The sequence below is a fragment of the Artemia franciscana genome, chromosome 14 (assembly GCF_032884065.1).
Source record: "Artemia franciscana chromosome 14, ASM3288406v1, whole genome shotgun sequence".
In the NCBI taxonomy this organism is placed as follows: Eukaryota; Metazoa; Arthropoda; class Branchiopoda; order Anostraca; family Artemiidae; genus Artemia; species Artemia franciscana.
Window position 1 is genome coordinate 1696728 of NC_088876.1, and position 144179 is coordinate 1840906.

A 144179-nucleotide genomic window follows, 5' to 3' on the forward strand; every position below is an offset into this window, starting at 1 on the left:
ATATATATATATATATATATATAAAAACATATATATATATATATATATATATATCTATTTATATAAAAATAAGTTGTCTGTCTGTGGATGTGTGGATGGATCAGGTGACGTCACGGAAAAAACTAAAAAAAGGCAAAAACTACAAAAAAACTAAAAACTAATAAAAAAAAATAAAAAGGCTAAAAAACTAAAAAAAACTAAAAAAAGGTAAAAAACTAAAAAAAACTAAAAACTAAAAAAAAACTAAAAAAAAGGAAAAAACTGAAAAATAGAAGAGAAAAAGAAAACTAATAAAATTTTAGGCTAAAAAAGGTAAAAAACTAAAAACTAAAAAAAAACTGAAAAAACTAAAAAAAGGCAAAAACTACAAAAAAACTAAAAAATAATAAAAAAAATAAAAAGGCTAAAAAACTAAAAAAACTAAAAAAAACTAAAAAAATGTAAAAAACTAAAAAAAACTAAAAACTAAAAAAAAAACTAAAAAAAAAGGAAAAAACTGAAAAATAGAAGAGAAAAAGAAAACTAATAAAATCAAGAATAAAAATAAAAAAAAAATAAAAAAGATAAAAACTAAAAAAAAAGTAAAAAGAAAAAACGAAAAAAAACTAAAAAAGCTATAAAAAAAAAGGTAAAAACCAATAAAAAACTAAAAAAAACTAAAAAAGGTAAGAACTAAAAAAGAAAAAAATAAATGACGACACTCAAAGAGAAAGCGACCGGGACAAAAGGAATGTTCGATTAGCAATCAACAAAGCACCGGGACACGGAGTATAAATGACGACCAGGACATAAGTAAAAAAAAAACTAAAAAAACTAAAAAGAAGGTAAAAACTACAAAAAAACTAAAAAGAAAAAAAAACCTAAAAACTAATAAAAAACTAAAAAATCTAAAAATCTAAATAAACTAAAAAAGAAAAAAGGAAAAAAATAAAGGAGAAAAACAAAACTAAAAAACGAATGTATATACAGACCGGGACACCGGGATACAAATGACGACCGGGACACAGGGAATATAAATGACCATACATAAGCCATAATGATCAGGACATAAGTAAAAAACATAAATGACGACCGGGACACAGGGACACAACTACAACGGGGACGCCGGGGGGCACAGGGGGATATAAATGACGACCGGGACAGGGAATGGTCGATTAGCAATCACCATCAACAAAGCTCAAGGGCAATCACTAGAATCATGAGGTATAGATCTGAATACGGATTGTTTTCCCATGGACCATTATATGTTGCATGTTCAAGAGTCGGTAAACCTGACAATCTATTTATATGCACAGACAATGGGACAGCAAAGAATGTTGTATATTCGCAAGTTTTACGTAGTTAAAAACATATATATAATATATCTATCTATATTAACAGGTGGGACATAGGGACACAACTACAATGGCGCGTAACTAATATGGCGCGTAACGACTTACGCGCGCGGGGGGGCTTGGGGGGGCGCGAAGCGCCCCCACCAACCAGGTATGACGACACTCAAAGAGAAAGCGACCGGGACAAAAGGAATGTTCGATTAGCAATCAACAAAGCACCGGGACACAGGGAGTATAAATGACGACCAGGACATAAGTAAAAAAAAAAACTAAAAAAACTAAAAAGAAGGTAAAGACTACAAAAAAACTAAAAAGAAAAAAAAAACTAAAAACTAATAAAAAAACTAAAAAATCTAAAAATCTAAATAAACTAAAAAAGAAAAAAAATAAAAAAGGAAAAAAATAAAGGAGAAAAACAAAACTAAAAAACGAATGTATATACAGACCGGGACACCGGGATACAAATGACGACCGGGACACAGGGAACATAAATGACCATACATAAGCCATAATGACCAGGACATAAGTAAAAAATATAAATGACGACCGGGACACAGGGACACAACTACAACGGGGACGCCGGGGGGCACAGGGGGATATAAATGACGACCGGGACACCGGGACAGGGAATGTTCGATTAGCAATCACCATCAACAAAGCTCATGGGTAATCATTAGAATCATGAGGTATAGATCTGAATACGGATTGTTTTCCCATGGACCATTATATGTTGCATGTTCAAGAGTCGGTAAACCTGACAATCTATTTATATGCACAGACAATGGGACAGCAAAGAATGTTGTATATTCGCAAGTTTTACGTAGTTAAAAACATATATATAATATATCTATCTATATTCACAGGTGGGACATAGGGACACAACTACAATGGCGCGTAACTAATATGGCGCGTAACGACTTACGCGCGCGGGGGGGCTTGGGGGGGGCGCGAAGCGCCCCCACCAACTAGGTGTTGGGGTGGCGCGAAGCGCCACCCCAACAGCTAGTATATATATATATATATATATATATATATATATATATATATATATATATATATATATATATATATATATATATATATATATATATATATAAAAACATATATATATATATATATATATATATATATATATATATATATATATATATATATATATATATATATAAAATGAGAGAGAGAGAGAAAGGGTTTCATTAAACGTCATCCGATTTATACTTGAAACATTTAATGAATTAGACCCAGTAATTGAGAAGAGGAAACCACATTTACATTAAGATATTTTATTCGTTTTTGGGATATCGGGCAAATGCCAGCTTTAGCTCATTCATTATAGAAAATTGGGTTCAGTTTTATTAGAATAACGCCTCAAAACATTCCGTAACGTAGTTTTTGTAGAAAATTTTTCATCTAATTTCAAAAATTACAATCTTTCATAAAGACAAACAGGTTATCATGCACAAAATAGTTACATATATACACAGCAATAAATTAATAGACGCAGCAATTGACGAAGCAATAAAAGATACAATTTAAAGTAATACAATAAAAGACACAATGGCAGCAATAGTAAAAGCAACAGAAGCAATAAAATATATAATAGAAGCAATATAATAAAAGATACAATAGAAGCAATAATAGAAACAACATTTATAAAATTGATCCGTTAAGGAACCAAGGAAATATATTTGAACAAAATACCAATCTCAGCCACAATAAATTACTGTTATACAATAGAAGCAATATTTAAAAACGTGATTTGTTAGAGAAGCAATAAAAGATTTTCGAACAGACTACCAAACTACACGATTTAATGCACCATTATCTTATGCACCATTTATCCATTTTAATGCACCATTTAACTTGGAGAACTACTTTTTTGCATGGCACACACTAGGCCACGCTTGCGAGACTACACAGTATAAAAGATTATTGAGAGTTGCTAGATCTTCGGCTGCCACTATCTTAGTTTCTCTATAATTTTGTCGATAAGCTTTCAAAAAAAGTATCTACAAAATTAGACCTTAAGAGCAATAAAAATAGTGCAAACATATATTGTCATAAATTACTATTATCAGCTGTTCCATAGATCTGCATGAATTCCACGGAGAGTTAAAAATTCGGTGTGAATCTACGTTACAGATTATATCATACAGGCTCGAACACGGTTTTTTTGGAGGAAGTTGTATCATACAGGCTCGAAAACGTTTTTTTTTTTGACGAACCGTATCGACAGTTTGAATAAGAAATGCCCGCAAATAAAAAAAAAATGTATTATTTTGGGAAGGCCTGGTACTTGAAGTACCCCAGTGCACGCACCTGAGACTATGTCTAGTTTTCTAGAAAAATACCAAAGTATAAGAAAATTTCCGTTATGAATGAAGCATTTATTTATATGATGTGAAAGTGCTTTCCATATGCGGTACCATCTCTGTCTTGAAGGAATTAAGAGAAAAACCGAAAAAAAAACAGGAAAACCGGAAAAATAGTAAAGAACAAAAAATTGTTTATATACAGTCACTAAGTAGAATACAACCGCTACCATCTACGTTTGATTTTTCATTCGTCATATACTCAGTATCCATTTTTGGTTCTGATAAAGTTATAAGAATAAAAGTTTATTAAACTTTATATATTTCATTTTTAATTCTCATTCTATAATTTTCTTTAAAAAAGGTTATTAAGTGCACAAAGTGGAGCAAAGGACAGCAAAATAAGATACTAAAACCTTCGATAGGAAACAATTATAGATTTGTTACTTGCATTTTAAATAAATTGTACTAAGTATATATACAACATAAATAATATCTGTATGGTGAACAAACAATTGAACTGACAGAAGTGCAACTCATTCAAGTTGAATAGAACTGCCATGCGTGGCATTTTGTCTCGCCTGTAAAATCATTTCACTGACCAACCACATGCACCACATGTTTGTTAATCTAATTTATCTTCTATTGAAGCTATTGGATAAAACAGACAATTTTTGTCAAACAATTTTTCAAACAGAAGTATCAGTTACGACAGTACGTCCGTAAGATTTACTTAGTAAGAGTTTCGTCACTATGACTGTGCATGTGTCTTTATCACCATTATTCATTTGAACTTTTGAAAAAATGAAAGGACATTTTGTCCATAAAATATGAATGTGGTCAGCATGGGAATTAATTACCAAGTTGATTCAAGTTAGAAGTGATCAAGTTAGAATGAAGAACAGATCAAGTAGAACTGATCAAGTTGAATCAAGTTAGAACTGCTGAGTGACTTGATGGTTCTCACTTCATTGATTACTGGCAAAAATTTGCAAAATAATTGATACGAAGTGCCCTGTTTTTAATTTCTCCCCAAAAGTGTCAAAGTTAATCAAATAATTTAGACCACATTTGTCCGTATGACACGAATACGATCAGCATGAGTGGCAAAGTGCCACACTGATTGGAGCATCGTTCGTCCAGATGCATTGGAACTAGCTTGAGATGTGGTTAGCCCATCTTTGCAGAACAGGGCTCTGTACGCAGCTCGATATTGGCGATTGCTGGCAGCATATATGACAGGATTCACTACACACGAAGCCCACGCAAGAATAGAAGCAAAAACGTGTAACACTGGAACAGTTATCTAAAAACAAATTAAGAATCAACAAGTAAAAACGAAACTCAAAGAAATTTGGGAAAGGGAACAATTCTGTTTATATTCTGAGAAAGCCACTCTCAAATTTTCAAAAGTTGAGTTGCAACCACTAGTAGTCTTTCATTTTCAAACGGGCACTACTAATTTAAATTGATGTATCATCAACCCCGCATGATTTTTATTAGTGGCTTTTTACTTGATACTGAAGGGTAAAAAAAAACATCGAACAGCCTATTAGAAACAATAAAACTTTTTTTGTAACCTTGAACCTACCTCTGGAAATGTCTACAGAAAAGCCTGGGTTTCATTAGCGGCATTCAGGTAACTAGTAGTTATTGAGTTCACCACTTCGATGACTTTGTTTATATAAGTTTGTTTATATAAAGCTGTGTTTTCATTTTGGTGGACTAAAAGCTACTTGGGTTTGAGAATAATTGCTTGCGAAGAATACTTGCGATTTGTTGGGCTGATAGAGTACCTAGCACCAGGACCAGGTTTCTCACCAAGCAGCCTCCAGTAACCAACAAAGTTCGACATAGAAGGAGGCACTAGTAGGTTCATGTGACTCGAATGAAGCAGAAATGACTTCGCCTTGGCGTTTCGATCTGGCCTTCTCCGGGCCTCTAGAAGAGTGGTAGAAAACAGATCACCATTGGTTGTTCTCTTGAAGTTGAGGCAACAGTAATACGATCATCCCTCCATGAGCTGTAGTCTCTGGCTCAGGATTATCCGATGTGGAGGTCAGGCATTTCTAACCTATCCGCCACCAGGTGTCGAAGGATCTAAATCTATATGAGTCTTCCCCCTGTTTCCCCCGGTGTCCCCGTTGTAGTTGTGTCCCTGTGTCCCGGTCGTCATTTATATTCCCTGTGTCCCGGGTCCCGGTCATCATTTGTATCCCGGTGTCCCGGTCTGTATATACATTCGTTTTTTAGTTTTGTTTTTCTCCTTTATTTTTTTCCTTTTTTTTTCTTTTTTAGCTTATTTAGATTTTTAGATTTTTTAGTTTTTTTTATTAGTTTTTAGTTTTTATTTCTTTTTAGTTTTTTTGTCCCGGTCGTCATTTATATCCCCCTGTTTCCCCCGGTGTCCCCGTTGTAGTTGTGTCCCTGTGTCCCGGTCGTTATTTATATTCCCTGTGTCCCGGTCGTCATTTGTATCCCGGTGTACCGGTCTGTATATACATTCGTTTTTTAGTTTTGTTTTTCTCCTTTATTTTTTTCCTTTTTTTTTCTTTTTTAGTTTATTTAGATTTTTAGATTTTTTAGTTTTTTTATTAGTTTTTAGTTTTTTTTTCTTTTTAGTTTTTTTGTAGTTTTTACCTTCTTTTTAGTTTTGTTAATTTTTTTTTTTTACTTGTGTCCTGGTCGTCATTTATACTCCCTGTGTCCCGGTGCTTTGTTGATTGCTAATCGAACATTCCTTTTGTCCTGGTCGCTTTCTCTTTGAGTGTCGTCATTTATTTTTTTCTTTTTTAGTTCTTTTAGTTTTTACCTTTTTTAGTTTTTTTTTAGTTTTTAGTTTTTTTAGTTTTTTACCTTTTTTTAGTTTTTTTAGTTTTTTAGCTTTTTTATTTTTTTTATTAGTTTTTAGTTTTTTTGTAGTTTTTGCCTTTTTTTTTAGTTTTTTGTCCTGGTCGCTTTCTCTTTGAGTGTCGTCATTTATTAGTTTTTTCCTTTTTTTTTTTAGTTTTTTATTGGTTTTTACCTTTATTTTAGCTTATTTTTCAGTTTTTTCCTTTTTTTTAGTTTTTTTTTATTTTTTATTTTTTTTAGTTTTTTACCTTTTTTTAGTTTTTTTAGTTTTTTTAGTTTTTTAGCTTTTTTACTTTTTTTATTAGTTTTTAGTTTTTTTTTGTAGTTTTTGCCTTTTTTTAGTTTTTTCAGTTTTTTTTTTAGTTTTTTATTGGTTTTTACCTTTATAGTTTTTTTAGTTTTTTAGCTTTTTTATTTTTTTTATTAGTTTTTAGTTTTTTTTGTAGTTTTTGCCTTTTTTTAGTTTTTTCAGTTTTGACGTCACCTAATCCAGTTTTTTCAGGTGACGTCACCTGACACATCCATCCACACATCCATCCACACATCCACAGACAGACAACTTATTTTTATATATATAGATATATATATATATATATATATATATATATATATATATGTATATACATATATATATATATATAAACTAGCAGAACGATTAGGTGAAGGCATTCCCAAATGCTTGAGAAGTTTGTTTACAATAGATAAGCACAAATCTTCAATCATAACTAAAGTGCAGTTATAAATTTCTGTTGTAAAGTCCAAGGTCATATCTGACCTTTCTAGCCGTATTCGGTGGAGTATATTCTCGGCCATTTGCGATTTGTATTTCTCCCATAACTCTGTAGGAGATGAAGGAGAGCAACTTTTGCCGGAAGACAAAGGCCGTAATGTCATGTCTGATTAGGTGAAGGCATTCCCAAATGCTTGAGAAGTTTGTTTACAATAGATAAGCACAATTCTTCAATCATAACTAAAGTGCAGTTATAAATCTCTGTTGTAAAGTCCAAGGTCATATCTGACCTTTCTAGCCGTATTCGGTGGAGATTATTCTCGGCCATTTGCGATTTGTATTTCTCCCATAACTCTGTAGCAGATGAAGGAGAGCAACTTTTGCCGGAAGACAAAGGCCGTAATGTCATGTCTGATTAGGTGAAGGCATTCCCAAATGCTTGAGAAGTTTGTTTGCAATAGATAAACACAAATCTTCAATCATAACTAAAGTACAGTTATAAATTTCTGTTGTACAGTCCAAGGTCATATCTGACCTTTCTAGCCGTATTCGGTGAAGTATATTCTCGGCCATTTGCGATTTGTATTTCTCCTATAACTCTGTAGGAGATGATGGAGAGCAACTTTTGCCGGAAGACAAGGGCTATAATGTCATGTGTGATTAGGTGAAGGCATTCCCAAATGCTTGAGAAGTTTATTTGCAATAGATAAGCACAAATCTTCAATCATAACTAAAGTGCAGTTATAAATTTCTGTTGTAAAGTCCAAGGTCATATCTGACCTTTCTAGCCGTATTCGGTGGAGTATATTCTCGGCCATTTGTGATTTGTATTTCTCCCATAACTCTGTAGGAGATGAAGGAGAGCAGCTTTTGCCGGAAGACACGGGCCGTAATGTCATGTCTATGAACCGGCGATTATCCAGCTGATTGTATCGCCTATAAAGAATATTATCTCGAGGTAAGAACTGATCACCGACCATAACGATTGCCACTTCGTTGATAGCTGCGTATCAGTAGGCATCAATTCGATTGCTGTTTTGAACAGAAGCACTAAATTATTATTTATGTGGAAAAGATGTTGCAACTGGGAAACGATAGTCCTTTCAACGTCGTTTTTTTATCATCGGTATCACTTTCAAGTTGTTTGGTTTGTTTTACCTTGACTTGTCTTTCGTCACTATGAAATACATATCGCCGAACCTTTGTTTTTTTAACTAAAATCTGGTAGGTATCTCAAACCAAGTCATCATCGCTATCATTTTCAGTTTTGATACGTTTTGACTCTCGCTGTCCAGGTTGTTTCAGGTTTCTCTTGTGATTCCTCGGCAAGCTTTCTTTTGGTGATTTCTGTTTGAGACGCAAGCCTGTTTTCACGCTGTTGTTGTGATTCCTCCGCATGCTTTCTTTTCATACTTTCTCTATTACCCGCAAACCTGTTTTCACGCTGTTGTTGTGATTCCTCGGCACGCTTTCTTTTCTTACTTTCTCTATTAGCCGCAAGCCTTTTGGCATTAGCTCTTTGAGCAGCTTCGTCGGCTGTTTCTCCTTAATGACGTCATATACAGTCGACAAACATGACGTCAGTCGACAAACAAACATGACGTCAGTACACAAACAACTTCTTTTTATATATATAGATAATATATATATATATATATATATATATATATATATATATATATATATATATATATATATATATATATATATATATATATATAATATATATATATACATGATGATGATGATGATGATTTATTTTTTACCCACAACAACACTATAAAAGTATTAAAATGTGGAGTACAAACAATTAAATACACACAAAAAAAAGCAAAACATACAAAAAAAGAAAAGTAATGACAATATAAATTTTTTACGTTAATACAAAAAATTAAATAAACACACAAAATAACGAACTATGGAAAAAAAAGAGAAGAAAATAAACATTAGATACACACAAAAATGAAATTCAAAAAACACAAAGAGAAAAACAAATACACACACAAAGTCAACGAAAAAAAAAACGGATAAGACGGTGGTGAGGGGATAGGCGCGCAGAAGCTGTACTGGTTGTATATTTAAAAAAAAATAAAAGCAATACGAAGATAGGAAGAATCAGCTCTTATGTAGTTACTCTATTGTTTTTCTTACAATAGAGTAGATGCATTCATTTAGCCTTAGAAGAGGACTAAAATATTCTTCGGCTGACAAAATGCCCCCTATAGTAGCCATGATGTCTGATTTTTGTAGGACTGTCAACTGTAGGTGGAAGACACCCTTGATAATATAAAATCAAGTTGAGCACAATCTTAACATATATGTTCAAATTTTTCAGCCTGTATCTATTACGTCTAAGCTTTTCTGTATCTAACCTCATTCAGGCTGAATTATACTTACCATTTCCATGGATGTGATTTATCCTTCCGCTATTCAGCACTAACTCAACTTGACAAGGGATCATGGGACATGGGACAAGGGACATTTTCCTTATCCAAGGAAGAAATACGACAACATTGGTATGAAATCTTTAAGACATCCTTGGTGTGCCACAAGGTTTTTCAAGAAGTTTGGCAGTGTATGAGTGCATTTCCAAATCCAAGTACTCTCATGGGTTATTAAATTACGAGGTTTTTTCAAACAAGGTGAATATGAATTAAGGTAAATAAGTCAAGATATACGGTGCTTCCTTCCTTATTGACCCTAAACACATAAAATGTAGAAGGATTTTTGACAGTTTTCCTATTTCCACACGATAAAAAAGTTGACTTAGGTATAGAATTTAAATAGCCATAGAATTAATAGATTATAAATATTGATATTTATGCCTATAGAATATATAAATATAGAACTTATTTCTTATATTGTAAGAAAATAAGAAAAAAAACACTGTATAATGCTTAAAGCCTACGATTCATTTCGATCCAGTAATTTGATGAAAAGGGATATTAATGGGAATTAATATTTAATTCATGAAATAAATACTGATTATTGGTATCAACAGTGATTCATGATTCATGTACTTTCAAGGTTAATATCAAGATTATATTTTCATTTTTGTCGTCAAGAATTTAGTTACTGTTTTATGATACAAATTGACCTTGAAAATTAACGAGATTAGTGGCTTTCATTGAACAAGATGCTGAACCATCCTGGGCGTTTATATCCTGAGGTAACAGCTGTCATTTCTTTGACAACCGAGCACAATCCACAGATAATCCTTTATTTTCACACCTCCAGCAGGATTAGTTAAAGACTGTTTTAGGCAGATAGCACTACCTACATATGAACTTTTTTGTGTTGTTTAACTTGCCAAACTTCTTTTTGGTTTCTGTTTCACAAAGCTCTGAAGGTTTGCTTCTTTGAAAGGAAAGCTGGAAAGGAAGTAAGTTTGTTTGTATTGTGATGCCATATTTCTGACAGTGCAAACCCGATAATAACCTTTACTTTCAAACCCGCAGGTAATGTTATAATACTACTTGAGATAGATGTCTCTGCATCTACTTTTAGCAATTAGATTTTGCCAAAACTATTGAAGGAAAAATCACCTGTACAAGAGCATTTAATTTCTAGTTCTAATAAATTAATTAGCTGATCATGTCATCTGTACATTCTAAGTCTAGGGAAATTTTACTCTACCATTAGATTTTATGTTTCTCCATAGCTTTTGCCGTGTTCCTTAGGACAAAGTCCATCACGACAATGAAATTTCCTTTGTCACCTACTGCGCCATCTTAATATAATCTACTAAATCTTCTATTTTTATCTAATCTATTCGTTGAATCTGACACAAGGATGTACCCAGAGGGCGGGAGCTTCAGGGCTGAACTCCAAAATGCAAGATTTCCATAAGTTTCTGGGCCCTTTTTATTCAAATAAGAACAATTTTTTATTATTCTTCCCTAAAAAAAAACTCCTACATTCACGGCTGCTCTAATAGGTAACCAATCTGATTAAGAGCAAGTTCAAGTTCTTTATTTCTTTATCGACTGGTTAATCTTTAACTATACATATTCAAACTATTCACATAACATCCCCGGCAGGGAGACTGGCTTGAAAGCCGGGTGACAATATAACGGTAAAAACAAACAAACCCAGAAGAAACGAATGTCATCACACTTCTCACTCTATCTCACACCAAAAAATAAATGCCAAAAAACATTTATTAAAACTATTCTCAATATTAATCCGATAGCTGAAGGACCGGGAGCTACTCACAAATTAATATTTACTAATTAGCAGAGCTTTGATTTTAGTTTTTAATGTTAACAGCGATAGACTCTGATCAAAAAAAGATTCACATGTGTTCCAATAATTTGTAATAACATTTTTAGGCGAAAATTTAGACCATTCGGAGACAATGAAAGGCACAGGAAGCTTACTTAAAGGACAACGAGTATTGTATGGTCGGACTGAGGGAGGGCCTGGGAAAAATGATTTAAAACCATCTGGTTGCGGATCTTTTAGATAACGGACACGGAAAAGTATACATTGAGCCCAGGGTATATTTTTGAAACCATGGTTGATCGATATGGGATTAATATTGCTCCAGATTGCAGGACAAGGAGCAGCGGGTAGATAAAGCAGCTTTTAGTAGTGGTCATTCCTGCATTCCTGAAAGATCGGTTTCCTTTGCCAGTTAGGATGGGATGACTCATAGATTACACAGTAAGTAAGTAAATAATTACAATTGTTTTTCTATCTACTGAAATTAAACTTAAGTAAGCATGGCAATTTTAACAATTATTATTTTTACTTTTTTTTACTTTTCAGTTATCGTTGTTAACACTTATATTTTAGCCTGACACATTCCATCATAATTTAATATGTTTGTATCTGAAATTATTAGTGAACTTTAAATTATCTTCATTCTTCCTTTTGTATCTACAATTCTTTTTTAAAATTTATTTTAAAGTCAATCATATATTTATTAAAGATTCCTTACTTCATCATCAGCAATATTGACTACCATCAGGGGTAAGAAGCATAAAAGAAATGTACAGAATATGGTCAGCATCATTCGGGTAAGTCTCAAATCTTCTTTCCTTTGGGAATTTCCTTTTGGCTCGTTTGAAGGCTGCACAGACATGCCATTTGATTGGCTGATGCTTTTTTGGCTCAGTTTACTTGGTGATGTACTAGAAGTGAAATATTATTTATAATGAATTGTGAAATTTAGAAGAGGCTCATTTGATTTTAAATGTATAGTTCTAGTCTCCTTTTAAAAGTCAACCACGATGGAGAGCAACTAGACCCCCTGCCTTTCCCAAAACACATTGAAATTGTTATATAGCCATTTTATTACTTATAGTCCTAAAATAATGTAACAATATTTCTAGGGTAGATACAGTCCCCCAGAGCCCAAGGTCAAAGGTTGTAGGTTATGCCCAGGGCATATAAGATTTTTAAGGAACCGATAGCTGTATAAACTTTGATCGGATGGAGCTTATTGATTGGAAATCGGAAGTTTTGGTGCCGTTTTTAAGAGTCAAAAGTGAATGAAGGGACATCAGCTCCCCCCTAGCCTATCATTCCCCAAAACATACCCGATCAAAGTTTTAAGAGATCTGTTTTGTTCAGCATTGCTAAAAGGTCAAGTATGCAGGATGTCAACCTCCTCACAGTCCTAAGGACATGGGCTGTAAGTTAGGCAATACGTTCATTGTTTAAACATAGCATATATTATTGAGAAAGGTGTGTATGTTTGAACTTTACTTTTCAAGAAGATGCGGAGTATTCAGGCAAGCCTTTCAGTGAATGTTGAGGGGAGTGTTGAACTGAATCAAAACGCATTGTGTATACGGATTGTCAAAAGGGTACACCACAGGAATAACTGGGTATATTAATTTGGAAAATTCAAGAAATGATATGTGAGATGATCAAAAAGGTAATATTTGCATGCTATCGATGCTACTAAATCTTTCCGTGAAAAAATATTTCACGTGAAAAATGTTCCCTAGAAGCTTCACCTCAATACCCTTAGCTTGCGCAGTAGCAATAGTTATATCAGCATTAGTAGCAGTATGCGGATATCGCCTTTGGTTTTTTCACCATCCCGTTCAATACAAGCTGAAAGTTTCAGCTTACCATGTACCATCGACCATTCCTGAAGCATTTTTGAGGCGTCCGCATGACAACCTTTGTGGGCATATTGTGTTTCGATTTAATTCCATGCAGTTTCTATGTATCTCAAATTTTTTCCGTTAATATCCTTAGTTTTAATAGCGGTAGTAGTAGTAGTAGCTGTAGAAATAATTGTAGTAGCCTAAGCTTTAGTGGTAGTAGTGTTAATAGAAGTAGTAATAATAGTAACAGCAGCAATAGTATGAGTATAAGCAGTAGCATTAGGATGTAAACATTTTCTGTTGATTAGTTCAACATCCCTCACAACAAGCCCTGTTAGTTTCAACTTCACACACCAGACTGTTCCTAAGATATTGCTGTTACAGATTTTTGACAGCCTGGATGCAGACGGCGTATTCTGATTCAATTCATCTACCCCCCTCAAAATTTCTTGAAAATTTTACCTTCGTGCCCTTAGACATAGTTGTAATAGTAGTCACAGTAGTATTGATACTACTAGCAATAGAGTTTAATAGTGGTAGTACTATTAGCAGAATTTAGTTTAAATTTAATACAATTAGCCGTTGCTTTGACATTACTGATACGTCCTTTTGATACCTTTCTGTTCATATAGTTCTTGCAATTGTCATCTCAATGGGCATTAGCCCTACAAATAGTTGTAACAGAAGTAGTAGTAGCAGCAGTAAACAATTTAGTAGTAAAAGTGGTACTATCAGTAGTGTGCACATATTACCTTTTGGTGAGTTTATTTTCCCCTTTATGTAGTCTCTGAATGTTTCTACTTAATACCCAAATCAATTCTTGAAATAAACCATTTTGACAATGTTCACGCTCATATCGTCTTTTGATTTAGTTCAAATTTCCCCTTAATGCTCAAAATAGGGTAGTGTGGTAGTAGTAGTGGTGGTAGTTGTAGTAGTATCGATAGCATGCAAATATTGCCTTTTGATCATCTCACATATCATTTCTTGAATTTTCAAAATTAATATACCCAGTTATTCCTGTGGTGTACCCTTTTTACAATCCGTTTACACAATGTGTTTTGATTCAGTTCAACACTCCCCTCAGCATTCACTGAAAGGCTTGCCTGAATACTCCTCGTCTTCTTGAAAAGTGAAGTTCAAACATACATACCTTTTTCAATAACATATACTATATTTAAACACTGAACTAATTGCCTAACTTACAGCCCTTGTCCTTAGGACTGTGAGGAGGTTGACATCCTCCATACTTGACCTTTTAGCAATGCTGAACAAAACAGATCTCTTAAAATTTTGATCGGGTATATTTTGGGAAATGATAGGCTAGGGGGGGAGGGCTGACGTCCCTTCATTCACTTTTGACTCTTAAAAACGACACCAAAACTTTCGATTTCCAATCAAATAAGCTCCATCCGATCAAAGTTTATACAGCTATCCGTTCCTTAAAAATCTTATATGCCCTGGGCATAACCTAAAACCTTTGACCTTGGGTTCTGGGGGATTGTATCCACCCTAAAAATATTGTTACATTAATTTAGGACTATAAAAAGCAAAATGGCTATATAACAATTTCAATGTGTTTTGGGAAAGGCAGATGTCAGGGAGGGGGTCTAGTTGCTCTCCATCGTGGTTGACTTTTAAAACGAGACTAGAACTATACATTTAAAATCAAATGAGCCTCTTCTAAATTTCACACGACCACCTTTTCCATAGAAAACCTTATATTCCCCTGGGGCATAACTTACAACTCTTCCCCCTAGACTCTGGGGAGGGGGCTCTGTCAATCCCAAACGCCTTACTCTATGATATTTGGACTGTTCTTTAACAAAAGTCTATTTCGAAATGTGTACCGGATTCGACAGTGGAAAATAAAACGTAGGGGAGGGGGCAGCTGCCCCCGATCATTTTGACTCTTGAAGGGGAACTAAAATATCTGATTTCCTCAAGTGAGCCCCTCCGGAGTTTATACGACCACCCTTTCCATAAGACCCTTATACGTCCTCTGGGCATAATTTATGACCCTTGAGGGCTCTGAGGGGGTGTCATCCTCAAAAATATAATTTTCAGACCTTTGAACTGCGCTTAACAAAATGGCTTTCTCAAAATTTTTATTAGATGTGTTTTGGGGATTGATGGGCATCGGGGGGGGGATAGAGGCTTGTTGCCCTCCAATCAATTTTAGCTATTAAAAAAGGCCTTTTCCATTTCCAATCGAATGAGCCTTTTTTGAAGTTTCTACGACAACAACTGACCATCTCAAAATTTCTATCTGATGCATTTTGGGTAAATACAAGGTGTGGGAGTGGAGGTATCCACCCTTTGCTCACTTTGAATATTAAAAAAGGTACTAAAACTTCTCATTAGCAATCCAGTGAGCCCCTCCGAAGTTTAAATGACCACCTTTTCTATAAAAACCTTATATGCCCCCAGGATATAAGCTACAACCCTTACCCCAAGGGTGGCGGGGGGTTGTCATCCTCAAAGAAATTCTGGACATTTTAACTGTGCTGAACAGCCGAAGAATACGGCATTGGAGTTTACGGTCCCTACCGGCGGTGCTGATCCCCGTTTCTTGGCCCTACAGACAGGAAGTGCAGTGGGGGGCTGGGGGCCTGTAATCTTATGATTTCGCACATCTTCCTGCTTACTTTCACTAGATTTTTCCAGGTAACCATTTACAGCTGGGTCGACCCTGGCAGAGCTTACAGAGTCATGCCACTGACCCCTGTCCCAAACCAAATAATCGGGTACACTAGGACTCGAGCCCTCTCCCTCTCGGACAAAGAATCCTAATTACAGTGCACCAATCAACATCATTGCCATCGTAAAATTCTGAATTGGATATGTTTAGGAAAATGGTGGGGGTTTGAGGGGGGTTTATTTCCCTTCAATCACTTTTGAATACTAAAAGGGGCACAAACCCCTTCAATTTCCAATCGATTTAGCCTTTTTTGGGGTTTTTACGACAACAAATGGCCATGTCAAAATTTATGTAAGTTGCATTTCGGTAAAATAGGAGATGTGAGAGGGGTATCCACCATCCAATTACTCTGAATCTAAGAAGGACACTAGAACTTCTGATTAGCAGTCCAATGAGCCCCCTTCGCAGTCTACACGATCATCCTTTCTATATAAACCTTATATGTCCTCAGGGCATAATTTTTATTAGCTTTATTATTAACACAAGCATTTTAGAAGAGTTCAAGCCTTATTCTCCTTCCTAATTAGTAGCAATTCTGAACATGTAACAGGTCACTGCTTCGATGCTCAACCCGAAAATCAACCCAAAAAATAAGAACTTGTTCTGCTTCAGCATTATTTGTACCAGTAGCCTTATTCACTTTATCACAATTGCGACGACATAGTTAGAAATATTTCAGAAAATTATTGAATGGGAGTCGAATATTCCTATTTTCTCTCTGAGTGATGAGCTTCATGTTAAGACACTACTCGTTTAAGCTGCACGTAGACATTAGGTTGTAGACATAAAGGTAGACATAAAGGTTGTCGGTTCTGATTGTCAGTTCTTGCTGGCCTCTCAACCTACATCAGGCCCATTCTCGAGTATTGTTCCATTTGTGGTCCCCAAACTCAGAACACAGCTGACATGGCAGATGAACTAGAAGATATTCATAAGCGCGCAACTAAGATAGTTCTCGGACCCAGTTTCAGCATCTACGAAAGTGCCCTTGAGCTCTTGAATTTGCCCACTTTATTCAGTCGAAGAGATGAACTAATAAAGATTTTTGAGAGATGACTATTAAAAAACGAGAAGCACCGTTCCCTACTCCCACCATCGGCATCAATCAGCAGACATACTAGGCATTACAACAAACTAGTACCAGTCAAATGCCGTACGAGCAGATTCGCAAACTCCTATGTACCATATTTCCTAAGTGCATTTTACAAGTAAATTGAAAATTCAGATTTCAGAGTTCCGGCCAGGGATGCAAAAAAAATACAATATAAGCAAATACCAAAAAAAAAGAGAACAATAGCCAAAAAACATATAAGATAGAAAAGAGAACATACCTGAGGCCTTGGAGCCGAAACGCAGAGAAGACAGCCATAAACCATGAAACATATACTCAGGGGACATCAACTCCTCGGAGGAAAGGGAAAATAAAAATAAATGCTATTCTGTTTTATTCCTAACTAAATGGTCTTTACGAAGCCTTTTAAAAGTCCCAAACGAGTGGCATCTCTGTACTGAAGAAGGTAGTGAATTCCAGACCTGTTGACAAGCAATGAGGGGATTAAAATCTGATCGAATAGAGGAGGAATGCAAATATTATATGAAGAACGAAGGCTATATGGAGCTGAATCAGGAATAAACACTGGAGTTTTTTGAAGTGATTTTGAATGATTGGCATGAAGCTGATGAGAGACAAAAGAAGCACAAGAAATAGCATAATTAGTAATAGACTGAAATAGTAATAAAAAAAAAATAATAGAAGAAATAATAATAAATAATATAAATAGACTGTAGACTTAAGATCAGTGTTGGTGAGGAACGGATGTAGACGGAAAATCAGACATCCATACAATGGACAAATAAGAAATATATGACCAGACAAGCCAGAAAAAAAGAAACTTCAGAATGGATCTAGGAAATGTCTGTCTAAGTTTTCGAATGATACCCAGACTCCGAGAGACCTTAACCCTAATCATGGCTAAATGTATTCTAAATGTAAGGTTCTCATAAAGGAGGATACCAAGAAACCGAACCACCCGATTCTCTGGTCTAAACAAGGAGCCTTGTGCCACCTGAAGGTGTGTAAGTTGAGGCAAAACTATACCAGTTCGAAAAAAAATAAGAAAATGTGACTTTACCAGCATTCAAGGCAAAGCAATTCACGTTAAACCATGAAATAACTTTCTCGAATATTGCCACAATGTTAGACTTGATATCACAATCCGTCTTCCAAAGGGTCTCAAAAGTGGTGTCATCAGCATAAGCAACGAGAAAATCTTCATTAGAAGTAGTATTGGAACGCGGAAGAACATCAGGGTGACACACCTTGCAGCACATCAGAGGCCTGGTGTTTTTGACAGTCGAAATAAGATCATTAACACAAATCAGAAATAAAATTGGGCCAAGAACAGAACCCTGAGGAACGCCATAATATACTTCAGAAGGGTCCGCACAGCGGATCAGTTGAAATAAGCCAACCAGAAAGATATGATTCAAACCAAGAAAAAGTGTTTGATCTTATACCAATATGCCATAGTTTCCAAAGTAGAGTCCGATGAATCAGAATGTTGAAAATTAATCATAAAAATTATGGCAACACAGAAGAGAAAAGGTGAAGTTACTCTTTATAATTGTACGGTACAAATTTAGCTTTAGTTTTATTTGTTGACGTAAATGATGAAAATAGAAAGCCAATCATTTTGTTTCTTGTTTCTGTTAGGACAAATATGCCCTCATTTAAAAAAAATGGCTAAATTTAAATTCTAAATTAGAGATTTCTTAAGGCAGTAAAGTGAGTGAAAATTTAAACTATAGTTGATTGTTTCGACTTTGGCAAAAATTTAAGCTAATGAAAAGAACAAAACATTTTTGAGCCAAATGATTTATTACAATTAGTTCCTCTGTTTCTCTGTAGTAACACCTTACCTGTGACTTAAAATATTCAATCTGGACCGACGTACTTTGATGTATATACAAGTGTAGGAAAAAATGATGACAATGCAGGGCATAAGAAAACCAAAGGCAAACAGGAATTTCTTTGGTGATTTTCCATCTTTCTTCAAAATTGTGCAAGAAAATGTTGGTGCATCTAGGCCAAATGTACCCCAAGAATCAAACATGGTTGGAAGGAGGATCCCAAAGCTGAAAAAAAAGAGAAATGAGATTTTAATCCGTTTACATTGTTTCTTAAACAAATTGAGATTCTAAACAGACTTAGTTTTGCTACTATAGTCCTGAAACCATCAAAACCATAAAGACTGGTGGTCAAAGCAGTATCTATGGGGAATAGGGGGCCTGATCCCCCCGACTGAATGTGTACCGAAAATGTATATACAAATTTGTGATGCATTTTTACAGTTTTATTTTTCAAAATTCCCCTTGCTGATAAAAATACCCCCCTCCCCCCAAAAAAAATCCTGGATACAGCTCTTCTGGTGATACCTTATATATCATATACTTAAATATAAATATATCTATAAATATTTATGCACATACAGAACTGGAAAAATAAGAAAAACAAAAGAAAAAAGTCACCTTACGGTAACAAAGGCAAAAAGGGATTAGGACCAAAACTAAATGAAAAGACAGTTTAAAAATCGGAATGGGCACAGATTCTACTGACGGCTACCGACTTAGATTTAACCTTTCTCTCCCTCAGCTGTTCTATAGACCCTGTGCCCACTTTTTTTTCTTTCTTTTTTGTGACACACTTGCGAAGGGCATTTTCGCTCGAGTTGATACTTGTTTCTGCATGAATAAAGGAAGTAGTTTCATAAAACAATTAGGGTTACTTTTTTTCATTTTATTTCTTTTCTTATTCTTTTGTATATTTTCCATGTTTTATTATCTACTTTTTTTATCCTGTCGATCACTTATTAGTACTTGATGAAAATGAACTTCTTTGAACCACAGTTGCACCAACTTGCACCAAGAACTTGCACCACAACACCTGCACAAAGATTTACCTTATTACACCGCACTTGTGTAATGTAATGTGCGTCTAATGTAAAGGATTCTATATTCCATAATTTTGTTGTGCATGAAAAGACTATGTGCTCTTATTCACATAAGCTTACAAATTTCTATTACAAAGAAAAAGAAAAAAAACCCGTCTGGGGGCTAATTTGTTTACAAAGCAAATAGCAAGAAAATTCAAAAAGCTAATTGTTGGCTTTCATCTAGAGGGGAAACCGTTAAGAGTTTTTATTGTCACTTATGTGCTTGACTATATAGAATATTTGCAAATAAATTATGAACAATGGATTCATAAATAATTCCGGATATTTGAAAATTAAGAAGATTTCAAGGCAGTAACATATTTCCGTCGGTCTTGCTACGTTGAATCATGGAAATGAATTAGAAAAACTGATTAGGTACATTTGGCAACACTGTACGACATTAAAAAATTCAAACATTACCAATCTATTGATTCTCAAAGACTACTGCACCTTCAAAAGAAAGCTACCCCTCCTTAAGCTTTTGGTCTTTACTTATGATTTTATATTACTTTTGCTGATTTCTTAGCAAAGTTTCCTTTTTAAAATTTGGCGACTGCTTCTGCCAAAATTAATACATCTGTTGTAGAGGTTTTTTTCATTAAAGGTTAAATTTTCCCCGAATTTAAGGTATTAACCAAGTCAAACAATCCAGTTTCGCCGTCCCTTTGTACTTAGATGCAAGTTTTATATTGCAACCCCGCAATTACGTCAAAATTTTTAAGTCGAGTAGAAATTCGAAGGCTACTGGAAAAATAACTTGCACTGGCACTTTAAATGATTGTGGTTTAAATAAAAAGCTTCAGAGGGTTTTAGAAAGCCTCACTTTCCAATCACCTAATTTGGACAGTAGATTCATTCTTAGCAGCTTATTAAACGCGGCTCTAAGTTTTATCGCAAAGACCAACCCGCCCTAGACTAGAATAAAACTTTTAATGCTAGGCTTGTAGCTAACAGGCTGCTGCGCTGCACTAATGTAGCGCAGCGCCGTCTGCGCTACATAGACTCAGGTTGCATTACGTCAATAAAAAAAAGTAACTAATCCATCCTTTTAAAAAATAACTTTCAAAATTAGGCCTCTATATAGGGGCTGATTGAAAATATGCTGTATGCTAATCTAATCTTTATTTCAGTTCCTACTTTTTCTGAAATTTTTTCCAATGCAGTGAGTAACTTTTTGCTGTTTGTATAAGGCTTGAAATACAAGATTGGAAAATTTTTGAATTGATTAAGTGAATACTTAAACCTGAGTTAAAAAATACGGGAGAATCAGGAATTCAATTTTTAATGAAAAATACATCCATATGTAGTTTTATAGCTTTTCATAGCAAGTACCAAATTAAAAAAAAAAGGACGAAATTTTGTAAAGTTGAACTAATATATTAGGCTTATTTGTTTCCATTGTTTCTATGTAGCAACACTGACGAAATGTGATATTAGCCAAAACCTTCCTGATTTTTAAACTGCTTAAAGAAAAACTGCAGAACATCATGGCTTTTGGGTATAGATAGAAAGGATGAGATAGTTTCATGGCTTTCAGATAAGATGTATGTCGGGGTAAAAATATGTTTATCTGAATAATTTCTTTCACCACGCTGCCTTTCCATTTACAGAATTTAATAAGTGAAAATATAGAGAGAGAAATGGTATAATATTTAAGCAAAGAAGTGGAACAAAATACAGGAAAAATCAACAGACTTTAAATAATTAAGATTTGAATATTTCGACTCCGCGCCCGGGAGTCGCCTCTTTGGGCGGAAGCACCCATGTAGCTGGGTGGCAAGCACCCCCGTTGAAGACCCCGGTTCAAAAGGAGGGACACCCTTCCAGTTCCTCTCCATGATCGGTACTAATATCCAAGAAGCAGTCACGCTTGCGCAGGACTGTTCGGAATGGAGACGAAGAGTCACATTTTTTGCTATGCTTTACCACCAGCAGGAGCTTTAAGTCAAGTCAATTCAAGCGCTTGGGAACCTTTATCAACGGGAGAGAATGAATGCAGCTACATTAAATATAAAATATTGAAAATAGAAAAACAACTAAATAAAACTAAAAGTTCAATAATTTCTAAATAGCACTACTATCATCGCTAACAGCCTGAATAAGCAACACAGAAATGACAAACAGATTGTATCTGGTATAATTTCAATTTTGTAACGAGATCTAGCAAAAAAATGAAATAAGATTTTTATTTCAAAAATTGAATACAACCTAGGGTATGACAAATGATTGAAATTGCAAGGTCAAGAATTATTGAACAATAGAGGAAATCTAAGGCTATGTATGGCAAAAGGTCAAGAACGTATGTTTTTCTTTTTCTTTGTATGTTGTGTTTATTTTAGCTTTATTCATTTTTTACCATTTATAAATCTCTCAGGCTTTGAGTCGAAATATTCAAAATTATATTATTTAAGGTTTGTTGTTTTTCTGTTTTGTTCCACTTCTTTGTTTAGATACTTTACCCGTTATTCTCTCAATATTTTTATTTATTAAATTCTGTAATATGTTCATCTCTCATCCCTGGTACTTTAATAGTTTAAGTAAATGCTTCGATATCTGTTTTATTTTTGTACTTGTCTAAAACAAATGATTAGTCGCACTAGCGTTGCCAAATACTTCATTTCAGCTGGTGTATCCATAAAAGCAAATATTTTTCGAGCAGCAATATGCCAAAGGGAAAAAAATGACTTTCAAAAATGTGCTACCTTGGACAATTTATTGCCACCTTGAACAGTCAAAGATTCTTAGGAATCACTGGAAAATTCATTCCACAGCCCCATAAATGCCCCGCGCCTCACCCAAAATCTCACAATCTATCTTAAATGACCCCAACTTAAAACGCCATTCTACTGAAAGATAGAGAAGTTGTAAACAGTTAGCATATTAAATCAGTGAATCTCTTCACCCTTCCCACTTACTCCCTTTTTACCTCATAATTTTAATGTTCGTTTTGCAAATTTTGGGCTTTCTATTTTTTGGTCGTTAAACTGAATTGTTTTTTTTTTTTGTTTTAATTATTATATTCTCTTTTTAATTCTACGAGATGTAATTATTTGAGATTTTTGCTGATTGACATTGACCTTTTATTTTTACGAATTTAAATTGTTTTGACATTTTATTAGTTTGCATGAACCCTTTTATAGCCTAATTTATTTTCATTTTGTTCCCCCGACTTCCCATTTTACTTCCTTCCTGCTTGCGGCCCATTTGGGCTTTTGATAGCATTGTTTCAGTAATAGATCTTATCTTAGTACAACTTAGGACTATCTACTCTGCTAAGGGTATTGTCTCTGGTGTATATGATCTCTATTTCTACAATTTGTTTTGACCAAAAACATAAACTAATTGATTGTATTCTTAATTAAGTTCTTTCAGGTCTGTTTCGTTTTGTACCGCATCTGTTTTTTAGTCACTTACCGGCGCCAGTTCGTAAAGTCGAAAGACGCCTTTCAAAAAACCAGAGAGTCATTTCGTGAAAGCTCCTGACAGGTTTATGTCACTTGAAGTTTGACAGATCTTTCACAAAAGAATAATTATTAGATAAGAAAGTACAATAGCCATGAGAGTATGCCATGCTTTTTCTTAGGGGAGGGGGTAACCGAGCAGCCAAGGTCGGAAAATTTAACGTCATTTGTCGCATCACTCGCTACTAAGACTTTCCGGTGTGGGGGGAGGGAGTAGTGAGCGTTAGCAGAGAAAATTGGAATAAAATCCCTAATAAATAGTTTCAAACTTGGCGAGTAAACATGTGCGCTGCGCCAAGATGCTTCCCTTTTGTTATAGATTTTGGTAACATAGAACACTAAATTCGTGTGCTTAACGCGAACCCTATAAAAAAAAAGTCTATAGGGGTTCAATAGAAAACTACAGAAAAATTGACATGATTGGCAATAAATATTGACAATAAAAATATTGCTAATAAAATTGAATCAAATTTTAGCATAATATTGACAATAACAATATTGACAATAAAAAATATTGCTAATAAAATTGAATCAAATTTTAGCATAATATTGAAAATAACAATATTGACAATATTGACAAAAAAAATATCTATAGGGTTCAATAGAAAACTATAGAGATATTGAGATGATTGTATCAAATTGTAGCATAAAATTGACAACATTGATAATAACAATATTGACAAAAAAATATATATATAGAGGTTCAATAGAAAACTGTAGAAATGTTGACATGATTAAAGACTCCCTTGGATTAGTCAGTTGGTTCAAAAAAAGGATAAACATCCTCCAAAGGCATTGCTGGCGCACAGGGCGTCGAATCGACGTTTCAGTAGCTGAGTGTTTTTACAGGGACAAGTAGCAAGCTTGTCGCCCAACCTTGCTGTGGCGGGGGTTGAACCCTGGGCCAAGGCAGTCAGTTGGATCAACACTTTGTAAAAATAATTTACACATTGCTATTACATCATAATCCGTATTTTGCCTGGGTAACACTTTTAATGCATTGTGTTCAAGTGTGTTTATATTGCATTTAAATAAAAACAATTTATTAAACTGAAAGTAAGGAGCGACATTAAAACTTGAAACGAACAGAAATTACTCCATATATGAAAGGGGTTGTTCCCTCCTCAACGCCCCGCTCTTTACGCTAAAGTTTGACTCTTTCTCTCAACTCTACATTTAGAAACAGCAAAGAAAACGTTACCACGAACTGTTTGATATTGGCCTCAAATTTAGGTTTAAGAAGTCCAGAAATTTCTTTTGGGGGATCTGTGGTGGAAATTGGAGGGAAAGAATCTGAGACACTTTGTCTTGTTTAAGACGCTCAAAACGCTATTATAAATATACTTATAAATATACTTATATATAAGTATATAATATACTTATATATAATACTTATATATATATTATATATAAGTATATAATATACTTATAATATACTTATAAATAGCATTTCAAAACTTTTTCAATAACCAACATTATTGTGTTTGATTTTAATATATGAATTTAACTACAATGTATTTATTAAGCCTTTATTTTAAAGTGGGCTATATCCATAGTTTGGGACCTCTTCTCAGGGAATTGTTGGGAAGAATATGGATAAAATGTAATTTAAACCTTATATTTGTAATTGATAACTTTGAAAACACTGAAATGAGAAATTTAAGACAAGATACGATTTCTTCATCATGAAGTACATATACAATATTACATTTTACTATTTCCCCCAGAAGCTCTTTGGCCTTTAACACAAATCAAACATCATATACGAAACAGGAAATTACCGTATCTTGATTTGAGGCAAAAAATCAGCCTCTAAAGCAATCGATGTTGTGTGGTAGTATGGTAGCGGTATTAAAAATATATGACACTACTCGATATGGCATTAAAAAGAGCTTTCAATTTACAGCCGAATGAGCTTTCTCTCGATGTTTTGCGGCCACCCAGTCTAAATGACAGGGTTGGAAAAGGGAAAAGTAATAATGCAGGGGGGTTGCTCTTTGCTAAGCAAAACGCTATCGTGTTTATTATTAAAATACTTTTTTAAAACTTTCAGTGTTTAATGGTTGAAGGTTTTTAAGAATAAAGGGTTTCAGGTGGTTTAAGGAGTAAAACAACTTTAAGTTTGAGGGCAGAAATAGAGTAGTATCTACAAAACATTTTGAAAGCGCTTTCCATTCATTCTATGCTTTCTATTTTCCCTTGTAGAATAAACAATCGTTTGTAATGAGTCTCTTTTGAAATTCTAAGATTGTACCTCTGAAGGAGAGAGGAGTGAATCCTTTTAAAAATGGAATTAGGAAGATTTTTTGAACAATAAACAACAAAGAGAGATAAAACTCAAAAAAAAAAAAAAAAAAAAAAAAAAAAAAAAAAAAAAAAAAAAAAAAAAAAAAACTCGAACAAGACTACGCCCAGTAGAGAGGAAAGACTAAAACAACGCGATATTTCGCCTGTATCCAAACTAGGCGTCCTCAGCACAAGATAAAAAGAAGAAAAACACTAAACTAAAACCAAATAAAACCACCCCCAATAATAATAAATACAATTGTCGCTACCGATCCACGTAGGGAAAAGAAGCTATTAGAGTTTAGAGACAAACAAAACTATCAATTTTAATATTCTACGTTTTATTTGCTCTTCTAAAATATGTCATGTTTAAGATGTTTAGAATATTATATATGTTCTAAGGATTTAATCAATTAAAGTTTTACAGCTTTTTAGCCTAAAAGATTTGTAATTGTTTAATGGTAAAGGTTAAGAATACGGCATTAAACCTTACAGTCCCTACTGGCGGTGCTGATCTCCGTTTCCTGGCCCTTCAGCCAGGAGAAGTAATGGGGGGCTGGGAGCCAACTATCCTGTTCTTTTGCACACCCTTTCTGCTTACCCTCCCCATATTTCTCCAGGTAACCATTTAGAGCTGGGTTGCCTCTGGCTGACATTACAGAGTCACGTCACTGACCCGCGTCCCAAACCAAATAATTGGGTACACTAGGATTCGAACCCTCGCCTTTTAACTGAAAGTAAAGAGCGACTTTAAAACTTTAAACAAACAGAAATTATTCTGTATATAAAAGTTGCTGTTCCCTCTTCAATGCCCCGCTCTTTACGCTAAAGTTTTTATTGTTTTAAAAAGTAGTGTTGTGAGAAAAAGTTAAACTGTAGCGTAAAGAGTGGGGCACTGAGGAGGGGACAGCCCCTTTCATATACTTTCGATTTCGGAAGTATATATAATTCCCATTTTCGGACAAAGGATCATAAATCCAGCAAACCAATCCACTCGGCTAGGAAGGCCTAAAGGGAATAAGGATTTTAAGTCCATGGGCAAAAATAGACCAGTTTTCAAAGAACATTCGAAGTAAAAGCAAAGCTTTTGTTCTTTGTAGAGTAAATAGTGTTTCATCATAAATCGCTTTTGAAATTCCTAAGTCTTTCCCCATCAACTCCTTAAAAGGGGAATGGAGGACGTAAAGTGCAAGTCGGAAGAGATTTTGAACACTAAACTTTTTGGGTTCAATAGTCTTCGTCTTTATTTACTCTTTCAAGACATGTATTGAAAGGATGTTTAGAATGTGTTAAATGTTTAGGATGTTTAAGGCATTTTAGATGTTTAGTATGTTACATCTGTTTAGGATGAGTTGGAAAAACTTGGTCAGAAGCTTCTGAATAGTCCCCGAAAATGAACTCGTCTGTAAAATTATTGTGATTAATATGCTAAGAAAAAAAGAAAAGAGAACATAAACATAGAGAAAGATAGAAAAAGAAAAAGAAAAATTATAAAACACAGAAAGAGAAAGAATGCAGTATTTTTTTTTTATTTATTGGATGCAAAAACGTACCTGAAAAGCCAAATTCCGGCTATCATTACCAAGTTGTGTTTTGCTTTGTAGATTTTATCATACCAAGAAGGAGAGGATATGAGAACAAACCTAAAAAAGAAAAATTAGTACACATAAAGAACTAATAATAGATCAAATTAAAATAGATACTTTAAAATCTAGCTCTACTAGTCTCTAGACCCATCTTTTTTTTTTTTTTTTTTTTTTTTTTTTTTTTTTTTTTTTTTTTCTTTTTTTTTCAGAGTTACAAACCAAGAATGAGAAAATGAAGTCCAAGATGACTAAATAACTGATATAAATAATGCATTACGCCTCATCTTTAAGCATAATAAATATATGTATTCTATTTGGAATAAGGTACAGGGTTTCTGATTGAAGAAACTTTAGTAGGGGGGGATTTATTTGCAATGTTTCGTAACGAAGATACAAAAGAGTTATAATTTAAAATCTAGGAGGGGATTTTGTTTTTTCAATGAAAATACCGATAAGATATTTTTTCTCAGTGAGAGGCGGAGGCAATATCCCTTCACTCTTTCCCCTCACCTGGAGCCACTGGGAAGGTCTGGGGGCAGAGTGTCCATGTAAAAATCTTAAAAAGTTAGGAAATCAGTGGTGAAAATGGTGGTTTTTACTGACTTGGTCTCCTTGCGAATAATTCTGGGCTCTCACGCCATCTTTCCTAAAAGAGAGACCTACCTTCCAATTTAAAACGACAAACGCATTCCATACTCCAAATTATAGTCCAAATTAATTCAAGTGGGTAGAGGAATTAGACAAGGAGGAATTATTTCTCCTTATATATTCAATTCTTGTTTAGCTACTGCCCTTAATTCTCTTTCCTGCTCGTTTGTTTCATTATCTCGAAATCTGTCTTACATTGCATATGCTGATGACATTATCCTTCTAAGCCGGTCCAAGTCTAGTCTTGTTTCTAATTTTAATATTTTAATTAATTGTTTAAAAGGTTTGGGCCTTTCTATCAGTTTTGAAAAATGTCAATTTTTTGTTGTAAATTGTTTAGAGGATAATGTCAGGGCGACTCTCGATTGCGGCAATGGTGTTATTTTTCAGTCGTCGCCAATAGTCACTTATTTGGAATTACCTTATGCTGCTTCGAAAAGAGATTTCAAACCAGTCCTGGTTCAGCATGTTCAGATGAAACTACGCAAGGCATTTGGTCTTTTAATTCGTTTTCGGGGTCTTTACCGTCGGGACGTCCTTGGTCGTATGTATAGCGCTGTTGCTCTGCCTCACGTATTGTTCCCGTCCCTCCTCTTCCGAAATTTCAGACCTTCTGATCTTTCGCCCATTAAAGTTTCTTATTTTAAATTTTGTAATTTTTATTTGGTTTCCCCCTTTCTTTTAGTAACACTGAGATTGTTTTAAAGCTTAATGTGAAGGATCCCGTAGTCTGTATAAAGAAAAAATCTAAAACATTTGAAGATAGGGCGAAAATTAACCTTTTAGGCCACAATTTATTTCCGTTTTTTAGTAACAGTTCTGGCTCTTCATGATTTATAGGCTAATCTATTTACCAAGTGTTTTTGTATCTTTTTTTTAAGTGTTGGATGAATATTTGATAGGTTTTGATTGTAAGTGTTATCATTTGTTTTTTCTTTTTATTATATTGTAGCGTACTCCTCATTTTTTGAGGGAAATAAAGAAAATAAATAAATAAATAAATACTATGAAAATTAATAGGAACATTATGCCCTTATGAGAAGTGCAAAAAAACTCCGGAAATTCGGAGGAAATATAATATAAAATATTGATATATTGATGGAAATAAAATAAACTTCATGAATAATTTTTACTCTTGTTCCCATTCCCCCTCCCACAAAGAAAAATTTGAATGAGTACTTAACAATGGATTGAAAAGTCACACAGGAAAAAATATTGAATCATCAAATAGTTCCAGCCTTTGAATATCAGCTCATGGTTATATCAGCTCTATCAGCTTTTGGTCAGCTTTGGTCAATTCAGCTTTTGGTCAAATAGTTCCAGCTTTTCAGGGTAAAAAATTTGAATGTCAAAAAGTACAAACATAGCTACTGCATTTTTAAATTTGTTTTGCGTGACTGACAAACAAGGACTCGGGATAGTTTTTGGGGCTGCTCCCCTTTTTTCCGTGAAGCTACTCCTCTTTTTTACCGCGAAACTGCTCCCTTTTTTCCGCGAAGCTGCTTCCATTCTTTCCGCGAAGCTGCTCCCCCTTTTTCCGTGATACGGCTTCCCTTTTTTCGCAAAGCTTCTCCCCTTTTTTTTCCGCGAAGCTGCTCACCTTGTTTCCCCACAATTTTTACTAGTCTCTTGAGCTTTCCGTTTTGTTCTGCTTAGATAGCTCGAGACGATGCATCATGAAAAATGATGAACCGTATTGTTTATAGCAATTTAGCTTATAGGAGACTTTTTAGTCCATTACTCTCTGAAGGTCGTCGTGACACATTTGTTTCTTCTTGCAACAACCGAGGCGGGATTCTTGGCTTCTTTTTTAGGGCACATTTAAGTTGTTGCATTTCTCGTTTTTTTAGCCGGGCAAAGGTGAAAATCGGAAGGTTTTCGGTGAATTCGGGTGAATGTTACTACCATGGTCGAAAACCCTAAACCTGAGTTTTATAATGCTCCCTCTTGATCTCTTGATTTTTCCTCGCTTTTCTTCTTTGTATGCAATTAACTCCTGTTTTCCCAGCGTGACGGTTTTACGAAGTAATGATCATATATATACTCTGCTCACGTGAAGGCACTTTGGCCCCCAACAGACTATGGGGATCATTTTATACCAAAGGACATAGTCATTTTACCTTTCAACAATATTGAACAAAATGGCTATCTCAAAATTTTGATCAGATAATCTTTGGGAAAAAGGGGCGTGCCGTCCAATCTTTTTGGTCGCCTAAAAAGGGCACTAGAACTTATAATTTATCATCCCTGGAAAAAATAATACAAAATATATACGTGTCTGTGATCTTTCTTCTGGCAAAAAATGCAAAATTCCGCATTTTTGTATATACGAGCATGAAACTTCAACAGTATGGCTCTCTGTTACGCTGAATAAGATGGTGTGATTTTCATTAAGATTCTTTCACTTTTTAGGGGTGTTTTCCCTAGTTCAAAAATCAGGCAAATTTTTTCTGGTTCGCAACTTCTGATGTGTAACACTAAACTTGATAAATCTTAAATGTTTGAATTCAAAGCTGATTCTTTTGGTATATCTATTGATATAAAAATTCCATTTTTTAAAGTTTTGGTTACTATTGAGCCGAGTCACTCCTTACTTACAGTTCGTTACCACGAACTGTTTGATTAATTTTTGTTCGCTATTAAGTTTTAAAAATATGTATAATAAACCTTAAATGAGCCTTACTTGATGGATTAATCACGACAAATTGACAAAAAGCACACAGATATGATCAAGAGCTTTAAAACTAGCTTAGAAAACCAAGTTTTTCTGAGGGAAGTAAAGAGAGAAGTTGAAGCTTAAAACGGATAAAAATTATTACTTCACAGCCTATCCAATATATATTAATAAAACTAGTTCAAATAAACCAATTGATGATGTTTCCCTATGCCTTTAGGACTATAGAAAAATAGCGCTTTACTGAAAACACAAAAGTCAAGTGTAAAAAATAGGAATATTGCCATGGGAGTCAAAAATTAGTTTGTTGTCTGACAACAATAAACGAATCTATAAGGCTTTTCCCAGTTTTACGCCAGTTGTGACATCAGTAATTTTCAGTATACAATTAAATTAATCTTAAAAACAAAAGTGTAAAATTAAATACTTTTTTTAATAGCCACGAAGTAATTGAGCAACATACAGAAATATTGAATTGAAAAATAGAATATAAAATAACAGCATACAGAAATATGGAATTGAGAAATATTAATTTGTAATCTTAAATTGTAAGAAGTATCCTTTCATATTATTTGAAATAAAGATCAAATAAGACATAATATAAACTATTTTCAATAATAAAAAGTATTTTTATTTTTATAAAAATATAGATCAAATAAGACATAATATAAACTATGAATTTCAAGCTATTGTACAAATTCTAAAGCTAGTCTATAGTCCTAAAATTATCTGGACGGCTTTACTTTGAACTTGTCTACAAACTAATCATGACATGTCCTTTTCAGAACCAAAACGAGACCAGTCATTGAACTGAGCCAATGCGCAGAAGTGATACCAAATTAAACGTAAAAAAAGCAACAAACCTAAGATGGATCGTTGGTTTATCTTAAAAGGGAATGATTCTAAAAGGGATTGATAATATTTTTATTCTGTAAAAAGTGTCCTTAATTGGTTTGTGTCCACTATACCATAACTCCTATACTATTTTGTGTTTTCAGTAAAGCGCTAATTTTCTTTTATCCTAAAAGAATATGGAAACATAATTAATTGGTTCATTTGCACTAGTTCTATTGATATATATTAGATAGGCTGTGAAGCAATAATATTTTGTCTGTTTTAAGTTTCAACTTCACTCTTTACTTCCCTCGGGAAAACTTTGTTTTTTAGATTAATCTTTGTTCGTTTTTGGTCAAACTTTAATGTAGAAACAACGCTCCAATGATCCTCTTTTTATACGGAATAATGTATGTTCGCTTAAAGGTTTAATGTCACTCCTTAGTTTTACTTGAAAACTTGTTTTAATATAATTTCTAATTATCACCGATCTAGGAGAGATAAGACACCTCTAGAAAATACTGCAAACAACCTTGAGAGCTACGAAGAACTTTCAGTATATAACATAAAGTTCATTATCCATACTTCACAAAACAGTCTGTGGTTTTCAGAAACATTTGTTTTTCAGTGAGCAAAAAGCACACTTTTAAAACCATATCAATATATTAGTGTTCCTGATAAGACCTTCACAGTTTGTGCTACCTTTGTTTTTAAATAGATGAAATATTGCCATAATTTTACAGGAAAGTAATCACCCTTTCTATCACCATTTAATCACTCTTTTAAAACCATATAAATATATTAGTGTTCCCACTAAGACCTTCGGAGTTTGTACTACCTTTTTTTTAAACAGATGAAAAAGTGTCATAATTTTACAGTAAAGTAATCACTCTTTTTATCATCATTTAATCACTCTTTTAAAACCCTATAAATATGTTTGTGTTCGCAATATGACCTTCACAATTTGTACGACCTTTGTTTTTAAATAGATGAAATAGTGACATAATTTTTAAAGGAAAGTAATCACTCTTTTTATCACCATTTGATCATTTGTTAAAACCATATGAATATATTAATTTTCCCTATAAGACCTTCACAATTTGTGCTACCTTTGTTTTTAAATAGATGAAATAGTGCCATAATTTTACAGGAAAGTAATCACTCTTTTTATCACTATTTAATCACTCTTTTAAAACCATATAAATATTTTGTGCTACCTTGTTTTAAATAGATGAAATAGTGTTTTATATTTTATCATAGTTATTCGATACAGAACCTTGGTTTATTGAACTTACGTCGACAATGGATAAAATTTCAATCTAAGCATTATTTTTCCCAGCTTGTCATGTGTGTTTCGAATTTTATTCCCCTTTTTTGGAATGTGAAAGATGTGTTAACTTATGACCTCTGTGAAACCAGAGCTTGCTGTTTGATTGCCGCTCAGCAGAAACGTCTCAACGACCCTTGAAGGGACGTTATTTTTCAGACACGTAATAGTAGCGTCCACGAAAAGAAGCAAATAAGCTTCATTTACAGTTGTATCCATGGAGGCATAGGGCTCTACACAAATGACAACTTTACAAATAAGCAAATCAATGACAAGGGACGTTTTTTGAAAATGGTCAAAACCACGTTGTCCTGACCCCTCTGTCGGCGACTCCGTTCTGCAAAATTCATGGCTTAGACACAATAAAAGGTTGGCAATTATAATGAATATAAAATTCATGGCTCAGAAACAGTAAAAGGTTGGCAATTACAACAGGGGAGCAGGGGGTAAACCAAGGAAACTGGTGTTAAACCAGCTGTTAATTTTGCACAATGCTTGTGTAATTCGATTATCCTTTAGTGCTGCCACTCACAACCTGAAAATGTACAAAAAAACTCTTGGGACTGAAACTGATCTTATGAGAGTCAACGCAACAGCGTTGACTTAGTAATGAGTGACGCCTCCTAATTACATATTTTACCACCATGTTGTGACCAAGATGGGCCCAGGATTGCAGAAAGCCTTCATTCATACTAAAGATCTTATGGATTTCCTGGTGTCTGCTTAAGCGCTTCGGTGTGGATTTGAGAAAAAAGTTTGATCACCGTCCCGGGATCCGTATCTGGGATCATTGCTTTTCCTTTGGCCAAAATAAATTCAATGATTTATTGAGCATGAAAACTGGAACTTGGAATGTTAAGACGTTAAAAAAATAATTATGGTATTGACATTTTGACTGACAAATTCACGCAATTCGAACTGGAGTTATTTCAGAAACTCACATCCCAGGGGTGGGAAGCATAAAATTAGGTGATTTAAACTTTGTTTACTCAGGCAGGAAGGATGGGGTACATAGACAGGGAGCAATTGTAGCAAGTCTGAAGATTGTTGCTCCAATTTAACTTAACCCTCGTGCAACTGAACCCTATTTAAATGAGCCCTCGTGCAACTAGAACCCTTTGCAACTCAAACATGTGTAACTCATCCCCATGTGATTGTACCCTAGTGCAAATGAAAACCGCTTAACTAGACCCCGTGCAACCGAGACCAGGTGCAACTCAACCAAAAAATGGAGAGTTGTACGCGCGAACGGAGCGCTTTGGTATTAGGATTTTTACTAACACGTGAATTCTCAGAAAAAAAAAATGTAAATTGCATAGGTATTGGAAGTAAAAATGGGAATTCACATGCGAAAATCTTTTTGAAATTTAACGATGAGATACATGTCATTAAAAATAAATTTCCTGGAATACGATCCTAATTAGTATTAAATAAAAAACAAGTTGTTTTTAACTGCAAGTAAGGAGCGACATTAAAACTTAAACGAGCAGAAATTATTTCGCATATGAAAGGGGTTGTCCCCTCCTCAACGCCTCGCTCTTTACGCTATAGTTTTACTCTTTCTCACTATTCTACTTTTTAAAACAATAAAATACTTTAGCGTAAAGAGCGAGACGTTGAGGAGGGGGCAACTCCTTTCACATACAGAATAATTTCTGTTCATTTTAAGATACCTCGCTCTTTACATTAAAGCTTGAATTTTGTCCCAAATCCTTAAGAATAACCCCTGAATCACAAAGGCCGTAGAATAAATAGTTGAAACTACTGAAAATGCTTTAGCGTAAAGAGCAAGGTATTGTGGAGGAGACGAACCCCCTTACATACGTAATAATTTATGTTCGTTTTAAGTTTTAATGCTGCTCATTACTTTCAGTTGAAAAAAATTATTGATTTTCTCATTATTTGTTTTTAATAATGCTAGAAAATCCTGCGCCCCCTTCATGGAAATTTTCTTCTCTTATGATAAATTCCTCCATGGAAAGATCCTCCCACGTAACCCCCTCCCCCTCCCATCCCCACCCAACGAGAAAAAGTCCCCCTGAAAACGTCCGTACACTTTGTAATAACCATCACTATATAAAAACAACAGTCAAAGTTTGTAACTTGCAGCCCCTCTCCCGGGGACTGTGGGGGATTAAGTCGTCCCCAGGCCAAGGGGTGAGGGCCAAGGTGCCCTCTAATTTTTTGGTCACTTAAAAAGGGCGCTAGAACTTTTAATTTCTGTTAGAATGAGCCCTCTTGCGACATTCTAGGACTACTGGGTCGATACTATCACCCCTGTGGAAAAAAAAACAAATACAAAAAGATAAACAAACAAATAAACACGCATCCGTGATCTGTCTTCTGGCAAAAAATACAAAATTCTTCATATTGTAGATAGGAGCTTGAAACTTCTACAGTATGGTTCTCTGATACGCTGAATCTGATGGTGTAATTTTCGTTAAGATTCTGTGACTTTTAGTGGATGTTTTCCCCTATTTTCTAAAATAAGACAAATTTTCTCAGGCTCATAACTTTTGATGGGTAAGACTAAACTTGTTATATATTTAAAATCAGCATTAAAATGCGATTCTTTTTATGTAACTATTGGTATCAAAATTCCGTTTTTAAGAGTTTCGGTTACTATTAATCCTGGTCGCTCCTTACTACAGTTCGTTTACCACGAGTTTCTGAAAGTTTTTGAATACCTTACAATATATACTTGTGCCTAATCCAAGCATCTGTAATACTATTTTTCTGAATGTGTACGGTTTTCTAGAGTCCTGAGTCATTTTTTAACCAGAAAGTTTGCTCAGTATCCTGCCTGTCAGGATATCATTTGAGAGGACTAGAACCTGAAGGCCTCACCGAAAGGTCAATATTTTTTCTCTAGAGAATTCTAAAAAAAAATTGTTTTTGTGAAGTTGTCCTGAATTTCTAAGTCCTTTAAATCTACCCAGGCACCGTCTACTCCTTAAGATAATTGAATGGCAATTGCTGAAGTTGTAAAAATCTGTTTTGGGAATCAAGTCAAGAGAGATTAGATTACAAAGCAAAATATACAGCCAGATCAGAAAAAGCCAAATGGAGAAATATGTGTGGTCTGTATCTCACGCTATTCTCTAAACATCCTCAACTACTTAAACTTGATCAAGTGGATCTGTATCTACGCTTAGGAGCTTAAAGAATACAAACATTTGCGCATTCTAAAAAAAGAAAACCGAATTGAAAGCAGATGCTATTAAGAAATTTCTGTCTCATGAGAAAATGCTGTGTAAAGCCCGCTAATGTATAAATTTTCAATTCAGGTAATAAATAAAAAACCAAGTTTTTTTAACTGATAGAAAGTCCCCTCTTCAGCACCCTGTTCTTTATGTTAAAGATTGTCTCTTTGTTACCACTTTACTTTTTTAAAGTAGTAAAAAAACTTTAGCGTAAAGTGCGGGGCGTTGATGAGGGGACAGCCCCTTTTATATATGGAATAATTTCTGTTCGTTTAAAGTTTTAATGTCGCTCCTCAATTTGTTTTTTATTTAATTTCTGAACGTTTTTCGACAGATGCAGGTTCGAATTTGGCTCACCATACATGAACAATTAAAACGAAATTTGCATATTAATTTTGGCAAAATTTCCCACCGTGTAAAATTTTCTCTAGAAATTTCAACTCCGGAAACTACCCTCCAACCTCCCCATGTTCACCGTATAAAACCAAAATTATTTTTTATGTTTATAAGGGGGCTGTCCCCTCATACAATGCCAGGAAATATGGCTCCCCCTCAATGGAAGATTCCTTCCCCTTATGGAAAATCCCGTCATGCAAATCTCTTCCCACATAAAATCCCCCCACAAGGAAAAATCCCCCAGACAATTCCATTCTAGCTGAAAATTACCCTGGAAAATTTCTTGCGGATGATACCGGCTGAAAATTTATTATTAGTCCAGTTTTATTTTAAAAATATTTTAATTTCTGATTGTTTTAAGACTCATGTCAAAAATTCCCCTCCGTGGAAAATCCTTCTCAAAAATACCCCCGCCCCTAGTAGAAAGGTGTTCCCGTAGAAAGGTGTGCCCCCGGCCAATTCTCCTTAATATCTCCACATGTAAAACTGAGTCAGCAAAGAGAAAGTAAGACAAATAAAAACAATTTTGTATAGGAATCTTGGAGAATTCCCCCAGTGGAAGATTTCCCTAGGAAAGTTCACCCTGGGAACATCTCTTTCCTTGGAAAACTATCCCCGTAGAAAATCCCACCAGCAGAAAATTCCCCTCCCTTCCCCGGAAAATGTCTGTATATTTCCCAATAAGAAGTACTATACGTAAACATTGGTCAAATATCCTAACTTTTCCTGGATTTTGTTCGGATGACTTTTAGCAGAAAAGATGGGTGGGAGGGGAGCCAGTCGCCCTTTAATATTTTTGGTCACTTCAAAAGGGCACTATAACTTTTAATTTCCGTTCAAACGAACCCATTCTCGAAATTCTAGGACTATTGTTTCGATGCAATCACCCCTGGGGAAAAAGGGTGATTTCGCACCTGTGATCTTTCTTCTGGCAAAAAAAAACTACAAAATTCCGCATTTTTGCAGATGAAAGCTTGAAAACTTTTACATTAGGGTTCTCGGATACGCTAAATTTAATGGTTTGATTTTCATTAAGATTCCTTGTATTTTAGGGATTAATTGCAATTAATCGGAAGATTTTGAGAAAAAAGGAGCGAGGGAGGAGGCCTAGATTCCCTCTAATTTTTTGATTACTTAAAAAGGCAACTAGAACTTTTAATTTTTTACGAACATTTTCATTGGTAAAAAATATACGTAACTTACGAATTAACTTACGTAACGAACATCTATATTCGTATGTTTTATTGCGTATATGAGGGGGTTAAGCCCTCTTCGATACCTCGCTCTTTACACTAAAGCTTAAATTTTGTCCCAATTCCTTAAGAATAACCTTTGAATCACAAAGGACGTAGAATAAATAGTTGAAATTACTTAAAATACTTTAGCGTAAAGAGTAAGGTATTACGAGGAGGTAAACCCCTCATATGTGTTATAATTTTTGTTCGTTTTAAGTTTTAATGCTGCTCCTTACTTTCAGTAGAAAAAACTTTTCATATATATTTTTTCATTGTTTTTTCAAATCATGCTAGAAAATCTTACACCCCCTTCATTGAAAATCTCTTCCCCCATGAGAAGTTCCTCCATGAAAATATCCTCCCACGTAACCTCCCCCTCCTCAACTCTTCCCCCTAAACCAAAAAATCCCCCCTGAAAACGTCTGTACACTTCCCAGGAACCATTACAATATGTAAACACAGGTCAAAGTTTGTAACTTGCAGCCCCTCCAACGGGGACTGCGGGGGAGTAAGTTGTCTCTAAAGACATAGTTGTTAGGTTTTTCGACTATGGTGAATAAAATGGCTATCTCAGAATTTTGATCCGGTGACTTTTGGGGAAAATGAGCATGGGAGGGGGCCTAGGTGCCCTCCAATTTTTTGGTCACTTTAAAAGGGCACTAGAACCTCTAATTTCCGTTAGAATGAGCCCTCTCATGGCATTCTAGGACCACTCAGTCGATACGATCACCCCTGGGAAAAAAAAAAAACAAACAAAAAACAAATAAACACGCATCCGTGATCTGTCTTCTAGCAAAAAATGCGAAATTCCACATTTTTGTAGATAGGAGCTTGAAACTTCTAAAAAAAGGTTCTCTGATACGTTGAATCTGATGGTGTGATTTTCGTTAAGATTGTATGACTCTTAGGGGGTATTTCCTCCTATTATCTAAAATGAGGCAAATTTTCTCAGGCTCGTAACTTTTGATGGGTAAAATTGACATTGATGAAACTCATATGTTTAAAATCAGCATTAAAATGCGATTCTTTTGAGGTAACTATTGGTATCAAAATTTAATTTTTTAGGGTTTCGGTTACTATTGAGCCGGGTCGCTCCTTATTTACAGTTCGTTACCACGAACTGTTTGAAAGACACTTCATTGGGATAAACATATTCTTATCTCTAGACAAAGAAATTCTCAAAGCAAGGGAAGTCCTGGTGTCAGACACCTACGCTGATAACTTGCAAAAAAAGGCCAAAATGTACTAAAAGTGTTCTTTGACAACCCTGAATACGAGGAATTTGTCTTTCTATAGCGGTAACTGAAGTGACTGCCGTCTTATATTAAAAGTCACTTCATTGGGATAAACAGTTTCTTATCTCGAATAAAAGAAATTCTCAAAGCAAAGGGGGAAAGTTCTGGTGTCAGACACCTACGCTGATAACTTGCAAAAAAAGGCCAAAATGCACTAAAAGTGTTCTTTGACAACCCTGAATACGAGGAATTTGTCTTTCTATAGCGGTAACTGAAGTGACTGGGAACCGTCTTATATTAAAAAGTCACTTCATTGGGATAAACAGTTTCTTATCTCGAATAAAAGAAATTCTCAAAGCAAAGGGGGAAGTTCTGGTGACAGACACCTATACTGATAACGTACCACAATGTTTTTCTTTTTTTTTAGAAAGCTTGGGCAAGCTTCTTGAGGAAGCACAAACAGAAAGTTTTTATGGCTGCAGGATGTTTATGTTAAGAGAGAGTCTTCACAAGAATATCTGTCAGTGACACGAATGTTGAAAGCAGTCACCGCGTGCCAGAGGTTTTTCCTCCTTTTTTATGAGTGTGGTTTGAAATTTCCGGGGTCTAATGAACATGTGCTTCATTAAAGTGTGGTTTAAATACTTTATAGGTCTTTCTTTTGAAGTACTCAGTACATTCTTTCTTTTTTACTTAAATAGTTCAGTAGCCTACTTACTAAGTACTTTCTTTCTTTCTGTGTTTTTTCTTTCTGTTTTTGTAAGTGTAGTCTCTTTTAAAGTACAAATAAAGTATAAACTTCACTTCAGTATAAATTACTTTTAGAGTAAATAACAAGTGGAAATAAAATTCACGGGGTTTTACTAAAAATATGCTATGTCAAATTAAAAGTTTTCAAAGAAATTTCAGTTTCCTAGCGAACTAAAAAGTTTTATTCACAGAAATTTAGATAGAAAAAAATAGATATTTATTCATACACAATAAAGAATTGTCACTAATAAAAGCAGGTACAACACCATATGCCCCCCCCCCAAGCTCTATGGCTGGAATGGTGGGAGAACTTTAACTTAGCACATCTTCATAATGACAAACAAAAAGTAAACCTAACAGTAAGTTAAAAGAAAACTTTTGTAATTTCTGGATATTCTCTTTTTCGCCCCTGCGTTGGATATTTCTGAGCCAAAATTATATATTTGCTTTGTTTATTGTGCGAAGGTCTTTACCCTAACTTTCTATTTTTTTCTTCTTCCTGTATTCCTGGCCTTAGAACCTTGGGTGGGAGGGATACATGATGATGTATTGCTTAAATATCCTATTTAATTTATTTTTAGTCTTGAAATTCACTATGCAAAATATAATCAGTTGGTAAGAAAATAAAGAAGGGTGACACCCCTGTTTATCTTATAGTGAACAAACATACACTGAAATTCATTGTCACATACAGTAAGTCTTTGAATAAGCGTCACTATTTGAGACCACATGCCCAGGGCACTGCTTGTGTCATCTTTTAAGAAACAGTAAGAATCATATCAGTAAGAATCAATCAGTAAGCGCTCACTTCCTCACCGCAGGTGAGGAAGTGAGCGCAGGTCTTTGCTTATCGACACATCGCACAAAGTTCTTACTCCCACTTCTAAATTTTCATTGTGATAGAACTTAGATAGATCTTTTATAGCAGTAACAAATGTAAGCCTATCCTTCTCCGTGTTTGTAAAATGTTGGGATGAATAACAATTTTTTCGAATAGAATTTTGTTATGATTATAGAATATCGATTCAAGTGACACAATTAACGAGTCCTAATAAAAAATAAAAACAGCTAATCAATAGTAGCCTATCAGATTAATCATAGAAATGTGTTCATAGTCATAAATCATAGTCATAGATCATAGTCATAGTCAGGTCTATCCTTCTCCGTGTTTGTAAAATGTTGGGATGAATAAGAATTCTTTTGAACAAAATTTTGTTGTGGTCATTGAATCTCGATTCAAGTGACACAATTAACAAGTCCTAAAAGGAATAAAATAGCTAACCTATGGTCATCTTTATATAGTCAATCTTTTGAATTTATATAGAAATGTTTGATCAATGAGTTTGTCTTGCGGTTGCCTTGTGGTGCATCCCTAAATTGGCGTCCCTGTTTGAAACAACACACAAAGCACTTGTGCAAGATTTTCACTATCTTAAGAATATCCCTGATGTTTTTCACGTCCACCCTGGTAATAAATCTTCCTTCAAAATAAATTGCGGCTTATATGCCTTCTATGGCTGATTTACTTTTCTGTTGTACAAAATGTGGCAAAGTGCCTAACCCATTGGGCATATCATTCCTAACAGAAAGAGAACTTCCTTTGCTCTTATGTAGATCATCAATTAGCAATTTATTATTGAGTGACATTTGCATCTATACATCTGCGCATATCCTTCTTAGAGATTGAAACCAATTAATTATTCTGTTATTTTCATTACATTGGTGATCATGGACTATTGAAAAATTACAGAAAATCTTAATTTCTTGTAGTTCTGTGGTAAAAAAAAAAAAAAAACTCACTGCGCTTTAATGTTATTGAATAAAAAATTAGTTTTTTCGACTGAAAGTAAGGGGCAACATTAAATATAAAACAAACAGAAATTATTCCGTATATGAGGGGCCACAAACAAGTGACCTAGACGACATCAGCAGAACATGTTCAAAATGAAACCATTTTGGTTAGTGTGACAATTTCCATTTTGTTAGTGTGACAGGTAACCACGTACCACCAGATTTTGTCTTTCCGAGGATTAATTTCCAACTACGGATGGCGAGAGATGAGTCCCCCAGGGTGCTTTGGGACTAGCTGATCCAAGTGGTTGGATTGATTCTGAAATCTTCTTGATGACAAGAAAACTTTTTTTTAAGCTACGAGATCACCAAAAGAAACCATACTTTACTGTTACTGGACAATCATGACAGTCACCTGGACATCCAAGTAGTTAACTACTGCAAATAAAATGGGGTAATCTTAAATATCTTCCAACCTCATTGCTCGGATCGCTTGTAACATTAATATATTTCAGTCTATAGACAATTCAAATAGCGTTGAGATGCAACTTTAATGAGGGGTTGAGCCTTCATCCAGGCCAACGAATCTCCATGTATGAGGTAGCAGAAGCCTATACCCCGTGTTCCATACCCCAAGAAGTTTAGCAAGAGTAATATTATGGCATGCTTTAGAAAGCCCAGACTGTGGCCATTCGGCCACAACAGTTTCTTCCCTGTTGACTTTTCTGCAGCTTCAGTTGCAGATGGTTAATTGCTAGACAGCCATTCTCGACTGCTGAGCCAGTTCCTCATGAGCCAAACCAAGGTGCTGGCGAACTCAAGATCCTTCTGTAGTCTTTTCCGTAGCTCCTGAGCAAATAGTATCATTTCTACATGTGCCACCAACAATTGCCAAGGGTAGAGAAGTAAAACAAAGAGGAAGAACTAGAATACTTACAGATCACCAGAAAAGGAAGAACTAGAGCAAATGGTAGAAAATAGAAAAAGATCTCAGAAAAAAGTCCTCCCTACCCTTCCAAAGAAAGCAAGAAATCCAAGCCCGGATGACTGGGGTGAAGATATTTAGGATGAGTTACAAGAATGTCTATGCATGGATGATAGTTCTGATGAATCTTTATGTCTCGGAAAAACGGAACCAGACAATTTGTTTAATGTAAACATCCTAGCTGCTGATGACTTTGTGCTCGTGATATTTGTCATCGGAACGGGAAACTTTTTTGTGGTACACGTGTAGCAGAAATTGATGAGGATTACATGGAGGTGATGTTTCTAAAAAAATGGGACAAGGTTCGTTTTCCTTATCCCATTGGCCATGCTTCAATTTCAAAAGATGATATTACCCTGAAGCTTCCTTGTCCAGTTTCGACAGGTGGTACAAAGAGAGCTGTGGAAGCTTTCTACTTCAACTTTGATTTTTCCAAGTTTAATTTTCTCTAAAGACATTTTGTATCAAGATGTTTAATAATAATTGAAGATTTCATAACTATATTACAAGGTGTCTGAGGCAACCTGCGGCATGTCCAAAACAACACGTACTCTGGGGTTGTTTCGGGTGATTCTTATTTTGTTTTTTAAACTGTTTCAGAAAAAAACATGTGAAGATAAAAATCGATAAAAATTCTAGTAGGTGCAAAATTCCTGGACACATTGTGCGCTTGAAATACCCAAATATGTGTTTTAGTTAACTAGATTTTTGAGAAAGAAAACCAAACGTCCGGGTCAATCCCAAGCTACTCTACTATGAGTATGAATTGGTTGGTATGTTGGTAGATGGAAGGTGTGGTAATCCGTTGCATATGTATAACGTAGAATATTCTAGAAGTAGGTATACAAGCCTAGAATACTGGACTTCGGGCTTTTTCTGTATATATTAGTTATTTAATAAAGATCTCTATTTTTTTTTTTAAATGGGTGAATTTCATAACTTACAGACCTCTCCCCACGGACTCTGGGGGGCATTTTGCACCTAATGATATAATTATTTCATCTTTCAACTATACTGAACAGAATGGCTCAAAATTTTGATCAGATAATTTTGGGGAATACATTGGTGTGGGAGGGGACCCAGTTGCCCTCAAGTCTTTATGGTTAATTAAAAAGCGCACTAGAACTTTTAATTTCTGTTTCAATGAACCCTTTCTCGACCTTCTAGAACCATTATTTCGGTAAAATCACCCTTGAAAAAAAAAGAAAAAAAATACACGTCCGTGATCCATCTTCTAGCAAAAATAGCAATCTTTTATTTTTTTGCAGATAGGAGCTTTAAACTTCTACGGTAGGTTTCTCCAGTAAGCTGAATCTGATGGTGTGATTTTCTTTAAGATTTCTTGAATTTTATGGGGTGTTCCCCCTATTTAAAAAGCAGTCAATTGTTCTTAGGCTCGTAACTTTCGATGGGTAACATTAAACTTGATCGATCTTGTATATTTGGAATCAAGCTAATTCATTTGATGTATCTATTGATATTAAAATTCCGTTTTGTAGAGTTGTGGTTGCTATTGAGCCGAGTCACTCTATACTTACAGTTCGTTGTCACGAACTGTTTGATGAACTACAACTTCCTCAACTTCAATGGAATAACCAATAATGATCCATCGTCTATTATTCTTTCAGAAATCTCAGGTGAAACTCATCACCCTAATCTTGGGTGAAACTTATCACCTTCTCCCCTGTGCAGACAACGACTTATATGCTCATTTAAGAAACTGTATTTTGAATACTTGCGTTTTCTTTGGTAAAAGTGAAGATGGTTGAAAAAAGGTTTTTTTCTATAAATAGTTTTATTTGTTTGGCGTTAGAAATGCTCTGCATATACGTAGTACAATACATATATTGTATTTTTTTATTAGAAATAATTTTAAGTATAATTTGTATATTTTTATCGCATAGGTAGATTCAAAGACATATGCAAGGTGGACCTTGGGGTCTAGGTCTTCTGAAATTGTAAATTTTCCTAAATTTTTAGACACACCTTGTTTAAATTATCTAATTATATTTGTTTGTTTTTTTATTGGTTCTCCCGAATAAAAAATATGTTTTCGTCCCTCGATAGAGTGATTTTGTATAGCCTTTGATGTGATTTTCCAAAAGCTATATAATCATATATTTCCAAGTGGCTTTAAGATAAGCTAATAGCATAAGATATAAAACCACCTTCTTGGTCGACCCATAACTAACAAGTTAAATATGGCCTTAATGCCTCATGAATCGCGACTGTTAGAACTCCATCCAACCGTTCTGATATCTCAATTCTTTTTGGATGAACAAATGTTTTTCCCCAAGGGATTGCAGACTAGGCCACACCGTGTACACTACATGGAACGAGCATATAAATAGCACCAAAAGATCAATTTGGTGCAAAATTTTGTAGCACAAAACTGTGAAAAATTTTGTAGCACAAAAAAATTGTCGTAACTTTAATTGGCTTAAATTGTCACATAAGAGACCGGGAGAGGGGTGTTAATTTTTCGCTCTTTTTACTGGCTTTAAATTTCTTAGAAAAACACAAGAGATGTGATCAGACTTTAAAAGATGAGGCTTTTGGTTTACCTTTCTTAAATTTGCATAAATAATTATGCGATTTGCTTCCAAAAATATGCCAAACCTTTGTTATCATGGACTTATAAGAAAGTGATCGCTCTGTCTTCCTCTGTAATCAAGGCTGTATCCATGATTTTTGCTCTGGAATAGGGTTTTTTTTTCTTCGAAGGAGGGGATGGGTCAGAAAAATACTTTACAAAATTCCTTTATTATTTTTGCTATATTAGAATTTTTGCTATATTTTACAAGATGGACCAAAATTTCAGGGGAGAGGGGTAGATTCAAAGCAGAGTTTTCCGCAGGGGATATTTTCTGCGGGGGAATATGTTCCGGGTGGTATTTTCCTGGAGGATTTTCATCAGAAGATACTTTCCGATGGTGGGGGTGGGGCTGCGGGGGTGGGTTAATGCTGGCCACCATTTAATATAATGCGTTCTGCGCGGGCTGCTTCCAACAATTCTTTGTCGTAGTTTCCAAAATTTTGCTTCTACAGTATTATATTATTATCATATTTTCATATATTTCAATCTAACTTCGTTTCTTGGATGTGTTCCGTTTAACAGACAAGTACCAAAAGCTATACTAAATTATTAAAATAATTAAATTTCAGTGAAGTAGTTCTTTCAAAGCTACTTAAGAAAAAAATCTGAATTCCCATCTTAAAGGGCATTAATTACTAAATTCCAAAAGTAACTGATAACTAAATTATCAGTATAAGTTGCAAGAAGACTGGGGCAAAAATCCTTAGACTTGCTACAATTACTTCCTGTCTATATACCCCATCCTTCCTGCCTGAGAAAATAAATTTCATATTACCTAATTTCATGCTTCCTTACCCTAGGATACGAGTTTCTGAAACTCCTAATAAGTCCAGTTCGAACCGTCTGAATTCGTCAGTCAAAATGTCGATACGATAGTTATTTTTTAATGTTATAACATTCCAAGTTACAATTTTCAGTTTCTTTAAATCGATAAATTTTGTTGTTGCAAAGCTAATTGAATCTAAGCAGACAAAGAAAGGAATTTTGGACATTCACCGGTGAATTTCAAACAAATACTTGAACAGTCTTAGAAAAAGAGGACTTCCATCCTTAGAGAGGATATTGTTATGATAGTATAGTTATAAATGTACTAGAAACAATGCAAAAATAATAATGAAAGAAAAGGATTTCACAGGGACTGAATTTCACAGGGATTGAATTGTAGAGTGTCATGTTGTAGACACTATTGAATATGCAATTATGTTAATCCACCATTTTACTAAAAGAATCTTTTAGTAAAATGGTAGTAAAAAATAATGGTAGTAAAAGATGGTAGTAACTTAACTGTTTATTTACTTAAATGAAATGTAATGTAAAGTCACTTTAAAAAAAATTCGGTCTTGTTGTCCCTAAAGCAAAAGATATACAAAGTCAAAGATCAGATTCATTTCCTCAATTGTTGTCATATTGGATGTTTTTTCGCCCGTTTTACGTCCCCAGAATTTTTAAGAGGGTCACCCAAATAATTTTGAATTTTTTCTCTATGAATAGACACACTCGTTTTTTCTCTGCTGAAACGTCGATAGGCGATAGTTTTTAATTGCTTTTAGTTTCTCGTAATTACTTATATACATTTCCATTAAGTAGGGAAGCAAAGAATAGAGCTAAAATAGCTCAAAAGCCCCCTCTGACCAAAAATTTACATTTATATCAATCAATCAATCGATCAATTTATTTAAAGAAAACAAAGTAAAAAATTACAAAGGTCTAGACCCCCACAAAGGCTGTTTGGCCTGTGAGAGTAGGAGACTAAACATTACATTAAATAATACCACTAAGATCAAGCAGAAGAACAAGCAGAAATAAAAGAAAAAAAATTAAACACCAACAACAAAAACTACCATGCCAATCAAAACAAGTGAATTAAAAAAGTTGAAAAAGAAAGATAGAGGGGAAAAGAGAAGGGAGGAGAGAACTAACTCTCTAGACATAAGAGGTGGTCAGTTAGCTCTTTCTTAAGTTGGCCATAAGAATGACATGGCCCAATTTTAACAGGTCAGGAATTCTGAATTGAGGCGCAACATAAAACTGGATTACAATCTGATCATATGGTTTTAGCTTTATGAACGAATGTTTATAAATAAACCGTAACTTATTATTTAGAAACACCCCTGAAAATGAATTACACCTCCCCTGAAACTGGTTTTGGACTCCACCTTACCTCCTCCTGCTGTCAGGTATGTATTAAATATTTTCTAATAGTAAACATTAAGGGGGAAACTGAAAACCTTACCTATTTAGCGTGATAGCAACCATTGACATCAATGACGTCCCAACGTTCCCATAAAAGAAGAACGGGAATGTTTTGCAAAGCCCGTCTCCATGTACCCAAGACTCAGATAAATAACGTGACACTGTCAGTGGTAAATTGATGGCACAAAATAGTAAGTCTGAGGCAGTCAAACTCAATACGAAGGAAGTTGTCGCATGCGAGCGGAGCTTCTTGGAATTTAAAAGTGCCACGAATGTGACCAAGTTGCCTGAAATAAAAAAAAATATAACTTTGAAATTACTGTTTAAAAATATGAAATTGAATCAAGAACTAGTAACAATAATAATAATAACAATTACAAAAAAAAATACTCTCGAAGTACCAACTTTGTATGCGTCTCCATCTTCTTTCTTTCTGTTCAGTTTAGTTTCTTGGGTAATTGTTTTCCTACTATTTGAGTACTTTGTTACGAGTGTGTTTGGTAATTGTCAATAAATAGTCCCGCCTGCCCTCTCAAGCCTCATTGCTTTTTTGACAGGTCAAATGTAAATACATCATCTTTAACAGATGCCGAATTCAACAAAGAGAAACGCGGTTGAAAAATCAGCAAAAAATCAGCAAAAATTGGCTCAAAATATATGGCGTTTTCCTTTGTTTTCCTTTGAAGGTTTGACTGTATTTAGGAATAAGCAGATTTTTGTGTTTGAATTTCTATGCCGATCTCATCACTAAAACCCGGCAAGGAGGTTACGGGGGGGGGGTGGTAATAGGAAAGAACATAGCAAAGAGGGTGGTTGCTCTTCAGTAATTTTGTCTCTTAAGAAAGGGTACTACAGTTTTTGTGGACCTTAAAACAGGGTATTATAACTTTTCATTTGCAATCGAACAAGCCCACAGAAAGTCCCCCCCTTCTTAATACAAAGCAGCCAGGGAAAAGCACAAATAAATATTTGTGGTAATTAGGCTGTGGTATTTCCCAGCTTCTTATCTACCTGTTGATTGAACTTAATTTAATTTCGAAATGGCAACGCTGTTAAAAGTATGTTTATTTTGTTTGTTTATATTTTTATAATATATATTATATTTTATTATTATATATTTATAATATATTATATTATATTTCTTATATTTGTTTCAAATTTGACGTTTTTCAATTGATTTTCAATATGTCTTTCACAAAAAAAGGTGTTTGACTCAATTTATGATAAAAAAAGACTGTCTCGTGCTGTTATACAGTTGTTGATGGTAGCTATGCCAAATTTCTGCTGTTTTTATTTAATTATGGTCGAATCCTTATTTGCGACAAAAATTGGACGATTTATAAATTTAAAGAATTTCTGCTTTAGTTTCGTCGGTCGAATCGATAACTATCGGACTAATCGAAGTGCTAATCGTTGTTAAGAAAAATGATGAGCCACATGGGAATAATCGTTCCCACATGGAATGTGGGAAAGAATGTGACAACTTAAATTTTTTTTCCAAAACCAATGGAGTCCGGTTTACATAAAAGTTACTATAACATAACATTTAATGAACTTTGCTGAAAACATTAGATTGAATCCGTTTGTTTAAGTAACGGTTCTGGTATGGCAGGGACAACTCATAATTACCAAGGCTATTTCCCACCAAAACTATTTTGCGGGGCAAGATGATGTGCTATTAATCATCTAAATATATTCATTTTCATTTCATTTCAATATATAAACATAAACAATTTCATTTCATACTTTGAATATATTCATTTTAACTCTCTGTTCAGACATTGTTAAAGACTTTTATTTGAAACTGTTAATTAGCGCTCAAGTTGAAATGGATAAAAATGTTCATGGCTGAAATGCCCAGACACGGAGAAAAAGGAGCGACCCGGCTCAATAGTAACCGAAACTCTAATAAACGGAATTATGATACCAATAGTTACATCAAAAGAATCGTATTATAATGCTGATTTTAAGTATATAAGACAAATAAACTTGATATAAACATCAAGTTTGGTCTTACCCATCAAAAGTTACGAGCCTGAGAAAATTTGCCAAATTTTAGAAAATAGGGGAAAACACCCTCTAAAATTCATAGAATCTTAGTACAGCATCAGATTCGAAAATTACAGCATCAGATTTAGCGTATCAAAGAACCCTACTATTAAAGTTTCAAGCTCCTATCTACAAAAATATGGATTTTTTTTTTTTTTTTTTTTTTTTGCCAGAAGACAGATCACAGATGCGTGTTTATTTTTTTTTATTTTTTCCCAGGGGTGAACGTATCGACCCAGTGGTTCTATAATTTCGTGAGAGGGTTCACTCTAATGGAAACTAAAAGCTCTAGTGCGGGGTGGAGGTTGTTATGTGGGAGGATTTTTCCATGGAGAAATTTACTGTGAGGGAAGAGAATTTCCATGAAGGGGGCACAGGAATATCTAGCATTACTTAAAAAAAAAACAAAGACAAAATAAATATATTTTTTTCCACTGGAAGTAATGAGCAGCATTAAAACTTAAAACGAACGTAATATATTACGTATATTCCTCCGCATTACCTTGTTCTTTACGCTAAAATATTTTTAGTATTTTCAATTAATTATTCTACGGCCTTTGTGATTCAGGCGTCATTCTTAAAGATTTGGCACAAAATTCAAGCTTTAGTGTAAAGAGCGAGGCATTGACCAGGGGGCAAACCCCCTCATATACGTAATAAAATACACATATATAAAAATATGTTTATTACTAACAAATATTTTTATTACTAACAAAAACGATCGTAAAAAAATCTAGTCGCATTTTTAAGTAGCCAAAAATAGCCATTAAGCCTCCCCCCTCTCTTTTTCTTTATCAAAATCGTTCAATGAAAACTATGAGAAAGCCATTTAGGAGTAAAAAAAATAATATGCAAATTTTGTTTTATTATTCATGTACGGTAAGCCAAAATCAAAACATGCATTAATTCAAAAACGTTCAGAAATTAAATAAAAAAGAACAAGTTTTTTTTTAATGCAAGTAAGGAGTGATATTAACACTTAAAACGAACAAAACTTATTCCACGTATGAAAGGGGTTGTCCCCTTCTCAGCACCTCGCTCTTCACGCTAAAGTTTTTTTTTACTGTTTTAAAAAGTAGAGTTGTGACAAAGAGTCAAACTTTGGCGTAAAAAGCGAGGTGTTGAAGAGGGGACAACCCCTTTCATATACGTAATGATTTCTGTTCGTTTTAAGTTTTAATATCACTCCTTACTTGCAGTTAAAAAAAAAAACTTTTTTTTTATTTAATTAACGGGATTGAGCCAATATCTATGGGCTGCCCACAATCCAGCCCATAGCACACAACCCAAAGCACCAATCTTTCCAACCACAAAAAATAGTTAACACACAGTACGTAACTTTCCTTTGGATTCAACTGTATTTATGAAGACATTCCCACAGAGTCACAGAAAAATTGTATGTAAAATTCAAATATACAATGCATTGGATACAGAGGCGGACTGGGCCGCGTGGGCAAGGTGGCAATTACCCCCTGGGCCGGTTGGTTTCGGGCCACTTACGGCTGGGGGTTATTTTTTTTCTACGTACATAAGTAAAGTCGACATAAGGTTCAACAAAAGATCCCGCTTGGCAATTTTTGACTGTGTTATCCTAGACCTACGTACAGATTGTGCGTAGATACCGGCATCATGCTTTAGGAAGCGACGGACGCTGCTATTAAACAGGTTCGTTCTTAGGCTGAAACCTTATAAATATAACCTTGGCTATATTTGTCACTGGTTGTCACTTGGGAGGTTGTCACTGGACCTAGGCTTGGATTTTTGTGTGTCATTGTGTGCCCGATTTCGTTACAAACTAGCAGCAGGAAAAGCGTAACATTTTGGCCATTGCCTTCATCAGTTTTAAACTTGTGAGAAGGTGGACGAGGTGACTGATGGAAAAGTTAAGGGAGGTGTGTAAGAGCTGAGATTGAAGCAAAGAAAAGAACTCTCCAGCCAGGGAAAGACCCAAAACAGAAAAAGTTATCAGTTATATGGGGAACTAACATTAGTAGAACTTTTTGATGCTTTTTTAAACTGTGAGCTAGGGCTCGAAGTTTTTTTTCTAAGTTGGTCATAGATTCAACTGTCACTGTTAATTACCTAGGGGGAGATCTTTATATCAAAAAGCCTGTCAGTTTATTGAGGCCGCGTCTGTTATACCGTTCCTGTTGGCAGGATTATTGATCAAATTAGGTGCTTAGGCGACTACAGTTTGGACAGAGCCCTGCCCATTTGATGTCCATTGAGTACACCATATGATTTATTGTTGCCTTTGTTGAATTTATGTGTCATTATGGCGTTTCTTTCCGGTCCCAGGAGATTAGGCCTGGCAAAACGACGCCTACAAAGGCAACTTTTTGCTCTTTGGCGATTTTTACAGGTTCTGCTTTCAGAAGACTAAATGCAAATGATCAAATCAGATTTTTTCACTGTCCTCGGATTGCAGAAAATCCTATCTGATTATTGAACCTTGATAACGTCTGGCTTCTGTTGGCGGATGGTCGATCAGTGAATTTGAACCAAGATTCAGCATTCTGGCTTCATTGCCTGGTACATTTTACAGAAGTCTTGAGAACTTCACCCTACCTTGGCTGCTTGTGTGCCTGGGAGTTCCAATACTTATATTTCATTTTGTGGAGCCACATCGAAGAAGTACACGACATCGATTCATTTTCAACAGAGAGTCAGCCGACATCGTCAAATACTATGACGCCTTCCGGACCAGTGGAGTCATTAGTGGAGGAATCTATGTTGTATCCGAGCCAAACTGGAATTACTGACTCCGACGCGAAGATAGCTGATGATGAACCACCTGTGCCGGTAAACGTGTCCGTTTCCTACTCTGTACAGTCGAACCTGATACTAGCTCTGAAATTGAATTCATGAGGTCTCATCTGCTCCAGCCGACATCACCTCAAATAGAAAAGCCTAGCCTTGACTTGGTTTCGACTTACTACCAAAAATTTACCACTGATTCCGTCTCACGATCCTGGGTTACTCATGAAGCTAGAGAAATGACAGTCAAATCAAGTCTTTGCCAGCAAATGCATCGCTTTTTCTGGCGGAAAGTCACAGTTTGTTTCTAGGTTTTCTAATTTTAGGCATTCCCATGAGAAAGTCCGGGCAGATGAAAAGTCGAAAGGTCATGTAGCTGCAACTCAAGCTGACTGCCTAGACATTGGATGGTAAATAAATATTGCTTTGGCCAGTAAATCGAAAGAACAGATCTTGACAAACATTCAAGTACTGAATCACAATTTGAGGTCGTAAAGCTGTTGGGAAGACGAGTATTACCTTTTAGAGCACACGGTAATCAGGAGAGACTGTAACTTCTAACAAAGCCGGGGATAGACCACGGAAGATTCCTTAAAGCCATAATTTTGCACTCAAAATCTGACGTCCCTCTGAAGGAACAATTTGAAGAAGCAATAAAGGATATCAGAAAAATCAAACTGAAAATGGATGAGAGTGGGAAATCCAGAGGCGCAGCAAAGGGTCATAGCTCACATGTCACTTTTCTTTTTAACATAACGGTCCAGAGAATGATAAGGAGTATTGTGAAAAACGGGTGGAGAGTTTTAATGAACGAAACCAGTGAAAAAAGATACAGCATCCAAATAGACACAGCTCAGGACGCTGGGGCTGAGGACCAGACTTTTATCGTATCAAACAGTTCGTGGTAACGAACTGAAGTAAGGAGCAACACGGCTCAATAGTAACCAAAACTCTTAAAAAATGAAATTTTGGTACCAATAGCTACATCAAAAGAATCGCATTTTAATGCTGATTTTAAATATATAAGTTTCATCAAGTTTAGTCTTACCCATCAAAAGTTGCGAGCCTGAGAAAATTTACGTTATTTTAGAAAATAGGGGGAAACACCCCGTAAAAGTCATAGAATCTTAACGAAAATCACACCTTCAGATTCAGCGTATCAGAGAACCCTACTGTAGAAGATTCAAGCTCCTATCTACAAAAATGTGGAATTTTATATTTTTTGCCAGAAGGCAGATCACGGATGCGTGTTTATTTGTTTGTTTTTTTGTTTTGTTTCCTTCCCCAGGGGTGATCGTATCGACCCAGTTATCCTAAAAAGTTGCAAGAGGGCTCATTCTAACGGAAATCAAAAGTTCTAGTGCCCTTTTTAAGTGACCAAAAAAATTGGAAGGCACCTAGGCCCCCTCCCACGCTAATTATTTTCCCAAAGTCAACGGATCAAAATTCTGAGATAGCCATTTTATTCAGCGTAGTCGAAAAACCTTATAACTATGTCTTTGGGGACGACTTACTCCCCCACAGTCCCTGTGGGAGGGGTTACAAGTTCAAAACTTTGACCAGTGCTTACATATAGTAATGGTTATTGGGAAGTGTACAGGCGTTTTCAGGAGGATTTTTTGGTTGGAGGCAGGGGTTGAGAAGAGGGGGATATGCTGGGGGAACTTTCCATCGAGGAATTTGTCATGGAGGAAGAAAATTTCCATGAAGGGAGCGCAGGATTTACTAGCATTACTTAAAAAGAACAATGAAAAAATAAATATGAAAAAGTTTTTTTCAGCTGGAAGTAAGGAGCAGCATTAAAACTTAAAACGAACAGAAATTATTACCCATATAAGGGGCTCACCTCCTCCTAATACCTTGCTCTTTACGCTAAAGTATTTTTAGTAATTTCAACTATTTATTCTGCGGCTTTTGTGATTCAGGGGTAATTCCTAATAAATTGGGACAACATTTAAGCTTTAGTGTAAAGAGCAAGGTACTGACGAGGGGGCGAACCCCCTCATATATGTAATAAAAACATGAGAATACAAAAGTTCTGTACGTAGGCTAATTTACAAGTTACGTATATATTTTACTTATAAAAAGATTCGTAAAAAATTAAAAGTTCTAGTTGCCTTTTTAATTAACCGAAAATCGGAGGGCAACTAGGCCTCCTCCCCAGCTCTTTTTTTCTCAAAATCATTCGGCCAAAATTATGAGAAAGCCATTTAGCCAAAAAAAAAAAATTAATATACAAATTTCGTTTTAATTATTCCTCTGCGGAGAGCCAAAATCAAAACATGCATTGATTCAAAAACGTTCAGAAATTAAATTAAAAAAAAACAAGTTTTTTAAATGAAAGTAAGGAGCGACATTAAAACTTAAAATGAACAGAAATTACTCCGTATATGAAAGGGGCCTTTCCTTCTCAACGCCCCGCTCTTTACGCTAAAGTTTTTACTGTTTTAAAATGTAGAGTTAAGAGAAAGAGTCAAACCTTAGCGTAAAGAGCGGGGGTTTGAGAAGGAAAAACCCCTTTCATATAGGGAGTAATTTCTGTTCGTTTTAAGTTTTAATGTCGCTCCTTACTTTCAATTAAAAAACTTGTTTTTTTATTTAATTAAGATATATAAACGACGAAGAAATTCACGAATAACTCTTTGCTGCCGTGCCTGTCCAAATTTCCAGCGGCAAGGGTATGAATGAACTTTTACAAGCCAATATCGAAGAGCATAAACTTAAGTACGAAAAGATAGCTGGGGAATCGCTTGACGATGCTTCTAACATGAGGGTCAAATTTAACGGAATTCTTTCTCACATTGAAAGCCATATTCCATATTGGGTTTATATCTGGTGCCACAGCCACGTTCTAAACCTTTGTGTTGTTGATTGTTTTACTGCAACAGAGGTGAAGACTTAGCAACATTAAAAAAATTTCATATTTCTTTACTGAATCGTAAAAAAGATGGGCCTGTGGTGACAACAAGTAGAGAGCACAAAAGAAGGACAGTTAATGCTGAAAAGGTTACAGAAAATCAGTAAAACTCGTTGATGGTCAGAAGAGAAGTTTGGATGTTTTCTGGTGACGACTGCATGTACTTATATGCAATTCACGTTTTGTCCACGGTGGAAAACAGCACTTCTTTCTACTCAAGAACTGGATCTGGAGCCGATTCACTGCTGAGTAAGCTTACGGAGAACAAACCAATCCTAACTACTTACTTGTTTCTTGCTGTATTTGAAGTCATTGGCTCTATTTCAAGGTATCTTCAGTTAAAAAATTGGGTATTTCGACGGCCTGGAACATTGTTGATAAAGCGAGAAAGAATTTAGAGAGCATTTTATTCAAAATTGTCGAAGAAAAGTTCGTTCGTGTTCGTGTTCGTGTCAAAGATTTAAGTTCGTGTCAAAGATCCTCTAAGTTCGTGTCAAAGATCCTAGGCCTTCTAGAGACCACTTCATTTGACCTTAAAATTAGCTCAGAGCTATCACCATGTTCCGTTGCCAAGAAAAAGTGATTGCTGGGAGAAACAGCAAAATATTCGTAACCTGAAGATTCGGAACAGTGATTCGAGTTGAAGTGTTTGGGTGAGTAATTAACCATATAACAAATAGCCTGAAAGAAATATTTTCAGACAATAAATAGATTATTTCTGAAGTATATTTCTTGCAGCCCACCATATTTAGCCTTGTACGTCGAGGTGAAGTGCCAGAGTCGGTCCTTCGAAGTTTTGCCTCAGTTTTCAACGGAATTATTAGCACAGGTCGTAAAAATAGCCAGGATTGGTGTCGTGCAGAATATGAGGATGTACTTGAACTTGGAGCTGAATGTGGAAGGGATGCGCGGTTTGTGCAGCAACTGCATAATTAACGTGTATTGACAGCTATTAAGGCTCAATTTGTGCTCATCAGCTTTAATATTACTTTTGTCAGTGCAGTAGTTTTTTCCTCTTTTAGTCCAGTTATTTTGTTTTGTTTCTGATCAAAATATATGTTTTGTGTTCGGATGGAAAGTCGAAAAACTCTCAATGGTGTTAAACATCCTTCTGAAGAGGAGAAATGCCGTGAATGTTCTTTGGCTAGGATTTCAATCAAAAACTGATAATTCTATACAGCTGAAAATACGATGCCTTTCTGTGAAAACCTTCTCTCTTTTTCTCTCTTTCTGTGAAAACCTTCTCTCTTTTTCTCTCTTTCTGTGAAAACCTTAGCATCACCTAGTCACCTAGATTTGGCACAAAAAATGATTAGCGGTATCTTTCCTTCCTACTGTAAGCCTACTTCTTACTTAGCGGATAGTACTAATTTGCCTTGCAACGCAAATGATATGAAGTGTAATTTCCACTCATTGTTAAAGGCCCTTTCTGATTAAACACGAAAAAAAAAATCTTTTATAAGGAGGGCCATAGGTAGGGCCGCTTAACCCAAAGGCCCCCATAGCTTTTTGCTCCCAGTCCAACTCTGATTGGATATGAAAGGTTCCCCCATTCTTCACCCGTTTTGTGCAAGAACACCATCATACAATTTTTCTAGGAGGAGCAAATTTATAGGGAAATCAGAATTTGATGATGAATGGGTGTGACGAAATGGATTAAAACACGTGAAAATAATAACAGGTAGTTATATCTTCAATAAAATGAAAATGATCTGAACTTAGGGAGGCAAGGAGGGCACTTTCCCCCCAATAATACGGAGAAAGAAATATTACGTATCTCATTCCCCCTGACTATCCGGGTATGGACCCCTCTTGCCCCCCTCATATAAAACGCTGGAGACTGACTCTTGTCCCATGTTATCCTTTTCAAGTGTCCAGTGGTAAAAATCAGTAAATGGTTGCCAAGGGTTCCTGAATGTTTTTTTCAAATCTTTTGAAATCTTACCTTAAAACTACCTGACTCTTTTGAAAAATTGAGGTTTCAGCTGCTCCATAACAGAGAAACAAAGTTTTATTAGGACTATTTGTTGTAATTTCAGTGGCTTTAATTATCATAAAAAAGAGCCAGTCAGGTTTTGCGGTTTTTCAATCGCTTAGAAATTTGATGTAGCAGTAACAAATAAAATAGGTGAATATGCATTAAAGAAAATAAAATGCAAAATAAAAATACATTTAAGAAATTAGTCAGATTTAGCAGCAGCATGCCCGAATTGGTACCAATTGGAGAGGGTAGGAGGAGAATTGTTCCCTCCCTCCAAAATTTCAAAAAACAGTGTTTTTGTACTATTTAAAAAAAAATGAAAAAAGTAGCTCCTCTAGATTTAAAAAAAATACTTTTTTTGTGTCTTTAGAAACAAAATCCTTGCTTCTTCCTAGCAATTAAGTGAAACTGGATTTTGAAATTATCTTTTTTTGCGTCTTCAGAAGCAGGAAAAATCAAAACAAACTCCTTATCCCTTCCTAACAATTTCGGGGATAGGTGACCGTGTCTGAATGGGTTAGAAAAGTGAAAGGAAAACATACCTATAAGGCCAAAGATGATGAACAAGATACCACAAATTGCGGCAAAGTAAGATGCTTCTGAAGGGTACACGATTTTCACTGGCTGTAGATAATTCTTCAGTGTCTCATTTGGTAAACCAGGCATTTTTTCAGTTTGTCATTAATTTCACGACACTTCAAATACAGCATTTATTCCTTATCGAGTTCTTGATTCGCGGTTGTTTTGCCAAAATCTGTGGATAAAGACAGAATTATTGTTTCAGTTAAATACGTTCTGGGCAACCAGGCTCAGGAACATTCGTGACCAGATTATAATTTAGCCAGCAGAAAGATTAGTGGGGGGGGTTACTACTCCTTGAAATGGCTATGGCAACTTTGCCTGAGTTTGGATTCACCCGCCCCAACGTGACCTGAATTCCTTGAAGAATGCCCCAGGCTGTGGCTCTTTGCACCCATAAAGTAAGATGTTTAAAATAAGTAGGCGTGGGGGGGGTCAAGTTTCCTGAAAATACTGGTAAAAATACTAGTAAGTGATAAAAGGATAATTGTAAGTAGCCGCTGATTAGTAGCTGGTACAATACTCTTTGCAGCAAATTAACTCCCCCAAAGCTCAAAAGAGAGGTAGCTGAAGGAATAGAGAAAAGGAGAGAGGGAGACAGGAAGAGAGTATAAAAATGTATATAATTGCTTGTCAAAACATTTTTTTAATATATGAAAATCTCATTCATAATGTAGAAATAAATTCTTATTTAATAGGTGATTAAACTTCTAAGTATTTGATTTAGACGAATGAAATGAAATGATTAATTGAAATGAAATGAAATTACATACATGATTGAAATGAAGTGACAAACAAATACAAAGTATAAACAATAGGGAAAATATTTTCAAGACAGTGGAAATCAGTTCTGTGAATATTTCGGCCCTATGTCCAAGGGCCGTCTTCAGCACAATACGAGAACAAGAGAGAAAATATGTATATAAATAAACTTACATTAAATTGTGAGAATTAAAACTAAATAATGTTTTTTTAAACATTTTTAAAACCAGCCCTACCATCTTACTTCAACGAAGTTCAACCAGGACTGACAAAAAGAATGAAGTGAGAATATAAGTTCATTCAACCTAAAGAGAACAAAGTGATTAAATGCAATTTTTCAGAGCCAACCTTGCTTTTTTAGCAGCCAGTCTCAAAGGCCTTTTCGTAGCTGGTTCAATACTATTATAAATCGGTTTAGTAAAATATTAAATAAAAAAACAAGTTTTTTGAAATGAAAGTAAGGAGCGACATTAAAACTTAAAACGAACAGAAATTACTCCGTATATGAAAAGGGCTTTTCCTCCTCGACACCCCGCTCTTTACGCTACAGTTTTTTATTGTTTTAAAAAGTAGAGTTGCGAGAAAGAATCGAACCTTAGCGCAAGGAGCGGGGTGTCGAGGAGGAAAAGCCCCTTTCATATACGGAGTAATTTCTGTTCGTTTTGAGTTTTAATATTGCTCCTTACTTTCATTTCAAAAAACTGGTTTGTTAATTTAATTTCTAAAGTTTTTGAATTAATGCATGTCTGATTTTGGCTCTCCGTACATAAATTATTAAAATGAAATTTTCATATTAATTCTTTTTTTGGCTAAATGGCTTTCTCTTAGTTTTGATCAGACGATTTTGAGAAATAAGGGGTGGGGAAGGAGGCCTAGTTCCCCTCCAATTTTTTGGTTACTTAAAAAGGCAACTAGATCTTTTAATTTTTAACGAACGTTTTTATTAGTAAAAAATATACGTAACTTAAGAATTAACTTACGTAACAAACTTTTATATTATTATATTTTTGATTATATATATGAGGGGGCTGGTCCCCTCTTTAATACCTCGTTCTTCACACTAAATCTTGTTTTGTCCCAATTCTTTAAGAATGACCCCTGAATCAGAAATTCCGTAGAATAAGTAGTTGAAATTGCTTAAAAAATTGTTAGCATAAAGAGCGAAGTATTTATCTCCTCCTAAATACCTCGCTCTTTATGCTAAAGTATTTTTAGAACCCCTCATATGCGTAATAATCTCTGTTCGTTTTAATGCTTCTCCTTACTTTCAATTGAAAAAACTTTTTCATTGTTTTTTTTTTCATTGTTTTTTTTTTTTTAATAGTAATGCTAGAAAATCCTGCGCCCTTTCCATTGAATTTATCTTCCCCCATGAAATATTCCTCCAAGGAAAGATCCTCCCATATAGCCCCTTCCCCTGAACCCCACACCCAAACCAAAAAAATCCCCCTGATAACGTCGGTACACTTCCCAGTAACCATTACTGTATGTAAGAAATTAAATAAAAAAACAAATTTTTTTGAATGAAAGTAAGGAGCGACATTAAAACTTGAAACGAACAGAAATTACTTCGTATATGAAAGGGGCTGATTCCTCATCAACGCCCCGCTCTTTACGCTAAAGTTTGACTCTTTGTTTCAATTCTTCTTTTTAAAACAGTAAAAAACTTTAGCGTAAAGAGCGGGGCGTTGATGAGGAAGCAGCCCCTTTCATATACGAAGTAATTTCTGTTCGTTTTAAGTTTTAATGTCGCTCCTTACTTTCATTCAAAAAAACTTGTTTTTTTTTTATTTAATTTCTGAACTTTTTTGAATCAATGCATATTTTGATTTTAACTCTCCGCAGAGGAATAATTAAGACTAAATTTGCATTTTTTTTTATTTTTTTTTTTGGCTAAATGGCTTTCTCTTAATTTTGATCGAATGATTTTGAGAAAAAAAGAGCGGGGGAGGAAGCCTAGTTGCCCTCCGATTTTCGGTTAATTAAAAGGGCAACTAGAACTTTTAATTTTTTACGAATCTTTTTATTAGTAAAAGATATACGTAACTTATAAATTAGCTTACGTAAAGAAATTTTGTATTCTCATGTTTTTATTACATATATGAGGGGGTTCGCCCCCTCGTCAGTACCTCGCTCTTTGCACTAAAGCTTAAATTTTGTCCCAAATCATTAAGAATGACCACTGAATCACAAAAGCCGCAGAATAAATAGTTGAAATTACTAAAAATACTTTAGAGTAAAGAGCGAGGTATTAGGAGGAGGTGAGCCCCTCATAGGGGTAATAATTTCTGTTCGTTTTAAGTTTTAATGCTGCTTTTTACTTCCAGCTGAAAAAAAACTTTTTCATATTTATTTTTTCATTGATTTTTTTTTAAGTAATGCTAGTAAATCCTGCGCTCCCTTCACGGAAATTTTCTTCCCGCATGACAAATTCCTCGATGGAAAGTTTCCCCAGCATATCCCCCTCTTCTCAACCCCTCTCCCAACCAAGTTGAGGATAGAAATTTCCAAGGGAAAAATTCTCCATGGGGGAATTTTTTGCAGCAACAACTTTCCACTGGGAATGGGAAAATTCCAAAAAAAGTTTTCCAAAAAGATTGTAAAAGTAAAAAATTTTACTATTTACAGAAAACAAATACAAAACAGTAGATATTTACATTTTGAATCAAACCACCCCCGGCGAGTTAAAAGATGTGTCGTAATATCTCTCGTCGATCGTGCCCTAAACATTTGTTCTGATTCCTACATCACAGCTGAACTAGACTTTATCAGGGACATACTTTTTGGAAATGGGTATCCTCCTTTATTTATTAATAATATAATTAACCTTAGAGTGAAAAGACACTCCCATAAAATCCACGATAATTTACCATGTGAGAATCCCGATAAGCCCCAAAACATAATTTACCTCCCATATATCCCAAAAATCCCTAGAAATCTTAAAAAAGTATGCACACAAAAATAATCTGTATGTTGTATTTACCAATAATTTGAAAATCATAAATCTCCTAAATTCTGGTAAAGATAAGCCTCCAGTTACTCGCCATAGAGGTGTCTATCAAATACCATGCGACTGTGGCAAATTCTATGTAGGGAAAACCCACCAGAATTTCGGGAAACGCCTACAACAACATAAGGATGATATCACCAAAGCTGTGAATTCTAATAATACTTCTGTTTCTTTTGATTCTGCTTTAAGCAGCCATGTTTTCGAAAATCTTAGCCACAAAATTCTTTTTGAAGAATCCGCCATTATTAGCAATGATCTAGGCATAAAGCAATTAGTTCTAGAAGCAATTGAAAGCAGACTTAAGATTAATAACAATATTTCCTTAAATAAGGATTAGGAGAATATTCACTGAATGCTCTATATACAAATTTAATTAAAAATGACCTTACGAAATATTATAAAAAAACCAATGGATATTAACACAGAACCTGTCACAGTTCAGTTCAGTTCAGTTCAGTTTATTAACATCAAAATAACAACAATGACTTTCTACCCCTACAAGGCTCCATGGCCCGTTACATAGGGGTTAAAACAAAAATAAGTACCAGATAAAGAGTCTCTTCTTAAAAAAACAACAACAAGAAATCCAATTAAATAATTTTGTGTTATTTTTACTTACCGCTTGCTCTTCGAAATTCAAATCCAAGTCCACACCATCTCCCACCATCACAAAATCACAAAAATTAAAATTAAATAAATAAACGTGCTCAAGCCTAGCATCTTGGGAAAAAGCCTAGCACACAAATAGACCTATAAGATCAGCAGCGAAAAGAGCTAGGCTGGCATTAAAAACGTGTTTTTAAATCATTTTCTTTCATTTCAATGAATTGCCTCGTTTCATCACAATTTATTTATCAGTCTTGGTTGAACTTCGCTGAGGTAAGGATGCTGGGAATGTTTTGAAAAACTGTTCATTTTAGTTTTATTGATTTTATTGTCTTGTAAGTTGTTTTTTCTTATTTGTATTGCTGAGGATGGCCCTTGGACATATGGCCGAAATATTCATTCTTATTTGTCTCCCACTGTCTTAAAAAATTCCCTATTGTTCTTCTTGTTTTTGGTGTTAGCAACATTAAACCTAAAAATAAATAAAGATTAATTAGGTATATGAGGGGACTCCCTCCTCAAAACCCCAATTTTTACGCTAAAGTTTGACAATTTGTCCCCATTCCTTTTTTAACTACTCCTGGAAAAGAACCGTTTAATTAGAATTAATTCAGAAAAAACTTTTTCCACAAAACAAGTCTTTCGAAGAAAAGTTAAGAGCTCCATTAAACCAAAAATGAGCAGAAATTAGGTCAAATAATCTTCCAAGTGTAAAACTACCACAAATCATTATCAATAAACAAATGAAACCTAAAAGGAACAGAAATTACAATAAATAATCAAGTCAAAATAAAAAAAAAACAAAAATTGATATGTGTATAGCTGATAACCCCGTGCCTTATCAAGACCAGAACATACTTTACTGAAAAATAAAATACATTTTAAATGTTTTCACTTTTTCACTCGAATAAATAAAAAATCATTTAAATCTATATTAATAAATATCAATATATGTAAGTTAAACAGACAATCCATGGTATTTTTTTTAGTAAAGTGCAAATTATGTTCTGGCCTTGAGAAGGTAGGGGGATTGCCAGCCCTAGTCATGTTAATTTTTGCTCGTTTTAAGTTTGACTCGGATATTTATTGTGGTAATTTTACGCTTGGACGATTATTCGAATTTATTTCTGCTCATTTTTGGTTAAATGGAGCTCTTTACTTTTCTTTGAAAAACCTTTTATTTTTAACAATTTTTAAAATTAATTTCTGTTCATTTTTTATTGAATGGTCTTTTTCCATGAAAAAAAAAAGATTTTATATCTTTCCGGTTTTTTCTCTATAAGAATCCATATTTTGGCTTGCTATTTCTATGTTGGGGAATTTTTTTCAGCAATTTTTAATCCTGGCACAAATAATAATGTTTAATTTCATTTTATACCACCTCCAGTTGGCCTGAAAAATAAAACTTTATTCTATTCTCAAGAAATTCTATTTATGCTCTTTGACAACCTTGATACGCTGACACTCTTTTGATTTATTTAAATTTTGAGAACAGAAGTAGTAATAGCAGTAGCCCCGAAAGTTCTAAGTTAAAACCCAGGTTGTCCTCGATATATTGCTGAGGTGTCTTATTCGCAACTACAGACACAGTGTCTTTTCATTTAGTTTTGAACCAATATTAATTTTTAAAGCATAATGGGCCAATGGCCTAATCGTGGGGGTTGACAAATCCAATATCCCTCGAGACACAGTTCTTGGACCGTTTTACAATGCTGAACAAAATGGCTGTCTCAAAATCTTTGACTGGATGTGTTTGGAAAATGAATGAGCTTGGGAGAAGGGCTGCTTGCCCCCAAACTCTTTTGACTCTTAAAAAGGGCACTAGAACTTTTATATTCTAATCGAGTAAGATCCTTTAAGAGTCTCTATAATATTTCTATTTATTATAGAGCCGTACTGCCTATGATATTGGCTGCCACAGTAGTATTATTGGCATTACTAGTAATATTTCCAAAAAGTTCGTGGTAACAAATTGGTAACGAACTGTAATTAAGGATCGACACGGCTCAATAGTAACTGAAATTCTAAAAACGGAATTTATATAAGTAGATATATCAAAAGAATCGGCTTATTATGCTGATTAAAAAATATATAAGATTCATTAAGCTTAGTGTTACGCATAAAATCTTACGAGCCTGAGAAAATTTGTCTTATCTTTAAAAAATAATAAAATACCATTTAGAAGTCAAAGGATTTTCATGAAAGTCACACCATCAGATTCAGCATATCAGAGAACCCTACTGGAAAGGTTTCAAGCTTCTATCTGCAAAAATGTGGACTTTTGTATGCTTTGCCAGAAGAAACATCACGGATGCGTGTTTATTATTTTTTTTTCCAGGGGTGATCGTGTCGAACCAATGGTCTTAGAGCATTGGGAGATGACTCATTTGAACGGAAATTAGAAGTTCTTGCGTTCTCTGCAACAGAGCAAAAGACTGGAGCCTCCTGTTTTTTCTCTAATTTCCTAAAAAGTTTCGGGAAATTTGATTACAATTTTGAAGCATAATTTGAAAGGTTCCAACGCTATGACTTTGGAAAAAAACATGACCCTCCCCCCAACCCATTCTCAGTGAATAAGTCTTTAAGTTATAAAATTTTGCCATTGTTAATGCATAGTTTTTTCTCTTTTCGGAGGGGGGGAGTGTGCATATATTTTGGGTCGATTTAGTGCTTGAGGTGGGCTCCGATGGTGATAGTTTTCCTTAGAAAGGGATATTCCCGAGGGTGAACTTTCCAGAGGAAATTTCCACTGGGGGGATTTGACACAATTCATATACAAAATAGCTTTTATTTGTCTTACTTTCTCTTTTCCAACTGAATTTTACATGTGGAAATGTTCGAGGGGAATAGTTCGGGGGAAATTTTCAGCGTGTTTTGAAATACGAGAAAAAATTTCCATGGAAGGGAGGATTTCATGAGCGATCGGAAAAACGATTAAAGTCTTTTTTCAAACGAAAGTGTCCTAACGACAGTTTTTCAGGCTGAATCGTCTGCAAGAATATTTACTGAAAGGGATTTTCAGCGACGATGGAATATTCCGCAAGGAATTTTACGGAGGTGGGGGGGGGGGGTAATTTTCATGGGCGGAAAATTCCACGTGGAATTTTACTGTGAAGGGGGGAATTTTCCACAGAGGGTGATCCAGATTTACCGGGATTATTTAAAAGACGATCAGAAATTAGATTTAAAAAACAATCTATTTCAGCTAAAATTAAGGAGCAGCATTAAAATTCAAAACAAACAGAAACTATTCCATATATGAAGGGGTTGCCCCTCCTCAATACCTTGCTCTTTACGCTAAAGTGTTACCGTTTGTCCCAATTTTTAAGTTATAGGCCTACTCCTGAAACACGGGGGCCGTTTAGTTAGAATGGGAAGCTTTTTAAATGTGCTAAGAAAGTTCTTAAAAGCTTTTTATAAGATTCCTAAAAGTCTTTTGGCGCAATTTTGGGCTCCCAAACAGTTTACATTTTTAGATTTTTTATATAGGCATTATGAACCAATTACTGATTACGAATAAGTAGACTACAAAAAATGGTGCAAAACAATATTATCAGCAACCCTTTGGGTATAGCTTAGGGCTATATGAACGTATTGAAGGGGGAGGGGCTAATATATGGTTAAACTGGAAGCAACTCTGAAAATTCAATAAAATAAAGATTTATCCTATAATAAGTAATGATATAGTCTTTTTATTATAACGTTCAAATTAATACAAGGGATAGGCTAAACTACACTTTCTGGGACCCCATTTTGTTGTTTTTTGCGGGGTGGCCTAAACCTAGAATTATTATATTAGGTTCATCATGACCCCAGAATTTCCGACTGTAATTTGAACTTGTTCAAAGGTCAATATCAGGACCCCTAACACTGGCTTCATATTTCTAGGCTTTTTTATTATTACTATTAGGCTTTATGAATCAAGTATTGATAACGAATAAGTACAGAAAATAGATCAAAACAATAAAATCAGCAAACCTTTGGATATAGCTTAGGGCTATATCTACGTATTAGGAGGGGGGTTTGAATTCAGTTAAACTGCATACAACTCTGATATTTCATAAAAAGCTTACAAGTAGTATTTATATTATAATGAAGCACTAAATGAAGCAATTATGTAATTTTTTTATTATAACGTTAAAATCAATATTAGGAAAAAACTGCCCTTTTACAAAAATGAATTAAAATATACTGGCTCTAGAAATAATATAGCGAAAAGTTATTTGTAATTAATCTTCTGTAATGCAGTAACAGGTAAATAGTTCAAAAAATTATTTTAATATCATCAAGCAGATATTTAAATATCCATGCATACCAGAGCATCTTACCACATAAATTCGTGAATATTCTAATTCATGACACAAGTCAAAATTTATTTGGTCTTATAAGACTCACTTGTTAAAAATAAGCATAAATGGAGAAAACAATTCACAAATCCCAGAAAAGAGAATTGAATTTTGTCACGCTACTAAAGTTTCTTATCTGGAATTTCCAGGATGGAGTAGGCGGGGCTGGCGTGAGGTTTAGGGTTTCTCGCTCATAAGGAAATGATCATTTGCTTTGCTGACGATGCGGGCCCTTGAAATGACTGTAAAATGATACCCCCCTAAATTAGAAGAGATCAGAATGTATTGTAATATTTGCTTGACATGAAAGTCATTGAAGGGTTTTATGGATAAAGTCAGAAGTTAAATCGTTTGAAGCCGAAGAGGGAGAAATGCAAATTACTTCATGTGTTGGTATCGGTAATGTTAGCAAAGGAAAGAAGGGAAATAAATCACCCCGTGCTTGTCATTCAGGCCCAGCCTCTTCAAGGCATTTTTAAGATGGCCCCTTATTTCGATAGGTTTTCTATACAGAGACTATTGAGATAGTCGAAAAATAGACTTACCTTTAGAGCTAGAATATTACCCTGAATTTACTAGAATATTACCCATGAATTACCAGAATACTGTAACATTCATTTACGCCAGAAATTAACTGTGCCCCCCCCCCCTTAAAGGTCAAATCTATGAGCTGAAATTTATCAATTTTTTAATTAATTAATGATAAAATTTATCAATTTTTTGATAAAGATATGTCAATCTTTTTCAAAGCAATTTAACGATTTATCAATTTATCGAAATTCATATCATATATATTCCAGATTGTATATTTGACCATTAGGGAGGTAAAGGTTGTTAAATAAATTATAAACAGAAATGAATGGTATATTTGCGTTCAGGATGAAATTCTGATTCTACAAGTGTGTGTATTTTTTAGGTATCTCAATAATCTGTAAATCAGAAATTTAAACATGTATTTAGTTTTTCAATTGTTACCTCTCAAGAATACATCCCTCGTCTTTAGGGGTACGGATTAATGAGAATGATTTTATGCAAGGGCGTAATTACTATCCCTGTATTTTGATAAACACCCTTTTGTAAATGTAAGGGAGAATTAGAAAAAAATACCCCTCCGGGTTTCAAAAGATGGCTTTTCAGTCTTCATTAACAAAAAGAATTAAAGGAATTTTTTTTCTTTTTTTTTTAATCTTGGAGCTCACATGTTCGTGAATCAGTGCCGATGTGTCCTTCCCTGAAAATAGTCTTATGCGTAAACCTGAATGGTCAAATTGAATGGCCAAGTTTGACTCTTTCTCTTAACTCTATTTTTAAAACAGTAAGAAACTTTAGCGTAAAGAGCGGGGCGTTGAGGAGGAAAAGCCCCTTTCATATACGGAGTAATTTCTGTTCGTTTTAAGTTTTAATGTTGCTCCTTACTTTCATTTAAAAAAACTCATTTAAATAGTCATATACGGAGTAATTTCTGTTCGTTTTAAGTTTTAATGTTGCTCCTTACTTTCATTTAAAAAAACTTGTTTTTTTTATTTAATTTCTGGACGATTTGAATTATTGCATGTTTTTATCTTGACTCTTCGCACATAAATAATTAAAACGAAATTTGCATATTAATGAATTGCAATTAATCGGAAGATTTTGAGAAAAGAGGAGCGAGAGAGGAGGCTTAGTTGCCCTCCAAGTTTTTGATTACTTAAAAAAGCAGCAAGAATTTTTGATTTTTAACAAACGTTTTCATTGGTAAAAAATATATGTAACTTACGAATTAACTTACGTAACGAACTTCTATATTCGTATGTTTCTATTGCGTATATGAGGGAGTTCAACCTTCGTCGCTTTTTACACTAAAGCTTAGATTTTGTCCCAATTCCTTAAGAATGACCTCTGAATCACAAGGGCCGTAGAATAAATAGTTGAAATTACTAAAAATACTTTAGTATAACGAGGAGGTAAACCTCTCATATGCGTAATAATTTTTGTTCGTTTTGAGTTATAATGCTGCTCCTTACTTTCAGTACAAAAAACTTTTCATATTTATTTTTCCATTGTTTTTTTCAAATAATGCTAGAAAATCTTGCGCCCCTTCATTGAAATTCTCTTCCCCCATGAGAAGTTTGACTTTTGGGAAAAATGAGCGTGGGAGGGGGCCTAGGTGCCCTCCAATTTTTGGGTCACTTAAAAAGGGCACTAGAACTTTTAATTTCCGTTAGAATGAGCCCTCTCGTGACATTCTAGGACTAGTCAGTCGATACGATCACCCCTGGAAAAAAAAAAAAAACAATAAACGCGCATCCGTGATCTGTCTTCTGGCAAAAATGCGAAATTCCACATTTTTGTAGATAGGAGCTTGTAGATAGGATTAGGAGCTTGTAGATAGCTTGTAGATAGGATTGTAGATAGGAGCATTTTGTAGATAGGAGCTTGAAACTTCTAGAACAGTGTGTTCTTTTATACGCTGAATCTGATGGTGTGATTTTCGTTAAGATTGTATGACTTTTAGGGGGTGTTTCCCCCTGTTTTCTAAAATGCGTCAAATTTTCTCAGGCTCGTAACTTTTGATAGGCATAACTGATCTTGATAAAACTTATATATTTAAAATCAGCATTAAATTGCGATTCTTTTGATGTAATTATTGGTATCAAAATTCCATTTTTTAGAGTTTGAGCCGGGTCGCTCCTTACTACAGTTCGTTACCACGAACTGTTTGATTCATGGCATACGAAAGTTTAGCAAAAGCGGAAAAGTTTCGTCAAGGTCCCTTCCGAAGATTGCTTTTTATTGAAAAATCTTGTTTATTTGTTTTGTTACATTTCATGTAACTGTATATTTTTGTGACCACGAGACTTTTGCTAACGCTGAGAAAGCGGTTAATATTTCAAATGTTTTAAAGGTAATGAAAAAAGTATGTCAAATAAAGGTAAAGTGTATAAAAGTAAAAAAAAATTAAGTATCTTCCTTACATTCAGTTGAAAAACAGTGGCGTAATTTCGTCAAAATCCTAGGGGGTTCGGGGTGGGGAGTTGTAGCTAATTTTCCCAAATGAAGTGAAAATGACAGTAAATTCGGAAAAATGATTAATGTATTACCAAAAAGGCGAAGAAGCACTAAGGAAAACTGACCTTTTTCTCTGGATACTTGGATTATGCAGGCCTATCTTAGTTGTAACAAAATTTCTTGCAGAAACAAAATTTCAGCTAGGGGGTACACTGAGGTCGCAGGGAGGGGGCAAACTTGGATCAGGAAATCACATCATATATATTAAACATTGCGGAGAACCTAATTGTGGATGTTTAAAGTTCTTATCTACAAAATCGTTGAATTCTGTGTTTTTGCCAGAAGAAAGGTTATGGATACGTGTTTATTTGTTTGGTTGGTTGGTTGCCATTCCAGGGGTGTTCGTATCAAACCAAGGGTCCTAGAAGATAGGAAGAGGTCTCGTTTGAACAGGCATTGAAAGGTCTAGTGTCCTTTTGAGGTGGCCCGAAAGATTGGATGATCAAATAGCCCCCTCCACACTTCTGATTTCCCCTATTTTGATATAGTCATTTGGTTAAGCATAGTTAAAAGTTCCAGCAACTATAGCATCAACCAGCAACTCGGTTATATATATCAAAGAATTTTGTCAAAATTCTTTATGACAGACTACTCAGACACAAGGGCCAATTTGAATAAAATTTGTTTTAAAGATCGTTAAGACTCCTTAGCTTAAAGATCAAAAATTGAGGAAGAGGCAGCCCTCTTACTTACGCAATGGTATCCGTTCGTTTAAGTTCTATCAGTCTCTCTATCTGCTCACTTTTGTTATTACCTGTATTGAGCCTCTGTGCTTTTACCACGGTTAAAGAACATCCGAGAAACAGGAGATTGTGTAAACTGTTAAAATTACAGAAAGAAAATTACTCAGAACTCCTGGGTTTTAAAACCAAGATTAGGGCATTGTTTCCCTAGATTTTAAGAGAGATATGGATACTCTAACTAGGTTTTCCGAATGATAATGTGTAGTCCTATCGTTATTCAAAGTTACTAGTTTTCAAAAAAAAATTAGCTTCGAAGCTGAAATGGCTTACTTAGACAAAATGTAGGAAAGTCACAATATCAACGAAACAGAAAAAGTCACAGTCAGCTACAGATTTTAAAAGATTCAACAGAAAGTCACAGAAGGATGTTGCTTTTGGAAAACATGTGTCAGGTGCAGTTCTCAAGAAATTAACATCTTTCTATCCATTTTGGAAAAAAAATTCTGACCTCATCTTAAAAAAAATCTTCTACCAAAGGGTTTATGTGTCATGACAACTTAGGAAATTATTTTTAAGTGAGCGCAACAATTTTTCATGTAATAAAGTTCGTCCCATCTTGTGTACTTTTCATAACATTGCTCGATTCAAAATACAATTGTTTGTCAAAAATACATTTTTAAAATTGTCAAAAATATTTTTAAATCAATTATTTAAATATTTATAATTGTCAAAAATTTTAAATTAAAAATTGTCAAAAACACACTTGACAAAAATACTCGATTAAAATACAAGAGACACAAAAAAAAAAAAAAAATCAGAAAACACCCGAGAAAATCGGAATTTCCTAAAATTAATTTAACATTTTTTCCATTAAATAAGTTTATCACTGAAAAGCAAGGAGCTCCATTAAATGAAAAATGAGCAAAAATAAAGTCCAATGATCTTCCAAGCGTAAAACTACCACAGATCACTATCAATAAATAAGTGAAATTCAAAACGAATAGAAATTAGAATAAATGCCCGAGTCAAACTTAAAACGAGCAAAAATTAACATGAGTGGGATTGATAATATTTACGCCATCTCAAGACCAGAACGTAGTTTGCACTTTAGTGAAAACAAAATAGTTAAAAATTATTTTTCACTTTTTTGAGTTTAATAAATAAAAGATTATTAAGACTTTCAGAAATAAATATAATTATATGTGTATTAAAGTGCCATTCCATGATCATTTGTTCATTCTGGCGTACGATTGTTTTGGTACTGAGAAGGCATAGAATTGTCAACCCTACTCATGTTAATTTTTGCTCATTTGGGGTTTGACTCGATTTTTCATTTTAATTTCTGATCGTTTTGGATTTATTTTTATGCTTTGAAGATTATTCGACTTTTTTCTTTTCATTTTCGGTTTAATGAAGCTCTTTACTTTTAATTGAAAAACTTGCTTTGTGTAAAATAGTTTTAAAATTAGTTTCTGTTCGTTTTACGTTGATATAGTCTTTTTCAAGGAGAAAATCTTTATCTTTTCGTTTTTTCTATAAGAATCCATAGTTTGGCTTTCTATTCTTATGTTAAGGTACTTTTAAACAATTTTTTATCCTAACACAAATCATATGGTTTAATTTAGTTTTACGCTCAAGTTGACCTGAAACTTACCGTTCTCAGGAAATTAAATCTTTGACATCCTGGTTACATTTATATTCTTGATGTATTTAAATTGCAAGAGCCGAAGTAGTAATAGTAGTAGCCCTAAAAGTTTTGAGTTTTCACTGTTTGAGCATAAACTGTGGATAGTTGATATACCCAATATTCCTATAGACATAGTTACTGGAGCATTCAACATTTCTGAACAAAAGTAGGTGTCTCAAAATTTGGTTGGATGAGTTTGGGAAATAAAGGGGCTTGGTTGGAGGACTGCTTGCCCTTCAATCACTTTTGACTCTTGAAAAGGTCACTAGAACTTTTAATTTCCAGTCAAATTTGTTTCTTTAAGAGCTGCAATGATATTGCTAGCTATAAAAGAGTGGCACTGTCTATATTATTGTTTATATACCCTTTTGAATACCTGCATATATATATATATATATATATATATATATATATATATATATATATATATATATATATATATATATATATATATATATATATATATATATATATATGCATATACCCTTTTGAATACCTGCATATATATATATATATATATATATATATATATATATATATATATATATATATATATATATATATATATATATATATATATATATTATATATATATATATATATATATATATATATATATATATATATATAGTTTTTTATTAGTTACAGTAACTGTGCTGGTAGTACTAATAGTATACACATAATGCCTTCTGGCTAGTCCAAAATCCCTGACAACTGGCTAGACCCTAAAAGACCCTACAAGGTCGAGCTCAATAATGTAAGCCGTTCTTGAGATATTGCTTTGTCACCTTTTTCAAAATCTGCATTCTCATAATTCATTTTGCTTTAGTTCAACATCCACCTATATTTAGTCCTGTACTTGATCTGCTATCTTCTGTCAAGCTTAGGAAATCTGACAATAGGGTTAAATATAATATAATTTAGTTTTTCTTACCCTTACTTTTTCATCGAGGCCTTGAGTTGGATGCACGGCTTGCTTATATTCTCCCTGATATACTGTAAAAAAAAGTTCTTAAGATATTGCTTTGTCACCTTTTTCAAAATCTGCATTCTCATAATTCATTTTGCTTTAGTTCAACATCCACCTATATTTAGTCCTGTACTTGATCTGCTATCTTCTGTCAAGCTTAGGAAATCTGACAATAGGGTTAAATATAATATAATTTAGTTTTTCTTACCCTTACTTTTTCATCGAGGCCTTGAGTTGGATGCACGGCTTGCTTATATTCTCCCTGATATACTGTAAAAAAAAGTTCTTAAGATATCGCTTTGTCACCTTTTTCAAAATCTGCATTCTCATAATTCATTTTGCTTTAGTTCAACATCCACCTATATTTAGTCCTGTACTTGATCTGCTATCTTCTGTCAAGCTTAGAAAATCTGACAATAGGGTTAAATATAATATAATTTAGTTTTTCTTACCCTTACTTTTTCATCGAGGCCTTGAGTTGGATGCACGGCTTGCTTATATTCTCCCTGATATACTGTAAAAAAAAGTTCTTAAGATATTGCTTTGTCACCTTTTTCAAAATCTGCATTCTCATAATTCATTTTGCTTTAGTTCAACATCCACCTATATTTAGTCCTGTACTTGATCTGCTATCTTCTGTCAAGCTTAGGTAATCTGACAATAGGGTTAAATATAATATAATTTAGTTTTTCTTACCCTTACTTTTTCATCGAGGCCTTGAGTTGGATGCACGGCTTGCTTATATTCTCCCTGATATATTGTAAAAAAAAGTTCTTAAGATATTGCTTTGTCACCTTTTTCAAAATCTGAATTCTCATAATTCATTTTGCTTTAGTTCAACATCCACCTATATTTAGTCCTGTACTTGATCTGCTATCTTCTGTCAAGCTTAGGAAATCTGACAATAGGGTTAAATATAATATAATTTAGTTTTTCTTACCCTTACTTTTTCATCGAGGCCTTGAGTTGGATGCACGGCTTGCTTATATTCTCCCTGATATACTGTAAAAAAAAAATAATAAAATAAAGACAAATTAGTCCTACTTTAAAAAAAAGCTTACTAGATCCCTGCCTAAGCCACTATTTGACTTGGACCAATATTAAAGAAAACATGCTAAAAGAAAAGATATGTAGATTTAACTTCGCAAAGTAGATTTGACTAATTGTTATTACAGTTTGTACCTAACTTTTCCATGTCAATATAGTATTTTTTGTTATTTTTTCAGTTTTCCCCTCTTATAACTTAAACAAAAAATGATGTTAAGAAAATTACATTATATTTGCTGAGCTGGGGAAATTTCAAAATTACTTGAATTTTAGTACTTTTAGTTTCCAACAGCTCATGGTAGCAAACTGTAAGCAAGGAGTGACCCAGCTCAATAGTACCCAAAACTCAGAAAAAAATAAATTTTTTTTACCAATACATATATCAAAATAATTGGCTTATTATGCTGATTTCAAATATATAAATTTCATTAAGTTTAGCCTTCCCCCAAAGCTCTATCTTAATAACTTTAACTTGGGTAGTAGTAACAGTTGTAGTAGAAGTATTAATATTAGTAGCAGTATGAATTAAATAAAATAAAACAAGTTTTTTTAACTGAAAGTAAGGAGTGATATTAAAACTTAAAACAAACAGAAATTACTCCGTGTATGAAAGGGACTGTTCCCTCCTCAACATCCTGCTCTTTTTGCTAAAGTTTGACTCTTTCTCTAAACTCTACTTTTTAAAACAGTAAGGGAACAGGGGGAATTGAGGAGGGAACAGTCCCTTTCATATACCAAGTAATTTCTGTTCGTTTTAAGTTTTAATATTGCTCCTTACTTTCAGTTGCAAAAACTTATCTTTTTTTATTCAATTTCTGAACATTTTTGAATTAATGCATGTTTTGATTTTGGCTCTCCACACATGAATAATTAAAACGAAATTTGCGTATTAATTTATTTTTGTGGCTAAATGGCTTCCTCGTAGTTTTGGTCAGACAATTTTGAGTCCACAAAATACTTTTTTGAAGAATCCGCCATTATTAGCAATGAATCTAGGCATAAAGCAAGTAGTTCAAGAAGCTAAAAAAACAAAATAAAAAATTCCCTATTGTTCTTCTTGTTTTTAGTGTTTCCAACTTAATATCCAAGTCTATTCTTGAGATACACTGTTTTGACAATGTGTATGAAACATAGTTGCATTTGATTTAGTCCAGATTTCCCCTCAATACTTTAAATACAGTAGTGTAGTAGTAGCAGTAGTAGTAGTGGTGGTAGTAGTAGTGGTAGTTGTATTAGTAGCAGTAGCATGCAAATATTACCTTTTTGATTAACTGGTCAACACCCTTCTCATTTCCTGGAAGTTTGAAATGAATATACTCTGTCATTCCTGAGATGAGCCCTTTTGACAACCCGTATATACATAACGTGCTTTGATTTAGTTTGACACTCCCTTCAACTTTCTCTGAAAGTCTCTATTGAATTCCTTTTGTCTTTTTTGGAAATAATAATAATTTTTATGGAAATTCAATAACACATGCTAAATGTTCTTGAAGTGGTAGCAGTAGTAGTGGCGATAGTTTTAGCACTAGTAGTAGCATGCAAATATTAACTTTTTGTTCAATAGGTCGTCTCCCTTGTCATTTCTTAAAAGTTCAAAATTAATATAATCATTCATTCCTGACTAAAGCCCTGTTGACAACCCATATACACATAAGGTTTTTTTTTATTTAGTTCAATACTTCCTTCATAATTCTCTGAAAGACTAACCTGAATACTCTTTGTCTTTTTAGAAAGTAATAATAATTTTTTATGGAAAGTCAATAAAATACGCCATATGTCAACCATGAACAAATGTCTAACTTACTGTCCTTGCCCTTATGGCTGTGGGGGGTTGGTATCTCCAAAAGCATTATCTCTAGAATTTTCAACAATGCTGAAGAAAATAGACTTCTCAAAAATTGTGATTGGATGTTTGTTTTGGGAAATGATGGGTGCGGAGGGGGACTTGTTGCCCTCAAATCACTTTTTAACTCTTAAGAAGGGCACTATAGCTTCCATTTTCCAACCAAATGCCCCATCCAAATTTTGTATGACCATCAATCCCATCAAAACCTTATACATCCCCATGGCATAACTTACAACCTTCGCCCCAGGAATCTGATTGGTTGCATGAACCTTTGAGGCATAAATAATGACGAAGACCACGCTGTCTTTTCATAATAAAAATACAGAAGAGAGAATAATGAGGACTTTTTATTCCCAAGACAGTGAATGAACAAAACCTATTTGAATGTTTTGGCCCTAAATCTAAGGGCCGTCTTCAGCAAAGAAAATAACAAACAATAACACACTTACAATGAAAGTTCCTGGTGAAAAATCGATATTTTTAAATAAATTTTTTAAATAAATAGCCTAGGCATCATTACTTCGTAACGAAAAGTTCAGCCAAGACTGTGAGATAAAAGCTAACATTTTACAAGCTAAAAAGGTTCATTCATCTCACTAACTGTATTTATTAAAAATTGGAATAATTTCTTATTGCGATGTTTGCCTTCTCTGCAGCTAACCTTGTTGTTCTTTTGGGATTGGGCTTGTTTTTATTGGTTCCTATTTCTGTTTTATTTTGAATTAGATTATTTCTATAACTAATTTTGTGTATATATGGTTGAGTGTGGTTTCACCCAAGTCTCTTTTTAGGGATGTATCATTATTTAAGTTTAGTTTGATTTCGATTGCCTCACAGACAGTGTGTTTGATTCCTAGGTAATTAGAATTGTTTCAGCAAATGGAACATAATGGTTTGGATTTTCAAAAATATGATTGCTTAAAGCCGAATCGAAAGATATGGAGCTATTTTTAGATTTTAATGCCTTTTCAGTACTTTCTTTGTGTTGCTGCAATCTTGTTCCTAAATTTTGGTGGGTATGACCAATGTAATAATTTCCACAATTACATGGTATTTGATATACCCCTCTTAGACGAGTAACTGGTTTGTTATCCTTACCAGAATTGAGAAGACTTGTTATGCTTAGATTGCTTGTGAAGACAACATGTAAATTATTTTTTAAACAAAAGTTTTTCAGTTTTGAAGTAATTTTCGGAATATAAGGTAGGTAAAGCGTGCTTGTGGGTTTATTCGAATCGTTTACTGGTGTGGGATTTAAGGCTTTAGAAGAATATATCTTTAATCTTTGAGCAATAACAGTATTTATGAGAGAAATTGGGTACCCGTTGCCAAAAATTGTGTCTGTAATAAAATTTAATTATTTTTTAATATACGGCTCTGGATAGATATTAAGTACTCTATCTACAAGAGATATTACAATGCCTCTTTTGACCTGATGAGGATGGTTAGATTTGAAGTGAAGGTATCTATTATTATGTGTAGGTTTTCTGCAAACCGTAAAATCAAGTTTATTTCACACTTTTTTCCATCTGTTTTGGTTTCTAGAGTGAATTGCAGGTTTCTATCGTAAGTATTTAAATGTTCTAGAAAACCTTTAAGTTCACTTTCGCCATAATTCAAAACTGAAATTAACTCGTCCATGAAGCGTCCCCAAAACACATGATTAAGAAAATACGAATCCAGTGCCCAGGGCCTGATAGAGGTGATCCCATAGGAAGGCCCCTTACCTCTTTGTAATATGAATCTCGTAACTGGAAGTAGCATTGAATATTTGTTACATGATTTAACCAAATGCATGAGAACATCTATGTCTAGACCTATCGCTGATTCTTCGATTAGATGATAATTATTTTCCAGTTTATTTTGTAATAATTGTTCAGATTTTGAAACATCAATACTAGTATACATGGAAACTATGTCAAAGCTGCTTAATATGGAATTTTCAGAAATGTCTATTTGTTTCAATTTTTATACAAGATCAACTGAATTTTTTATATAAGATTTTTGGGAGTCAAGCAATGGTTTAAATGCAGTGCATAACCATTTTCCGATGTTTGAGACAGGTGATTTTGTACTAGCTACAATAGGTCTTAGAGGGATGCCTTGTTGTGCAATTTTTTTAATCCATAAAACTTTGAGCAAGCAACAAATCAGATGTGTTTAGAGAGAGAGAGGGTGTTGGGGGGGGACAATTGCCCTCTATCAATTTTGAATCTTAAAGGGAACTAGAAATTTCAATTTCCGATTAAAAGAACATCTTCTAAAGTTAATGCAGCCACCCTTCCATATTAAACCTTATATGCCCCTGGGGCATAACTTACAACCCTCACTCCATGTTCTTTGGGGGTTGTTTCAACTCTGAAGTCCTTGTTATTTCTCAAAATCCTCAAATATTATATCTCAAAATACCAGGAGCATTTGGGGAAAAAGGACGTAAGGGAAGGGGGGCTTGTTGGCCTCCGACCACTCTGGGTCTTGGTCTTATATACGGCTTTAAAACTTTTGATCTTAAAACTTTGAAACTTGCAAGCCTTGTCCTGAGGGTTGGGGGGGGACATCCATAAAGACATAATTACCGGACCTTATAACTACGATTAACAAGGCTGTTTTAAAATTTTGATTGGTTGTAGTCAGGGAAATCATTGGCAGGGGGGCTGGTTGCCCTCAAAACACTTTCAACTATAAAAAAGTACACTAGAACTTTCAAATTATGAGTATCTGAGTATGCTACGGTTTAAAAGGGGAACAACGCTAAAAAAAATTGTGAAAATTTATATTACTTTTGAATCGATATTAATTGTAATTTTTGTTACTTCTTAGCTTGATATTTTAAAATGTATTAAACAGTAAATATTTCTGAAAATAGGATGAATAAGTCACCTTGCTGGGATAGCCATAGACTTTCATAGACAATATAGTGTTATTTTTTAGTATGATATCAATGTGGCTTCGTGTTTTTAAAATTTTTGTAGCCGTCACACATTAGACGTTTGTGCAGGCAGGTATGCAAACCTTTTAGTGGAGTTGGGGCAAAGGGCACCCGAAGAAAATTTTCCAGGGGGGTATACACCAGAGTAGCAGTGGTGGGTGGGGGGCAAGGGAATACATTTTCTTATGAATGAGCTTTTTTAAATACATTGAAAAAATACCAAATAAAAAGAGCAACTAACCTTGAATGAAAAATGAAACAAAACTCAGCATATTTTAAACAATGAGGATTCCTGGCAAAGGGATCTATTCATTTAATCAAATATGTATTTAATTATTATGCATTATTACGTTTTATAATATTTATGGGCACCAAACTACAATTTTACCACAAAGAAGACCAATTTGCAGTTAATTTCAAATTCTGAGAAGCTAATTGATTTAAAGGTAAAACTATATATAAAAAAACTATATTTTAGGCTTCCCAGTTGCAGAGGAAGTATATGCCACAAGCTGGTAGTACTGGATTAAACAAAGCTGATTCACTTTATTTTTAATGGGATTATGTTTGGTGATGTGTAACTGCACATCAGCTATAATGAAGAAGACGATTGTAGGCGAAAGAGGTGGCAGATGGCTATAAGAGCCCATTTTGACGTCATAATTTCTTAATCTCAGTTAACATTCATATAATGGAGGAGTAGTATACGTAGCTGTGTTGGCCTAAGGTGGCTTGGTGCTGCGGTGAGTTGTTAGTAGTACAAGCAGTAGTATTTGCGGATCGAAGCATCCTTTTTTAAAGGTTTTAATGGCTTCAGCAGTGTAGAAGATGAAAAGTCTCACAGAGTATCCGTATATATGAACAATATTACCCTTATTCGTCCAACCGAAATTCTGCAAAAGAAATATTAATAGGAATTTACTGAATACTATTCATCGCAAATTTCTTCTGTTTATTCAAGTTTTGTCCTAAATTTAAATTGCAATCCATTATTCTAATTCTTAATAAGAAAAAGCTGAAAACGTAGTGTGGTACTAATCCATTTACCACTACTGATATACAAATGTTAACTGCAATTAACCAGCGGTTTAAGGACCGGTGCCCCATTTTATATCTTGCTTAGGCCTTGGTATGATCTGAAAATCAATCAGGAATTATGTTAAAAAAAAAAAAATTCTAATAAATGTAAGGAACAGCTTTGAAACCTATTTGGACACGTATTATTCTGTATATGAGGGTGATTGTCTGCTCCTTAACTCTGTGCTTTTTAATCTGAAGTTGACATTTCGACATTTTGTCAAGTTTGACATTTTGTCCGAATTCTCTGAGCCTGTTTATTGAAACACAAGGGCCATTGAACTGGAAAAAGAAGGTTTTACGAAGCACTAAAAAACTAGCCTAATGAGCGAGCTGCTTAGGAAAAGCAGTTCCTCTCTATACAGAATGATCTGCTTCTTATTTTTAGTTGAAAAATCTTTTTTATTTGTTTTATTACATTTTATTACCTTTATGAGCACAATAATTTTGCTGACGCAGAAAAAACGGTCAGTATTTCAAACTTTCAAGGATAATGAAAAAATACGTCAAATAAAGTTAAATATATAAAAATGAAAATGTCAATTAATTACAAAAAAAGAAAAACAATAGCCTACTTATGAAGCCCCTTTCATATACGGAGTAATTTTTGTTCGTTTTAAGTTTTAATGTCGCTCCTTACTTTCATTTAATAAAACTTGTTTTTTTTTTTAATTTACATATAGTAACGGTTATAAAGTGTAAAGACGTTTTCAGGGGGACTTTTTCGCGTTGGAATGGGGGTGGGTCGGGGGAAGGGGGTAACGTGGGAGGATCTTTTTATTGAGGAATTTATCATGAGAGAAGAGAATTTCCATGAAGGGGTCGCAAGATTATCTAATATTATTTAAAAAAAAAACAATGAGAAAATAAATGAAAAATGTTTTCAACTGGAAATAATGAGCAGCATTAAAACTTAAAACGAACATATAATATTATGTATATAAGGGGATTCTTTCCCTACACAATACCTTGCTTTTTACGCTAAAGTATTTTTAGTAATTTCAACAATTCATTCTATGGCCTTTGGGAATCCAAACTATGAGAAAGCCATTTAGCAAAAGAAAAATTAATATGCAAATTTCTTTTTAATTATTCATTTGTGATGAGTCAAAATCAAAGCATGCATTAATTGAAAAACGTTCAGAAATTAAATTAAAAAAGTTTTTTTCAACTGCAAGTAAGGACCGACATTAAAACTTAAAACGAACATAAATTATTCCGTATATGAAAGGGGTCGTCCCCTCCTCAACGCCTCGCTCTTTACGCTAATCTTTTTTTATCGTTTTAAGGAGGGGACAACCCCTTTCACATACGGAATAATTTATGTTCGTTTTAAGTTTCAATATCGCTCCTTACCTGCAGTAATTATTTAGTGTACTAATAACTTGGGATGTTTAACTTCAAACTAGAAACAAACACATTATTGGAATCACCATAAAAAGGTGATTCTTTGAATAAAGGTTGTCAACATTTAGGCTCTTGTGCTTTTATTTTGGTAAGGATTGCTATTTACTTACCATTCATGACTATGAAGAATTTGCTTCTTTTTGTTTTTATCCCAACCAAATACCATGGGTAATATGTTTATATAAAAATAAAAAGGGATCACTCTGTCACAAATTAGAAATTATATTACTAGTATTAAGGGTCGAAACCTGTTGGCAGACACCCAACCATGGACCAACACACTAATTTTTCATGATTTTCCCCTATTCTGCTCTCTTTAGTTTGGTCACAATTAATTTATAGTCTCAAATTTCCAAAAGGAGCCACCCACCCCCCACCCCAACCCCCCGCTGCAGGTGCCAATGGTTGGGGCAGGGGCTAATTTTATATGAAAATTCCCTGGTCCTCTGGCTGTCCGAACCTACGTTGATTTTAGACTCCTGTCTCTGGAGCAAACTAAGCGCGTAGCCCCTCATCCGCAGATTTGCAAATTATTGCAAAAAGTGCGCTCATATCTATCTGTCAAATACCTGTCAATCAATATAGGGCTACCCGGGTAATTTGAATATAGGGTAAAATTACGTATAAGTAGGACAAGATAAATTTGACAACTGATAATCAAGATTGCATCAGATCAACTTCACTAAGAGACACTCTTGTTTAGGATGTTAACTAGGTGTCATCTTTTTGGATTTCTTAGTTGTGTTTTAATTAAGGTAAATTTTATCTTCTATTCTTATTTTGGGTTTTCTACTCATGGTTATATATTTTATTAAAACAACCTTAAAACAAAGTAGTTGGTACGGTTCAAACCCAATGAAACACTTGGGTATGCCACTGGGCATAGTTAAAGTCCAAAGAGAAAATTAACAATATTAGAATTAGAATAATTTATTAATAAGAAAATAATTTATTAACGGATATTTACAGTCACGGATGAGGCCAGGCTAAATGGCATTTTTTTTTTTTTTTTTTTTTTTTTTACAAATAAAATAACGATTATCGGTTAAGAAAACAGACAGTAAAAGGCACAAAATAAAATTCAAATGACGCTTTGTTGTGCATTTGGACAGCACTAATAGACTTTTGTGACGGTTTGACACTGATGATGCACTGGTGGAGGCAAGACCATATCCAGAGGGGGGAAAGGGGGTTTGAACCCCCTGAAATGTTTTCCGACTCGTAAAAAGATAACAAAATTGAATATAAAAAAAAACTTTTTATGTGTTTTTTAAGTTTTGTATCCCCCCCTGGAAAAAGATCATGGATACGGCCCTGGTGGATAGAGTACTGAACAATGTTTTTCCAAGGGAGAGAATAAATAAATAAAAAATCAAGGTTTCGTAAAGCTTTAGATTCGTCACAAGTTTTCTAAAATATGTATTACTGCATATAGCAAGATTCTGATGATCGCATATTGTTTCTTTATCATTATTAAATAAAAAAAAAAAACAAGTTTTTTTAACTGAAAGTAAGGAGCGACATTAAAACTTAAAACGAACAGAAATTACTCCGTATACGAAAGGGGCTATTCCCTCCTCAACGCTCCGCTCTTTATGCTAAAGTTTGACTCTTTCTCTCAACTCTACTTTTTAACACAGTAAAAAACTTCATTTTTTTCATTGCTCTTTATGAAAATGCTAAAAAATCCTGCGCCCCCTTCATGGAAATTCTCTTCCCCCATGACAATTTTCTCTATGGAAATTTCCTCCTGCATAACCCCCTTCCCTCAATTTTAATTAATTGTTTAGAAGATTTGGGCCTTTCTATCAGTTTTGAATAATGTCAATTTTTATTGTAAATTGTTTGGAGGATAATGTCAGGGCGTCTCTCGATTGCGGCAATGGTGTTATTTTTCAGTCGTCGCCAATAGTCACTTATTTGGGATCACCTTATGCTTCTTCGAAAAGAGATTTTAAGCCAGCCCTGGTTCAGCATGTTCAGATGAAAACTACGCAAGGCATTTGGTCTTTTAATTCGTTTTCGAGGTCTTTATCGTAGGTACGTCCTTGGTCAAATGCATAGCGCTGTGTAGCCAAATTTTTACTTTTTCTCCCTTTTTCTTTTAGTAACACTGAGATTGTTTTAAAGCTTAAAGTAAAGCATCCCGTAGTCTGTATAAAGATTGAATAAAAAAAACAAGTTTTTTAAATGAAAGTAAGGAGCGACATTAAAACTTAAAACGAACAGAAATTACTCCGTATATGAAAGGAGCTTTTCCCCTTCAGCGCCTTGCTCTTTACGCTAAAGTTTGACTCTTTCTCTTAACTCTACCTCTTAAAACAGTAAACAAGAGCTAAGAGCTCATATGGCACTTTTGACGAGGCGAGAAGAGCTAAGAGCCAAGAGATCATATGGTATGAGCTCTAACAAAATTCTATGAATGAATAGATTGATTTAAAAAGGAAAATAAGCGGCTTAATACCGGTCAGGATTTAAAATAAGAGCTCTGAGTCACGATGTCCTTCTAAATATCGAAATTCATTAAGATCCGATCACCCACTCGTAAGTTATAAATACCTAATTTTTCCTCTCCCTTTAGCCCCCCAGATGGTCGAATCTGGGAAAACAACTTTATCAAGTCAAATTGTGCAGCTCCCTGACACGCCTACAAATTTTAATCGTCATAGCACGTCCAGAAGCACCAAACTCGCCAAATCACTGAACCCCTCCCCCAACTCCCCAAAAGAGAGGGAATCCAGAACGATTATGTCAATCATGTATCAAGGACATTTGTTTATTCTATCCACCAAGCTTCATCCCGATTCCTCCACTCCAAGTTTTTTCCATGATTTCCCCCTCCAACTCCCCCAAATGTCAAAAGATCTGGTCAGGATTTGAAATAAGAGCTCTGAGACATGAATTCCTTCTAAAAATCAAATTTCATTAAGATCCGATCATCTATTCGTAAGATAAAAATACTCCAAATTTCACGTTTTCCAAGAATTCTGGTTTCCCCCTCCAACTCCCCCCAATGTCACAGGATCTGGTCGGAATTTAAAATTAGAATTTTTAAGCGCAAGATCCTTCTAAATATCAAATTTCATTAAGATCTGGTCACCCTTTCGTAAGTTACAAATACCTCAATTTTCAAAATTATCCCCCCCCCCAATTCCACCAAAGAGAGCAGATCCGGTCCGGTTATGTCAGTCACGTATCTTAGACAGGTTTCTATTCTTCCCACCCAGTTTCATCCTGATCTCGCCGCTTTAAGTATTTTCTAAGATATCCGGTCCCCCCAACTGCCCAACTGATCTGGTTGAGATTTAAAAATAGGAGATCTGAGTTACGAGGTTCTTCTAAATATGAAGTTTCATGAAGATCCGATCACTCCTTCGTAAGTTAAAAATACGTCATTTTTCTTATTTTTCAGAATTAACCCCCCCCCCCCAAATAGAGCGGATCCGTTCCAATTATGTAAATCACGTATGTAAGATTTCTGATTGTTTTTCCCACCAAGTTTCATCCCGATCCCTCCAGTCTAAGCGTTTTCCATGATTTTAGGTTCCCCCACCCCAAACTTCCCCCAATGTCACCAGATCCGGTCAGGATTCAAAATAAGAGCTTTGAGACACGATATCCTTTTAAATATCAAGTTTCATTGAGATCCGATCACCAGTTCGTAAGTTAAAAATACCTCATTTTTTCTAATTTTTCAGAATTAACCCCTCCCCAAACTACCCCAAAGAGAGCGGATCCGTTCCGGTTATGTCAGTCATGTATCTAGGACTTGTGCTAATTTTTCCCACCAAGTTTCATCCCGATCCCTCCACTCTAAGTGTTTTCCAAGTTTTAGGTTTCCCACTCCCAACCCCCAACCCCCCAATGTCACCAGATCCGGTCGGGTTTAAAATAAGAGCTGTGTGGATCCCGATCCCTCCATTCTAAGTGTTTTCCAAGTTTTAGGTTTCCCCCTCCCAACTCCCCCCCCCCCAATGTCACCAGATCCGGTCGGGATTTAAAATAAGAGCTCTAAGACACGATATCCTTCTATACATCAAATTTCATTGAAATCCGATCACCCGTTCGTAAGTTAAAAATCGCAGAATTACCCCCCCCCCCCAACTACCCCAAAAAGAGCGGATCCGTTCCGATTATGTCAATCATGTATTTGGTACTTGTGCTTATTTTTACCATCAAGTTTCATCCCGATCCCTCCACTCTAAGTGTTTTCTAAGATTTTAGGTTTCCCCCCTCCAACTCCCCCCAATGTCATCAGATCCGATCGGGATTTAAAATAAGAGCTGTGAGACACAATACCATTCCAAACTTCAAATTTCATTAGGATCCCATCACCCGCTCATAAGTTAAAAATACTTCATTTTTTCTATTTTTTCCGATTTAACCGGCCCCCACTCCCTCCCCCAGATGGTCAAATCAGGAAAACGACTATTTCTAATTTAATCTTGTCCGGTCCCTGATACGCTTGCCAAAGTTCATCGTCCTAGCTTACCTGAAAGTGCCTAAAGTCGCAAAACCGGGACCGACAGACAGATCGACAGAATTTGCGATTGCTATATGTCACTTGGTTAATACCAAGTGCCATAAAAACTTTAGCGTAAAGAGCGGGGCGTTGAAGAGAAAAAGCCCCCTTTCATATACGGAGTAATTTCTGTTCGTTTTAAGTTTAACTTGTTTTTTAATTTAATTTCTGGACGTTTTTTAATTAATACATGTTTGATCTTGGCTCTCTTAACATAAATAATTAAAACAAAATTTGTATATTAATTTTTTTTTTGGCTAAGTGGCTTTCTCATAGTTTTAATTGCAAAATTTTGAGAAAAAGGGAGCGAGGGAGGAAGCCTAGTTGCCCTCAAATTTTTTTATTACTTAAAAGGCAACTAGAACTTTTAATTTTTACGAACATTTTCATTAGTAAACAAGAGCTAATAGCTCATATGGCACTTGTGACGAGGTCGGAAGAGCCAAGAGCCAAGAGCTCATATGGTATGAGCTCTAGCAAAATTCTAAGAATCAATAGGTTGCTTTAATTGGGATTTAAAATAAGAGCTCTGAGTCACGAGGTCCTTCTAAATATTAAAATTCATTGAGATCCGATCACCCACTCGTAAGTTAAAAATACCTCAATTTTTCTAATTTTTCCTCTCCCTTCAGCCCCCCAGATGGTCGAATTGGGGAAAACGACTTTATCAAGTAAATTTGTGCAGCTCCTTGACACGCCTACCAATTTTCATCGTCCTAGCACGTCCAGAAACACCAAACTCGCCAAAGCACTGAACCCCACCACCTAACTCCACCAAAGAGAGTGGATCCAGTCCGGTTACGTCAATCACGTATCTAAGACATTTATAAGCGTTTTCCGAGATTTCCAGTTTCCCCCTCCAACTCTCCCCAATGTCAAAAGATTTTTCGGGATTTGAAATAAGACCTCTGAGACAGGAGTTCCTTCTAAATATCAAATTTCGTGAAGATCCGGTCACCCGTTCTTAAGTTAAAAATACCTCAATTTTTCTGATTTTTCCAAATTAGCAACCCCCCAGCTCCCTCAAAGAGAACGGATCCGTACCAATTATTTCAATCTCGTATCTATAACTTGTGCTTATTCTTCCCATCAAGTTTCATCCCGATCTCTCCACTCTAAGGTTTCCAAGATTTCTTTTTCCCTCCTCCAACCCTCTATGTCCTCGGATCCGATTCGAATTGAAAATGGAGCATCTGAAACATACGATTCTTCTATATATCAAATTTCATTAAGATCCTATCACCCATTCGTAAGACACCTCGATTTTAACGTTTTCCAAGAATTCCGGTCTCCCCCTCAAACTCCCTTCAATGTCACCGGATCTGGTCGAGATTTAAAATGAGAGTTCTAAAGCACAAGATCCTTCTAGATATCAAATTTCATTAAGATCTGATTATCCGTTCGTAAGTTACTAATACCTCATTTTTCTAATTTTTCCCAATTTACCCCCCCCCCCTAACTCCACCAAAGAGAGCGGATCTGGTCCGGTTACGTCAGTCACCTATATTGCACTTGGGTTTATTCTTTTCACCAAATTTCATCCTGATCTGTTTTAACCGTTTTCCAAGATTTCCGCCCTTCCCCCCTAATGACACTCAATCCGGTCGGGATTTAAAATAAGAGATCAGAGTTTCGAGGTCCTTCTAAATATGAAATTTTGTTAAGATATGATTACTCTTTCGTAAGTCAAAAATACCTCATTGTCTCTATTTTTTTAGAATTAACGCTCCTCCCCCCAACTCCCCCAAAGAGATCAGATCCGTTCCGGTTATACCAATCACGTATCTAGGCCTTGTGCTTATTTTTCCCACCAAGTATCATCCCGACCCCTCGACTCTAAGCGTTTTCCAAGATTTTAGGTCCCCCCCAACTTCCCCTTTACCGGATCCGATCGAGATTTAAGATAAGAGCTCTGAGACACGATATCCTTCTAAAAATAAAATTTTATTAAGGTCCGATCGCTCCTTCGTAAGTTAAAAATACCTCATTTTTTAATTTTTCAGAATTAACCATCCTCTCCCAACTCCCCCAAAGAGAGTGGATCCGTCCAGGTTATTTCAGTCATATATCTAAGACTTAGGATTATTTTTACCACCAAGTTTCATCCTGATCCCTCCACTCTAAGCGTTTCCCGAGATTTTAGGTTCCCCCCAATATCACCAGATCCAGTCGGGATTTAAAATAAGAGCTCTGAGACACGATATTCTTCCAAACTTCAAATTTCATTAAGATCCAATCACTCCTTCGTAAGTTAAAAATACCTCATTTTTTCTAATTTTCAGAATTAACCCCCCTCCAACTCCCCCAAACAGAGCAGATTCGTTCCAGTTATGTCAATCACGTATCTAGGACTCCTGCTTATTTTTCCCACCAAGTTTCATCCCGATACCTCCATTCTAAGTGTTTTGCAAGATTTCAGGTCCCCCACCAACTCCTCCCAATGTCACCGGATCTAGTCGGGATTTAAAATAAGAGCTTTGAGACTCGATATCCTTCCAAACATCAAATTTCATTAAGTTCAATACTTGAAAATACTTCATTTTTTCTATTTTTCCGAATTAACCGACCCCCCCTGCTCCCCCCCCCCGATGGTCAAATTGCGAAAATGACTATTTCTAATTTAATCTGGTCCGGTCCCTGATGCGCCTGTCAAATTTCATCGTCCTAGCTTACCTGGAAGTAACTAAAGTAGCAAAACCGGGACAGACAGACCGACAGAATTTGCGATCGCTATATGTCACTTGGTGAATACCAAGTGCCATAAAAACATCCGTAATATACGAATTAACTTACGTAACGAACTTCTATATTCGTACGTTTTTATTGCGTATATGAGGGGGTTCATCATCGTCGATACCTCGCTCTTTACACTAAAGCTTAAATTTTGTCCCAATTCCATAAGAATGACCCTTGAATCACAAAGGCCGTAGAATAAATAGTTGAAATTACAAAAATACTTTAGCGTAAAGAGCGAGGTATTACGAGGAGGTAAATCCCTCATATGTGTAATAATGTCTGCTCGTTTCAAGTTTTAATGCTGCTCCTCACTTTCAGTAGAAAAAAACTTTTCATATTTATTTTTTCATTGTTTTTTAAATAATGCTAGAAAATCCTGCGCCCACTTCATTGAAAGTCTCTTCCCCCATGAGAAGTTTTTCCATGGAAAATCCTCCCACGTAGCCCCCCCCCACCTCAACCTCCCCCCCCAAAAAAAAAATATCCACCTGAAAACGTCCGTACACTTCCCAGTAACCATTACGATATATAAGACAGGTCAAAGTTTGTAACTTGCAACCCCTCCCACGGGGACTACGGGGGAGTAAGTCGTCCCCAAAGACATCGTGTGAGGGGGTCTAGGTGCCCTCAAATTTTTTGGGTCACTTTAAAAGGACACTAGAACTTTTAATTTCCGTTAGAATGAGCCCTCTTGCAACATTCTAGGACCACTGAGTCTTGCAGCCAAGTTTCCAGTTTAGACATCAGTTTTCTCAAAAAATATTAAGCCGTTTTCGATAAAAAAAAAATACACACAAACATAGGCTACGCAATTATTGCTCTCTTATAAAGATAGTATATATAACATATTTATATGATCACATAGTCATATCATAACAGTCACCATAGTATAGTCGATAGTAGGTAGTTTTGAAATGAAAATGCCACTGTCCTAAGATCTTTAAGTCGACTTGAAGATCTGATGCAATATATGGTTAAACTGGTCAAAAGTCATTCGTTATCTATTGACGGAACTAGAACTACAGATGATAAAAGTACTGTCATTAGTTGCCTGCTTTAAAATGAAAATGTCGCTGACCTCAACCTCCCTTGAATATTTACACTGTGACGCACAGGAAAAACAAGGTTGCCGACTCCTGTCCCCACTTTATGACACAGGAAAGAGCTCTTTACCTCAGTCTTGATCAAGCATCCCCATGTGCTTCCAGAGTCAGTTGAGGGGAAACAGAAAGCCACCTTTCCTAGCTATAGGAAATACTACTAAAATATTTAACAGGAGCTGGTCAGGCATTGACCAATCCTCTTTCTTGAAGTCATGTTGCTGCCTCTGGTGCACCGTTTAGTTCCACAACCAGACCCATGATGCCACTGAGGAATATACGACATTAAAAAAAAGTAGCAGGGGAACGAAAGTGTTTGTGACATCGTCCAGACGAACAAATATTTTTCTAAAGCTCTAAATGAATTTTCCCAAGTCTTGTTCTAAAACATTTTGATCTATGTCATTTTTTCACACCAGAAAACGAACAATTATCTTATTAAGGACAATCTTGTTAAACGAAAAACGATCACCGAGCGAAGCTCGGTCACCTGGTGTCCAAATTATTGTTGTAATGTTTCTATAGTAATGCATAGTATTTAATACGAATTTATTAAGAATCTGAGACTCACTTCAAAGCGATCAATCAAGAACTTCTTTTTAAAAAAGATCAGAATCAGCTGATCTGTCAATAAACCAGCTACGTTTTGAAACTTTTCCTATTTATACTCAAGGCTTTCAGCCTTAAGGGGTCTCTAACGTCAGTCAGCAGACGACTTAGAAAAAATGCTAAGGAGGCTGGGTAGGAAACTGAATTTTTACAAAGTCATGACCTCTATAGACCATTTTTTACTCCAAAAATGGCAGTAAGTCATTTTTTGAAAAAAATTAGAGTGCTATTTTTGAGAAAAAGTTACAGATATTTACCATCATTGATCGTTTAGTAAGATAGGTCACGCTCATAACAAAGATAACTTTGCTTACAAGAAATGATCACCTTTACCTCTCTATCCAACAGAAAGACCTATTTATCAGTGATAGGCCAACTTAACAGCCTTGTGGGAGCCTAAAATGCCATGGTAAGGCTAAATATGACATGGAATCACCCACAAAACAGAAGCTTATCTTGTTCTTTCTTCTTAGGTGGTCCTTGTAACATCACAAAGCGATTCAAATGATTCTGGTTCAGTCTTCACGCCAGGCTGGCACTATCTAAAACAGAATGAAACTGGGAAGTTAGATTTAATAGCTAATACATGGAAGAAAAACTTTTTAGTTGATAAGAAAAATGTGACCCTTAAACGCTGGATTTTTCAGGTAAGTTATGTTATTTCTTTCAGGTAAGGTCTACTTTGTTGCCGCTGTAGCTGTTCCAAACAATTTTTTTTAGTATGTTCTTGCCCAAAGTGGTCCAAATTATTAGAACATTATTTCATGTACCATTTGATCATTAATGATCAATCGTAACCTTTTACTGAAAATTAATGATTCATTGAATAATGGTAATTATGTATCATGCATTTTTTATAATTTAAAAAAGCATTTGATGCTTTAGGTCATGTCGTTCGAAAAATTGAATAACTCTGGAATTTGTGGAAGAGCATTTGATTTAATAAAGGCATATCTACGAAATCGTGGATTCCAAAAGTCCAAGGCTGTCTGTCTCAGCCTAATTCCAAAAGTCCAAGGCCATCCGTCTCAGCCTCATTCCCAGGATGATATTGGAGTGCTCCAGAGTTCTAGACTTGGAATGTTTTTATTATATATATATATATATATATATATATATATATATATATATATATATATATATATATATATATATATATATATATATATATATATATATATATATATGTATATATATATATATATATATATACATATATATAATATATATATATATATATATATATATATATATGTATATATATATATATATATATATATATATATATATATATATATATATATATATATATATATATATATATATATATATATATATATATATATATATATTTATATATATGTATATAATCTCTGATCATCTCTGTACAAAATTAGCCAAACTTTAGGATGTTTACATCGATTAAAATACCTTTTTCCTTTTTCAATTATTAAAGAGCTTTATCATTCTTTAATAGAATCATACCTAAGATATTGCCCCATTATTTACCTAAATACTTTTTCTAATCATTTTAAACTCCTTCAGATATTGGAAAATAAAACCATAAGAATTCTTGGTACTTTCTTTCATCGTCCTGCACGACTTCCAAGTCTTTCTGAAACAAAAACTTTTTCTATTACTTCATATATTAAACCTTAGTCAACTGAAGGATTTGCAATTATTGCTCTGGTATTATGATATTCGGTCTCTGGCGGGTTATTTTATGAATCACATATTCTTGTCACCCCCTTTCGCTCACTCGTCTCTTCGTCTGCTCGTTTTGGAGCGTATAGAATCCCCTCGGTTAACTGTGAAAGAGACAAATTTTCAATAAGATACCAAATCTCTTTTATAACGAATAGGCTGAAATTAAACACTAAATTTAAAATATTAATAGCCGTTCACTTTTGAAGAATAATTTAGTATAATATATTATTACCCTTTGAAGACGGAGTGATTTAACTTCATATTTTTTTGCATTATTTTTGGAATTTGCCATGCTGAGGCACCCTCCTTTGTCCCTCTCCTTCTACATGCTGTAATATTTTTGGTTAATCTTTTTAGTCTTCTTTTTGAGCTTAGATCCCTTTTCGCTTCATTTAATTATTTGTGTTTGTGTCTTTTGTGTGAAATAAAAATTTTGAATCTTCAATCTTGATCCAACCTTTTTAAGATTAAATTAAAAAGCAATTTTTATCAGCTGAAAGGAAGGAAAAACATTAAAACTTAAAACTAACAGATATTATTGCGTATATAAGGAGGTTCAACCCATCGTCAATACCTTGCTTTTTACGCTAAACTCGAAATTTGTTCCAATTCTATAAGAATGACCCCTGAATCACAAAGGCCGTTTAATTAGACTAAATAGCTCTTTTGAAAGTAGCAAAAAAAATGAGCAAGGTATTGAAGACGGGGTGAACCCCCTCATATACGCAACAATTTATGTTTGTTTTAAGTTTTAATGTTGCTCCTTACTTTCAGGTGAAAAGCTTGTTTTTTTAATTTAATTTCTGATGGTTTCTAAAAAAAAGGCTGGAAAATTCTCCTTCCACATGAAAAATTCCTTCATAGAAAGATCTTTCCACGTAACCTTCCACCCCCGACCCCCAACACCAGAAAAATCCCGTTGAAAACGCCTATATACTTCCCAATAACAAATAAACAATGGACAAATTTCATAACTTGCAGACCTCCCCACAGGGACTGTGGGGGATTAAGTCATCCTCAAAGACACAGTTATTAGATTTTTCGACTATACAGAACAAACTGGCTTTCACAAAATTTTGATTTGGTGACTTTGGGGAAAAATTAGCGTGGGAAGGGGCATAGTTGCCCTCCAGATTTTGGTCACTTAAAAAGGGCACTAGAACTTTTAATTTCCGTTCGAATGAACCCTCTCACGATATATAGAACTACTGGGTCGATACAATTACCTCTGGAAAAAGAAAATAATAAAATTAAACACGCATCCGCGATCTTTCTTCTGGCAAAAAATACAAAATTCTACCTTTTTGCATTTAAGAGCTTGAAACCTCTATAATAGGGTTCTCTGATACGCGAAGTCTGATATCAGGACTTTCATTAAGATTCTACTACTTTTATGGGGTTCTTCCCCCTGTTTTCGTAAATGAGGCAAATTTGCTCTGGCTCTTAACTTTTGATGGGTAAGACTTAACTTGATGAAATTTATATATTGGAAATCATCATAAAAATTCGATTCTTTTGATGTATTTATTGGTATCAAATTCCGTTTTCCATAGTTTCGGTCACTAATGAGCCGGGTCACTCATTGCTTCCAGTTCGTTACCGAGGACTGTTTGATATCTTGACAAACAGCAAGCTTATACGCCATCCCTATAACTGGAAGTTACCCATAGGAGGGGGGTTGTTCAACCACAAAAAAGAAACAGTTTTAGATAAATGTATACATGATTTCATTACTCACATAGGTACAAAGTGAACGCGCTATTGTCACTACTGTAGCTGCAGCTTTGCATTTTGTCATCACTGAAGCTGTTTTAGTCATTTTTTTGGGGGGGGGGATTATTTAATCCAAATTTGGACCGAATTTTCTGAACATGACTGCATATTCCACTTGGTGTGGCCTTTTTTGAAATTAAATAAAAAAATCAAGTTTTTTGAAATGAAAGTAAGGAGCGACATTAGAACTTAAAACGAACAGAAATTACTCCTTATATGAAAGGGGCTTTTCCTCCTCGACACCCCGCTCTTTACGCTAAATTTTTTTATTGTTTTAAAAAGTAGAGTAGCGAGAAAGAATCAAACTTTAGGATACAAGTTTGCACAAGACAAAAAAGAAACTTAAACCACAGAAAGTCTTGCTTCATAATATAAACTTCTTTCTTTAAATGCTTTTTATATCGGCTGATGTCGGGCCATTACTGAAAACGGATGAAGGGTTTGAGCATGTAATAGTAGCTGGAGAGCATTCTTGAAAGTGTTAAAAAGCATTTCCGCAAAGCCGATTTTGAAGTTTCAAAATGAAAAAAAATGATTTCTGATTTTGGGTTATTTGATATATTGCTCTCGGATTAACATGCGAGTTACTGTCCTAAAGTGGTGGAGGATTTATGTGCTAAGCACAAGATTCATCACTGATTTACTAGTGGTTATAACCCATTTTTGAATGGTTTATGTAAAAAGCGACTAAACACTTGCAAAAACATCTGCAAGGCCTACTGTTATGAATCTGAGTCTAATTGGTCGCAGTTTAGTTTAGTATTTAACTGGTAGTAGTGCTGTTTTATCGACCACAAAATTTCAACCATTCCAACTTATGTTAGGGTCAAGTTCAAGTTCAATCATTTTATTATTCACGTCTGCATGGAAGCAGATAGGCAGAAAAGCAAGAAGACAATAAGTCGACAGAAGATTGAAGCTTCTGGAAGGTCAATCTATTGAAATCTCCAGAAAGGATAACATCTTTATTTTCCAAATCTGGTTGATGCAAAGAAGCATGGAATTTAAAAAGGAAAGACTTGACTGGAGAAGAAGGTGGTCGGTATACTATGCAAAAAACAATACCTTTTTTTCCAAAACTTATTTCAGTCACCATTACTTCAAAAAGCTTTTCCTCGTGAGAACCTTCCAGATTTCCATAGCGTCGAAAAGAGATACCTTCTTTTACTAATACTGCTAAACCGTCTTGGTGCCTTGTCAAGCGGTTTTTAAAAGTAAATGGATATCCCGGAAAAACAACATGAGAATTCGGGTCTGTAAAAAAAAGTCTCACAGAATCCAATGACATGACAAGATACTTTATGAACTGCATCGACAAGATCACCCTTAGAGCTAAAAATATCAACAATTAAAAATTCTGTTCTCACAACACTGGTACTGGGAAGATCAGAAACTTTGGAAGGTAATTTAGATTTAAATTTTGGAAAATTAATTAACCCACCGTCATTTATCTCATTTCTAACAAATTCATCTTGGCTCTGTAATATGGAGAAATCAAAAGGGTTAGACTCTAGGTCTCTCAGTCTATCCCCAATACAATTATCATCCAATTTAAAAATTATAATTTCGATCAGGACCAGCTGAAACTTTCGCAAAAAACGGAAACTTCCGGTCTACAGCCGATTTCCTATCTTGGTTTAAAGTTACTGTAACCGCGACTGGACGGCTTCGACAGTTACTAAGAGTTGGCAGCTAGCCGAGTCCAACAGCTTTTCTACCTCCACAGCGTTTGTCGTAAGGAGATCAAGACAAGTTTCTGACCGAAAAATATAATAAACACAACACAAAAATCTCTAGCTTGAAAGAGAGAGATATTACCCGAGGGCTTTAAAGAGGGAAATATTACCCGAGGGCTTGAAAGAGGGAGATATTACCCGAGGGCTTGAAAGAGGGAGATATTACCCGAGGGCTTGAAAGAGGGAGATATTACCCGAGGGCTTGAAAGAGGGAGAAATTAACCGAGGGCTTGAAAGAGGGAGATATTACCCGAGGGCTTGAAAGAGGGAGATATACATGATATGACATGCAAAGAAATAAAATTGAAATTTCGTGGTCCATATATAATAATAAAAGTAATACTACGAAAGCCGAGTTTTCCTGTCGCAGGAATTAGACGGACAGAGCACCAGAAGAACCCTAAACATCAGACTCATGAAACCAGTCAAAGACCCATACGTATTTCTTGCGAAAAAATCCGGAGTACTCTGAGTATGTAACTAACAAATGCAAAGTTGAAACAAAAGGGAAAATATTTTCAAGACAGTGGAAATCAATTCTGTGAATATTTTGGCCCTATGTCCAAGGGCTGTCTTTAGCACAACACGAGAAAGAGAGAGAAAAAAAATATGTATATTTAAATAAACTTACATTAAAGTTCGAGAGTTAAAACTAATAATTTTTTTCTAAAACTTTTTTAAAACAGTCCTAGCAGCCTTATTTCAACGAAGTTCAAAGAGGACGTTTCGACTCCTGGTTATTAATTTTAGTATATGTAAAAAAAAAAAAAAAAAAAAAAAAAAAATCAGAATTATGATCAGGACCAGCAGAAACTTTCCCAAAATACCAAAACTTTCGATCGACAATGATTTCCTATCTTGATTTAAAGTTACTACGACCTCGACTTCGACAGTTACTAAGATTTTACAGCTAGCTGAGTCCAACAGCTTTACCACCTACATATTGTATGTCGCAAGGAAATGGAAAGATCAAGACAAGTTTAGGCCGAACAATATAATAAACACAATACAAAAACCCCATGGTGAAAGAGGGAGACATTACCTTTGTAAATGATATGACTTGCAAAGGGATAAAATTAAAATTTCGTGATTCTTATATGATAATAAAAGTAATACAACCAAACCAAGTTTTCTTGTTGCAGGAATAGCCTTAGTTTCTCAAGGGCCAGGTCTGGCACATAGGGCATCAGCGAAACCTCGCCAGATATCCTGGAACGAAGAAGCAGTTTTGAAGTCCTCCCACTGCGGTTGTAACGATAGCTCATCACTTCGCAAGTCTTGGTCGTACTGTTGTTGGAGGGTGTTTACTGTTGTTGGAGTACATGACCAAGATATGTTTACATTTTCTACTTCAGGTGATCAGTAATTGGTGGTTGACCTGTTCGTCTGCGGACCACTACGTTCGTGACCCTGTCCTGCCACGAAATGTCAAGGATTCTTCTGAGGCAGACATTTTCAATTGCTAGGATACGTTTTTTCAGCTGGACATTCAGCTTCCAGGATTCACTTCCATAAACGAGAATGTATATGATGTTGCTGTTGAACAGCAACATTCAGCAACTGTTCAACAGCAATATGATGTTGCTGTTCAACAGACGGAGCTTTAGACACAAAGAGTAATTTTTGCTTCCCCGTACTGATTTCAGTTTGTTGAATGCCGATGTTGCATGTCCAACTCTCCTTTTTATCTCGTTGACTATATGTTTGTTCACCTAAACCTAAATTTACTAAGATAAAAATATGTTTGTTCACTTAACCAGTTTAGATATTCTGAAACAATTTTGACTGTTTTTTAGGGCGAAGACTGTGTTTTGGAAATAAGCTGCCTCAATCTGAATATAACTCAACACTGCGATGAAGGATTTGTGCAAGTCTCAGATTTTCATTCTCAGAAAGAAAGGTAAGTCAAAAAACAAACGTCTATAGTCCAAAGATCAATATACTAGTATAAAAAATAGATGTGCTATTGGCTATTATAGATGGTGCCATGAGTCTTCCCTTAAAAAGGTAAGTCAAAACACAAATGTCAATTTCCCAAAGATCAATATACTAGCATAAGTAGCAAAATCAGTATAATTTTCTTCAATTATATCGTGAAGATCAATAGGCTCAGATCAAGCCATAGCCAACTTGCCTTAAAAAGGCAAGTTAACCCGATAACCCGATTTCGGCAAGTTAACTCTCAAATCACCCGATCCAAGTAAAAATGGGGGTAGTTATTTCTTTAGTTGATAGAATGTTAAAATTAGCTTCACCAGAATACATGGTTAGTGAATTAATTTTTATTAAGGATATTCTAGTAGGAAATGGATATCCCGGAAATATGATTTCTCAAATAATTGAAAAAAGGAAAAAAAACTTAATGGAACCTGTAATATTAGAAGAAAATGGTTGTTGGAAAAACAGAGTTGGAGTTAAAACGCCAACACCAATGGATCAAAGATCAATATACTAGTATAAGTAGCAAAATTCTTTACAATTTTTCTTCAGTTGTAACGGGAAGATAAGAAAAGACCCAAATCAAGCCATAGCCACCCAACAAATAATTGGGGTATAATATTGGGTAGGATAATATTGATGATGCCATGAGTTTTGCCTTTAAAAAGGATGAAAATCAGTAACGTTAATATAAATCGCTCTGTAAGCAACCGGGGTAGCAATACTATTCAGGTTCAATTTTCTTTGTTATTAATATAATCAAAACAAAAAAAGAACACAAAGATGAACTATTCCTGCATCAGGATCCATGGCGAACAGGGAAAGAGGAAACAGAAATAAAAACTCAAACAATAAAAACAAAAACAATGAGCCCAGTGCCATTTATTTACAGCAATAAAACCCGCCAACAAAAGCACAAAATAAACGAAAGTGGTGACACCATCACTCCATGACCGACCCAAAATTGAAAGTGGAACTAATTTTCAGAAAAAAACCCTCTATTGATACAAAACAAAAGAAAAATCTAATTAAACCCTAAAGTCTATGAAAAAAGAGCTTTTGATTAAAATCAAGCTATTAGGACCTGAAATTCTGACTCTGTTCCTGACGAGTGTTTGTTTTCTGTTTTCCATAGTTTTTTTCTTCTTACAGTTTCTTTTTTCTTTTATCCGTTGTTTTTTCTTCTTTCATATTTTTTTTCCATAGTTGTTTTCACTTCATTATAGCATTCATTTATAGCATTTCTTCTTTCATAGTTTTTATTTTTTTAATTTCTAAAGGTTTTTTTTATTGAGATCTACTCTGACTCGTTTTCCCTTGGCTGATATAGTTTTTTCGGACTTTTCTCATGGTCAGGTCAAAAATTTCAATTTGTAGGTATCAAAAGCTGAATCTCAATAAGAAAATAAACACTAATAAGAAAATGAAACATCATTTATTTGACTTTGTCTTTTCTTCTTTCATAGTTCTTTTTTATAGTTCTTTCTTCTTTCATAGTTTTTAATTTTTTAATTTCGGAATGCCTTTTTTTCATCGAGATCCAATCTGATTCGTTTTGCCTTGGTTGAGACAGTTTTATTGTACTCTTCTCATAATCAGGTCAAAAAATTTCAATTTGTAGGTATTGTGGAAATAAGATGATGCCATCTATGCTAGCATCAGATACAGGTGATATGGAATTAATTCTCCAGAAAAGGAAAAACATAAATCTTATACAAGGCTCTTCTTGTTCAGTTACTTGCAAAGGTAAGTACCAAAAATTTATTTCGCCTCTTATAAATTTCTATTCATTAAAAAAAAAACTTGGTAGTTCAATAGACTGTACATAACATTTTTTGTTAACCTGAATGCCCTATCGAATGGTGCAATGTATATTTTGGCATCTTGTAAGCTATTAAAAAGAGAAAGTTTTTTCAACCAAAAGTATGGAGCAACATTAAAACGAACAGAAATTATTACGTATGAGGGAGTCAACCCCTCCTCAATACCTCGTTCTTTGCGCTAATGTGTTTTAGAACTTTTAAAAAGCTTATTATTCTAATTAATAGTGTTTCAGGAGTTTTTCTTAAAGAATTGGGACGATAATTGAAACTTTTTTATGAAAAGCGAAGTATTGAGGAATGAATCTTAAACTTACTAAACTAAGTGAATCTTATATATTTGGAATCGGCATAATAAGCCTATTCTTTTGATATATCTATTGATGTCAAAATTCTTTTTTTTAGATTTTTGGTTGCTATGAAGCAACCAAAGCTGCGAGCCGCGTCGCTCATTACTTAAAGTTCGTTACCACGAACTGTTATTATTTTATTACGTGGAAGCAACTATCATAAGCCCTGAAGGGTTGCGTAAAGGGTATCACAAACCATAAACTTGACATTTTTAGTCAAAATGAATTCGCAAGAAAACTTTTCAAAACAGAAAACAAACATAAATGAGACCAAAACATTAAGACATAAAAGCAGTAATGCCAATTTCCAAGAATTAGGGGGAGGGGTATTTTTTCGCGGTTTTTTCATGAAGATACAAAAAAGGTATTTAAAAATCTGGGGAGAGTATTTCGTTTTTTTCTTACAAACATCAAAAACAAGAAGAACAATAGGGAATTCTCTTCGTAAGACAGTGGAAATCAAAATTTGAATGAATGTTTCGACCCTATGTCCAAGGGCTGTCCCTTGGACGAGGGCTGTCCTTTGTTTTTATTGGTCCCTAAGGACAAGGGCTGTCCTTTGTTTTTATTGGTCCCTAAGGACAAGGGCTGTCCTTTGTTTTTATTGGTCCCTAAGGACAAGGGCTGTCCTTTGTTTTTATTGGTCCCTAAGGACAAGGGCTGTCCTTTGTTTTTATTGGTCCCTAAGGACAAGGGCTGTCCTTTGTTTTTATTGGTCCCTACGACCAATAAAACTAAAACGATTTTGTTTATTCAGTGCAATTCGTTGAAATTTAAGAAGAATAATTAAAAACACGTTTTATTGCAAATCTTGCCGTTTTGGCAGCTAACCTTAAAGATTTATTTGTGACTTGTTCTGTGTTAATATCTACCGTTTTTTCTAAATATTTTGTAAGATAGTTTTAATTAAATTTGTGTATAGAGCATTAAGTGAAGATTCCTCCAAGTCACTATTAGAAGGAAATATAAGGAAATGATAATATAAAGAAATATTATCATTAATCTTAAGTCTGATTTTAGTTTCCTCTTGAACTACCTGTTTTATGCCTAGGTCATTGCTAATAAGGGTGGACTCTTCAGGAAGTATTCTGTGGTTTGGATTTTCAAACACATGTCTGCTTAAAGCAGAATCAAAAGAAACAGAAGCAACTTTAGAGTTTGGTGATATCACCTTTACGCTGTTGCAGGCTGTTGTATCCTATTTTATTTATTAGTTTTGCATTTAACCATAAACTGAAAAGACACACCCGCAAAATCAATGGTAGTTTACCAGGTGAGAATTCCGATAAGCCCTCAAATATAATCTACATCCTATCCATCCCAAAAATCACTACGAATCTCAAAAACGGCTACACACAAAATAATCTGTATGCAGTGTTTACCAATAATTTTAAAACCATAAATTTCCTAAATTTGGGTAAAGATGAAACCTCAGTTACTCGCCAAAGAGAGGTCTATCAAATACCATGCAACTGTGGCAACTACTATATAGGTAGAACTCACCAGGATTTAGAGAAATGCCTACAACAGCATAAAGATGACATTACCAAAGCTCTAAATTATATTATTGTTAATCTTTTTTTATTCTGCTTTAAGCAGCCATGTTTTGAAAATCCTAGCCATAAAATACTTTTTGAAGAATCTGCCCTTATTAGCAATGACCTAGGAATAAAACAGGCAGCTCGAGAAGCAATTGAAATCATAAGGAAATGATAATATAAAAATTTGGGTAAAGAAGCCAAAGAGAGGTCTATCAAATACCATGCAACTGTGGCAACTACTATATAGGTAGAACTCACCAGGATCTAATATTCCTACTGTTTCTTTTGATTCTACTTTAAGCTGTTTTTTATTTAAGAATCCTAGCCACAAAATTCTTTTTGAAGAATTCGTCGTTATTAGCAATGACCAAGGTATTAAGCAGGTAGCTCGAGAAGCAATTGAAATCAGACTTAGGATTAATATTAATATTTCCTCCAATAGGGACTTGGGGGAATATTGTCTATGGACTCAACAAGTTTTTTACGCACAAGTTTAAATAAAGGCGATCTTATATGATATTTGAAAAAAAACAGTAGATAAAACAGTTCGTGGTAACGAATTGTAAGGAGCGACCTGGCTCAATAGTAACCGAAACTCTAAGGAACAGAACTTTGATACGGATAGATACATCAAAATATTCGAATTTTTATGCCGAATATAAATATATAAAATTTATTAGGTTTAGTCTTACTCATGAAAAGTTACAAGTCTGAGAAAATTTGCCTTATTTTAAAAAAAAAGGGAAACACCCCCCGTAAAAGTCATTAAATCTCAATGAAAATCACACCATCAGGTTCATCGTATCAGAGAACCCCACTGTATAGGTTTCAAGCTCCTATATTCAAGAAAGTGGAATTATGTATTTTTAACCTGAAGAAAAATCATAGATGCGTGTTTTCTTCCCGAGGGTGATTCTATCGGCCCAGTGGTCCTAGAATGTCGCGAGAGGGCTTATTCTAACGGAAATTAAAAGAATTAGTGCCCTTTTTAAGAGACCAAAAAAATCGAAAACAACGAGTCCCACGCTTATTTTTTTTTCCCAACCGGATTAAGTTTTGAGATAACCATTTTGCTCAGCATAGTCCAAATATCTAATAACTATGTCTTTGAGGACGACTTAATCCCCCACAGTCCCCGAGGAAAGGGCTACAAGTTTTGAACTTTCCCCATTGTTAACATATAGTATTGGTTATTGGGAAGTATACAGACGTTTTCAGGGAGGATTTTTTCTGGTGTGTATGTGGGGGGATGAGTTTTGTGGGAGGATCTTTGCATGGAGGAATTTATCATGCAAGTATATAATTTCCATGAAGGGGGCGCTGGATTTTGCAACATTATTTTAAAAAACAGTGTGAAATTAAATAAGACACAATTTTTTTATTTTTCAATTAAAAGTAGGGAGTAACACTAAAACATAAAAGGAACGGAAATTATTACGTGTACTAGGGGGTTCTTCTTACCCTCCTCAATACCTCGCTTTTTACGCTAAGTGTTTTTAGTAATTTCCAAAAGAGCTATTTATTCTATTTAAACGACCTTTGTGATTCAAGGGTCATTCTCAAAGAATTGAAACAGAATTAGAACTTTAGCGTAAAGAGCGAGATATTGACGAAGGGGAGAACCCCTCATATACGCAATAAGAATATACGAATATAGAAGTTCGTTAGGTAAGTTAATTCGTAAGTTACGTAGAGTTATTACTAATAGAAATGTTTGTAAATGAAATTAAAAGTTCTAGTGGCCTTTTTGAATAACCAAAAAATCTGTGGGCAACTATATCCCTTCTCCCACTTCTTTTTTCTCAAAATTGTCCGCAAAATTTTGAGAAAGCTTTTTAGCCAAAAAAGGAAAATTAATATGCAAATTTCGTTTTAATTATTCATTTACGGTTAGCCAAAATCAAAACTTGTATTTATTCAAAAAAGTTCAGAAACTAAAGAAGAAAAACAAGTTTTTTAACTGAAAGTAAGGAGCGAAATTAAAGCTTGACACGAACGGAAATTATTCCGTATATAAAAGGGGCTATCCCTTCCTCAACGCCCTGTTCTTTACGCTAAAGTTTGACTCTGTCTATCTACTCTATTTTATAAAGTGTTAAAACACTTTTGCGTAAAGAGCGGGGTGTTCAGGAGGGAACAGTCCCTTTCATATACGGAATAAAGTCTTATCGTTTTAAGTTTTAATGTCACTTTTAATTTTCAGTTAAAAAAAACTTGTTTTTTTTATTTAATATGAACACAGAACTAGTCACAAATAGACACAATGTTTTCATTTTAATTTTTGTTTGGGAGAAATGTCTTTTCATGTGTTGAGGCAATTCAACTGACTGGGGACGGGATAAGGGCAAAAGGATTACTAGAGGGTAGAAAGAACGTGATAGGGGTTGCCTTTTGAGGAAAATTTCTTTGTTCCGATAGTTGAGTAATTTATTTTTTTGCGAAACAGAGTCATAATCTAGTTTTCTATACTCCGGAGTTTCTAAAATTTTTTTTTCAATTTTCGTTTCTCACGATCCTCGAAAGCTCGTGATCTTTTAAAATAGAACATCATCTTTCCTTAAGTCCGATCTCTACCTAAACTTGAGGCAAAGAACTAAAGGCTACAGCACGGCATCTAACCATTTAGATGTGGATTAAATTCTTATTATCAGTATTTATCGATTCCATTTAATAGATTCTCTATTTGATTTATTTATTGTAGACCCCTTCTACTAAAAACATGATATAAAACTATTCAATCAGAATATCTGTTAAGTTAAAAATTGTATCAAAAGAGGAAAATAAGGAATATTCCTAATTATATACTGGTAAAAACCAATCATCTGATACTGCTCACGCTTCCTGAGAAAACTTCCTGGTATCATTCCGAATCGGATATATTATATCGATCATGTTTCTAATATACAAAATCTGATAAAAAGAACTCGTTCTTCTGCGTCTCCTCGGAAATTACCTTAGACCTTAGATCCTCCTGTGCCTCTAGAGGCACCCAGGACATCCACGAGCAGCCACTAGTCATCCTTCATGTTTTCCGCAGCAAGAATATCTTCCCACGTTGGTTGAAGGGAAGCATTTATGTTTCGCAGGTCCGTCTGGTAGGTGCGCTTGAGCGTATTGCTTGGCCTGCCGCTTCTTCTTCTTTCTTCGGGTTGCCTCTGGAACGTCACTTTTGGGATCTGGGATTCGTCCATACGAAGTACATGCCCCATATTTTTCCACCGACGTGTCCTAATGACATCTGTCACTATGTTGTGTCCGGTCATTCGTCTCACCTTGTCATTAGAGACTTTTGTGACCACTGGGATCATTTTCATTTGCAATTTGGTTTTCCTCCGCTGTCTCGGAAATAGAATGATTAAAATATGTTTTTAAACTATTATATTGAATAGACAGTTTAATTAGGACTGCTTGAGCTATATAAGCCTATAGACAAAATGGTAATTATTCCAATTCCTTAACAAAGCCTTTTGTCCCTTCTTAAAAAAATTTTCACCATTTTATGTCTCTATAATTTAATCTCTAAAACATGCCTCTACACATTTTATTTCTAAATGTATTTTTATTTTTTCAGCTTCAGTGGCTCACGTAATAACAACTGAGGAAGCACTAACAACCCGACATGCTGGTTCTTCAGATAACTACTTAAATTGCTGTAAGCTTCTTCTGTTTTTAGTATTATTATTATTCCAATCAGTGGTTTCTAATTTCAATAAATATCATTTATTAAATAACATAATTCACACGTCCCCTGTAATACCGGGAAATCAAACTTTGAAAATTTAATAGATTTGGATATATATTGATAATTTATACTGAGAAGGGAGGGCCAATAGATCCACAAAAACAACAAAGAAAATTTTCTTTGTCACCTCAGAACGGGTCTTTGAAAAGAACCTAGAAAAAATAGCATATACCCAGCTATCAATAGCAAAATAGGTATACCCGATCTCTGAACTCCTTTCCTAAAATGTACTAAACAGAGAGATATACATTTATTTAAAAAAAAGAAAACAAACACTATTCGCCTTTCGCCTGCCAAGAAAGGCAATAAGCTTGGAAGGGCAAGTGAGGTAATCACCCCAATAAAATTAAAACCACATTCATTCGCGCTGCTCAACACACAAAAAACTCGATTGATGAAGAGAGAAAGGCAAAAACAAGAAGAAGATAGAAAAAAAAATATTAACAGCAAAAGAAAATCAAGGAAATTCCTTGAACAGAATGACAACCTGGAGTGGGTTTGACATCAAAATCACTCACGAGATAAAACCAACTTCTTTGCCCATGCGTTGAAAGCCGGAAGACTAGGCGCATTTTTCACACACTCGGGCAATATATTCCAAACAAGGGGATCATGACGCCGAATCACAAAAGATGCCCGAGTGGTGCTCCGAAAGTTATGATTTAAGTTATCAGCTTTTCTTGTATTATGATAATGACGGTCTAAAAGTAAAAAAAAAAAATCAGTAAAAAAAAGTATAAAAAAAGTTTTTTAGCATAAAAAAGGAAAAAAATTAAAAGTAAAAAAAAACAAAAACAATATTAGAAGGTAGGAAAAGATAAAATCCTAAGTTGACCACTCGCCTTCCACTTTCTAAACCAATCAAAATAATCGTCAACATCATATTTAGAAAATAATTCATTTTTCTCAACCTTATAAATTCAATTACGCTAAATCTATTTTCAATTTTCAAACCCAACAAATTCCACAGTTTGACACCACTATAAGCTATAGGATTCTTTGACCTAGACTTAACCAAATTATCAACATAAAATTCATAGGCCCTATACCATGGGAATGTGCATCATTATTATTGGTGAATAAACCAATAAATGTGCTGGACTTCTTTTCTGCTTCATTATGAAATCTTTTCTGCTTATCTTTTCTGCTACCTTTTCTGCTTGGACTCTGCAGAGTCTTCTGCTTTTTATTTTCTGCTGGACTTCTTTTCTGCTTAATTATGAAATCTTTTCTGCTTATCTTTTCTCCTATCTTTTCTGCTTAATTATGAAATCTTTTCTGCTTATCTTTTCTGCTATCTTTTCTGCTTAATTATTGGTGAATAAACCAATAAACGTGCTGGACTTTTTTTCTGCTTAATTATGAAATCACAAGTTTGAAACAATTTTGCAGTACGACAATATGAAAATAGACTTCATGAGCTCATAAATACAATCGAAATGTGAACAACCGTAAGACGAAAAGGTTTATTATGTTAAGTAAAGTTAGGGACAGAGGTATAATTTGCAATAGGGCAGAGGAGGCAACTGCACTCTCATAAGACTCAAGATCCATTTATCAGTTTTCACTGTCATTTGCATTTCATTTGTGAAAATTGAGCGAGAAGAAAAAGCTGGCATTAATTCCCCCTCCTCATTGCCGACGTTACTATCTCCCACTTATGCTACACCTTTCATGTCACTCCACAATGCCATGGTGTATTCCAGTCATAAAGATTGAACATATTTTCATGACTCTGATTTCTGCAAGATGTAATACCAATCCATTTTTTGAAGAATAGTGAATGAGTTTTAATTTAAAAATCTCCATTGGGGAAATAGGCCCAAGGGCCTCACTTTGTGACAACAATGACAAACATTCTAGCATTTCCTTGCCAGTTATTTTTAAATTGCAAAAAAAAAATCGAAAATGAATTGGGGAGGAGAGAGAAGATCTAAAGGGGTAAGGGGATAGTGGCTCAAGGACCATACTCTGGAACTCTTAATTGTATAAATGAAAAATTTTGATATGATTCAAATTTTTTTCGATCAGTTTGCATTTCAAGTTCTGATAATTTAGCTGATTCAATCTTTCAAACTTCAAATTTATCTTTTGTTTGTTAGAAAATAAGTTTTTTGTATTTTTTTTGTTTTCTGACTCTGTTTTTGTTTTTTATATATTTGTTTTTGTGAATATGTCTTGTTTCTTATTGTTTAATTTTTTTGTTTTGTTTTTTATACGCTTTTTTTTAATAGGGTTTTTTATATATTTGTTTTGTATATGTTTTTTATTCAGAAAAATATATTTTCTGGATAAAAATTGGAGCAAAGGTGGCATATTGTAGCTAGAAAATACGGAATGATTCTCAGGTAAGCTTTGATGCTTATTGGCCTCAAGTAGCTTGTTATTATACTTAAGTATAAGGCAACAAGTACAACAAGAAATTTGTACTTGAGGAAAAATTAAGTACCAGTTTTGCCCTTAAACAACACTTCAGGCACAAATGCTTAAAGTGCTAGTTCAAACTGCAGCTAATCTAAAGTGATATAATTAGCCTATCAACACTGGGTAATTCTCCGAATGAGGTCAAGGATTACAACTGCTCTCCCCGGAGTGATTTACTTCTATTAAAGTTAATAATAGGGGAACTCTTGTTACTTTAGCCTGCGGCTATTCACTGGATGACTCAGAAGGAAGGATTGTTGGCGGCAGTGAAGCTCCAATAGGAAAGTATCCTTGGATGGCGGCGCTCATTTTTAGAACTGGAACAAGACCCTTTTGCGGTGCCAGTCTTCTTAATGACAGATATGCTGTTACTGCTGCACACTGTATTATGGGGTGAGTGCTTAATCAGTTCGTACTTCAATATACTTAAATATATGTAATATATACTTAAATATATCAAATATAATTAATAAGTATTACACTGAAATGTACTTAAATATGTGGGGTAAGTACTTAAATATATATGCTGCTGCACGCTTTCTGTTGTTCAAATATCTAGTTGAATCTTGCTGCCAGACCAACTGTATCATTAGGTTGATGCTGAATACCTTGATTTACTTGCTGAAACACTTGGTAAAAGGGAAGTAACTTTTCCTGAAAGATTAAGCTTTAAGCTGTGGCGATTAAAATAGTCAAAGGTCATTAGGGGAATTGGCTTTAAAGTTTAAATACTTCCTTTCCGAACAAGAAACTTGATACATAAATATTTCAAGTTCATCAACACGGTGGCTCTTGCATCTTAACTTACTGCAGTAAGAAGCTGTTTAAAAGGTTTGACTTATGTATGGTAAAGGTTTGAGAGATTATGTATGTTATGACTGTTATAAATTTTTTTTAATAAACCTGAATGAACTGACTGAAATAGAGCTAAGATACATATGATTTCACGCTACAAGCATTTTCAAAGTATAAAACATGACATTAATAGGCTAATGAAATTATTCCCACTATCTATAAGGAATTCTTTCAATTTTCCACCTAAGGCAATAAGTGTTTATAGCTTATATTGGTCGTATCATTATATAAATGCGATAAAAATATTAGACTGTAAACTTCTTAATAAAAATAAACACAGCTTAATTCATTTATGATAAAGACAACACTGAGAAAGACATATTTACTAGAACATAAGGAACATAGGTCTAGGACATATATCCTTGACCATGCATAATATAAGATACTTAGTCAGTAAATATAATTAAACAAACATTTTTACTCAAGCAAAGACTATGTACAGACCATAAGCAATAGGCTCTAAGTACCAAGGATATAAGGCAATACAAATTATTTTTTGCCCCTTGACCCATTTTCAAAACTGAGAAATTATTAGGGTAGTACCACATTTTGTCAGGGTTCCAACGCTGAACCATGATATTATATGAGAAAAACTATAAGACTTATTTCTTAAGTCTTCAAGTACATTTGCCATTAAGCCAATGGTCTTTTGAATGATTTTTGCCATTAGTAATCCAAAATTTTCTTAAAAATCTTAAACTTCAGGTGAAGAAAAATAACTCAGTTATTAAGCTTCCAGGTGAAAAAGTGAACCCGTCTGCCAACAGATTATTGTAGCATCAAAGGAGCAAAAATGTTTATGTTTTGGATCTTTTAATAGTTTAGTTGATAAAATGCAATATTTTACGTAATAAAATATTATTTTAAAGAAAATGTCTCTCATTTTAAGGTATTTTGAGTAAAAACTTAAAATACGTGTAGGAAAATAACTTTTACTGATTATAAAACTGGTCACTGATAATGATACTGATAACTTTCACTGATTGATAGTATATTTCACTGATTGTAACTGATTCACTGATTATTACGATTATAATAAGATTATAATACTGATTATAAATAACTGATAACTGATTATAATACGGAAAATAACACTGATATAATAGTTGATAATATATCAACTGATTACTTTCACTGATATAATTCACTGATTATAACTGATTATGATTATAATTTCACTGATTATAACTTTCACTGATACACTGATTATATATTTCACTATTTAGAAGCCCAAAATGTCTTCAGCAAGCCTTCAACAACAAAAAAAGTAACTTATTCTGCTGTATTTATTACAAAAAACTTGTTACAGCATAAATTACTCAAATTAAAAGTGGTAATTAGCAAAGTTACTACTATCTATTATGAGAGATTTTGGTTAAACTCAGTTAAAATATATTTTTCTCTAATCTTCTTATTTACAGGAGCATCCAGCCCGAAGATGTTGATTTAATACTCAGAGACCATGACTATAAAAGGTCAAAGGAGGTTTACGGTCAAGAGAGTGTTCGAGTTTTAATATCAGAGTTTATCCCGCATCCAGAATTTTCAAAAAAGAATATCGACAACGATATTGCTTTGGTTAAGCTCGAAGATCCAATCCCCCTGGACTCACCAGAATTTCGGACAATTGTTCCAGTATGCCTTCCTGAAATGGCCAACAGAATACTTGGAAAAGATTTAAGTGTCACGGGATGGGGAACAACCGCTGAAAGTAAGGTCATCATATTTTTGCTGTGTTATTCTTGTTCTTCGATGAAGACACAGAAAAATATTTAAAAGTTAAATCTATGTTTAGGGATATCATGAAAATCATCGGGAAAAAGTAAAAAACGAAACACTGAAGGTTAAAGGGTAATATTTATTTTTGCTACAATTTTAAAAATACATTAAAAGTATTTAAAGGTGCATATACACAAATGAAAACAAAAACTATGATTTACTTTTAATAGTAAATAATGATGACTATGAGATCTTTCTCAACAGTATCAATAGCAAATATTTTAATATGTTAAGCTATATTTCACAGGCTATGTGTAATATGTAATCTTATGTCACACAGGATGTATATTATACCATAAGTAAATGTCACATCACATGGCAAGGATCATATGTCATGTTAGATTGTAATACTGATGAATGTCAAAAGTTATATATCATAATTAAAACAATGTGTTAACGACCATGTGTAATTTTGACCTCAGTTCAGATCCCTTTCAGGTCTCAAAATATATGTTCTACATGATCTGAATTGAAATAATAATTTTAGTGTTAAATGGGAAATATTTGTCACTTGAGAGTCTCGTTAAAAGACTTTTTTTTGCTGCTATGGGTCGTGGCTAGTTCTTTATCTAGACTAGAAGACAGTTAGCAGTAATAATAATTAATAGATTTTCTTTAACAATCGCGTTCTAAAACTCCAGATCATCGGCAGTGCAATAGCGCTGCCTAAGTAAAGACCAAAATGGGCACAATGAATTATTGCCAAGACACTTCGTATGGAAGGATATGTCTTGAAAACTTCAGAAGAGGCTAATTAAATTGAAAATTAAAAGTTTTAGTGCCCTTTTTAAGAGTCAAAAGCGATTGGAGGGTAACCAGGGCCAGGAGGTCCTCCTCCTAAGCACCTATTCCAACAAAGACATCTGATCAAAATCTTGAGATAGTCATCTTGTTCTGCATAGCTGAAAGGCTCAGCAACTACGCCTCTAGGTATGACAACCCTCCCCCACAGACTATGCCATTCTCCGATTCTATATATACAATATCCGTTATCAATGGGGAGGGGGGCATTATGGCCTTTGGTGTCCAAAGTGCCCAAAGGCATTCAGATGAAGCTTCAACAGGTTGTTTATAACAGGCTGTTATAACAGGCATACAGGTTGTCAAAAATGTGCTTAAGCTTTTATCCTAAGAACGGCTTAGAGTGACAAGTTGAGCCTTCTAGGGTGTTTCGACAGGGTGTGTCGACAGGGATGTTGAACGAGGCAAAACGCACTCTCTGCATACTGCTGCAACTGCTACTATTGTTACTACTTTTGTTACTGATACTACTGTTACGACGACTACTATGTTTAAACACCCTATGTGAATACAAATTTCCAAAAGGGCTATATATCATCAAAAGGGCTATCAGTAATATTCCAGGAATGGTTAGGGTATTAAAGTGAAACTTTCAGGACATGTTAAGGGGTATATTGAACTAAACAAAAGGCTCTATGTGCATGCTACTACTACTACTACTACTACAATAGCACTTTTAAAGCTAAGGGTAGTACGACTAAGGGTAAACAAGCCATATGGATACAGGTGCATGATGAACTAATGAAACTCTGATGAACTGAGTAAACTCTATGTGCATACTACGTGTACTAGTAGTGGCACAAAAATAACATTTCAGACCACACTGCCTTTCCCATTGACAGAATTTAACAAACGAGAATATAGTGAAAACAGGTAAAATATTATTTATTTATTTCTAACCCCTCAAAAAATAAAATAAAAGTACACAGAGACGTGGTACATAGAAAAAACGACAAAAAAGGAATAAAAGAAAGGAAAAAAGAAACATCACAACTATTTATTAATGAAGAACATCTTTATAGAACATCTTTATATTAATAAAGAACATCTTTATTAATAAAGAAGTATCGACTAATACAGAACAATTAATAAAGAAAATCTATAAAACGCTGAACAGCTTTTACATACATATAACTTTTTAAACAAAGCAGTGGACAAAACAAAGAAGTAACAAGTTTTAAATAATAAGCAGTTTTCCAATATTTAAAAATGTAATAAATATTTAAAAATAAGCAAATTTAAATGTTTTGACATCACTTCTGGAAGCCCTTATCAAGGGAAAGAAACAAAAAACAAAATGAATCAAGCGAAATTGAAAAACTTACAAAGAAAAGAAAAACAAAAACAGTAAACAAAACTCTCATCTTATCAACTTCTAATATCACGATGCAAATAGCACGAACATGCTCAGCAGCAAGATAAATTAGGTAGACTTTGATACAGTTGGTTTTTGAAACATCTTAATAGCCTCCAACATCGCCATGCAAATTGCATGATTACACACGACAGGAAGACAAGTTTGGTTGCCTTTGGTACAATTTGAGTCTGATAAATGAGTTAATGGTAACTCAATTTGCGGCTTACTGAACACAAAGCACATTTTAAAATTTCTCTCTTTTATAACTTTTACAAATCTAATATTATTAAGACTATTATTAAGACTGAGTTAATGGTAACTCAATTTGCGCCTTACTGAACACAAAGCACATTTTAAAATTTCTCTCTTTTATAAATTTTATAAATCTAATATTATTAAGACTATTATTAAGACTGAGTTAATGGTAACTCAATTTGCGCCTTACTGAACACAAAGCACATTTTAAAATTTCTCTTTTCTATAAATTTTACAAATCTAATATTATTCAGACTTTCATGAATGAATATTAGTATACCAAACTGTCAACCCATATTCATTTGTTTTTTTAGTGATCTTGGCGATGATGGGGATTTTTTTTTTCCTTTTTTCGATATAATGAGAAATAGAAACACACAGCTAGAAGTAAGGATTGTTTAGAGTAAAGTGTTAATTAAGTTCTGACCTTTAGAGGGAACGTGGGTGTCAGCCCTATTCCTCTTAGTTTTTGCTCATTTTGAGTTTGACTCGGTTATCCACTATAATTTCTGCTCGTTTTGGGTGTATTTTATTTATTTATGGTGATTTAGGTTAGTTTTACCCTTAAAATATTGTTCGGCGTCATTTCTGCTCATCTTCGGTTTAGTATAGCTCATTACTTTATTGAAAAATTTATTTTTTAGAAAAAAGACCAAATATATTATACCAGAAAATTTGAAACACCAAATATAAACTATCACCAGATGATAGAAACAGATAGAATAAAACGACAAAAATTTTAATATAAGGACAGAAAAACTTAACTGTTAGGGCTGTATATTAGGTACTGAATTTGTTGTTATTAGCCGTTTTCTATTAAAGTTAATTAAAAATAATTAACTATAACAAATTAATATAAATACAAAAACAATTGTATTCCTTTAGTTTTTAATATAAAACTAATTATAATTAATTTTAATAATTATAAAAATTGATAATTGGCTTTTGGAACGGCCCTTGAGTAAATTGCTTTTTTTCTCAGGAGGAAAGCACTCGTCATTCTTAAGAGAGACGGAAGTGACCGTATTACCTCATTCTCAATGTCGAAGATCGTACTCTGGAATTATTCGAATATCAGAGCGCATGCTCTGTGCATCGTGGGAAAGTGGTGGAAGGGATGCTTGCCAAGTAAGTAATTTATTTTTCTACTTGCTTAATCAAAGTACCATTTTATACAACGCCATTTTTATACAATTTTTTACAATATTTATTTTTTACACATTTTTTTTACAAATTTTACAATAGTATTTACAATACTTTATACAATTTTTATTCAATTTTATACATTTTATACAAAGTACCATTTTTATACAACGCCGAAAAAACCTGCAGAGTCTTCCAGAAGATAAACTGGTATAGACAGAAAAGAAGAGAAGATAAACAGAAAAATAAACTGGTATATTGCATACCTGGGGGTAATAAAACGTGAAAAATGAATATTAACCAATATTCTAAAAGGAAAGAGTTTTGATACCAATCAAACAGTTCGTGGTAACGAACTGTAAGCAAGGAGCGACCCGGCTCAATAGTAACTGAAACTCTGAAAAACAGAATTTTGATACCAATAGATATATAAAAAGAAATTGACTTATTATACTGATGTCAAATATATAAATCTCATAAAGTTTGGTCTTACCGATTAAAGATTACGAGCTTGAGGAAAGTTGCCTAATTTTCGAAAAAGGGGAAACACCCCCTAAAAGTCATAGAATCTTAATAAAATCACACCACGTATTCAGAAAACCTTAGTGTTTCAGCGTATGAGAAAACCTTGGTGTAGAGGTTTCAAGCTCCTATTTGCAAAAATGTATAATTTTGCATTTTTTGCCTGAAGAAAGATCATTTTTTTCAGGGGTTATTGTTTCGACCCAGTGTTCCTTTAATATCCCGAGAGGGCTCAACTTGAAGGAAATTAAAAGTTCTAGTTCCCTTTTAAGTGACCCATAAGAATGGAGGGTGTCTAGGACCCTCCTCCACCCCCTTTCCTCAAAATCATCCGATAAAAATGTTGAGATAGCCATTTTGTTCATTATAGTTGAAAGGTCCAACAACTATATCTTTGGGCATAGCATGACCCCCTCCCCCGCCAACCCCAGGGGGAAGGTCCTTAAGTTATAAAATTTGCCCATTGCGTACGTAATGGGTGCGTACGCAATGGGCAATGTGGAGTGAAATGCATGTCACTCCACAATGCCGAACTAGAGTCAACCTGTTGAGGTTCTCTCATGCTAATTCACGGTGGGAGAGTAAATTTGCAATAATATTGACTAGTTGCAAATATATATGCAACTAGTCACGGCTGGGAGGGATCCGTGCTTTTAGCGGTGAATATGGGCATGAGAAAGGGCTAAATTGTTGGTACATGTTCAGCGATTGATTATCGCCAGAGAAATAGTCTAACCATTCAAAGACTTTAAGCATAACACCTGAGTTACGACCTTTTGAAAACCCGTATGCACACTCCGTGTTTTTAATTAGTTCAACACTCCCCTCACCATTCTCTGAATGGCTCACCTGAACGCCCTACGTGTGTCTGGATCGTGAAGGTCATACATGCCCACCATTCTCAATAATATATACTAGTTTATATGTAAATAAGGGGCGAATTGCCTAAATCACCCCTGAGGGTCACGCTGGGGTTGAAATCCTAAAGACTTGCCGTACCTTTCAACAATTCTGAACATAATAGCCGTCTCGAAGTTTTGATTGGATTTGTTTTGAGAAATGATGGGCGTGGGTGGGGGGAGGCTGGTGGGACAGTAAGCTCTTACCTGCAATCATAAGACGTTATAATATACCTTAGAGTATTCTAATGCTACCTTAGAACGTTCTGATACCAGCAGAACGTTAAATTCACAATGTTTTATGTCTGTTTTAATTTATGTCCGTTTTAGTTCTGTTTTATAGTATTCATGCCCATTTAAATTTATAATATTTTATATACATATATTAAATATAATAATACTTTATGAGCGTTTTAATGCTATCATAGAGTCTTAAATTTATAATATTTAATGTCCAGCAGAAAATAAATTTTTTAATCGAATCTTCTTTTATTATAGGGTGACTCTGGAGGACCTCTTGTTCTCAAGAGCTCAGAAGGCTACTATGAACTTATGGGCGTTGTGTCGTTCGGGTTCGGCTGCGGAAGGCAAAAATATCCCGGAATTTACACCAGGGTTTCAAGTTAGTATCATTATTCTATTAAGTAATAAAAAACTACACATGCACATAAAACCGCGTTTACCCACACTGCGATGTCTAAAAAAGCGTTGTTTTTTTTTTCAAAAAATGGTAGGTTTAAGTGCTCTTAGTTTATGCAAGTAATTGCCTGTTTAGCTCCTAAATGTCACTAAAACTGGTTTACACTAAAACCTTCGGTGTTTAGTCCTCCTTAGGGTCTAAACTTGGCTTAGTAGCTTGCTAACTGCAGGACACAAAGGCATCTAAAGTAGGGAAAGCAGGTTATTATTTCCAGCATCCGTTGAAAATTAGTAAATATATTATTTTCCTCTATATGAGATAAAGCAAAAATTAACAGTTTCTATACATTAAAATGTTTTCTAAACTTTTTAGCAAAAATAAATGTTTAATGCTATGACAAAGCGAAAAATGTAAATCTTGAAAACAATGAGTCTTGAAAACAATGGCCGGTAGAAAGAAGAAAAAGAATAATCGAACAGATATTTCACCGTATATATTGTAAATTTTCATAAGAATTAATATTCTAAAATGTCAATAAAAATGTCAACGTCAACGCCAAAATGTCATATATAGAGTAGCAAACACCTATCATAAGATCAGGTGAAGTAAATTTTAAAAGAATGAATCTATGACCGTAAACTTTAAAAAAAAACAAGAACGATATGGAAAAGCGTGCCAATGATGGTAACATTAAATATAAGAGGAGGAGATTATCTGAGTTTCCTGGTGTAGTGGACTGCATGACTAAATAGTCCAGACAAGAAACACTTCTCTTGGGGGCTCAATTATTAGAGAAAAGGCTGAAAACTTCTCCAAATTTCCAGGACATGATAATCTTGCCAGTAATGGTTGCTCGAGAAATTTAAAAAGAGGCAGAATATTACATTTAAGATAGTTTGTGGTGAGAGTGTGTCTGTAGACAGTAATGTTAGTGATGAAAGGAAGTGCTTTTCAAAAGATATTTTGAAGGACAATCATCTTTTAACGCTGACGAAACAGCTTGGTACTTCAAATACCTCCCCAATAAAATTTGAAGACGACAAATGTCACCGTGGCAAACACAATAAAGAAAGGGTTACAATTTTACTAGTGACTAAAATGACAGGATCTACCAAGTTAAAGCCCTTCGTTAGTGTCGAGAAAATAGAAAGGAAAAAAGAAAAAGAAGAAAAGTCAAACAGATATTTCATCTTTATACAACAAGACATCCTCAGGTTGTAAAGTGAAAGAATTCAAACCAAAACAAGTTTTAAAAAGGAATAATGTAAAATCTAAAAGTTAATAAGAAGAAAAATGAAACGAATAGATAGAATAGTAACTTCGTGTAAAAGCAACGGAAATAGAATGCAACAATCAGGGAGCAACCGAACAACAGAGAAGCAGCTGAGTAGCTCAACATTGCAACTTATTAATTTGTGTATTCTACTTCCATGGACTTTAAATTTGAAAATTTATCAGATATATTGGTAGAATTTTGTTTTCTTTTTATTCTCTTTTGATATTAAAGTCTATCCTTTTTTTAATTGTTAAGGTTTCCCTTTTTTGACGCTGAGGACGCCTTTTTGTTTATAGTTGAATTATCCATTTGACTATTCTACTTCTTCTTAAAGAAGTATATTTATTCTTCTTCTTCCTCTTCTTCAGATTCTTCTTTTTTTCTTCCTCCTCTTCTTCTTCTTTTCGAGCAGCCAAAGATGATTTCTACAAAAATAAACGTTAAATTTTGAGGACGAAACAAAAAGTAAATAAAAAAATAAGTCTACGGCTAGTTGAAAGAAAAAGACGGAGATCAACCAAATAGATATTTGGTCATAGATATTGGATGTTTCATAAAATTTATTGTCACGAAATGTCAATAAATATGTCAATATCAGTTTTAGAAAGTCATAAAACTATAGAATATCAAAAACTGAACTGGCCTGTCATAAGAAATGAAGGAGTAAATTTTGAAAACAATGAGTCTATGAACAGTAGAAAGAAAAAGAAGGAGGACAATCAAACGGATATTTCACCTTTAAACAGAAAGGCGTCCTCAGCTTTTAATAGGGAACAAATTTAAACCATAACAATTTTTGAAAAGGAATATTGAAAATCCTAAGTTAATATAAAGAAAAATTAAACTAATATATAGAATAGTAACTTCGTGTAAAAGCAACGAAAATAGAAAGCAACAACCAGGGAGCAACTCTACCGAACAACAGAAAGTAAAACATTCAAAATAGGGATGAAACCTTTTTATTGACAGTGAATAGATATAAAATTATTTAACTTGATATTTCGAACACATATACAGTGTTCATCATCAGCAGTTTTAGGAGTTTTACTGGTGATGATGAACACTGTATATGTGTTCGAAATATCCAGTTAAATAATTTTATATCTATTCACTGTCAATTAAAAGGTTTCATCCCTATTTTGAACTGTTTTACTTTCGTCATGGAAAGGCAGTGTGGTCTTCGAAGTTATCTCCGAACAACAGAGAAGAAACTGAGTAGCTCAGCTCAACAGCTTATTTATTTTTATGTTCTCTCTTCGTAGTTTTTACATTGAGAAGCTATTATAAATATTGGCTTTATTTGTTTTCTTTCTCTTTTTTTTATTTTAAAACCTTTCCCTTTTTAAATTTGCTAGTGTTTAAATGCTTTCCCTTTTTTAGCGCCGAGTGTACCTTGTCATTAAGGAGGCCCGAAATGGTCAATCATTTTGATCTGAAGCTTCCGTCAATCGATTGATTCGAGTATGATTTACCGTCTAGGTACCTGTTTGGTACTCGAGTCAGGTTGACGCTGATTGATAGAAAGTTTGAATGACCCAAACGGTTGACGAGGGTGATTGACCGTCTAGACTAGTTTTGTTCAAGTATTGCGTCAGTCATGCACTAACAACAATGGAAGACGCGTCGAAAGTAAGCAAAAATGTGGAACGCAAGTTTATCTGTTAATTAATAGGGTTTTACTGAGAACACCCTGAGTTACGGAGGGTTAAAAGTGGGCAGTACTATATTCTATGGCCGCTTTTATTATTTTTTTCTAAAAACCGTTTTCTCCGACGCTTATTTAGTAAATAGATGGCACCAATTCACGAGAATTTGGGAGCAAGCATTTTTCCATTTTTTATATTGAAGATAACAAAAAGTTATTTTTCAAAATTAAAGGGGAGGGGAGGATAGAATTTTTTCGATTTTAATAACAAATATACCAAAAAGATTATTTGCAAAATATAGGGGATAGCAATTGCTCCCTTCCCACTCAAACTTGCCTCCCTGAAAAATATGTGCGCTTTATGAGGTGTGGGCGTATCTCTCAAAAGTGATTTTACGTCAGAAGCATTTGTTGGCAAATCTCTATTTTTCGAAGATTCAAATTATTACTGATTTGCAACTCTAATCAAAGGCAGTGCAATAGCGCTGCCTAAGTAAAAAGCAATGTGGGCACAATTTATTATTTTTTTATTGGTTTTATTTTCTTTTAGACCAGGACACTTCGTATCGAAGGAGTTGTCGTTAAAATTTCGAAAGGGCTCATTTTATTGAAAATTTGAAGGGCTTTGCCCTTTTTAACTATCGAAAGGAATAGGAGGGCAACTAACAATCCTTCCCCGCTCACCATTTCCCAAAACACTTCCAATCAAAATTTTAAGATAGTCATTTTGTTCAACATAGTTGAATGATCCATAAATTATGTCCTTGAGGATGAACTCCCCCCCCCCCTACAGCCTTCCGGGTATGGACCCTGGGTGCATATAAGTTTTTGTTGAAAGGGGATCGTATAAACTTCGGAAGGGGCTCATTGTATTGCAAATCAGAAGTTTTAGTGCGCTTTTTGAGATTCAGAGTGATGGGAGGGTGGACACCCCCCTCCCCACCGCACATCTTATTTTTTCAAAATACATCTGATATAAATTGATATGACTATTTATTGTTGTAGAAACTTCGAAAAAGACTCATTCGATTGGAAATGGCAAGGGCTAGCATCCTTTTTAATAGTCGAAAGTAATTGAAGGGCAACAAATTCCCCTCCCACGCCCAACACTTCCCCAAACACATCCAAACAAAATTTTGAGATAGCCATTTGTTCAACGTAGTCGAAAGATCCGGAAATTATGTCTTTGAGGATGAACCCCCCCCCTCAGACCCCTCAGGGATAGGGCTGTAAATTATTCCCTGGGGGCATATAAGGAATATGTAGAATGGGTGATCGTATAAACTTCGGAGGGAGCTTATTGGATTCGTAATAAGAAGTCCTAATGCCCTTTTTAACATTCAGAGTGATCAGAGGGTGGATTCTCCTCCCCCGATACCTCGTGTTTTCCTGAGATGCATCTGACAGAAATTTTGAGATGGCCATTCATTGTCGTAGAAATTTCGAAAAAGGCTCATTCGATTCGAAATTGAAAGGGCTATTTTTAGTAATCGAAAGTGATTGGAAGGTAACTACCCCCTCCCATGCCCAGAATTTTCCCAAACACATCCAATTAAAACTTTGAGATAGCCATTTTATTCAACGTGAATAAAAAGTCCGGACATTATATTTTTGGGGACGAAACCCTCCCCAGAGCCCTAAGGGCAAGGGTTCCCGAAATGCATCTCATAGAAATTCTGAGGTGGCTATTTTTGTTGTAGAAACTCCCACAACCACCATTTCCCCAAACACATCCAATCAAAATTTTGAAATAGTTATTTTGTTCCAGATAATTAAAAGCTCCGGAAATTATGTCTTTGAGGATGACAACCCCTCCAGACCCTTCAGGGTAAGGGCTGTAAATTATTTCCTTAGAGTAAATAAGGTATATATAGAAAGGATGATCGTTTAAACTTCGGAGGGGGCCCATTGGATTGGTAATCAGGTTTTCTAGTTCCCTGTTTAAGATTCAGAGTGATCAGAGAATGGATACCCCCCACACCTTGTATTTTCCCAAAATATATCTGATAGAAATTTTTATATGTTCATTTGTCAAAGGGCTAGTAGCCTTTTTAATAGTTGAAAGTGATTGGAGGGCAACTAACCCCTCTTCCCAGACCCACCATTTCCCCAAACACGTCCAGTCAAAATTTTGAGATAGCCATTTTGTTCAACGTAAATTAAAGGTCCGGAGATCGTGTCTTTAAGGATGACAATCCCCCCACAGCCCTCTAAGCAAGCGTTATAAGTTATGCCCTGGGGGCATATAAGGTATATATATATATATATATATATATATATATATATATATATATATATATATATATATATATATATATATATATATATATATATATATATATATATATATATATATATATATATATATATATATATATATATAGAAAGGGTGATCGTGTAACATTCGGAGGGGGCTCATTAGATTGGTGATCAGAAGTTCTAATGCTCTTTTTAAGATTGAGAGTGATTGGAGGGTGGATACCCCCCCATACCTCGTACCTTGTACTTTCCGGAAATACATCCGATAGAAATTCTTAGATGGCCATTTGTTGCGGTAAAAACTTCGAAAAGAGCTTATTCGATTGGAAATTGCATAGGCAGCGTAATAGCGCTGCCTAAGTAAAGAGCAATGTGGGCTCACTGCATTATTATTTTTGGTGTTTAGACCAGGGCACTTTGTATCGAAGAAGATGTCGTAGAAACTTCGAAAAGGGCTCATTCGGTTGGAAAGTGAAAGGGCTAGTGCCATTTTTAATAGTTGAACGTGATTGGAGGGCAACTAACCCCCTCTCACACTCACTATTTCCCCAAATATATTCAATCGGAATTTTTAGATTGTCATTTTTTCAACGTAGTTGAACGAACCGGAAATTATGTCTTTGAGGATGACAACCCCAATAAACCCCTCGGGGCAGGGGTTGCAAGATACACCCTGGGGTATACAAGGTTTACATAGATATGGTGATTGTATAAAGTTTGGAAGGGGCTCATTGGATTGCTCATCAGAAGTTTCAGTGCCCTTTTTGATTTTCAGATTTATTGGAGGGTGGATACCCCCCCTGCCCACCTTGTATTTCCCCAAAATGAATCTGATATAAATTTTTAGATGGCCATTTGTTGCTGTAGAAACTTTGAAAAGGGCTCATTCGAATGTAAAACGAAAGGGCTAGTGCCCCTTTTAATAGTCAAAAGTAATTGGAGGGCAACTAACCTACCTCCCACAACCACTATTTCCCCAAACAAATCCAATCACAATTTTGAAATAGCCATTTTATTCAATGTAGTTAAAGGCCCAGAAAGGATATATTTGAGGAAGACGAACCACCTTCAGCCCTCAGGGCAAGGGTTATATGTTATGCCCTGGGAGAATATAAGGTTAATATAGAAAATATGGTAGTGTAAACTTCGGAGGGGGCTTGAACATGCTCAGAAAAGGCCCCCTCCGAAGGCTCATTGGATTACTAATAAGAAGTTTTAGTGCCTTTTTTTTAGATTCAGAGTGATGAAATTGTGGATACCCCCCCCCCAACTCTAATTTTCCAAAATGCTTCTGATAAAAATTTTGAGATTGCCATTTGTTTTCATAGACACTTCGAATCGGACTCACTCGATCGACAAATTGAAAGGGCTAGTGACGAAAAATTGAAAGGGCTAGTCGGAAGTGATTGGAGGGCAACTAACACCCCTTCCATGCCACTCATTTCTCCAACCTCATCCAATCAAAATTTTCCCACAACATCTCGTATTTTTTCTAAATGCAACTTATAGAAACTTTGAGATGGTCATTTGTTGTCGTAGAAACTTCTAAAAAGTCTCATTCGATTGGAAATTGAAGGGACTACTGCCCCCCCCCCAAGCAATCATTCCCCAAAACATATCCGGTCGAAATTTTAAGAGAGCCATTTTGTTCAGCATTGTTGAAAGGTTCAGTATTGGGAATGTCATCCTCCCCACAGTCCCCGGGACCGGGGCTGTAAGTTAGGCAATTCGTTCAGTGGTTAAACATTGTATATGGTATTGAGTAAGGTTTGCATATTTGAACTTTACTCTCCAAGAAGACGAAGGGTATTCAGGTGATTCTTTCAGGGAATGTTGAAGGGAATTTTGAACTAAACCAAAACACGCTATGTGTATACGGATTGTCAAAAGGGCACAACACAGGAGAAGGTGAGTATATTAATTTGGAAAATTCAGGAAATTATAAGGGAAATGATCAAAAAAGCAATATATGCATGCTATCAATATTACTACAACTACTGCTACCACACTACTCCAATTACAGCATTAAGGGGAAAATTGAACTAAATCAAAAGACGACATGTGCATGCACATTGTCAAAATAGCGTATCAAACAGTTCGTGGTAACGAACTGTAGTAAGGAGCGACCCGGCTCAATAGAAACCAAAACTCTAAAAAATGGAAGTTTGAGAACAATAGCTACATCAAAAGAATCGCATTTTAATGCTGATTTTAAATATATAAGTTTCATCAAGTTTAGTCTTACGCTCCAAAAGTTACGAGCCTGAGAAAATTTGTGTTATTTTAGAAAATAGGGGTAAACACCCCCTAAAAGTCATAGAATCTTAACGAAAATTACACCATCAGATTCAGCGTATCAGAGAACCATACTGTAGAAGTTTCAAGCTCCTATCTACAAAAATGTGGAATTTTGTATTTTTTGCCAGAAGACAGATCACGGATGCGTGTGTATTTGTTTGTTTGTTTTTTTTTGTTTTTTTTTTTTTTTCTTTTTCCCAGGGGTGATCGTATCGACCCAGTTGTCCTAGAATGTTGCGAGAGGGCTCATTCTAACGGAAATGAAAAGTTCTAGTGCCCTTTTTAAGTGACCAAAAAAATTGGAGGGCACCTAGGCCCCCTCCCACGCTAATTATTTTCCTAAAGTCAATGAATCAAAATTCTGAGATAGCCATTTTATTCAACGTAGTCGAAAAACCTTATAACTATGTCTTTGGGGACGACTTACTCCCCCACAGTCCCCGCGGGAGGGGCTACAAGTTACAAACTTTGACCAGTGCTTACATATAGTAATGGTTATTGGGAAGTGTACAGGTGTTTTCAGGAGGATTTTTTGGTTGGGGGAGGGGTTGAGAAGAGGGGGATATACTGGGGGAACTTTCCATCGAGAAATTTGTCATGGGGGAAGAAAATTTCCATGAAGGGAGCGCAGGATTTACTAGCATTATTTTGAAAAAAACAATGAAAAAATAAATAGGAAAAAGTTTTTTTCAGCTGGAAGTAAGGAGCAGCATTAAAACTTAAAACGAACAGAAATTATTACCCATATGAGGGGCTCACCTCCTCCTAATACCTCGCTCTTTGCGCTAAAGTATTTTTAGTAATGTGAACTATTTATTCTACGGCTTTTGTGATTCAGGGGTCATTCTTAATGAATTGGGCCAAAATTTAAGATTTAGTGTAAAGAGAGAGGTACTGACGAGGGGGCGAACCCTCTCATATGTGTAATAAAAACATGAGAATAAAAAATTCTTTACGTAAGCTAGTTTATAAGTTACGTATATCTTTTACTAATAAAAAGATTCGTAAAAAATTAAAATTTCTAGTTGCCTTTTTTATTAACCAAAAAATTGGAGGGCAACTAGGCTTCCTCCCCCACTCTTTTTTTCTCAAAATCATTCGATCAAAATTATGAGAAAGCCATTTAGCCAAAAAAAAAAAAAGAATGCAAATTTCGTTTTAATTATTTCTCTGAGGAGAGCCAAAATCAAAACATGCATTGATTCAAAAACGTTCAGAAATTAAATAAAAAAAACAAGTTTTTTCAACTGAAAGTAAGGAGCGACATTAAAACTTAAAACGAACAGAAATTACTTCGTATATGAAAGGGGCTGCTTCCTCATCAACGCCCCGCTCTTTACGCTAAAGTTTTTTACTGTTTTAAAAAGAAGAGTTGAGAGAAAGAGTCAAACTTTAGCGTAAAAAGCGAGGCGTTGATGAGGAAGCAGCCCCTTTCATATACGAAGTAATTTCTGTTCGTTTTAAGTTTTAATGTCGCTCCTTACTTTCAGTTGAAAAAACTTGTTTTTTTTATTTAATGTCAACAATTGATTTGGGTATTAAGTTGAAATGTTCAGAGAATACTTAAATGGGAAGATTATCTCACCAAAAGGCAATATGTGCACACTACTGCTAATGCTACTATTACTGCTACATCACTACTACTACTACAAGTACTACTACTACTACTTCTATTGCAACTACTTCTAGGTCTAAGCCCATCGAGGTGAAAATTTTAAGAAGGGTATGAACAGGCAGGCTATCAAAAGGACATAATCAAAAATTGCTTCTACTCATATTACTGCTACTGTTACTATTATTACTATCTCTATTACTGCTACTGCCACTAAAGGCTACTACTATTAATTCTACAGCTACTACTACTACTACTGCTATTTAAACTAAGGATATTAAGGCGATAAATTTGGCATACATAGAAATTCAGACAAAACACACTATACTCCCTTAAGTTGTCAAGGGGATGCATCAGATATGCTTCAAGAATAATTGATGGTTTGTTTTAAGCTGAAACTTTCAGCGTGTGTTGAAGGGGATATTGAAGAAACCAAAGCTGCTATGCGTATACTGCTACTAATGCTGATGTAACTATTGCTACTGCTTAAACTAAGGGTATTAAAGTGAAGCTTTTAAGTAATATTAAACCGGATGTTGAACTAAATAAAAAAAAAAACTATGAGCATGTGGACTTTCGAAAAGGTGACAAAGCAATATCTGAAGAACAACTTACATTATTTATTTAGACCTCTAAGGGTAATTTCTGGGGGATTCTGAACTAGCCAGGAGGTTTTATATGTATACTTTTAACATACCACTACAGTTAATGCAACTAATGACGCTAAAGGTATTAAGGTGAAACTCTTAGGGAACTTTTAGGAGTTTCAGTTAAAGGAAAAACTGTATGCATGCAGGTTTTCAAAAGGGTATATAAACAATTTCATAGGCAGCACCACTCTATAATAGCTAGAAATATCATTGAAACTTTTATAGGAGCTAATTCAATTCAAAATTAAAAGCTCCGGTGCCCTATTTAAGAGTAACGAGAGATTGGAGGGCAAGCAGCCCTTCTTTCAATCCCCTTTATTTTTCAAACACATCCAGTCAAAATCTTGAGACAGCCATTTTGTTTAGCATATTAGAACAATCCAGCAACTATGTCTTTAAAGCTATTAGGCATGTCAACCCCCTACAATTATTCAATTGGCCCATTATGTTTTAAAACTAAATGTTACTTTAAAGTAGATAAGAAAAAAATGTTGTGTTTATGGTTGCCAATACGAAACCTCAGCAATTGAGAATTACTGAGGGTAACAAGTTGAAACTGGATACTACTATTACTACTTCGGCTCTTACAATTTAAATAAATAAAAAGAATGTAAGCGTATCCAGGTTGTCAAATAGCATAGATAGAATCTTGTGGGAGTAATATTAAGTTTCATTTTTTCAGGTTAACTTCAGAAGCTATAAAATTAAATTAAAAATACTATTTGTGTCTGGATTGAAAAATTGTTGAAAATATTTTTCCAACATACAAATGGTAGCCCATACTATGAATTCTTATAGAAAAAAAAACTGAAAAGAAATAAAATAGTATTTTTTCAATGAGAAAGACTATGTCATTAAAAAGCGAACAGAAATGGATTTAACAACTTTTTCCATAAAACAAGTTTTTCCAAGAACAGTAAAGAATTCTCCCTTTAGGACTGTGCTGATTTATTAAAATTCTGGCAGAGACTAACCGTACCCCCTTCGATTTAGCTGAGGGCCATTAAGCCAAGAATGAGCCAAAATAAAGTCAAATAACCTTTCAAGCGTAAAAGTACCACAAATTACTATCAATAAATCAATGAAACTCAAAACGAACAGAAATTATAATAAATATCCAAGTAAAAATCGGAACAAGCAAAAATTAACATGAAAAGTAAGGCTGACAATGCCCATGCATTCTCAAGACCAGAACACAATTTGCGCGTTACTGAAAACAAGATACGTTTGAAATGTTTTCACTTTTCTTACTTTCATAAATAAAAAATTATCATTAAATTAAAGGAACAAATATCAGTATATGTCAATTGAATTGACCATCAACGGCCATTAGTTTTTGTTATTGTTGTTTTGTTTTTTTCAGTAAAGTGCAAATTGTGTTTTGATCTTGAGAAGCCATGGGGGTTATCAGCCCTATTCATTTTAATTTTTGCTCGTTTTGAGTTTGACTTGGTTTTTAAAATATTTTTTTTTTAATAATTTATATAAACGTAAAACAGGAAATAATTGTTTTAAATAAGAATGACCCTCACTAAAATCACTCCTATTGCGCCAAGTTGGTACCCTTGGGGATGTAGAACTGGAAAAGTCACTTATCAATGATGGGACCCAAGTAACTAGAACCAAAAATTCAGTTTGCTCTTATGCCCATATGCTTCAAGAAGGATATAATTACACAAATGGAAATAGTATACAAGGTCTAGACCATAAAAGCATTTTCATTTCCGAATACGTTTTGAAATTTGGACACTCTATGAAACTTTGTCTCTGCAGGATCCCTGCTGCAGCAAGCTACCCATGGCAGCAAGCCAGGGGTATTTTAGAGTTCAAGAAACTTTTGAATTTTGATGAATTGTAGCTCTTTGTTTTAATGAGACGGATGAGGACAGAACTTGTATCTCCCAGAATATCCTCCCGCTATTTTCTATTATTTTTACTATTGAAATCAGTTTTCATTGTTGATGGTTTTAGCAAGTAAATCCTCCAGTTTAATATGCATATTGTACGATTTCGCTTCGTGGCAAAAGGGCAAGGGGGAAACAGGAAAGGGCAACAGGAAAGGGAAGCAGAGTCAAAAGTGGACAAATAATATAGAAAATATGAGAAATCATACCGAAGATAGTAAAAACCATACGAATACGTCCCCGCTGACCCTGCGCCCACCAGTGGCCAGCCATTCGTACGAAGGAACCATTGCATTGCTCTTGTCACAATTCATATGTGTAGATGTTATAAATAAAATATTATGATTATTTATGTATAGAAATAACAAACAGATCTTTTCACTTAAAGATTGAAATTTTCTTTTATAAATCATCGTCAAATTTAAGATTAATTATAATATTTTTCGTTTATTGGTGATGGCGTGACTAACCCAAATTGATCTGCAAGTGCCAAAGACCTCTCCCACGTTCAATATAAATCTTTGCAATCAATTGCTATTGACTTCGTCACTGATTGCAAATGAACACCATTCCCTCGAAAGAGAATCTACAGCCAATTATGAACAGAGTAATTGATATTTTCTAGGAAATGTCACCTTAATTAAGACATTTGCTCTTACAAAAGAGAGACTGGTCAGAATGTAAAATTATCCTGTATGATGAAAAAAAGAGGCAAGAAAATCTGTGCTATTTGCAAGTTAAAGAGTACACAGGGGCTATAGTCAGGGAGCAATTGATCCCCACTATGTTTTCTACCTTCCTCCCCTCTAGATTTTGAACAGTAAGCATATCTTTTTTGGTATTTTCATTAAAAAGATTCGCAAAAATTGAAAGCACAGCAAAAATCCCCCCCAAGACTTCAAAAATAAAATTTCGCCCCCCTTTATATTTTCTTCAATTAGTACCTCTGAAAGTGCAAAATGCTAACAAAATATAACATGATTTTCTTTTTCGAAACTCTAGGCATTAACTGGTCTTTCACTAACTATCACTGGACGCCGGGAACTAGCATAAAATTGTCAAAAGTGCTTTTAAAGTTTTGAAGACATAAGTACTATTTTGACTGGAAACTGGGGGCCAAAATCAAAGACTCTTGTTTGACAAAAAAAGGCTGATTAACCAAAAGTAGTCAGTGGCTCATCGTTAGGGAATTGCGGTCCTGATATTTCATGTATACGAACAGTGGGACCAATTCACGAAAATGTAGGGGTTAAATGCATTTTAAAAATCTAGGGGGATAATATTTTGTTATTTCGATTTTTTATTAATGAAAATACCAAAAAACTGCCTTTAATGAATATACTAAAATAAGATATTTTTAAATAAAATACCTAAAAATGGTATTTTTCGAAATCTAGCTGAGGGGGAATAAAAATCTAGGGTGGGGGCAAATGCCCTCATTGGTGCCACTGGAAATGAACCCAATTGATTTTGTGGGGAGAGGGACTCTGACCCCGTATATATTCAATGAAACTACAGTCTTCAAGAGCTATTATATAATTAGAAAGTAGGTATTTTTTAGTAAATTAAATTCTAACATTTTAGGATGGCTATTGCCTCCTTCGGCACCACACTTTTTCACTGAAGTTTACACTTTATGTTAAGTAAAAAAAAAAATGTTTCTGTTATAAGAGGAGAGCTGTTACATCCTCGCAGCCTGTGTTAGTTCAAACATATTCTAATTATACTTAGTTCAAATATATTCTACCAAATAAATATGGGCGGTAAATCCATTTCCAATATTATTTAAAAAAAAATCTCTTATGGCGAAAAAAAAAAATTTTAAAAAAAATCTCGGACTGCACGAAACTTTTAGCCAAAATGCACACGTTTTGAGGTTAAATGCTGTGGGAAGAGCACCAATTATGGAGGCGATAGCTGGCAGGGATAAAGAAAATACCCCATATATTTTATTCCCCCTCCGTCAGAGATATTGAAAAGGGTACTTGTGCATTTTCGGTACTTGTGCATCGGTACACACTCGAGAAATGAAGTTAGGTTAATCATAATGAAATACACCGAAACATGGTGGAAATGCAATAATTTAGTAACAAAATTATGAAAACTACAAGAAAGAATTATGGTGGGGGGCCTTACAGAATACATTATATTAAATACTAAACCTACATAACCTAACTTAACCTATCCTAACCTAACCTAATCAAAATACCATCTCTATACATTAAATATTTAATAAACATATACCAACAATATATGTTTAAACTGAGCCTAATCTAATTTTCTTTGGATACTGCCTAAAACCGTCTATTGTCTTATCTGTAGATCCACATTCTCGAATGTGTACCGAATAATCCACTAGTACTGTGTCTTGAAAAGTACTTTCTTTTGCATTTACATTGAATAAAAATCTAAAAAATTAGAAATTTCTCCTCGAATTAGATTTTGAATAACCTTTTTTTTTTGTATATTTATGTAAGAAACCACCCCCTTACGTTTTTGTGAATAAACCCCTAATTAAGAAACCTTACTGTGCCATTTATGAAGAAACCTTATTTCCAAGGTTTAAGGATTTCGTTCTTCTATTTTTTCAAGTTTGCATCATAATATCAATAGGGATTGTTGCGCAATTTGTTATCCTTTTTCTTTTTGTAATCATTTGTCAAGTATGTCGAAAGCTATTTCACAAGATGTTTCACAAGCTGACCAAGATAAGCTCAAAGAAAATATTGGTTTTCTTTGTGAGACTGATTGGAGTCTTCTGAATTAGATGTGTGATCAGTCTGAATTATTGACGAATTTGTTTGAAACTGAATAAATAGGTGGGTGTATAATTTTGCGAGGGGATGCCTAATTTACGCCATCTGGTGTAATCTCAGAACGTATGCTTTGCATAGTTTCTGTCATGCTTGGCATGCTTCCATAACGCTTGGCATGCGTCAACTGGTGTACGTGATTTCCGAAAGTGGACGCTTCCTCGATAATGTTATGGCACATCACATCAGGGTTTCTGATTTTCTCTCTCTCTCTCTCTCTCTCTCTCTCTCTCTCTCTCTCTCTCTCTCTCTCTCTCTCTCTCTCTCTCTCCCTCTCTCTCTCTCTCTTCTCCCTCTCTCTTTCTATTTATCGATATATCTCCCACTGTTTTTCTCTCTTGTTCGCTTGCTTCGTCGGCATTAGTATTTAAATGAAATGGGTATCTTCCTCCTTTTTTACAGGCCATTAAGCCTTTATGGATCTTTATATTTGTTTTTCTGCTGTTCTCTTAATAGACTTTATGCTAAATTTCCCTCACTGGTGGGAGGGCTGATAGTATCTTAGCCCTGAGGCTTACAGCTGAATATTTCAGATAAGATACGAAATAATAAGTTTTTGGACTATTTCCCGACTTCACAACTACCTCGCCCGTCCCCAAAAAAATATGTAGTCGCTTTAGTCCAGGTAACGAACTTAAAAGCTTCAAGGCAATCAGAAAAGCATTTACGGCCTTTTTAGGCTCCATTCCTAGAGGAAGGTCTTGTCGCTAAACTAAATATATTTTTTTTTTTTTTGGTACATTAAGGTCAATTACGGTTTTATACTTCAATATGTTCAGAAAAAAATTATGTGGCATCTCTTTTTGGGGGTACATTTTGGTCAAACTAATGTTTTTCATTTTTTGTGATTCGAGGTCACCTTGACCCAAGGAACTTCACATATAAGTTTAAGACAGACAATAAATAAAAGTAGTTTTTTATATATTTTTTTAAGGTGCTCTTGTTCAAATATTTTTTTGAAAGTGTTAGGCCTTCCATAACCAATGAACCTATGAATGTTTGCTTCAAGCCAGTAGTATCATTGTATGTAGTCCATCGTTCCGAGTGGGGCCATATCCCAATGTCCTAGTGAAGCTGCTAGTCCTTCATATCCAGCTAAAAACTTCTAAGGAGTCTTATTAGCATTTTCCGCAAACAATATATTCTCAATGAAACCATTCCATTGATGCAGAAAGAGCCATATACATTTGATGTTATCTCAATTTCCAGTTAATTAGGGAAATTCTTGGAAATATATGACAGATATTCTTTCTGAAACATCAACACGAAGATCTGAGTTTTGTTTACCAAGTGTGTTTTACAATAATTGAAGTGAGTTTGAGTTTGAATGATGTCTAATAAACGGAGTTTTGATACGGATTCTAATATACAATTAGTGGAGATCTTTCTATACTATAATGGTATCGATCGATTATTGATTATTGATAACTGTTTAGGACTAAAATCGGTCTACATCTTTATTGTAATGTAATGGTCCTGATCGCGTCAGTTTTTCATTACCAGGATCGCACATGAGTTCGGGTTCCCAAATTCCGCTCCAGGACCCAATGCCCCCACCAGGATCCCAGGGCCCCGGTCCCCCCATTTGGGAAACAGAATTTTATGAGCCTAGAATTGTTTTATGCGGTCACTTCCATTGTAGTCTGTGGTTGGACATCAACAGTGGAAGGTTTATTATTTCTGTTGATCAATATTAATTGTGCATTGGAACGATAAACACTTACATCATATAAAAAAGTAAAGATGAAATATTCGAATGAAGCATGTGGACGAGATAAAGCTATTGTTGCACTGACTGCTGACGAGGCTAAACATTTGAACTATAAAACAAGCATTAATGGTGACCATATAGGAAATTTACGCGTGTGTTGTCATGACTTGGAGCATCGAAAAGATTCAACATTGCTGATTGTGGATTTGCGAGGGTGAAATTTCCAAGGAAGCTACTGCTCAAAGATAATGCATGTCTGAAACTAACAGTTGACGACGAGGGCCAACTTCTTTCTTATGGTTATGATATCAGATTAGCCGTTGATAGATCCTAATGTCATCTTTCTGGCATTAGAATTCGAATGAAAGCTAAGGGGAAAAAGAAGGCCTACTGCTGCATTAATGTTATAACGCGTATCATTTCTATATGCCAAAACTGAAAAATATGTAAATATAATGTGATAATTGACACTGAAATTGAAAACAAAATAAAAACTGCAGTGGCAGATAGCATAACAACGGGGCTATCAAGATGAATTAACGAAAAAAAAGCACCTAAAAGCATCTCTACTTGTCATCGATGGACTACCAACAGATACAGTCAATGAGCTCAATAAATCCCATGATACTAGTGAAGACGTGTGATGAAGCTGTAACTCAATCCATTTTGAAACTCATTTATGACAAAAATGAAATGAGCGACATATCAAGAGAAAATATAATGGAGTATTCTATGGAATAAACTCAAAGCATTCATTTTTATGATGATATACTACATACCATTGTTTCAATAACTTTTTTAAATTACTTTGTTATGTCTCCATTAATTTTAGGGTACACTAGAAAGTTGAATTTTTAGAATGTTAATTAAAAAGCCAGAGATTTAGGAAAAGGAACAGAGAGACATGCAAACAACCACTCTGACAAACAGGCATCGATAGAGAGAGAGCCAAAAACACGTACAAACACGTAGAGTCAGACATACAAGGACAAACACAGAGACAAAACCTGCTAAAACCTGCTCAGACACACAGGCACAATGAGAAAGAGACAGGAAAACATTGGCTCAGACACACGGGTACAGAGAGAGGAAGAGATAAAGAGAGAAACACGTACAAACACGCAGAGTCAGACAAACACAGACAAAGAGACAAGCAAACATCCACCAAGACACACAGGGCCAGAGTAAGAGATGAGAGAGAGAGAGGATCAAACCGCCACTCAGACACGCATGCATAGACAGAAAGAGAGAGGGAGAAAAAAACGTATCCAAACATGTAGTCACACTAACAAACACACAAAGACAGACGCAGAGACAAGCAAACGCCCACTCATACGGACAGGCACAGAGCGTGTTAGAGAGAGAAAGAGAGAGAGAGAGACTGAGAGAGAAAACACATATAAACGCGCAGAGTCAGACACACAAACGCATATAGACAGAGAAAGAGACATGCGAACACCCGCTCAGGCACACAGATACAGAGAGAAAGGTAAGAAAAGAGGTGCTCAGACACACAGGCATAGAGAGGAAGACAAAAAACACATACGTACATACAGAGTCAGACACGCAAACACACAAAGGCAGAAACAGAGACAAGGAAACATCCCGCTAAGCCACAATGACAAAGAGAGAAAGACAAGAAAACAACCGCTCAGACACACAGGCAGAGAGAGAGAGAGATACAAAACACATAAAAACACGCAGTCACACAAACACACAAAAACAGACACAGAGACAGGCAAACACCCGCTCAGACACACAGGTACAGAGAGAGAGAGAGAGAGGTAAATAGTCGCTAAGACACACTGGTGGGAAGAGAGAGAGAGAGAGGCAGGAAAAAGCAAATACAAACACACAGAATCAGACGTACAAACACACATAGACAGATATAGAGGCAAATAAATCCCCACTCAGACACAATGGTACAGAGAGAGATGGAGACAAGCAAACAACCGCTCAGACGTAAAGGCACAGAGTAAGAGAGAGACAAGCAAACAAAAGCTCAGACACATAGGTAAAGAGAGAGAAAGACAGGCAAACAACCGCTCAAACACACAGAAACGAAGAGAGAGAGAGAAAGAGAGAGAGAGAAACACGTGCTAAAACACAGAGTAAGACATACAAACACATATAGACAGACACAGAGACAAACAAATACCCACTCAGACGCATACAGGCACTGAGAGAGAGAGAGAAAGGAGAGAGAGAGAGAAAAGCAAAAGACCGCTCGGAAACAGAAGCATACATAGTCATGCACGCAAATACACAAAAGCAGACACGGAGAAAAGCAAATAATCACTCAGATACAGAGAGAGAGAGAGAAAGAGAGAGAAAAGCAAACAGCCGCTCAGACATATAGGCAAAGAGAGAGATTGAAAAAAACACGCAAAAATACACACATTCAGAAACACGAACATGTAAAGACACACACAAAGACATACAACTACCCACTCAGACTCTGGCCTAGTGAGTGATGCGTAAGTTTCATATCAAAAATATCCAATAATGAATCAACAAGGAATTTGATCCCTTACCAGTACCAAATAAACCCCCTCTCCTCCCCTGATCTTTGTTTTTCTAATGTCAACCTATATATTTGATTGTTTTAATTCAACCCTTTTTGATTAAGTATATTTTACTGTTAACTAATTTGTTTCTACTCTTCCTTTCATATTGGCTTTAATATTACTATTTTGCATACGGGTTTCATAAGAAACATCTTTCTATTCGCTTGTTTAAACCCAATAGCAGCCTTCAAGAGACTAGCAAAATAACCGGTTTAACCCGGTTAAAATAACCCGGTTTAACAAAAATAACCCGGTTTAACATACGAATATACCTAAGGGCTTCAGATTGAGAAATTAGAAAAGAAAATCAAACCCATAAACTAGGTTACTTTCAGTTCAATGTGTGCGTTTGTTGGAAATACAAGGGATTGTCAAATTTTTTAAATGTAAATTTTGATCTATGAAAAATTTGGGACTTTATATTACTGAAAGAAAACATAAAATTGGTAATGCATACATAAATGTTAATGGCTTATATGTGAAAATCGCTTGTTCATTTTGTAAGTTGTTTACAAACTGATAGTCTTACCACATTAACACGCGTTTTATATGGAAAAAAACTATGTCACCGAACCACTATCAAAAATTCTTGTTCTCCAACTTCTGTCTATCTGATATTTAACTAGTAAAAGCTTCAGGTGTCCTGTCTTTCGTATAGGCAAGCTATAATACCCGAATAAAGTGTATTGTCTGTAGTATGGGGAAGATTGAGTGCCCAAATAAGGTATCCTGCCCGTAGTATTGTCCTCTCCCTCCACAACTCTTGGCCATTCTACCTTTAAAATCTTCAGTGCACCTACAGCCTTTGCTAGTAATTCTAACTAGCTAAATGAAGCCCTTCCACTTTATCGACCTTCGCGTTACCCAACATCGTTTTTTCATCTCACTCACCCCTAGCCTTAGCATCTTTGTTCTATTGAAAAAACAAACAGAAAAAAGGAAACATATCTTATTAAAAATTATCATAAATTCATTTTCGTGTTGAAATCTTACTGTTAAGAAGAATCTAAGTGAAAACTACCATTCCTGAATCAGCATTAACGTCAATTATTATTCTTTTAATTATTCCATAATTATAAAAATATTACATGTATTCCCGTAACAGCTATTCCATTATTTTAATTATTATTTTAACCATTCCATTATAGTAAAAATATCACATGTATTCCCGAAACAGCTATTCCATTATTAAAATTGTTATTTTAGTTATTCCATTATTATAAAAACATCATATGTATTCCTCAAACAGCTATTCCATTATTTTAATTATTATTCTAATTATTCCATTATTATAGAAATATCAGATGTATTCCCGAAACAGCTATTCCATTATTTCATTATTATTTTAATTATCCCATTATTATAAAAATATCACATTTATTCCCGAAACAGCTATTACATTATTTTAATTATTATCTTAATTACTCCATTATCATAAAAATTTCATATGTATTCCCGAAACAGCTATTCCCTTATTTTTCTGAGTATATGTTGACATGTATTTCGAGTTTTGAGCTGATGAGTCTTAAAAACAGTGATTATGTCTCCTGGGCTGATGTGTATCTGATAATGGACTTAATTTACTGAGCCTCACGACTGATGTAATTATACTCTATCAGCTAAAGCCTAATTCAAAAGGGCCTATGAGATAATCCTGGTTTATATTTTAGGTTTCCTACCATGGATCGACGAGAACACAGCTGATGCAAAATGGTGTCGAAAAAGAAAGTAGCTGATGAATAATTTTGAAGAACGCAAGAATAAATCACTTGAGTTTGAAGATTTCCTATTTAGCATCCTCGATTAGGCCGGCCTTCTGGCTCTTGTGCCATCCCCTACCCAAGATTTTGCCGATTATGTAATACTTTTCAGATTCATTACAAAGTCAGTGGCATCAGTTCACGGGAAATAGGGAGAGGGATTTATTTTTTTTAATCTAGGAGAATTGCAATTTTGCTTTCTTCAAATTCTTCACTGCCAAAAGAGAAAATTTTTCATTGAAACGAAACATTTATTTTTCAAAATCTAGAGAGAGGGTAAATTAAAATTAAGTTGTCTAGGGGAATAAAAATATTATTACTGTTAATATTTTATGAATTCAACTAATTAGTTTTTTTCGTTAATCGACTTTATTTTCATTATAACACTGACGTAACTTTTGATACTGCCCCAAAATCTTCATGATTTTGAAACAACCAGAGGAAACATTTGTAAAAATATTATTTTTCAGTCATGAATGCACCTAAGATAGGTTAAGAGAGCAAAAAATGTATTCGTCAGATGTGAGGCGGACAGTACTTTAAACCGACCCATAGCCTCTACTCCTTTCTTCCTTAATGGTTGATGATCATGAAAAAGTTTAATGGCAATTCCCTCAAGAAGCAGGTGTTATTACTTTTCTTCAAGATGCAGGTGTTTGTTACAAAATAGAGAATGCTTTTTTTTAATATACAGGTAACGTACACCAAGGATTTTATAAAAAGCATACGTCCCAAATATACCAACAGGTAAGCCTTTGTGTATATTATGGATAACCCCTCCCCCACAAAAACAAAGCTGAGATTATACCCAAATTTGAGCCACTATAATTTACTATATTGGATTACCAAGTAAAAACTTGTCCGCGCCTCCTATTGCACGGTTCTCTCAGTGATAAATTTATCTAATTTATCAATTTAAAATATATGCATTTTAATGTGTCCGGTATTTCAATGCGCCTTTCACTAACCTGGCAGACAAGTTAAACACACACTAAATTTTATCCCTTAACTATCCACGTTTAGGAGTAATTACCATCTATCCCTTATTCAGCATAGGCCTTAATTACTGTGAACAGATACATTTGGCATAGGACAAAATATTTGGACAAAAAGGTTAGGTATTTACACCTTCTTTTGTGTGCAAAATTGACGACTTATGAAGGTTTTAACAAGTTCGATCTTTGCGTATAATGACGTAAAAATAATGTTATATCTACACTAAATCTTTGATTTTCTAGGGGGTGAAGCTGGTTATTATTGTTATTTTTGTATGAAAATATGTAATCAGAACTAATGTTACTAGTCAATGTTTATTCAGGGAAGGAAGACTAGGATAAGCTATTAATCGTTAGCCAAATGTGAAAGAGGAGCGAACATTCAAGGAAAAAAGCAGATTTGGTATTTTCGCTTGAAAATATCATTTTTTTGGTAAATACCAAATTCGATTGGTATACCAAAAATTTATCTATGCATCAATAAAGATGTTGAAATCGAATATTTAAAGAAAATCAAGTATTGTTGCGAACTGACCCCGCTTCCTCACCTTGGCGCAGAAGGGGGAGGAAAGCAGTTAGACTTGAAGTGACTTCTATTGTGCAATAACTAGGAATTGTGTGACTGTTAAGGAATTCGAATTTTTAAGTTTGCAGTTATTTGGAAAAAACTAAAAAAAAGAATTTTTATTGCAATAATTTTGATGATACGCTTGAGGGCGTGGGCAGCTATGCGTGGGCTTTTAGAAGCGAATTTAACTGGGGACATGTAGAAATTATGCTCAAGTTATTTGGAATAACTAATTTTTTTTATTGCAAGGAATTTGATGATATGCTTGAGGACATGGGCAGTTATGCGTGAGCAGCCTGAAGCAAATTTAACTAGGGATATGTTAAAATTAAGCTCAATTTATTTGGAAAAATTAAAACTATATCTGTTTATTAACAGAACTTTGAAGATACCCTTGACTGTATGGGTAGCTATGTGTGAGCTAATAGAAACGAATTTAATTGGAGGACATGTTAAAATTAGGCTCAAATTATTTGGAAAAAAAATATTTTAATAACAAGAATTTTGATGATACATTTAAGGACATGTACGACTAGAAGCGAATCTAACAAGAAACTATGATTTTTTAGAACAATTATTTGGAAAAACTACAATTTTATTTATGTTAAGAAAATTCTGAAGAACAACCTCCCCCAAAAGGAGCAAGGGCATGCAATGAGGAGGCAATAGCCACCGCCCTACAAAGCAGGGAGAATGCAACCTTCTCCGCACTACACGGTCATGATAAAGGGTCTTCGAGGGCTGCCACTAGCATGCAACATGGAGCTGTTGCACCTAGCGCAAGTGCGAATTTTAGATATTTCTCGAGAAGTTTAATTTTTTAGCGGTATAAAACTCAATATATTTTTAGCACGATGAATCCATTCCTTTATAGGTTAAAAATGGTAAATAAGTAGGATGTTGGGAACCTTGTTCGCTTCTCCCGAAGAAGGGTAGATCGCATTACCAATCCTAAAGATAAGGTTTCTATTCAGCTTAATAGTCAGGGAAATATCAGTGCCCTCTTGATAGTTGTGAGGGACTTTGAGGACCACCTCGAGGAGAAATAGCTAGAACAACGCTTTTTTAACCTTAATAAAGGAGAAAGAGCTAGAATATAACTGCTATAGAATGCAACACCAAATGATCACAATAAAGTGCCCACCCCATAAAGTGACTGTAAGGGGGGAGCGGGACAAAGTGATGCTTGTTCAACCCCCAAATTACCAAAACTTTATTAGCTAATTCTGCTTTGTGCAATATTAATGTCTTTAAGGCTGAGTTGGGAGATTCTATTCAGCACCCTTACATGTGGTAGTATTTATATAAATCCAATAGACATGGAACACTCCTATGTAGGCAATATTCAGGCTCTTCTTGAAAAATAGAATCGGGAGGGAGACGTAGGGACTTCGTGAAAGCATCTATCGCTCAATGAAAAGTCAGGTAAGGTATGCTCACATTACGTGCAAATGGAAATGGAGACACTTCATCCGGACTTGCCTAATTTTGAGAGGGAATTTTAGAGGGGGTGGGAAATATTTTTAATAGGGTTGAAAATTAGAAGGAGATTGGAATTGCTTCAGTGGTTTTGCTTATTGAAAATTTTTATGTAAATGTAACCAAGTTTATAAATGAATTTGTTTTAAGAGGCGAGAAGGGGGTGGAAAATATAATGTCAATTTGAAGGTTTGCAGAGATATTCACCGCTATTCTTTCGAAACAGGGCTTTAGTGCTTCAAGTACCTTGTCCTCGTGGCAGGGTCTAAACCCCCGGCAAAGGAAGCTAGTAAGACACTTCCTCGATCTGGCAATTAATGAGGATAAGGATGGGGCATAATCTCTTAAAGTAGATTTTAACTTTTTAAAGGGGCAATATCCTGTAGCATTTATGGGAAAAATATTTTCGATAGAGCTAACGAACATTCAAAGATTGGTGTTGCATTGTTACAATATGATACGGAGTATGAAGAGGGAACTTAAAGATAAAAAGGTTGTAGTAAATTCAGTGAGAACTCTGTCCATTGAATCGGTGAAATACTGGGTCTAGCTTCTTGACGGACCTGCCAGTGAACCCGATGCAATTTTTTTCCTATCTCACAGATTACAGGTCGGGTTTAAATGAGGGTAAAAAATTTCGGGGTGAATAATTTTGTTGTCCAATGTATATGTCTAGGTTCTATACCGAATTAAAGCTAAAACATCACTTGAGGCACTGTAAGCGTCATGAATACCAGTCTGTGAAGACGATTTCAGGAAACAAGGCCATCTTGTGTTTCAATTCTTTTAAATTCGCTCTTGCATAGTGACAAGGTTGCTTTAGATATCGAAGCTAAACTCATGGATGTGTGCGATCCATAAAAATCGAATCCTGCTAAAGAAAGCGAAGCCATTTTGGTCCCTTATGTTCATTTTCAAAGAGACTCGAATAATACCAAGCAACTATATTTGAGATATCTGATATATTTGAGACGTTGGGTGCAAAAGTTTGTGTAGGTTCAGCTATGGTTGCACTTATTAAAACAGTCAATTTCCAGGCTGCCATACGTACACTATCCAATGACTCTATCACGGGAGGACGAGTTGGCAATTAAAAATAAAGATATGTGTTGTGTTTCTAAGGGGAAATTTGTTGAGGGCAATGATGAAATGTCAGTCTGCAATCATGACCATTTAAGTAATCCAATTGTATCGAGGGGAAGTAACTTCCGTGGATTGGCACATAAATTTTGTAATTTAAACGATAATCAACAATATTTTCTACCTGTTTTAATGCACAATTCCAAATACGATTTGAAATTCATATTATTAGTGTTAGTACGTTTTCAGAAAAGTGAAGTAGTATATGGTGCATGGGTAGATGGATCTTTTTCATATACCCTTTGTAACATCTCCGTCCAGTTTTATTTTGCGAAAAGTAGTTTCCATCACACCTGATGCAACAGTCTCTCTCACCTCGGCAATACTTCATGTACGAAAAGAACAGGTTATGATGTCTTCGGTTTTGGCAATTGAAAAATTAAGCGCTAGTGGAAATAATATCAAACTGATCGTTCCACTTAAAATCACAAATCAACGACATGTTGCTAGGGTTCACGTACCTACACCGATTAGTCATTTATCAATGGTTAAATTCTTTCAAAACTTGCATTCGCTTTTGTAAAAAGTGCTAGTGCCATAGGATCATGGACAGATTCTCCACATAAATTTGAAATGTTTGGACTATCATCTTTTTCTTATGTAAAGTAAATGGAATTCTACTTTACAATTTATCCTTAAATAAATCCTACAGGACTCTATATTAATTGACAATGCAATCCCTAGATAGGGATTCACAACTTTTCGAAAATTGTATATCCGATGAAATATTTGCTAAAAATTCACGGTATCATTGTATTGGCTTTGTCTAGTACTCCAGAAATGAGTGTTGTCTGAGTAGAAATAGTGTGTTTCAAGTGTACCTTTGCCGAGCCATTGGAGGAGAAAATAGCATTAATATCACTAAATCAATCTGAAACCTATTGGGAAAATACTACTGATGGCTGTATTCTATTAGACTTGGTACCATGAGCATAAACAAATTGATCGATATATTCATTTTGGATCCCTACATGCCAGATATAGATGCTATTGCATACCTTTGGATTTCCTCGACCATATTCGCAGGGTCACAATATCATTGTTAATAGTAGCCTATCAACTGTAAAGACGGGACACGTTGCTGTGCATATTTCAAACAGTAAAGAACGTTGAATTTGGATCTTCTGGTTCTAACGTATGCATTCTACACGCTTAACATATAAAATTTCTTTGGCAAAGTGGAAAATCTATTATTCAAATTTGGAAGTGAGTAAAAGATATATATACCAAAACTTCTGGTTTTCATGCACTACTGTATTTTATTTTTCATTGTCGCATATATACTTACAGTTAATTTCTCAGTATTTATGTAGAAAAGCTCGAATGAACAATTTTCTAGTTGAAAATGCTCTTTCCTATCCGTATAATATATATATTTCAGTACCCAAAGAATAAAATACTTTAAAATTGTTTGTGAAATTTTCTTATTAGTAATACTGGTATTGGTATGTTTGCATACCATTAGTATGGCATACCATTATATACATTAGTATGTATGCACAATAAAAAGTCTGTGTCGTTTAGATTTCTTCATCCGCGTATAGATAACCATCGGTAATGATAGGTGCCGACAGCGCATCAGGATTCAACTTGTGCTCATCTTGGCATGCAAAGCCAGGGTCACATTTTCTACAAAATAAAGTAACTTCATTTTATTGTATCTCATTATAAAGTAAATAATACTAATTTGATTCATATTATAAAATTCACGTTTTTCAACTTGCTTATTTGAAGCAATGTCACATATGATATTCTTATATGAAGAACCACTTTCTGTAACAGTCAAATAAAAATAAGAAGGTTTATAATCATAGTAGCCAGCATCTTCACAGCTATGTTGTAAAAACTGGACTCTCTTGTTACTCCAGCAATTAAAGCGAAGACCAAGTTCTTCATCCTAAAACAATTTAAAATCACTATGAATGGGTAAATTAAGAGATAACACCAAATGATCCCAATAAAGTGCCCACCCCATAAAGTGACTGTGAGGGGGGAGCGGGACAAAGTGGTGCTTGTTCAACCCCCAAATTACCAAAACTTTATTAGCTAATTCTGCTTTGTGCAATATTTAATGTCTTTAAGGCTGAGTTGGGAGATTCTATTCAGCACCCTTACATGTGGTAGTATTTGTATAAATCCAATAGACATGGAACACTCCTATGTAGGCTGAGTTGCTGAGTTGGCTGAGTTGGGAGATTCTATTCAGCACCCTTACATGTGGTAGTATTTGTATAAATCCAATAGACATGGAACACTCCTATGTAGGCAAGATTCAGGCTCTTCTTGAAAAACAGAATCGGGAGGGAGATGTAGAGACGGCGTGAAAGCATCTATCGCACTCTCATAAAAATAAATTAAAACTACTTCTAGGGATTTTTAAAATCATACCAGGGTAAGTATTTTCCCATTGATCACACTTATCATAGTGACAATCAGAGCATATGAAACCGATAGTGTGAGAGTCAAAATATCTTCAAGACAGGAATTAGACTCTTTAATTTGCACTGCATTTCCTCTATGCAATTCACATGGATCGCATAATTTACACTTTTCATTTTACTCATTAATAACAGTACAATTCTCACAGGATGGCAAGCTGTTCAATGTGTATAAACATAATTGACCTGTGTAAAACATTTTTTCAATATTGACTGTCTCACTGCCAAAAATAAACTGACTCAGGATCAATAAAATGAATGTCTTCTAGGAGGAGGAGCTATCGAGCGACGTCACACATTAAATCAATTAAACTTGTTTGGACTGGATTTTTTTAAATGTTGACTTATTTGTTGTTGCTATGCGAAATGGCTTAAACGAATTTCTAGGTTGTGATTAAATGTAAATCTACAATATCATTTCGTTTTGCTTCAAGAATAATGTCAGTAAATTGAGTAAATGCATCTGGGGCCACAGCAAAAAAAATTTCATACAATAGTCCAAATACGGAGAACCATTTCTCGTTATGTCCTTAAGCATTCTTTTGTAACATATTTTCTTTTTAAGAGATAATTTTTGAAAATCATCATCTAGAATCAAACATTTTCCCAAAGTTACTAGATTCTGCATGATTTTTTGTCTCTCAATACCAAGCTGCTTTAATCTTGACACTCTCGCCACCAATTTAGACTAGCAAAGAATGAAGATTCTTTCTCACTAATAAGATATCCAACCAAATCACTCTTTTGTATAAATTGATTCATGGTTAAATGAATACTATTACTGGTGCTAGTAAGGTTTGTATGGGGTTTGTCTTTCATCAATTTATCGTTAATTTCCTTGCTGATAATGTAGATAGTTCCTTTTTTATTTTACCAGTCATTCCTTTGTCCATTAGCACATTATTTTTACATAGATTGCAGTTTTGGCAGTTAGACACGATATGTTGCATGATAATGCTAAATGAGTATGATTTTCTTCTTTTTATCTTTCGTTGAATAGTAATAGTAGGATGATGGTGACAAGACGTGTCAAGTGGTAACATGTTAATAGCAGCAGTAGCAAGAAGTTGGCCTCCGCCATCAACTAAAAATTCTAGAATTGGATTGTCTTCGAGGACTATCATTTCTGGAAATGTTACTCTTGCATATCCACCTCTATAGCTGTTAAATTTTCCGGTACTCCTAAGAAATTAACTCCTTACTGTCACGACAATACACGCATAAATATCCTAGAGTGTTATCATTATCACTTTTTGGAACATTTCATCCTCACTTTAGAAAATGATGTAGATGTTTAGTCTTCCGATTCACAAATAATAATGAAGCAAATTGTAAGATCCAACTAGTTATTGTCAAATTACATCAACCTCAACAAATTTTACAAGTCACGCAACTCCTATTACGTAAAAAACACCTGTATCTTGATGTAAATTCATAACACATGCGCCTTCAGAGAATCGCCGTTAAACTTCTTTGTGATCTTAAATCATTAAGGAAGAAAGTGGTAGTGGGTATGGGTTTATTTAATTTACTGCCCCCTCACTACTTTTGTCTTGTTGTCCTTAGTGCTAAAATGTGGACTATTCTATGTCTTTCTAAGGATCACAGCCCCATGTCTCTAACAGCGACGAAGCAAAATGGCAGGTTTTGAGGAGTAGATCTGGAAGTTTAAATGCGAAAGCGTACTCTACAATCATGGTACGTTACAGAACAAAATTTATTTTCAAAAATTTTTCTTCCTCCAACATCCCTCTTATTTCTTGTGCCCCTAAAAGATGAAATTCTGGCTACGCTACAGTTGCCCGGGTATTTTACTGGGGGGGGGGGGGGGTAAATCACCGTGGTAGTAACTGACTGGGTTAAACCGTGGAGATGTGACAAGCTAATTTTTCTGTTATAGTTTTCTGATATCTATCAATTCACAATTATT

General features: G+C 34.7%; 2 protein-coding genes across 6 annotated transcripts; one reads left to right on the plus strand and one right to left on the minus strand.

The window, feature by feature from the left end:
- Positions 1-2720: 2720 nt before the first annotated feature.
- LOC136035168 (protein trapped in endoderm-1-like) lies at positions 2721-66348 on the minus strand. 5 transcript variants are annotated; one of them, XM_065716738.1, is made up of 7 exons: positions 66241-66348; positions 57431-57642; positions 47225-47471; positions 27285-27374; positions 18912-19127; positions 12172-12364; positions 2721-4952 (listed from the first exon to the last, which is right to left on the minus strand). In XM_065716738.1, exons 2-7 carry the CDS (start codon positions 57552-57554, stop codon positions 4707-4709), a joined length of 1116 nt encoding a protein of 371 aa, XP_065572810.1. In that variant the 5' UTR covers positions 57555-57642; positions 66241-66348; the 3' UTR covers positions 2721-4706. The 5 variants fall into 5 exon arrangements, with proteins under 5 accessions (XP_065572810.1, XP_065572809.1, XP_065572813.1 ...); XM_065716737.1 differs by having other exon boundaries at positions 66174-66318; XM_065716741.1 differs by lacking the exon at positions 66241-66348 and adding an exon at positions 64021-64040.
- A 15167-nt stretch (positions 66349-81515) lies between these two features.
- On the plus strand, positions 81516-135649 carry LOC136035167 (trypsin-1-like). Its single transcript, XM_065716736.1, has 10 exons — positions 81516-81640; positions 90326-90499; positions 96865-96968; positions 98628-98752; positions 104289-104369; positions 107102-107276; positions 109160-109449; positions 112913-113058; positions 114993-115116; positions 135540-135649. The coding sequence occupies exons 1-10, from the start codon at positions 81590-81592 to the stop codon at positions 135599-135601; spliced, it is 1332 nt and encodes a 443-aa protein (XP_065572808.1). The 5' UTR covers positions 81516-81589; the 3' UTR covers positions 135602-135649.
- The last annotated feature ends 8530 nt before the right edge of the window (positions 135650-144179 follow it).

Bases quoted from the DNA above. Each gene is read 5' to 3' on its own strand.
- LOC136035167 (XM_065716736.1), top strand. From the start codon at position 81,590: ATGTTAACTAGGTGTCATCTTTTTGGATTTCTTAGTTGTGTTTTAATT. The intron at 90,500-96,864 runs GTAAGTTATGTT...ACTGTTTTTTAG, and splicing joins TTAAACGCTGGATTTTTCAG to GGCGAAGACTGTGTTTTGGA. The intron at 107,277-109,159 runs GTGAGTGCTTAA...TCTTATTTACAG, and splicing joins GCTGCACACTGTATTATGGG to GAGCATCCAGCCCGAAGATG.
- LOC136035168 (XM_065716738.1), bottom strand. From the start codon at position 57,554: ATGCCTGGTTTACCAAATGAGACACTGAAGAATTATCTACAGCCAGTG. The intron at 27,375-47,224 runs GTAAGGTTTTCA...TTTCTTTTTTAG, and splicing joins GTTGCTATCACGCTAAATAG to GTTTGTTCTCATATCCTCTC. The intron at 19,128-27,284 runs GTACGTTTTTGC...CTTTTTTTTCAG, and splicing joins GCCGGAATTTGGCTTTTCAG to CTTTGGGATCCTCCTTCCAA.